The sequence below is a fragment of the Hoplias malabaricus genome, chromosome 12 (genome assembly GCF_029633855.1).
Source record: "Hoplias malabaricus isolate fHopMal1 chromosome 12, fHopMal1.hap1, whole genome shotgun sequence".
Classification (NCBI taxonomy): Eukaryota; Metazoa; Chordata; class Actinopteri; order Characiformes; family Erythrinidae; genus Hoplias; species Hoplias malabaricus.
In genome coordinates, this window is record NC_089811.1 from 8,369,005 (window position 1) to 8,509,205 (window position 140,201).

The window sequence follows — 140,201 nt, forward strand, 5'->3', positions numbered from 1 at the left end:
CTCTTCATACACACTCATGAAATGCCCCAATTGTGGTGCTTAATAGCCATCATCATCATACTGAAATTGGCAATCTTTTTCCTTTCCTGACTTCTCTTTCTCTCTCTCTCTTTCTGTCTGTTTTGACGTCTTCTACCACAAGTAAAAATATACCACAATAACATATTTGAATAACAGCCTGAGGAAGGCTGATGATAATTGACCAAGCTGATTGCTCTCGAAACATGGCCAAGTTAAAATGATGTCCGTATGGCTGTGGTCATCTCAGTCCATTTCTGAATGGCATGCAGAGTTAAAGACTTACTTGGGACTCTCCACCTTAAGAAATAGATATAATCCATCTTATTAAAACAATGCTTTAGCCACAGTCCTTCACATTTCATTCCACTATCTTCAGAGTCTCTGAGTTGAGCCTTGATTTGAATTAAAAAGCTGTGTGTTATCTACCTAAAGGGTCATGGTGGGTTTGGAGTTGCACCATTGCATACAAGACCATCACAGGGCATTCTACCTATGATTCTTCTAATCTTATTACAGATACATAATACATGTGCTTACTAATGACCCTAATAGTTTTGTATGCAAAGGCTTTACCACAAATCATGAAGAGTGAATATTAAATCTATTATTCCAAAGAGATAATGTTAATGGTGTCAGCTGCACAAAACCCAGCAATTAGATCAAACATGTTTGTAATTTCCCTCAAGTCCATCCCATGCCCTCATCCATTGTGATTCCCAGAACGTACAGGAAGAACTGAAATGTGTGTGAAGTGTGTAAAAGTGTTTTGGTAACTGTCTGATGAATCAAAACCTGATCAATAAGCAAACCACCAAACATGACACTTCAGCAATACACTTCATTTATTGTACACAGCTCATGCAGCTCGTGCCCAGCACCTATTTTTAATCGATGCTGGTTATTAACCTTGTATATCTCCTTTTTACACACACACGCACACACACACACACACACACATGAGAGCATACACAGAGGGATGAAAAACGGTGAGGAGAAATGGCCAAGGCTATTAAGAGTAAAGAGACATTTGGGGTGAGCTATCCAAAGGCTGTTTAGAAAAAAACAGGACAATCTGTTTGCTTATGTAATGTGTAATATGGGGCCTCTGAAATAAAATCAATTTCCCACTCCTGATGAAGTCAGGTCCTTTCCAGCTCAAAACAAAAAAAAACCTTGTCTCCTGCAGGTGACCATGATTTGCTTTCACACTTTTTAACAGCCTTGGTGTGGGTGCAGTTACTGTCTAACCCGCTCCACCGAGTCACCTACTGTGGGTTGAACTCTGAGCATTTTTTGGCACAGATTGAATATTCACAGCCTTCTAAAATGCACTGCAGGTCCAACATCTTATGTAGCTTATATAAAAAAAAGCACTAAGTAACAGAATGGGATTCTCTGAAACAGCCACACATGAGCCTAAGATCACCATGCCTAGTGCAAATTGTCGCCTAGAGTAAATAAAGCCTTCAGCATTTGGCTCTGTAGCAAATTAACTACATCCTCTGAGGGCTGGATCCATCCAGTGCTTTAGGGGCAAGCTGGAGTGCCAGAACTACTCATCCACCATCAGCACCTGACCTCGGTGATGATTATCCAGTTGCCTTTAGATCATTAGCTCCTCAAAAAAGCCATGTTCTAATGTTTAGTAAAATCAAGGCTTTTACTAGAACAAACTCCCTGTTAATACCCTTCATTTCATAAGAAAAGTTGGATGAGCACTAAAATCTGGACAAATTGTTTATATCCACAAAGCTTTTTCATAGCAGTATCATACTTGCATATATGTCTGGGTACCTAACTTTCCCCAGCTGACCTGTTTGTCCATATGTGTGGGGATGAACTTGATTACGTACCAGTGACACCACTGGGGTCTCAGAGGGCCCCTGAAGTACACTGTTAACTGTGCGTAATCACAACTAATGCACCACCAGAAACGAGCAGGAAACTCGATAGTCAAACCACACACTCGTCAAACCACGTTAACTCAAGACTAACCAAATCTCCCATCCGGTGTTATTATTCGATATTAAACGTCCTACATTCATAAGCCGTTAAAATGCGTAAATAAAACACTAGTCCTTTTTATTGTTTTTCCTCAGAGAAATGACGCTCTGCTCGCCTCAGGTTTGAGCGAGAAACGGTTGACAGAGGGCGGGTTTATGATAACGAGCCACCGCTGATTGGTCCAGGGCGGCCTCTCTCGATAATGATTGGTCCTCTCAGGCGCGAGCCCGTGCATTTTTATGAGGGTGAGTTTCGCGGGCTTGTCGCGCGCCGCTGTGAGCAGAGAAATGAGCTTCATCCTGTACCTGCTGCTGTGGGGCTTCAGCGGCGTCCACACTGCTGGTAGGTAACAAAACAACTTTTTATCATATTAAACCTCACTTTGTGGCGATGATTTTAAAAGTTAATATTTCTCTATGTGTTTTTACTAATATTTTACCTCAGTTTTCAACTTCAGGGCTATTCCATGTTGATCACTTCTAGAATGAATTCTCCCCTCAACACAGGGATTTTAAATTCGAATTTTCTATGTATGATATTTTTTGTACATATAACATTTCTTTTCGACTTTAACTTTTTCACTGTTTACTGTTTTTCTCTTTTTTACTTGCCAATTATTAATAATTTTGATTATACCCATATGACTCCTCAGCACCCTGGAAATGATGTGATTTAAGTACAAATCAGAGGTTATCTGTCTGTGATTTTTGTTAACAAATAACATTTTATCTGCACTATTTGCACTATTTTGGAACAGATTTGATGGTAGTCATGAAAGTTAGATTAAAGTAATATACATAACAGTTAAAACAGTTGAGTTTTTTATGCAAATCAGAAGGCAGCTGAAATTTTTGTTATTTATTATTTAACATTCTACCTCAGATTATAAACTGAACTGTTTATCACTATCACTAACTGTTTCAGTCTGATGATAGTAATGTGAATTGTAAAATATAAAAATTATAGCACACTATTTCTTTTTGTTGTCAGAAACGTATCCAATAACAGACTGTGAGGACTATGGAGATTATTCACAGGTAAGTCTTTAAAATGTGCCATTTTCCAAAAACACTCTAATTTCTTTTTATTTCTAAGCATGCTTCACCATGTTTTACATCACCATTTTGTCTTTTTCTTAATCTTTTTTTTCAGTTTTCAGACATGCTGCATAATTCTGCCTGTGAGCTTTAAACCAATTGATGGTGGGAGTTTGAGTGTGAAAAGTTTAATTGTCGAGATTTCTTTCCAATAGTCCTGAATACAATCAGGTGTCTTCATGTCTCCAACACAAATCCAGTAGTTTATAGCTTCTCCATCACTGCCGGTGACTGCCTTTATGCATTTGAAGAGTTTTGTGATGATGGAAAAGGCTGCTGGCATTCACCAAAACCATCTCTGACACTTCCTAGAAAGAAGCATTTAACATCAAATCAAACTCTCCACGGATTTTACATTTTAACTACAGAAAGGCAGCAGAATTCACATTTAATGAGAGAGTCTTAAGTTGTGGAGAACATAGACCCTCAAATTTTGGTGTCTGTGTGTCCAAGCCTTTTTTTCTCTATTTGGGAAATTAGTGACTGGAGTTAACCAACATCAGAAATTAGTCTAGGATTCTTTATCTCTCACTCTTGTCTCTCTCTTTCTCTCCCTCTCTCTCTCTCGCTCTCTCTCTCTCTCTCTCTCTCTCTCTCTCTCTCTCTCTCACACACACACACAGACACGCACACACACACACCTGTGTGAATCAAACTATATAAAGGTCTTGCTTCTGCAGTTGTAAGTGAAGGTGTGAATATGTCATGATGTTGTGTCATGCTTTAACTACGCCCTGCTGGCACCAGCCTTAATCACAACTTACGCCTTTCCTTTCCACTCGACCTCTGACTTGATATCTTGAGATTTAGATACCTGTCATATTTATAATAGGATCACATTTCTTAGCTAAGGTCCTTACGTATATTTCATCTTTAGATTAGGGTTCAGTTTTGTGACATTTGTAGTCAGAGTTTGTGACAGTTTTTTTCACAAGGTATTTTTATGGTATTTCCCTTTATTATTGTTATTTGTGTTTTGTTGTGCAATTATTTTGTTTTCCGCATTTAACCAATCTTAACACACTAGTGCACTAGGGCCTGTGAACACATCCCAGGAGCCCGGGGAGCATTTGGCAGTTCAGTGCCTTGCTCACTTCAGCCATTTATGTTCCTGCTGGTCCTGGTGATTGAATCGGTGACTTCTGGTTCCAAACCTGTTCTTGGAAATAGAACTAGAACTAGAAGTCCAGAATCTTCCAAGAGAAACAGTCTGAATAGCAGAGTAACATCAGTTCAGTTCAAATTTAATGTCATTAATATCTCTCTCTCTCTCTCTCTCTCTCTCTCTCTCTCTCGTGCAGGGTTCTGCTGTACAGAGCACTCTGTGTGGCCTCATGTGGCGGGACCAGAACAAGGTGTAGAAGAAGTGTGCCATATTTGTTTGTGTTACTGTTTGTAAATAATCACAGATGTGAATGTTGTAAGGATCTAATGCTGTATATATGTGCACTTACATTTCTCAGGAGCAGATCCAGAATGTTTTCAAACGGGTAAGTCTCCTGTCGTGGCCTTCATCTACAGTCTTAAAAGAGATGGTTCTTCAGTATCGTGGCTACATTTACCCTTTTTTTCAAAACACTTTTCATCTATCAGTAGAACGCAGTCATTTAAATGAACATTACATAAGATTTGGAGTTTTTGCTCCTGGGTCTCCCCCTAGTGTAATTTATTTTTACAGTATGTAAAAATGTACCCTCCCCCAAAACTTACATAGTGCAGTTTCTGTAGTGCTGAGCCCAGAGTAGCAATGGCAGAGGAGAATTAATTCTCCTAATTACAGGTCGGTGAATCATCAAATTCATTCATTCATTATCTGTAACCGCAGACAACACACACACATTCACTCACACACTCTATGGACACCTACGGACACTTTTGAGTCGCCAATCCACTTACCAACGTGTGTTTTTGGACTGTGGGAGGAAACTGGAGCACCCGGAGGAAACCCACAGGGAGAACACAACAAACTCTTCACAGGACAGTCACCCGGAGGAAACCCACACAGAAACATGGAGAACACACCATGCTCCTCACAGACTTTCACCCGGAGGAAACCCACGCAGACACAGAGAGAACACACCACACTCCTCACAGACAGTCACCCGGAGGAAACCCACGCGGACACAGGGAGAACACCACACTCCTCACAGACAGTCACCTGGAGGAAACCCACGCAGACACAGGGAAAACACACCACACTCCTCACAGACAGTCACCCGGAGGAAACCCACGCAGACACAGGGAGAACACCACACTCCTCACAGACAGTCACCCGGAGGAAACCCACTCAGACACAGGGAGAACACCACACTCCTCACAGACAGTCACCCGGAGGAAACCCACGCAGACACAGGGAAAACACACCACACTCCTCACAGACAGTCACCCGGAGGAAACCCACGCAGACACAGGGAGAACACACCAAACTCCTCACAGGACAGTCACCCGGAGGAAACCCACACAGACACAGAGAACACACCATACTCCTCACAGACAGTTACCCGGAGGAAACACGCAGACACAGAAAGAACACATCACACTCCTCACAGACAGTCACCCGGAGCGGGAATCGAACCCACATTCTCCAGGCCCCTTGAGCTGTGTGACTATTATTATTTTGTGCTCCTTTAATAATGCAAATGGTTCTTTGAGTGTTTATGGTGCAATGCAAAATATTTTTTCTTGAAAGAAGCACCCTAGAAGAACCATCTTTTTTAAAAGTTTATCACACATTTTAAAAGTCATTGATACAGTGTGTGAATGAAACTAATTTATTCAAATTCTTGTCTTTTATTTTCAGTTTTTGTTTCACTACTCCAAAGCACAGAATTCAGTCGGCTCTGTTGAGAGAGCGGTAACAACTTTATTTATTTACCACTGAATTTTCATATGAAATGCTGCTTATTTGAGCTGTTTTAAACGTGTCCATTTTTGTCCAGTCTCACTCTGTCCACCCTCTGATGCGCCTCTCCCCTAAATTTGCCCAGCGCAGGAAGAAACAGCAGGTGCCTTCAGTAAGACTCATGTTTTATCTAAAATAGGGAATCATGGGGTGAACATTTAAAAATTCACATGAAAAATGACTGATCCTTGGTGAAAGATTCTTGGAGTGACACTGTCTTTCTCTTAGAGAAGCTGAAGACTGCTTGTGGTCGTTCTGAAAGGTTTGTGCGAGGTAGGTACTGTTACACCGTCAACTGTATGAACATACACACACATTACATGACCATGACTTAGCCTTACCTTATCCGTACAGGGTTCTAGCCTGACACTAACCTTCACCTAATTCTAACATTTCTTCACCTAAAGTGTGTGTAAACACATTTTTGTGCCCATAATATGAAATGATACAAACAGTACATACAAGGAAAACTCCTCTTTGTCTCGTGATTCTTTTTCAAGGCATGAAGCACCTGTTTTACTGACACCTAGTGGCTTGGAGGTCCCAGTGATCCAGTGCTGAACCTGTTTTAAATGATATACACTGATACACTGTCTTTAAACTTGTTTCTCTGCCTCTGTGCAGATGTTCTCTGTTCTTTATTGGGCTGCTCAGAGGAACCCTAACATCTGGAGCTGGATTTGGACTGGTTTGGAGGCAAAAAAAAAAAGATCTGCCAAATGTTTTGTACTGTAATTCACACTCAGTTCTGTAAATAAATGTAATCTCATGAGTGTGTGTGTGTGTGTGGTGTGCAGTGAATGGCATGAGATGTAACCTTCGTGTACCAGTGCGTCCTGTGAATGAAAAACCTAGACATGACCCCCACACACACACCATATGATAAATGACCTGATGAGTTCAGAAGTAGAAAGCAAGACACAACACACCAGAGGTAGCCAAATAGTCATACGTCAAAAGGGTTTTTATGAAAATGTCAATGACAACATTTATATAAAACCATTTAGGCAAAGATGATCATGTTTAATTACATACACAAGCCATAATATTATATTAATATGGTAACTCTGTAAAGGGTAGATTTATAAAAACCTGGTGTCACTGGAGTTGGTGCAGGGTACAGTGCCATTCTTCAGTTTGACCACTTTCCCAAATGTGGCAATGATGATAGAAACATGGGACATACAAACTTTCTGCAGTCAGTCATTTTCTCCAGTGATTCTTTTTTCATGATATGAAACAGTGTACTGACACCTACTGGCCTGAATGTATCAGGTTGTGTACTCAAAATTCGAATATGGCCGTCCCAGAGTTTTGGGGGGGACATACACAGGATCGTTCAGGGACAATAAAACAACTTAATTCACTTTATTTAAAAATAATCACATTTTAGTGATAAACCGACGAATTGCTATTTCAACATCTTACACTCTTCTGTAGCAGCTGCGCAGTTGAGGAACATTTTGGAGCATCTGACTCCTTGAAAAATCCTTGGCACCATCTGAAACGCATTTGTCTGAGTCCTGTTCTGATTCTCTCGTGCCTGCGCCCAGTTCTCAGGTCTCTGAACTTTCAGTCCTCATCAGATTCGTCGCTGTCCCGACGACTCGGCATCGAGCAGCGGATGGATGTCAGCAGCTGGTCCTGAATCTGTTTCTTTGGGTTTTCCTCCAAGTCTGTTTTCACCGCGCCACTTTCTGCCAGACGCCACTCGAGCTCTGATGAAGCACAAAAACAGAGGATTAATACCACAGTAAACACAGGGACGGTTAGAGGCTCCTGTAGACGGTAGAAACATCAGCTTAGGCTTCATAGCATCAGATTTAAGGAAAGAAAACAACCCAGGTCTACAGTAAATGAATTTAAGATACAGAAGGAACCGTTTAAAACTATGGGCTCATTATTTTCACTGTGGTTTAAATTAAACATAACTGCCAGAAAATATTCACTGTCAATTGTCATTTATTATAAGACAATACGAGTTGAAAGGTTGCAGTAAATTAAAAAAAGACTGCAACTTACCCCATCCTTAAAATTTGGACAGTTTTATTATGGCGCAGTGTTACAGACAGAACTTTAACAAAAATGAATTCCTGGACTCTCCTCCAAAACCAAACCACAGTATAAACCCTCCTCACACACCGTCACACTTGAGATTCATTCCCCCGAAGACGAGGGGCCCGATGAACTGGGCCTTCATCTCCCCCTGGTAGTAAACGAAGATGGTGGGCAGGTTCCGGTCGGGGTAGTTTGGGATGCAGGTCGTGGAGATGGACTTCAGGAACTTCGTCTGAGGAAATTTTCGGGCCAGTTCTGACAGGTGCTGGTTTATCAGTGTGCACAGTGGAATTCTGTGAAAACAGAAAGGATAATTAACAAATTAAATCCTCACAACAATGAGGGAAGAGACAAGAGGAACACACTCCTGATTAATGCCTTTTAGTTCAGTAGAGTGGATGTCTACAAAGATTTGGCCACATAACCTTACAATATGTAGAACGAACTGCAGTCTACATTCTGAATACAGTTCTCTCTCTCTCACACACACACACTCTCTCTCTCTTACCCAGGTTTATAGAGGTGGAGTATGACCCAGATGCCGTCTCCAGCTTTGTTCACTTCCTGAATGTAATCCTGACCCGAAATCTCATTCACTTCTCCAAACACATTCTTTATTTGGTTAGCTTTCCACTCCGCGAGCCTCTTCTGCCTGAGAGACAAAGCAAGACTTTAATAAACCTCCACAGGACTCTCCAAAATGTTAGTGTGAAAAAACTGCTGTATTTCAGGAGAACAACAAAACTTTCATAGCATTAAAATGGACATATTATGTAGACAGACATCACAGACTCACCTGTACATCTCAATGGCAGCTTCATCCTCCTCACTGAACTCATCCTCATTCTCCTCCAGCTCCACCAGGGTCATATCCTCGTACGTCTTCACTAGAGAGACACAGCACAACTCCACATCACTCAGGGACAACACAGACTACATCAAAGAACACCACCACACTTCTCACTTCTCGCCCACTCCTGGCATCGAGCATGGTGACCTCTGACTCATTTGCAGCTGCTCCAGAGTGCCCCATTCTATTGGTTATTTGTATGGAGATTGCAAAAAACTGTGTAAATGACTATCTTCAGTGAGAGCACACTAAAGCAGCTGAATTCTTTCACTAAAATAGGAGTCAAAAAACATTACGAAGTATAAAACAGAATCCCCTAAAGAATCTTACCGATGGACTGTTGCTGAATAATCTGCTCTTCTTCCTCATCCTCCTTTGGCGTCTCCTTGGGAGGAAGGATGCCCTTCTTTCGGAGAATATCATTCCACTCTGTGTCTTCGTTTGGGTCCTACGATCAGAATGAGTCTAGTAAACATTCACGTCCAAGTCCAAATGTAGTCAATCCACCAAAGACCGGTTTTACACTGAAATAACAATGCTAATGTTGCTAACAATGAATAGTGATGTCACTCTAAATCTTCATGGGCTGACAATCCTGTCAACTCAGGTGGAGCTTTCCAGCTGCAAGTGAGCAGTGGAGATAGAGGCATAATTGCATTTTCACAGATTTACACATACTGAATGAAGCATTTAGGGACTTTTATCTTGGAAAAAACCTTCTCCATCTGTAACTCTGAACAGAGACGAGGTATTAGGGGTTTAATTAACGACTAGAGGGTACACTGAATGGATGGCTTTAGTTTTCAGTCCTTATTAACGTTACCAGTACGGTAATGTGTGTCTATACTACACAATAGAATACCGTAAAACATAGTAAAGCACAACAGAAACGATATACTGCAGAGTAGGCGTGACACTCGTAGAAATTAAAGCAAATGAACAAAAAGCAACCACATCATCGGTAAGAATTACCTTTCAATTTTGAGTAAGATGTTAGAAATGATATATATTTAGTGTTAATATATTCTGAAATGGTCACAACTCCGTAAACGCTTCCCAAAATAACCACTCAACATATGCGTCAATTTCAACCCCAAAATGAATGTAAAACCAATCCATGCCGCTAACTTCATCACTAATTAAAATAACTGACAAACATCTTAAGCAAAATAAATTGATATTTTAAGACAAACCTGCATTATTCCGTGTGTTTTATTGAGACCTTCCCAGTTCAGATTCCTCTGTCAGAGACCAGAGCAGAAGGAGCGCCCCTTAATTCCGTCCGACTGGAAACAAATTCGAAACTAATTCTTCGCTTGTTGGATCTAATTCAGAAAATAATACACGGCTGTTCGTTTTATATAAAGTTTAAAATGCTAGGATAAATGGTAAAATAAAGCGGTGTGTGCCTTGGTAATAATTAACCACTGAAAGATAGAGTAGATATGACTCAGTGACCGTAATATGTGTGACACAGGTTCACTATGACCATATAAGGTAATGGAATGTACCATGTGGTGGGTTATGGTGGGGTGGGGGTATTTTGGGGTAATACTGAGGCCTCATGTTGGTGGTGGGGGGCATTTGTGCCATGTGTCCCAGTCCCAGCCCCTGCTGTCACTCAGGTCTGATTTGGGGATGCACTGATATGGGAATTCAATACTAATGCCAATATCCAATATGTCTCACTGACATCACTTAAAAAAGATTTCAATAATTTGTAGGAACAAGATATTTAACATGTTGCCAACACTTAAGTGTATATTAAAAATATAACTATATATTTAAATATGCAGTTTACCTTTTATTTTATACCTTTTGCATGCTTGTTATGTTTTTTTTTTCCATTAAACTTTATTAAGTTTATTAAACTTTATTTAGCTGTCAACACACACTTACTCGTGATATAGTCACATATATAGGAGACTGCAATTTGTGACATAGTCATATATTTTCGACTTTTTATGCAACAATATCACAATTATAAGTGTATGAGTAATTAACATACAAACACTATGCGACAGTAACACGAAAACTCTTCCTCATTACAGGTGTCATTATAAAAAAAAATACTGAAAAAGTAACAGAAAATAACAGAAAAAGGCATAATGCAAATTACATAAGAGTGGTTGGGGGCGGCACGGTGGCGCAGCAGGTAGCGTCACACAGCTCCAGGGACCTGAAGGTTGTGGGTTCAAATCCCACTCCGGGTGACTGTCTGTGAGGAGTTGGTGTGTTCTCCCCGTGGCCGCGTGGGTTTCCTCCAGGTGCTCCGGTTTCCTCCCACAGTCCAAAAACACACGTTGGTAGGTGGATTGGCGACTCAAAAGTGTCTATAGGTGTGAGTGAATGTGTGTGTGTGTCTGTGTTGCCCTGTGAAGGACTGGCGGCCCCTCCAGGGTGTATTCCCGCCTTGCAATGATTCCAGGTAGGCTCTGGAGCCACCGCAACCCTGAATTGGATAAGGGTTACAGATAATGAATGAATAACAGAGGTTGTTATTCCAATAAAGGCATAAAGTTTTTTATTATAATATTTCATCTAAGCAATGCTTATTATTGGTGTCCTACTTTAGCTTTAACTCTAACAACAACATTTCTTTCACTTAACGTTATTTTGACTAATTTTCAAAAGGTTAATACTGAAAAGGACATTTCTCTAACCATTATTTGCTTTGATATTTTAGCAAATAATGAATTAGAAGGCTCATCTCCCCCCTCCAATTCTCACCACTTTCTACAGAGGAGTCATCGAGAGCATCATGACCAGCTGCATCACTGTCTGGTTTGGAAACTGCACTGTGGCAGATCGCAAGTCCCTCCAGTGGATCGTGAGGACAGCTGAGAAGATTATCGGTGTGTCTCTTCCCTCCATCACAGACATCTACACCACTCGCTGCACCCGCAAAGCACTCAGCATTGTGGGAGATCACACACACCCTTCACACACGCTCTTCAGAAGTGTGAAGAGTGAACTGAAGACTGAAGAAGCACACACACACACACACACACTTCTTCGCGCAAACACTGGTCTGTTGGACTGAAAATGAGCGTACTGTTTACACATATCCGGTTTACATCATGTTTACATCCAGTTACCGTTTACAGCACAAATACACTTTAAATTGCAGTGTCCCTCTCCCTCACCCCCTCCGTACTTATGGTTTTGCCTTGTCTTGTATTGCATTGTATTGTATTGTACTGTAGGGACATTGTTTTGTATTGTTTTGTATTTTCCTAGCCATATCTTTTGCACTTTAATGTGTGTGCACTGTTTTATGTTTGCACTAGCTTTGCACTAGTTGCACTTTAATGTTGTGTATTGTTTTATGTAGCACCTTGGTCCTGGAGGAACGCTATTTCGTTTCACTGTGTACTGTAAACACTGTATACTGCTGAAATGACAATAAACTTCTTGAACTTGAATTAGTAAGGTTATATTTTCTGTAAATAAAAATAAGACAGTGGTATTAACGGATGAGTGTCGCAGTCACACAGCTCCAGGGACCTGGAGGTTGTTGGTTTGATTCCCGCTCAGAGTGACTGTCTGTGAGGAGTGTGGTGTGTTCTCCCTGTGTCTGCGTGGGTTTCCTCCGGGTGACTGTCTGTGAGGAGTGTGGTGTGTTCTCTCTGTGTCTGCGTGGGTTTCCTCCGGGTGACTGTCTGTGAGGAGTGTGGTGTGTTCTCTCTGTGTCTGCGTGGGTTTCCTCCGGGTGACTGTCTGTGAGGAGTGTGGTGTGTTCTCTCTGTGTCTGCGTGGGTTTCCTCCGGGTGACTTTCTGTGAGGAGTGTGGTGTGTTCTCCCTGTGTCTGAGTGGGTTTCCTCCGGGTGACTGTCTGTGAGGAGTGTGGTGTGTTCTCGCTGTATCTGAGTGGGTTTCCTCCGGGTGACTGTCTATGAGGAGTGTGGTGTGTTCTCCCTGTGTCTGAGTGGGTTTCCTCCGGGTGCTCTGGTTTCCTCCAACAGTCCAAAAACACACGTTGGTAGGTGGATTGGTGACAGATAGTGAATGAATGAATTTTAACGGATGGTAATGACGCCTTAATGAGGAAGAATTTTCGTGCTACTGTCGCATAACACGGGACACTGATACGAGTGTTTGTATGGTAATTACCCATTCACTTATGATTGTGATATTGTCGCATAAAATGTTGAAAATATGTGACTATGTCATGAATTGCAGTCTCCTATATATGTGACTATATCACGAGCAGGGGTGAGACCGGGTTGCAAACAAACACAGGGGAGCTTGCATTATGATGATGTAAAAGTAATAAAATGCAGAAATGCAGAATGGTTTAATTGATTTTGTTTTATTTGATCTTTAACATAAAACTGGAAAAATGACTCAGTTCCAGTGTTCAGGTGCCAGAGGTTCTTGAAGCATATGCACTGTGATGTTAGTGTGTTGATCACTATAAGAAGGGTGACCAACAAAAATTGGCTTTAGGCCAGCCTCTTTTTTTTCAACAAGTTAGTTCAGAAATATTGTGACTCCATGATTAGCACATGGCACCAGCTAAAAGAGTTAAACTAAGTACAGTGGTCAGCCATAACATTATGACCTCCTGCTTGTTTTTATACTCACTCTCCATTCTCTCAGCTCCACGGATCATACAGGAGCACTTTGTAGTTCTAAAATTACAGACTGTAGTCTACCTCTGCATACATTCTTAGTCAGTGACATTGACGTGATGGTGGTGTATTAGCATGTGTTGTGCTGGTATGAGTGGATCAGGGCCTGTTGGTGTCCTGAGCATTTAAAACAGAGCAAAAGAGGGCTAACAAAGTTTGCAGAGCAACAGATTTACTACAGTCAATAATTGTAGAAATACAGAGTGCTCCTGTGTGGTCAGTAGAGCTTTGAGAATGGAGGGTGGGTGCAGAAACAAGTTTATTTTATTGTTATTTCAAATTCTTACATTTATTTCTATATTTAAATAAATGCTTGATTGGTTTGATCTGGTATTAAACGTTTTTAAAAGCCTCAATTTGTAGAATTCAGGGGATAGGTTTTGACCTGAAACACATAAAACTGAAATATTTCACTGATTCAGAAGTCAGGACACTGACTCCACAACTTTCACACTTCCGTTTACAGGCTGCAAAAATACGGAAGGTGCCGGAACAGACGGTGTCATTCTTTCCGTACCCGTTTTCCGACACGCCCCGCCCCTACTGCATGGTGATTGGCTAGGAGGTCAAAGAGCGTTTCATACTGCCCTCTAGTGTTTTAACTAGGGTCTAGTGAGCTGACACCGATCAGCCACAACATTAAAACCACTGAGAGGTGACGTGGAAATCATTTATGCTCTGTAGTGAGTGGACGCTCAGTTTTTGAAGTTGATGTTGGCAGCAGGAGGAATGGTCATAGTTATTATAAAACATAAACAGTTTGTCTTAGCGTCATGGCTAATTGGTGTATATGTACAGTATTCTGCAAATGTCTTAATAAGACGCTTATGATTATTTAAAACAATAAACCTTCTTAATAAGCATATATTGTTTGTATAAACATTATTCATATATATTGTATAAACATATACAATATATTTATAAATAAATAAAAGTAACAGCACACTGTAATAATTTTATATAATGTTATTTGTTTTATGCTAATATTAGGGATTGTTTTTTGAGCCATTACTTTCTATCTGCTCAAACAAATTTTTATAAATATAATTTTCTCAGGTGCCCAAAAGCTAAAGCAACTGGACTATGTGAACATCTTATGTATATCTATCTTATTTTCTTTAATGTAAATTATGTAAAATGCATCGATGCTGCCAGGTTTTGAGTGGCGTCTTCCCCTGCCAATCAGCGCCTTGCTTTAGGGCGTGGGCGGGACTTGTCGGAAAACGGGCGTGTTGCCTGAACACGGCGCAGCTGTGAATGAGGAGACGGAACAAAAACATGGAGCAGGAGGGTGAGAGAGAAAGGAGCTCAGGGCTGTGGTTCACTGGGTTATGGCCTCGATACTGAACTTCAGCCTTCAGGAACAGGACCGCCTCTATCCGAGACTCTGACACGAGTGCTGCTGGCGTTTGGAAAGATGTGGCTGACTCCAGAAGAGGTTTCTGTGAAGAACGCTCTGAAGCTTTGGATCACTGAGAAATCCAACGATTATTTTATTCTCCAGAGAAGGAGAGGACATGGAGATACCGGGGGCAAAATCTCAGGTGGGTTGTTACCCTGCTGCTTGACTTTGGGAAGGTTGCACCTTACAGTAAATGTGAAGTTCATGAGGCATACATTAACTAATATGAGGTGGAAACTAATGTCATTTAAGTCGGTGGTTATAACAGCCATGTGCCTACTGTCTTGCACAAAACGCACATGTAATGATGTGCATGTCAGTATAAAAACAATATATTTAATGTCACTTAAGCTGGGGTGTCCAAACTTTTGACACAGATTCCTGTGACTCGCTTTGGGAAGCGGTGCCCACTTTCATAAAGCATACAATCACAATGTTACTATCATTTAATCAGTGATCCAAACTTTTACCCGCCTTATACACTTCAGGGCAGTTTAGAGAAGCAGGCTTGACTCCAAAGGGTCATCTGTTAGGTCCCTGGGACTGTCTGAAAAATTGAGAGTGGGGGAATGAAGGAACAGTACTGTCACCTCCCTCATCATCCACGGTTGAGAGGCCCTTGAGAAATACACCAAATGTGCAACAGCTCCCTGGGCGATGTGATGGCTGACTGCTGCTTGGGTGTGCACTATTTGTGTGTGTGTGCGCGCTCACTGCCCCTAGTGTATTAGTGTGTGTTCGCTGCCACAGATGGGTCAAATACAGAGGCTCATTTATTTGTACTACGATGCGTTGACATGGAGCGACACGGTGGCACAGCAGGTAGTGTTGCAGTCACAGAGCTCCAGGGACCTGGAGGTTGTGGGTTCGAGTCCTGCTCCGTGTGACTATCTGTGAGGAGTTTGATGTGTTCTCCCTGTGTCTGTGTGGGCTTCCTCCGGGTGCTCCGGTATACTCGCACAGTCTAAAAACACACATTGGTAGGTGGATTGGCGACTGAAAAGTGTCCATAGGTGTGAGTGTGTGTGTCGCCCTGTGAAGGACTGACGCCCCCTCCAGGGTGTGTTCCTGCCTTGTGCCCTGTGATTCCGCATAGGCTCTGGACCCAACGTGACCCTGAATTGAATAAGCTCATTCAGACAATGAATGAATGATTTGAATGCATTGACATTAAAATCATGTTTACTGCAACCTCATCAACAACTACTGGCTTCAAAGTGGCAAAGTAATAATGAGACAGAGTTCTAACACAGTTTTCTCAGATCACTGAGTTTAGAAGACGTTGGAGTTGGGGTCAGTTAAGAGTGGAGTGTGCTAAATGCTGTTTAAAGAGTATTAAATTGTACAGTACAGGTTATAGAGTGATAGGAGTTGTCTCCTCGATGGAGATGGTAGAGGTATGTTACAGTGGTATGTTAATAGTGGCTTAAGATTGTTTCAAGACTATTTGTAATTTTTTCAGAGCTGGAAACTTTGAGAACACTGGGAAAGCCCTGAGAAAACTGTGCTGGCATTGTTGTCACAGAAGAGCATTTAGAATAAGAGCCACCCACTACTGCATGGTGGGTGGCGTTATACCGTTTGCTAGACTCTTGGCTTTGCATATTGTGACCTTAGGCTCATGTGCAGCTGCTCTGGATTTTGTCCCATTGTATTTGGCCTGTTTTTCTGTAGAGAACACATTTGAATGTACCTTGACATACCTGAGTTCACTAACATAAAAGGGCTGCGCAGACACTTTCTGGAGTAGTTCATTAAAAATCATACATTCAAATGCCAATGGTGACTCTTGCAGTTTGATACCTAACATGTGAAACCCTTTATTAAACTGAGTAAAGGTTTGTTTCTGTGCAGTCCACCTGCTGCTGAAGGCTGTGTGTGATCACCTCTGAGAATACAGCACTTAATCCAAACAAAAGGCTTATGATAATCCACTTACAAACAGAAAAGAGTGTTCACATAAGCCCTTTGTGCTGTTCTTTTTTGGGCTCGCGGACACTGTGGGGGGAAAATAAAAAACTTGCATCCTGGTCAGGCCTTTGTTTTTGCTCAGCCGGGAGTTTCCTTCACCGGGAACGGGTTTGGTTTTTGGAAAAGAATCTGACCTCTTGTCCATTACTGCTGTCTCACTTTCCAGACAGACAAGGGCTGTAAGAGGAAGGATGACAACTTGAGCAGAAGCAAAACACAAACTACGTAAATCACTTAAAGAAGTAGTTCACGATTGTTTTTAATTCAGAAGATGTTTCCTCACCATTTGCTGCTCACCCGTCTGTTTGCATGCTCAAGACTGGTCTAACTTGTTTATGAAGCCCCTGTGTCTATAAATGAGTAAAAAAAAAAAACAAAGCGTCTCGGTCTGGTATGCTAGGCTTTCTTTCTCTCTGCTCATGTCAGAGGCATCTGGAATTTTTTAGACAATGGAGAGACCTCCAAATGTTGAAAATCATGAACCACAATGAGGATCATGCACTATTCCTGTTCCATATTCCAATAAACTGATTTATTTAGCAGTTTCTGATCACTTAAAATGGAAATGTCTCCAAACTCAGGACCGACAGAGCTACAAAACTAAACAACTTAAGTTATAAATGAGTTTCTGTGGGAATTTAAACAGTGAATTTTCATTCCACCTTAAAACAACAGTAGGTGGTGTGCATACCTTAAAACTACAACTTCAGAATTGTTGTGATGCTTTGGTGAACTGTAATATGGAGAATAGAGCCTCTGTTGTTGCCACTTCATGCTCAGCACTGGAGAAACTTTGGGGGTGAGGGGGGGTTAGGAAACCACCCCTTCCTCCCCCTTGATGTCACCACAGTGCTGTAAAAATGTATTACATTCAGCAACAGCAGTTGAAGCCCAGCAGCAAATATACTAAATCGTACCTAGTGTTCCTTTAAATGGAGCAGCTATTACAATGGCACCCTTTAAGGTGGAATGAAACGCATGAAGTTGGCTTGTATGGTTCTAAAGCTAAAGCTGTTGTATCAGACATGTTTCAGAGACATAAGCTTGTAACTCTAAAAATGGCATCTGTTTACAGGGAAAGTCCCTCCCTTTTCTAAATAAGCTCCAATCAGATAACTGGGAAAGGTCCAAGTGGGAAAAGCCTTTTGTCATTGTGGAAATGTGTTTATGGGCAGTAGCCAGAACATGATGAACAACAAGACAAATGTGTTTACCCCACATTATTGGAGCCAAAACAAGAATCATTTATGCATACCTAGGCAGATTTTTCTGGTGATTTTTAAGCCTGTTATTGAAGCATCACTGTGGCTTTCAGTTTTTAGTCTAAAGGTCCTCTCTCTATTCAAAGATGAGAGTCTGGTCTTGTACAAATGTACTGTTTCCTATGAGGACTTTGGTCTTTCTTCCTGTTGGGTTGTAGAGTGTTTGAGTAGATTGACCCTGATACTTTCAGTAGAACGGTTTTGAAAAAGCTAAGAAAAATTCGGTAGAGATCATGTATATTTGGTTAAGGGGTGATTTGCTGAAGCTGTTTAAATATTGCAAACCTTATAAAGGAGGATGTGGGTAAAGCAGTGTGAAGAAATACTGTGTGAAGAAGTGGGTTGCATTCCCCTCAGCGAGTGACTTATTTACTCGTTTACTCCTGTAATTGGCCGTGTTAGCTTATGATTGACCAGTGAATGAAAGCTATGAATGTTAGCTTCCAGTAAAGGCAAAAGTCATGCATTTAGTTTTATTAGTGAGACTTTTATGTCTCTGGCTTGAAAGAGGGTCTAGATAGATGCAGGAGTGATATTTTGGTTGGCGCCATGATGATTAATTTACTGGAGTTAGCAGTGATTTTGTAGCTTAGATTTTTTAGATGAGTCTTGTTTGGACAGTTATTTCTGGTTATAAGGACACATCTTTATTAAGATTCTCCAGATCAGCGTTAAATTATTTTTAAGCTGGAATTTTGTAAGATTGAGTGTTGTTTTCAGAACATTGCAGAACAAGCTTAATACCCAGCAAATGAGTTAATATGTCATATTTTATACATTCATTTAATAATTCTACCACTCTGAGATTGTAGTCACTTGCTCTGATTCTGTTCTCACTTTTGTTAGTTAGCTGCTCATTGGATTGTCAGTAGTTCTCCCATGAGGACTGTCCAGTGTGGTTAGTTTTTTTTAAATTATTATTATTATTTTCTTTCTATAATTCAAGATATAATTGTGAAAGCCATTTAAATTTGCATTTGAATGACAGAGCTACAATGACATATCAACACAGCTTCTGAGCAGACTATGAAAATATTGTTTTTGGTATACTATGTGAATACAAATAATACAATTATACAGTTTGATAACGGTTTTGTTGTGCTGTCTTATGAAAGCGGACATAAAATCTTGAAAGTCTGTAAAATAATAATTGTTAAGGACCCTTATTCAGAGATTATGATGAACCAATCAAAGCTAAAATGGCGAACTGCTGTGAGTGAAAGCCGTCATGTTATTTTTAACCCAGGACTCGTTTTTCTGTCTTCCTCTTTCTGTCTCTCTCAGCAGCTGAAGGGGAAACTTGCAGCTGTTTGTCAGTGAGCGAGTTTATTTATTTAAGATAGCATTCAGTCAAGCATTTCATTTACGCTTGCCTCCATGAAAGTCGTTCCATTAAGAATGAGTTTATCTTAAACTTATCATGACCATCGGGATATTAAAGCTGGCTGATAAACTTCTTACATTAACTTTATTATTGCCTTTGTGTTTGAATAGGTATTTGTGTTAGGTTTTACCCCAAATATAGCAATGTACAACCGTTAGTATTAGGCTATTAATGTAGTGGTTAAAAAATCTTATGATAGTTCTGACACTGTTATACGCCTGTTTGTATTGAATAGATATAAGATAGTGTCAGAACCACAATCCACTTAGATTTAATGTGAGCATACATTTATTTACTTGTTAGTTTTAGCTTCACACAAAAGTAAATGTATTTGGCCACCTTTGCTAAACTGTGAAGTTACGTAATCCCAAACAGGTTTTGTGTTTACTTTCACTAAGAAGGTTATCTAAAGATATGTAGTTAAAAAACAGGTGTATGGTGTATAAGAAAGTCTATTTGAAATTATGGAGCACATTAATAAAATTTAAGACATGTGATGTGTGCTTTACAGCAACATAATAACAGTTAGCAATATTAGCATCATTAGCTCCATTGAAGCGGTTTGATGCTAAATATGCCAAAGAAGATTGTTTGTTTTTATATATATATATATATATATATATATATATATTTTTTTTTTTTCCCCCCAGTCTCTTCTCTTAATTTTAACATGCTGAAATTATTCACAAGGATTTTCAACTCTTTTTTTCAAGGGAAATTTGAGACTTTTGTCTGTGGCGCATTCCAGCCAACTCCATGCAGTTCTCCATGACAAAGCAAAGCAACAGTGTAAAATTACACTAGAGACAACTGTGCATTTCTCTCTCTCTCTCTCTCACACACACACACACACATTCCCTCTTTATCTAGTGACAGAAAAATATTAGAATTTGCTTTGGTAGAAAAAAATGTAATATTTAAAAATAAAACCTCTCTTTGCATTTGTTTTTTATTCTTCTTTCTCTCTCTCTCTCTCTCTCTCTCTCTCTCTCTCTCTCAGAGTAATGTTCAAATATCAGACACATATGTGTCTAAACTCTTGTTGCTGTGTTGTGTACACAGGGCTGTGTCCTGCTCAAACAGGAACTCTTCTCTATCTCTCCTTCCCCTTTTCCTACTCATTCTCCTTCTCCTTCTTCCTCTTTTTCTTCTTCCTGCCAAACAGGTCTAAGGTGCTGTCATCTTCTCTGCAACCCATCTGAACAGAACCGGAGACACCTAGGATTATTCCTGCTTCAGGAGCCTGGAGCAGATGCTTTAACTGGCTTTAATTTGCAAATATTTACAATTTCCCAAGGGCAGATATGGATCAGGATTTGACTGTTTCAAGTCGTCTGTGTGCCGAGCCCAAGAAATAGGGCTGGTTTTTCTGCAATGAGTGCAGATATTAATCTGCACGTGTGTTTTTTTTAGAAACCTTTTTAAGTAGCTAAATGTATCACTGTATCACATTGTTACACAGCTAAAATATTTGTGCAGGCATTTTACATGATCTTAGATGTTGTAGATAACCTCCTGTTATAGCTACATAGCTCTAGTGCAAAACTAAAAAAAACAATTTTACAGACAACATTGGAGTAAATAATGTTTTATCAAAGTTGCAGAGGTTTATTCAACAAAACAATTTTCATTTTACATTTGGTTAAGAAATAAACGTATGGACATTACAGATGTTCGTCGAAGGTGCAGATTTCTGTGTTTTGGACCTGTGCTAGTGTTTAAACTGTTTATATTGTAATGTTTGTTGAGCTGTAAATACATTTCAGTTTTGATTATGGATTGAAGTATGTACATAACATAAAATCAAAACAGTTTTTAAAAAATCCTGAATGAAAACCGTGACAAGCTTTTCCCAGCCATTTTACAACTGCAGAGTTGACAACACTCACTGAGAGGGGAAGTAGTAAAAATCTGAGCATGAGCAGTGAATATATCAGCACATGCAGCACAAATCTGAATGAGCATGTTATAATTTTGCTGTCTGTGAATGACCCGTGAACAGTGCTTTAACGTTTCAATTTAAATAGCCACAGCATCTTCAGGGCCTTTGAGCTTGGTTCATGGTTCTTTCTTCACTTTAATCCAGAAAGAAAGAGATGTGACATGTTCATATACAGTTTCTGGGGGTTTCCATCAAAACAGATAAAAACATCAATATTGTGATAAATGTGAAATTCTGGCTTGTTTACATAATGATGTCATGCAGTTACACACAATATGGCATACTTTCTTTACGTGAGTCACTTGATGTTTCTTTACGTGAGTCACTGGCCTGACTTTACATGAGGCACAGTGAAGTACAGTGGAAGGTGGCTCTGAGGCGGAGGAAATTGCTCTAAAAAAAAGGGAGTGACTTTAGTGGTTTGGTTACAAAATATCAGATGCACAATAAACCATGGTATTATGTTAGAAACGAAAGAAGCCTTTAATATATATTAAGCATATTTAATATAATATTTAATTTGTTTTAATAGTCAGTTCTTGAAATGAATACAAGTATTTTTCAGTGTTTTATTCATATCGCCAAAAATATCGTTATCACCAAAATACTCTGAAATATCATGATATTATTTTAGGGCCGTATCGCCCACCCGTACTGGAAGCTCAGCTTTAGACCAAACTTTTCTGTGCTGCTTGTTTACTTCATGCTGAATTAATTTGATGTAAATAAAGTATATATTAGTTTGATGTGGCTGTGTTTTTAGGTGAGGTTTTTAGCTGTGTCGCTATTGCCTTTGTTTCTGTCTGTGTCTCTTCTCTCTTTTCTGGCCCATCACAGATGTAATTGGCGCCGTCATTAGGGCACTTATCTCTCAAGAATGTAATTAGCTCTGTAACTGAGAGGCATCTGTGTTTCTATTAGAGAAACAAGGCTTTCTGTTCTCATCACTCTTCAGTAAGGAGCCCTCTCTGCTTCGTGCTGATATTTCAAACCTCAAGTCACTCCACAAAGAGGAAACATCTAATTGAAAAAGGCACATGAGCGTTTTGTGTGGCGTGACCGAAACGGCGTGACTCCTATTAGCTTCTGAGAGAGAGAGAGAGAGAGAGAGAGAGAGAGACCCCAGGGGATCATTCATTCAACAAAGTCTTGTCTGTAGCATTTTCATTTTTTTCTGCTTGGCCATAGTTTTATTAGCAAGACTTTTGTTTACCTCCTGAATGGAAGCCCACATGGATTGATTGCTGGTTGAGCAGGGAGATGACGTTATCTTTACTTTGGCAGAAGAGGCTATGACGAGAAGCGGTGTTTTTATCAGATCATAAACTGGGTGACATTATTCTAGCTCTGAGCTAATTGTCAATGAATGTAGTAGAGTTTTTACTTCAACTGGTCTTTAACTGCTTTCAACCTTTCAGTCCTGAGCCCTTTTTTCTAACCATTAGGCCACAGCTGCCAGTTGTTTTCCTCTCTGGAGTTGAGAGACATGGTTTCGCCATCACCCGTGTGTGTTAGACATTACACACCTATTTCATGAAGGTAATATGTACAGCTAATGGCTAAGGCTAACATTTAATTTCACTGTTCTGACTGGTCCTAACACACGTGCTTCCACCAGTCAGTCTAAAAGCTCTGGACACCTTAAAGAAACTGTTGTACATTTTATTCAGAATACACTGGCCGTTTTAATGAGAGGAAATGATCATTCAGAACATAAATACGTCGAATAAATGTGTGTTACCAACCATTATACTGATACAGCTGAAGAAAATAAACATTTGAGCTGCAGTGTGTATTCAGAGTTGCTCAGTTCTGTGTGGAATGCTGTTAAACTCGTCCTGAAGAGTTTATCGTGGGAAACTGAATGGTTTCTCAGCTGTAGAGACACTGTGGTGTTGAGGAAAGAAGGAGGTTAAGCTGAGTTTAACCACTGCACTGCTGCTCTCGGCCTGTTGTAAGTGATATGACCTGTGTGCAGGTTTGCTGGTGGGGGCACTGGACACTGTGCTGGACTCTAACGCTCGAGTGGCTCCTTTCCGGATTCTTCTGCAAGTTCCAGCATCACAGGTCAGCTGGGTCATTGCCAGTGGTAAGTCTTCTTCTCCTTGTGTTTATTGGACTTTATATTACACTACAGCTTAGGTTTATTTATTATATTATATTCATTTTAGTTTTCTATTGCAATATTTATTTTAATGCATTAATATTTCTATACAGTTCTGTTTGAAGCCCTTCGAATTGCCCGTGTGTACAAACGGGGATCGATAAACAGTGATATAAACAGGAAATAAACAGTGACGATATGTTTTATTGTATATAACATATTTAGTGTTAGATTTAAATGCAGCTGTTGAGTCGAGCTGTTCGAATTCACACTGTGCTGGAGGCAGATATCATGCTTTCAAAATGCTCTCTGTGTTATGATGTATGGTCTGGTGTGTTTTGAGTGGTCCATCATGCCAATAATATCGGGACAACAGAAACTGAACAGTGATGAATGATGTAAGAAGGATTTGATAAATTATTCATAAATGTAAATGAGGTAGGTGGAGCTTATAAAGTGTCCTGCAGAGGGAACCTATGTATTTTATACCATCTGTTTATGTTTGTTTTTAGGAGCCACAGTTGAGGAGGTGCAAAAGCACTGGAAGTGGTTGGATCAGAATTTGTTGCCGTATATGTCCGTTTTTGAGAACAAACAGGATGCTGCCAGCTTTGTGCAAGGAAAAGTCAAGGTGCTTTCACACTCCAGCTGTGATTAAATATTGATGAAATGCTTTTAGTCACTCCAATCACCTCTCATCAACATCACACTGTCCGTAACACATTAACACTCAGATTCCAGTCAAACTCACACTGTCCTCAGCTGATCCTGCTTCAACACATCGGCGGAGAACCCAAACTGCACAGATCTGTCACATCAGCTGAGAGATGCCAGTGCTAGCTAGCACCACAGAGATGAGGAGAGGGAGGTTTATCCTCCCCTACCCAGGACCCTCCGCCTCGGACGGCTTGATCTATTATGTAAAGTGTGTTTATAATATTATATGAATATTTATGTCTGAATGTGTGTGTATTTTCAGGGGCTGATAGCGGAGGAGGTTCTGTGTGGCCAGGCGGCTCTGGAGGATGACCCGGCCCGGTTCAGGGAGGTTCTGGCCAGGTTTGAGCAGAGGTTCGGTCTCCCGCATCAGGAGAAACTTGTGGCTCATTTCTCCTGCTGCTGCTGGAAAGGAAGAGTGCCCCGACAAGGCTGGCTCTACCTCTCCATCAACCACCTCGCCTTCTACTCCTTCCTGCTTGGGAAAGAGGGTGAGGGGAGTGAGACGACGGAGTAGTAACTGGCAATGATTTTTTTAAAATAGAGGTGTCAGTCGATTTAAAAATTGTAATCAAGTTATTCAGAACAACACACTTTGATTAATTGTGATTAAATGCAATTTAAAATATTAGTATTTCTTTGTTTTTTAGAAGTGAGATAAAACAAATAAAAATGTGTAAAGTGGTCATTTTTATTTATCATTTTTTAGAGTCGTTTGTATGATATTTGTATGAGAATCTCAATTTGTTTAGTAAATGTTTCACGGAGAGAGTTAACATCAAACACGAAATGAAGCACGGACATTAGTTTAATTAAGAAAACTGCAGCGTGCAGCTCACAGGTCAGACACTAACACACCTCCATATACAACATATTCATCAGAAATGTGTGGATGAAGTGAGGCACAAAACAAAATACTTCAGAGAGAGAGAGAGATGGTAAATGTGAGATTTATGCAATTTAATCCATATTTCAGCATAAAAATTATGTAATCTTCACTTTGAACTCAACAACAGAGACACTGTGTTTACATTGCTTAATAAAACCAGTGATACATCACTAGACCCTGTAAAACTAGTGAATTATGGGAGGAATTTGTGACCAAATTTTGTAAAATGATTCATTTGCATTAAAAGATTAATTTCCAGATTAATAACATGCATTAACTCATTATGGTTGATGGCACTTTAAATTTATATTTAAAAATATAAATAGATTTCCCCAAGCACACCTAGATGGAGCGAGGCCAGGTTGGACCTTCTGGACTCCTGCTAACGGATGGCTGTGACATCACTGAGGATCTAACTTAGAGCCAGAATATCCTGAACCCCAAGTTTTGATGTTCCTAATGTTTGTTTCGGTGCAGTGAAGCTGCTGGTGCCGTGGGTGGAGGTGACGGGTTTGGAGCGGACGTCTCTGGGACTAATGACGGATGTGATCCGTGTTCGAACGCGTCAGAGACAACGGGATTTTTCCATGTTTCTGAACGTGGAGGAGGTGATGACGGTGATGAGTCAGCTGGCAGACATTGCACTGCGGCGCCTGCTGGACAGCGGGGGATTCGAGGTGGACAAGAGTCTGCAGCTGGCCACCAATATCACCAAACGGTAATGTTAATAAAATAATGACACACACACTAACACACACATTAATAACACCAAAATAATGATGCACTTGTTAATAACACCCAGTTTAATAACGCACACATTAATAACTAATCTCATGGCAAAAAAATAAATACATTACGTAACTATTTACAAAGTATTAATCTTAAATATGTTATTGTGGTTCCCAAAATGTATGTAAAATGCACACGTTTCAATGCACACAGCATTTTATCTGTGGCGAGCCTTGTTAACTAAAAGTTTTTTGACATGTCGGTGTTGAAATATTGTCTGACTTAACAACAGCCACTGTGGGAGAGGCAGTACAAACACAAGTGCACACAATCACGTGAGTGTGTGTGTGTGTATGTGTGAATGTGTGTGTCAGGGTCCTGGAGAAGCAGGCTCTACGGCAGTACGTTCTCTCTCTGTTTGGATTGCCACGCTCAGAAAATTTACAAGAAATGATGAGCTGCTCGATGTGGACGCCTCACGCTCGCTGCCACACGCCCGGAAAACTCTACACCACTGACAACTACATGGCCTTCTGCAGCCGGCTGGAAGGCCAGTGTACCCTTGTCATACCACTCGCAGAGGTACAGCACCACCCACAGGCTTTAGACACTGACTGTATTTTTAATCAGTGTTTAGACACTGACTGTATTTTTAATCAGTGTTTAGACACTGACTGTATCTTTAATGGTTCTGTTTGGACTGTTCCATTTGTGTTTGTTTTTGATTTGTATCTTTAACAGCTGTGTTTAGGCTTTGACTGTACCTTTAATAACTGTGTTTAGACTCTGACTGTACCTTTAATAACTGTGTGTAGACTCTGACTGTACCTTTTAATAACTGTGTTTAGACTCTGACTGTAACTTTAATAACTGTGTTTAGACTCAGACTGTAACTTTAATAACTGTGTTTAGACTCTGACTGTAACTTTAATTACTGTGTTTAGACTCAGACTGTAACTTTAATGACTGTGTTTAGACTCGGACTGTAACTTTAATAACTGTGTTTAGACTCTGACTGTAACTTTAATAACTGTGTTTAGACTCTGACTGTACCTTTTAATAACTGTGTTTAGACTCTGACTGTACCTTTAATTACTGTGTTTAGACTCTGACTGTAACTTTAATAACTGTGTTTAGACTCTGACTGTAACTTTAATAACTGTGTTTAGACTCTGACTGTACCTTTAATTACTGTGTTTAGACTCTGACTGTAACTTTAATAACTGTGTTTAGACTCTGACTGTAACTTTAATAACTGTGTTTAGACTCTAACTGTACCTTTAATAACTGTGTTTAGACTCTGACTGTACCTTTAATAACTGTGTTTAGACTCTGACTGTACCTTTTAATTACTGTGTTTAGACTCTGACTGTAACTTTAGTAACTGTGTTTAGACTCTGACTGTAACTTTAATAACTGTGTTTAGACTCTGACTGTACCTTTTAATTACTGTGTTTAGACTCTGACTGTACCTTTTAATTACTGTGTTTAGACTCTGACTGTAACTTTAATAACTGTGTTTAGACTCTGACTGTACCTTTAATTACTGTGTTTAGACTCGGACTGTACCTTTAATTACTGTGTTTAGACTCGGACTGTAACTTTAATAACTGTGTTTAGACTCTGACTGTACCTTTAATTACTGTGTTTAGACTCTGACTGTAACTTTAATTACTGTGTTTAGACTCTGACTGTAACTTTAATAACTGTGTTTAGACTCTGACTGTAACTTTAATAACTGTGTTTAGACTCTGACTGTACCTTTAATAACTGTGTTTAGACTCGGACTGTAACTTTAGTAACTGTGTTTAGACTCAGACTGTAACTTTAATAACCATGTTTAGACTCTGACTGTAACTTTTAATTACTGTGTTTAGACTCTAACTATACCTTTAATAACTGTGTTTAGACTCTGACTGTACCTTTAATAACTGTGTTTAGACTCTGACTGTAACTTTAATAACTGTGTTTAGACTCTGACTGTACCTTTAATAACTGTGTTTAGACTCTGACTGTAACTTTAGTAACCGTGTTTAGACTCAGACTGTAACTTTAATAACCGTGTTTAGACTCTGACTGTAACTTTAATAACCGTGTTTAGACTCTGACTGTACCTTTAATAACTGTGTTTAGACTCTGACTGTACCTTTAATAACCGTGTTTAGACTCTGACTGTACCTTTAATAACCGTGTTTATACTTAGACTGTAACTTTAATAACCGTGTTTAGACTCTGACTGTACCTTTAATTACTGTGTTTAGACTCTGACTGTACCTTTAATAACTGTGTTTAGAGTCTGACTGTAACTTTAATAACTGTGTTTAGACTCTGACTGTACCTTTAATAACTGTGTTTAGACTCTGACTGTAACTTTAATAACTGTGTTTAGACTCTGACTGTACCTTTAATAACTGTGTTTAGACTCTGACTGTAACTTTAGTAACCGTGTTTAGACTCAGACTGTAACTTTAATAACCGTGTTTAGACTCTGACTGTAACTTTAATAACCGTGTTTAGACTCTGACTGTACCTTTAATAACTGTGTTTAGACTCTGACTGTAACTTTAATAACTGTGTTTAGACTCAGACTGTAACTTTAATAACTGTGTTTAGACTCTGACTGTAACTTTAATTACTGTGTTTAGACTCAGACTGTAACTTTAATGACTGTGTTTAGACTCGGACTGTAACTTTAATAACTGTGTTTAGACTCTGACTGTAACTTTAATAACTGTGTTTAGACTCTGACTGTACCTTTTAATAACTGTGTTTAGACTCTGACTGTACCTTTAATTACTGTGTTTAGACTCTGACTGTAACTTTAATAACTGTGTTTAGACTCTGACTGTAACTTTAATAACTGTGTTTAGACTCTGACTGTACCTTTAATTACTGTGTTTAGACTCTGACTGTAACTTTAATAACTGTGTTTAGACTCTGACTGTAACTTTAATAACTGTGTTTAGACTCTAACTGTACCTTTAATAACTGTGTTTAGACTCTGACTGTACCTTTAATAACTGTGTTTAGACTCTGACTGTACCTTTTAATTACTGTGTTTAGACTCTGACTGTAACTTTAGTAACTGTGTTTAGACTCTGACTGTAACTTTAATAACTGTGTTTAGACTCTGACTGTACCTTTTAATTACTGTGTTTAGACTCTGACTGTACCTTTTAATTACTGTGTTTAGACTCTGACTGTAACTTTAATAACTGTGTTTAGACTCTGACTGTACCTTTAATTACTGTGTTTAGACTCGGACTGTACCTTTAATTACTGTGTTTAGACTCGGACTGTAACTTTAATAACTGTGTTTAGACTCTGACTGTACCTTTAATTACTGTGTTTAGACTCTGACTGTAACTTTAATTACTGTGTTTAGACTCTGACTGTAACTTTAATAACTGTGTTTAGACTCTGACTGTAACTTTAATAACTGTGTTTAGACTCTGACTGTACCTTTAATAACTGTGTTTAGACTCGGACTGTAACTTTAGTAACTGTGTTTAGACTCAGACTGTAACTTTAATAACCATGTTTAGACTCTGACTGTAACTTTTAATTACTGTGTTTAGACTCTAACTATACCTTTAATAACTGTGTTTAGACTCTGACTGTACCTTTAATAACTGTGTTTAGACTCTGACTGTAACTTTAATAACTGTGTTTAGACTCTGACTGTACCTTTAATAACTGTGTTTAGACTCTGACTGTAACTTTAGTAACCGTGTTTAGACTCAGACTGTAACTTTAATAACCGTGTTTAGACTCTGACTGTAACTTTAATAACCGTGTTTAGACTCTGACTGTACCTTTAATAACTGTGTTTAGACTCTGACTGTACCTTTAATAACCGTGTTTAGACTCTGACTGTACCTTTAATAACCGTGTTTATACTTAGACTGTAACTTTAATAACCGTGTTTAGACTCTGACTGTACCTTTAATTACTGTGTTTAGACTCTGACTGTACCTTTAATAACTGTGTTTAGAGTCTGACTGTAACTTTAATAACTGTGTTTAGACTCTGACTGTACCTTTAATAACTGTGTTTAGACTCTGACTGTAACTTTAATAACTGTGTTTAGACTCTGACTGTACCTTTAATAACTGTGTTTAGACTCTGACTGTAACTTTAGTAACCGTGTTTAGACTCAGACTGTAACTTTAATAACCGTGTTTAGACTCTGACTGTAACTTTAATAACCGTGTTTAGACTCTGACTGTACCTTTAATAACTGTGTTTAGACTCTGACTGTACCTTTAATAACCGTGTTTAGACTCTGACTGTACCTTTAATAACCGTGTTTATACTTAGACTGTAACTTTAATAACCGTGTTTAGACTCTGACTGTACCTTTAATTACTGTGTTTAGACTCTGACTGTAACTTTAATAACTGTGTTTAGACTCTGACTGTACCTTTAATAACTGTGTTTAGACTCTGACTGTAACTTTAGTAACCGTGTTTAGACTCAGACTGTAACTTTAATAACCGTGTTTAGACTCTGACTGTAACTTTTAATTACTGTGTTTAGACTCTGACTGTAACTTTAATAACTGTGTTTAGACTCTGACTGTACCTTTAATAACCGTGTTTAGACTCTGACTGTAACTTTTAATTACTGTGTTTAGACTCTAACTGTACCTTTAATAACTGTGTTTAGACTCTGACTGTAACTTTAATAACTGTGTTTAGACTCTGACTGTACCTTTAATTACTGTGTTTAGACTCTGACTGTAACTTTAATAACTGTGTTTAGACTCTGACTGTACCTTTAATAACTGTGTTTAGACTCTGACTGTACCTTTAATTACTGTGTTTAGACTCTGACTGTACCTTTAATAACTGTGTTTAGACTCTGACTGTACCTTTAATTACTGTGTTTAGACTCTGACTGTAACTTTAATAACTGTGTTTAGACTCTGACTGTACCTTTAATAACTGTGTTTAGACTCGGACTGTAACTTTAGTAACTGTGTTTAGACTCAGACTGTAACTTTAATAACCGTGTTTAGACTCTGACTGTAACTTTTAATTACTGTGTTTAGACTCTAACTATACCTTTAATAACTGTGTTTAGACTCTGACTGTACCTTTAATAACTGTGTTTAGAGTCTGACTGTAACTTTAATAACTGTGTTTAGACTCTGACTGTACCTTTAATAACTGTGTTTAGACTCTGACTGTAACTTTAATAACTGTGTTTAGACTCTGACTGTACCTTTAATAACTGTGTTTAGACTCTGACTGTAACTTTAATAACCGTGTTTAGACTCTGACTGTAACTTTAATAACCGTGTTTAGACTCTGACTGTACCTTTAATAACTGTGTTTAGACTCTGACTGTACCTTTAATAACCGTGTTTAGACTCTGACTGTACCTTTAATAACCGTGTTTATACTTAGACTGTAACTTTAATAACCGTGTTTAGACTCTGACTGTACCTTTAATTACTGTGTTTAGACTCTGACTGTAACTTTAATAACTGTGTTTAGACTCTGACTGTACCTTTAATAACCGTGTTTAGACTCTGACTGTAACTTTTAATTACTGTGTTTAGACTCTAACTGTACCTTTAATAACTGTGTTTAGACTCTGACTGTAACTTTAATAACTGTGTTTAGACTCTGACTGTACCTTTAATTACTGTGTTTAGACTCTGACTGTACCTTTAATAACTGTGTTTAGACTCTGACTGTACCTTTAATTACTGTGTTTAGACTCTGACTGTAACTTTAATAACTGTGTTTAGACTCTGACTGTACCTTTAATAACCGTGTTTAGACTCTGACTGTAACTTTTAATTACTGTGTTTAGACTCTAACTGTACCTTTAATAACTGTGTTTAGACTCTGACTGTAACTTTAATAACTGTGTTTAGACTCTGACTGTACCTTTAATTACTGTGTTTAGACTCTGACTGTAACTTTAATAACTGTGTTTAGACTCTGACTGTACCTTTAATTACTGTGTTTAGACTCTGACTGTAACTTTAATAACTGTGTTTAGACTCTGACTGTAACTTTAATAACTGTGTTTAGACTCTGACTGTACCTTTAATTACTGTGTTTAGACTCTGACTGTAACTTTAATAACTGTGTTTAGACTCTGACTGTACCTTTAATTACTGTGTTTAGACTCTGACTGTACCTTTAATAACCGTGTTTAGACTCTGACTCTAACTTTAGTAACCGTGTTTAGACTCTGACTGTAACTTTTAATTACTGTGTTTAGACTCTGACTGTAACTTTAATAACTGTTTAGGCTTTAAAGATTATTTCTTTAATGGTTGTGTACAGGTGCAGTCGATTGAGAAGGCAGAGAGTACGAGTGCTCTCCCAAACCCAGTGATCATCAGCGTGAAGTCGAAGAAGGCATTTCAGCTGATCGAGCTTCAGCAGAGGGACGAGCTGGTGGAGAACCTGACTGAACGGCTGAGGGCCCTTCACTGGAGACAAGCCATGTTCAGGGGCCAAAACCAGCGCAAAAAGTCACTGGTAACGAGGGGCGTGGGGTCTTGAGCTCATAATGAATCCATTTGGTTTCACTTTTCAAATATTTAAATATATATTTATTATAAAATATATATTAAATATAAAATTTCCAGCAATGTTTGTGTGTGTGTCTGTGTCTATTCTCCAGATCTCCCCGACTCCTTATTACACATTCTATTACGACACGACAAGTCCAGAGGAGAACGAGGGAGTATCTGATGAAGCAGTCAGGAACACTGTTCTCACTGAATCTCTCATCACCACCTTTCAATCCGACCAATCACAGACCACCGCCATCAAAGCTGTGAGTACAGAGTCCTGCTATTGGTCAGGGATCATCAATATGGACATGTACTATGTTTTGTTTGTGTTTGTTCTCACTGTGTGTGTGTGTGTGTGTGTGTGTGTGTGTGTTAGTCCTCAGAGCAACTGAAGGTGAGGTTGTGGGAGGATCATTTTGAAGAGTTTGGCCGCGGTGTTCACATGTTCAAGACAGATAAAATTCGCAAACTTGTCGCAATGGGGATCCCAGAGTCTCTGCGTGGAGAAATGTGGCTTACCTTTTCAGGTGAGAGACTAAGGGGTGTGTGTATATATGTATGTGTGTGTCTGTCCACCAGGTATATATCACATTGTGGGGACTTGTCTTTCTTATAGGGGCCACCTTTCCTTAAATGTAATGAATTAAAGTTGGGTTAATATTAGGGTTATGGTTAAGTTTTAGAGGTTATAGTTAGGGGTTAGGTTTAATGGCTGGCATTAGGTTAAGGGATTAGGGATTATGTTTAGGGTTTAGGGGTTAGGATTATGTGTAGCAGTAAGAGGTTATGGTTAGACAGAGGGTTATAAGGTTGAGTTAAGAGTTATGGAATTAGGTTTAAGCTAAATATACTTATGGAATATCTAATGATAAATCTCCACAAAATGAATGGATGTCTATGTAATGTCCTAACAATTCTCAGATAAACAATTGTGTGTGTGTGTGTGTGTGTGTGTAATGCTATATTTGAATGCTATAAATGTAAATATGACATCCCCAGGCTGTTATTTCCTCTCATGCAACACCAGGCTTGAATCTGATTGGCTGGACTCTTCCTACTTCATTAAACCTCTGATATGATGCTCCGTTTTTTTCCTGAACTGCTTCAGACCACATTACATCACTTCTGTGTATGGTTGTTTTCCAGATGCGTGTTCGTCTCTAGCGGCCCACCCAGATTACTACACTGATCTGGTATGTCGGAGCATGGGTGAGACCAGTGTAGCCACGGAGGAGATTGAGAGGGATCTGCACCGATCTCTTCCAGAACACGCAGCTTTCCAGAACCAGACGGGTATCTCAGCCCTGAGGAGAGTCCTCACCGCATATGCCCACCGCAACCCCAACATCGGATACTGCCAGGTATGCACAGTGACTATAGAAGGGGTTTTGTAGTTCAGTTACACACTGTAGTCCCCACAGAGCACATAATGATGTGGAAGGTGGGTCATTCTCAGCGCTGCAGTAACGCTGACATGGTGGTGTTGTGTTAGTGTGTGTGTTGTGCTGGTACGAGTAGACAGGAGTTTTTAAACGCCTCAGTGTCACTGCTGGACTGAGAATAGTCCACCAACCAAAAACATTCAGACCACAGCATCCTGTGTCCACTGATGAAGGACTAGAGGACGACAGACACACACTGTGCAGTGACAGATGAGTTACTGTCTCTGACTTTACATCTACAAGGTGGACCAATGAGGGAGGACTCTCACAGAGTGGACACAGGGTTTAAAAACTCCAGCAGATGGACTACAGTCTGTAATGTGTACCCCTGTGTGTATGTAACAGTTCTTCTGCACTCGATTGCAAACATATACACACATGCACAAACGCACGCACACTGAGCTGGTCGTGCATCAGAAAGAACGCTCATGGCTGAAACTGAAACCACGATTCAAGACACATTTTAGCCAAAAAAAGAAAATGAAAGCCAAGAGCTGTGTGTTCATTTCCTGTCAAAAAGCAATACTAGGTCATATTTACCTTAAAATTACAGCTTTAAAAACGTTGTGATGCTCCACTGAGCTGTAACAGGAAGAATAGAGTCTCTTTCATTGCTGCTTCAGGCTTAGCACTGCAGAAACTGCACTATGTAACTTTTGGAGGAGGGTAGAAGACCACATCCTGACACAGACAGTGCTGAAAATGTGAATTATACTCTGCAACTGTAGGGGGAGCCCAAGAGCAATAACACCAAATCTTACTTTGTGTTTCATTTAAATTTGAGTAGGTGGAGTTCAGTAGAAGAGTTTGACCTGGTTAATGCTCTCAGCCAATCAGGTGTGTGTGTGTGTGTTCCGCTTCCAGTCCATGAACATCCTGGCGTCTGTGCTGTTGCTCTACACCAGAGAAGAAGAAGCGTTCTGGCTTCTGGTCACTGTGTGCGAAAGGATGCTGCCGGATTACTTCAACCACAGAGTCATTGGTCAGTATTTACTCACTGGCCACTTTATCAGAAACAGTCCCCTTCTACTCCCACTCACTGGCCACTTTATCAGGGTGTGTGTGTGTTCTGGCTGCTGTTTATTTGTGGAAGTGGTGTAAATAGTCTGTGTTTTTGTTTTGTCGCCTCATCTCAGTTCCTGATATACTCTTCCGCTCAGACTTCTTTTGGTCAATGTTCAGAACCACCACACCTTTCTGTGCCTGCGTGTGTGTGTTTGTACGTTACTGTAGTATATATGTGTAGACTGTATACAAGGGGTCTTTAAATGAATCCTTCCCCCCCCATCTCCTCTTCTCTTTGTCTCTATCTGTGTGTGTTTCTCTCTCTCTCTTTCTCTCAGGTGCTCAAGTGGACCAGTCGGTATTTGAAGAGTTAATTCAGGAGCGTTTGCCGTCTCTGGCTGAAAATATTCCGGATCTTTCACCTCTGGCATCCGTGTCCCTGACGTGGTTTCTCACGCTGTTCCTGAGCGTTCTCCCGTTCCGCTGCGCTCTCAGCGTTCTCGACTGTTTTTTCTACCACGGAATCAAGGCCGTGTTCCAGCTGGGCCTCGCGGTGCTGGAAGCTAATGCCACAGAACTGTGTTCCAGCTCAGACGACGGACAAGCGCTGATGACCCTCACCAGGTTCTCGCTTGTACAGGATTAGTTTCACATCAGTGGGTGCGGTAATATAAATATTAGCAGAGAATATCAGTGATTTTAGTCTCGTCTGAATACGGCACCCATGTTTTTTACATCAGTAAGATTCCACAAACTTTTACCTTCTTTAAAGCAATACTAGGTAGAGAATGGATGTTCAGAGGCACACGAGGAGGTGAATAGTTTTGTCCAAATTAACCTGATCTGTGGTTAGAAATAAATATAATAATGATGATGATCTCTTGAGAGTTAAAGTGGTCAATGAAGCATTATACAGAATAGTTTAATTAAGTAATAAGTAAATGTTAGAGTGGTTTTACGATTGCATTGTTCAGAAAACAGAAGAAAAAGCACTTGTTTGAGTCATTGACTTGCACTATGTTTTTCAGCTCTATTCAACATAGCTCTGCTGTGATGTTGAATATGTGTGTGTGTGTGTGTAGTTTCCTGGAGCAGGTTCGAGATGACATGGAGCCATGTATGTGTGCTGAGGAGGCGGGGCCTGCGGGACACACTCACATCACTGCCCTGATCAACGATGCGTATGAGGTGAGAATGTGTGCATTTGTTTTATTTTATATAAACATATATGATGAGACAGTAGTCTGAAACTGCACCTGTGTGTGTGTGTGTTTTTAGAAATTCGGGGACCTGACTGTGAGGCAGCTGGAGACGATGAGGTGCAGACACAGAATCCAAGTTCTACAAAACCATGAAGACACAACCAAAGAGAACACTGTGAGATACACATACACATATATATACATACATACACACACACTTATAAGATTGCTGTGGCCGTTTATCATCTGATCAGCCACTAGCTACACTTAACATCTATGGTTGATCATTGAGCCCATCACTTGAGTACCCAAACCACCCACTGCATTGTTAGCTCTTCACAGGGTCATCAGGTAGGCACCTCCCTTCACTGAATTAAGCCCACAACACCTCCAGAAGGCTCAGCAGTGAAGTCTGGCATCCCAGACCCACTCTCCTCCAAGCTAGCTTTACACTCTTACACTTAAGTATCAACAACTATAAATCCACACTGGCCTCCTTGGTGACTAAGGTTGTATCTAGCCCCGCTGGCACCGTTAATTCATGCTCAGTGCCACCAGTTCCATCTGATCTATACGTGCATTTCCCCAACTAGTGTGTGTATGTTGTGTGTGTGTGTGTGTGTGTGTGTGTGTATTGTGTGTGTGTGTGTGTGTGTGTATATTGTGTGTGTGTATATTGTGTGTGTGTGTGTGTATATTGTGTGTGTGTGTGTATTGTGTGTGTGTGTGTATTGTGTGTGTGTATATTGTGTGTGTGTGTGTATATTGTGTATTGTGTGTGTGTGTATTGTGTGTGTGTGTGTGTGTGTGTGTGTATAGTGTGTGTGTGTATAGTGTGTGTGTGTATATTGTGTGTGTATATTGTGTTTGTGTGTATAGTGTGTGTGTATAGTGTGTGTGCCGCCCTCTTGTGGATCTCTGTGATTAATGCCTCTCTCTTGTGTCTGTAGTTAAGGCTGGTCTCTCCTGACGTGTCTCTTTCTCAGGAGGATCTGTCCGGTCTCTATGACCTCTTTAAGGTGTGTCTGAATGTATATAATCTTCATTGTCTTCATCACCTTCACTGTTGTCGTCATTTTATTTCAGGTCATGTAAGAGTAACTTTTACCAGATCTATCCATTTATCATGCATCGTGTGTGTGTTTCAGACGGAGCACTTTATCAGTCTGTACTGGGGGGATGGAGTGCGTCCTGCGCCCCCAAAGCCGGAGCCAGCGAGGAGGGGTTACACTGAGAGTTATCACGTGGACTGTGCTCAGTTTAAGAGTCTCTACATGCTGCTGACCGCATGGTCCTGCGGCTCTCACACTGACACCATGGCCCAGAGGGCCTTCAGACTCTTGGACCAGGACCACCAGAACCGCATCAGCTTCACACAGTTTGCCCACTGGCTCGGTCAGTACTCACATACTACAATCTACATACTGCTTTAAAATAAAGGTTGCTGTACAGGAAACATGGTGTGAATAAATAAAAATAATAATAATAATTTACACTTATATAGCACTTTTCACGTACCCAAGGATGCTTTACAAATGAGCGATTAAAATAAATAAATAAATAAAACCTTCAGAGAATGTGTTATGAGTAAAGATGGAAAGAGGAGGAAAAGCGGATGGCAGAGGGTAAGTGTCGGGGCAGCAATGCTGAAAGACCTGCCGCACATGAGATGGAGTGTGCGGGGAGAGAGAGGTGTTGTTATATTGTGCCTCTGTCGTGGCAGGCTGTTTCTAGACTACTTGCTGTGCTGGTGCACAAACACAGTTTAAAGGGGCACAGCTGGACCCTTCAGCTCGGTTTTGGGGGAAGGTAGGAGACCACCTCCTTTGATTTAAAGTACATTACACTCTGCAGCTGAAGGTGAAGACCAAGAGCAAAAAATGTGAAATCTTATCTAGTGTTACGCTAAAGTGGGCTTTATTCTGTCGTAGATAAAAATATAAAGAACATATTAACACAAAATACATTTCATTAATTGCAGTAATTTAAATTGTTCATGTGCACTTTCTTGAAAAAAAAGGATGGAGGTTTTTGAGCTTGTTATGTATTCCTCCTTTTACTAGCAAGCATAAAAAAGCATAACATAACATAACAAATGCCTTTGCTAATTTAACTCATGCCTGGACTGTAGTGCTGTAATATGTATTTTGGGCTATAGCTTATAGTTATAAACAGCTACAACCAAAACATACTTTTATGAGCTATCATTATCTGTCTGATTTTCTTCTGAATATTTACCAGTCTTTTACTCATTTATTGCTGGCAGTGTAAAAAGAGGTGGACCCTCCCAGTGTTGGTAGAGTTGTGTGTGATTGGGGGGTGTCAGTAAACGAGGTGGAACTGGAGATGATGAGTGATCCTTAGAGTGTAAAGATATGGTTTTCTGCCTGAAGATTCTGTTGAAATGTGAGATATTTGGGACATTTATATTCACTAGAACATCATCATGATTTTATGAGCACTTTATAAATCGTTGCAGTTCTTGGTGTTGATGCTGTGGTTATGATTTTATCCCCCTCTCTGTAGACACTCTGTACTGTGAAGACTTTAACGAGAAAGTCCGGCTCCTCTATCGTCTACACATTCCTCCAGGTGAGGACACACACACACACAGAGAAAGAGAGAGAGAGAGTTTTGTCAGTATTGCTGCTGTGATGAATAAAATTGTTAAAGTGGACCGGGCGTTTTTCTGATAAAGTGGCCAGTGAGTGTCAGTAGAAGGGAGGTGTTTCTGATAAAGTGGCCAGTGAGTGTCAGTAGAAGGGGGGTGTTTCTGATAAAGTGGCCAGTGAGTGTCAGTAGAAGGGGGTGTTTCTGATAAAGTGGCCAGTGAGGATAAGTAGAAGGGGGTGTTTCTGATAAAGTGGCCAGTGAGTGTCAGTAGAAGGGGGTGTTTCTGATAAAGTGGCCAGTGAGTGTCAGTAGAAGGGGGGTGTTTCTGATAAAGTGGCCAGTGAGTGTCAGTAGAAGGGGGTGTTTCTGATAAAGTGGCCAGTGAGTGTCAGTAGAAGGGGGTGTTTCTGATAAAGTGGCCAGTGAGTGTCAGTAAAAGGGGGTGTTTCTGATAAAGTGGCCAGTGAGTGTCAGTAGAAGGGGGGTGTTTCTGATAAAGTGGCCAGTGAGTGTCAGTAGAAGGGGATGTTTCTGATAAAGTGGCCAGTGAGTGTCAGTAGAAGGGGGGTGTTTCTGATAAAGTGGCCAGTGAGTGTCAGTATAAAGGGGTTGTTTCTGTTAAAGTGGCCAGTGAGTGTCAGTAGAAGGGGGGTGTTTCTGATAAAGTGGCCAGTGAGTGTCAGTAGAAGAGGGGTGTTTCTGATAAAGTGGCCAGTGAGTGTCAGTAAAAGGGGGGTGTTTCTGATAAAGTGGCCAGTGAGTGTCAGTAGAAGGAGGTGTTTCTGATAAAGTGGCCAGTGAGTGTCAGTAGAAAGGAGGGGGTATTTCTGCTAAAGTGGCCAGTGAGAATAGTTATATTTTGTTGTTTTTAGCTCTGACTGAGAACGAAGATCAGTCGTCTCTGAAGAACCCCATCCTGTCCACCACCAGACCCCTCTACGTGGACCTGCCAAACGGTAACAAAGACCATCACTTTTAAACCACACTTAAAAAAAAATTTGAATTTCCCTCCACTACACATTAAACCCTAGTTTATTAGTTAAAGCGCTGACTGTCCAGAGAGAGTCGTGACTCTACACCAGTGCAGACGACCAGCACTAACTCTCCATCTGTAAAATCTCCAGCTGCAGCAGAGATCACATTTGTTTTTATCCGACTCAGAATGGTAGCTCATAAAATTACACATCGGTCTTTAGAAGAGGTTCAAACGCTACTTTGATCGGTGATCGACAAAAGAATTCAGCGAGAGAGTCCAGTAGAGTATGTACCATGTGGTGGAAAAGCACCACTAATGTGTGGGTTTTATTGACATCCCAAAATCACTGAACAAAAACCGGGCTGTAGTGGGTACTGAGAGCTTTGTTTGTTGTTCAGGGGAGAGGAAGAGTTATGAGGAGCAGCTGAAGCAGATGCTGAAGGACTTGGCCAAAGAGAAAGAAAAAGGCCAAGAGAAAACCCTTCCTCACATGAAGCAGGTGAGACTCGGTTGGTCACTTTGTGCTTCGCTGGATTTAAATGAAATGAAAATGAAATGATTCAGTTGTAATGCAGTTATTTGTCATTGTACAACGTACAACCAAATGTGTCTTTCGCATTTAACCCATCTGTGGCAGTGAACACACACACTAGTGCACTAGGGGCAGCCATCTGCAGCACCCGGGGAGCGGGTGCCGTGCTCAGGATCATTAACAGTTCACTGTCTTCCCTCCGACAGCGGGAATTCGTCCAGTTCTGTAAGACGCTGTGCAGCATGTTCCACGAAGACCCTGCAGAGAACGAACTCTTCCAGGCCATAGCCATGGTGACGAGCCTGGTCCTGCAGATCGGAGAGGCCAGACACAAGGGACGGCCCTCTGGGGCAGAGCCAGAGGTTGACGAACCCTCCAATCAGGCGGCTCCCAGCTCCTCTGAGGCTGAAAGTGATTGGACGGTGAGTTTTGAGCAGATCCTGGCCTCGTTACTCACAGAGCAAGCTCTCATTACTTTCCTGGAGGGACCCGTGGACCTGAGCGCCAAAATCAGCTCCGCAAAAGAGAGACAGTATCAAATGCGAGACAAACTGCTCATGATTCAACACAAGACCAGATGAGACCTGGACGAGACTCTGACGATAAACATACCATTTAGAGGAGACAAGGTTCAGACCTATGGGAGATACTGACGAAAGCCAAAGGAGACCCAGATGAGACAAGATCCAAATGACAAGGTTTCTGTATGTTTCTCAGACAATCCTTTGTATCCTAGAAGCAGAGGAGCCCACTGGGACCACCAAGGGGAGCTGGCCTTCCTTTGAAAAACAGAATCCAAAGAGAGATGCGTTTCATTCCCAATCCCAGCAGTGTATCTGAAAATCCCACACAGGGTTTACTTTAATCTGTTAAACCAGAGTGGAGTTTGTTTACCTTTGTTTGAAATCGCTACTGTCAGGACAAAACCTCGTATCTCTGAAGCAGACCATTTTTACAGGAGGAGGACAAACAGAAACTTCGTAATAAACGTCAGTCCAGTCATGAACATGCTAATGCTAATGCTAATAAGTGCTGCTGGCACTTTCTAACATCGCCTACACCAACATGGAGATGACTTTTGTTTGGACAGCAGCGATATGCCACAAAGTTTAGGTTTGTCATTAAAAAAACAGTAAATAAAAAGCTTGTTTGACATGAAGAAGCAGCACAGCTTGAACACCCCAGGATTAACTGAGATGCATGAACACTGCCCCCAGTGACAGTCAGTTTTTATAAAATGGCTGCCAGACATTTGCATGTTTGAAGGAAGGTGAAATGCTGTGAATTCACGGCTGATTAATACAGTGCCTTAACCATTGGCAGTCACCGTGTTGTACACACGCAGTGTACCGCTGAAGACATATCCGATTAATTTACTGTGAACTCCTTCGTCAGACCACTCTGCCGACAATGAAGTGACCTTCTCTGTTCACTGAAGTATTTATTACCTTCCATTAACTTCACTTTGGTGATGCCCTGATACACTACGGCCCAAAGTCTGTGCACCAAGGATGTTCTTGTGGAGTTTGTCCCAGCGTTTACTCATCTGCAAAGGCTTTACGATATAAGCTGGCACATTTTGCTGTGAGGATTTAATAGCATTCAGCCGCATAAACATCCATGAAGGTCAGGTGCTGGTGATGAGGTCTGCATCACAAACACCACTGCAGCTCATAACAGAAGAACCGGAGAACTCAAGAGCTGAGGGTCTTGTACTCTTACAGACTTTGACTCATGTGCAACTGCTCCAGAGCTCCAAATGGGTGCAGCTAAAATTATTAGCTAAACTCCACAACCTTTGGGCTTAGTGTGTATCAGTAATGATTAGAGGTGGGCAATTGTGGGGAAAAAATAACACCTTGATATTTTCACAAAACACAATTTCTACCACAGTAATGAATCTTTGAGGGTCGATAAGTTGAAAAACTAAGTAACAAATATTAATATAAATAAATACAAAGTGATTTTAATCAGCATTTCCTTCTGTAGTAAAACCTGGTTAGAATCAAGAAAATGCTCAGAAACGTTGATACAGACGTAGTTTTGGCTTAATTTACTATAGCGATGATAAATATGGCTCCGTTACCCACCTGTGATCATCGGAAAATGGTCTCTTACTAATACAAATCTGTACTTTGACATCATTTCTACTGTGCCTTTCACATACTTGTCTTGATTGTCCTCTTCAGCCAAAACATTAAAACAACCTTGTTTCTACACTCATTGTCCACATTATCAGCTCCACTGACCACATCGATGCAGACTGACACTGCATAAGTTCATAGCCCTCTTTCCCCATGGCTAATGACCCACACACAGCAGGTATGATGTGGGTGGGGGACCAGTCTCAGCACTGCAGTGACACTGACGTGATTGTGGTGTGTTCTATACTAGTACGAGTAGAAGAAACAAAGCAGTGCTGCTGGTCCAGCGCAATTGAAGTTCAATGGACAGTGGAACTGAAAATGGGCAGCAAATGCAGTAACGAGGTCATTTTAATTGTGAGCAGAGGATGTAGCTTTAAAAAAAAGTTTCACTATGTTCCTTTCAAGACCAACTGACCTGCTTTTAATGATCTAAAGAAATGTAAGGTTTTTTTTAATGTTTTCTTCATTTTATATTTTGCCTTAAATAAAATCACTGAAAAGAAGTACTTTCATTTGTAAAACCCACAAAAGAAGTTTTCAGGAGGAATGTGGTCCCATTTTTGTCTCAACATCACTCCCTTGCAGCAGATAAAGAAGTCACACCAGAAATGAACAGCAATAAATCGGGGAAAAAAATACAAATTTAAATCAGTGGCTGCTGGAGCTCTGCTACTTTTCAGGGTTAAAATGAGGTGATATTGTTGCAATACTCTGTATAAAGTTTAAATGCCAGAGTGACGTTTCGTCTTAGTTTCTATGCAGGCAAAAATAAAACCCAACACACACTGAATCCTTTTATAAATTTATTCCAACATCCATGAACAGAACATTAGTTTTCATCCACATTGACAGTCTGAAGACCTAGAGAGAGAGAGGGAGAGAACACAGGATTAAACAAACAGGCTAATTCAACTTCTGCATTGAAAATAATGAGCAAAGGTTTCAGAAACTATAATAACTAGACTAGATATAACTAGAATAAACTGCATGTGCATCAGTCTCGTGTAAACCAGTCCTGAACGTGTCATCAGATTATCCCAAACTAAATCCCATATACAGAACCACCTCAGGGTTTAGTTTTCCCAAACCTTCAAAGCTCAGATCTTGGGGGCTATTCCACAAAAAAAAAAAAAAGATCTCTCAGTATGTCAGTCAACTTAACCCCAAATTCAAGCCTGTCCAATACCTATAGGACAATCCTGCTTTGTGGAATACCTCCCTGGTATCTTCACTTTGAAGATCACAAACAAAAGCAAGACGACGATCAGAATAAAGCCCCACCTATTTATTTATTTCTAAACATTGTTGATGAATGGGTCTCCACAATCTGCTGGGCCAGTGCTAGTTTTTAGCATTCATAAATAAAATCATCCCTGACTCAAAGCAGCTGGAACAAACTCAATACATTCTGGTGAAATGCAGATAAGGCACCAAATAAGATCATGGTTCATGTAAAGTCATGAGAGGAGAAAGATGGCCATCCCAACCACCCAGACATCTGTGCTCCCTTAGGACTCTACACATCTTCACTGCTTGTTTAAATCTCTGATTCATTGCGTTTTAGACTTGATATGAATGTCAGCGTTAGTTTAACCCTGTTTCATTACCGTCTATTAAACTCAGACTTGGAGAAAATTAGCCTCCAGTGTCAAAAAAAAAAAAAGCAAGAACCTCACCTTTGTATGTGGTGACAGGAACGTATGTGACGAGGGTGTACAGTTTGTTTGGGGAATCTTCATCTTCATTACGTTTCCTGGAGAGACGCACACGCATGCGGTAAGGGACGTTCCTGAAAAACACAAACATGAATCAGGGTTACAAATGTCTCCAAGCACTGATCACTTAGTCCTCACCCACTCATCCCCTTTAAGCAGAACCCAACAGACTATTACCTGACTCCTTTGGCCCACACGGCTTTGTTCAGGCGTGTGTCGATGCGGACGTCTGGGGTGCCCATCTCCTTCATGGCAAACTTGCGGATTTCCTTGATAGCGCGAGGTGCCCTTTTCTTGAAAGAGCTGCAGCAGAGGGAAGAGTGAAAGATCAATAATAGACTCTTTTAGAGGACAAAGCTATTTACAAAACAAACATAGTTCACTAATGGGGTTTCTGCACATTTGGTCATCACCAATAGCCCTTTTCCACCAACGTGGGGCTGGTTCGGTTCCTGTTCGCACACCTTCAGCACATTCCCACCAATATAAATAGGATCTGGAGGCACCATGGTTCTAATCTTGAACAGAACCAGTTTAAGATGCAGAATTAATTTGGTTGAAAATTGCTAAAAAGTGACCCGAACTGTTTCAAAGAACCAGAACTGAAAGCGGCTTCAAATCCTGCCAGGTTCCCAAACAAACAAACATTAGTGGAGCTAGAAATGCCGGGGATCTGGAGTCAGAACACCATTTCAAAGATTTACCATCAGCTGAAATTGATATCTGTGATTCTACGATCTAATTCAGGTGGCATTAAATTATTTTAAATCATAGAAAAGGCAGGTGCTCAAACAGACAATTCACAGATTCACCCAGATAAACCCAAATTCCAATGAGAAAGCCCCTTTGCGGTTCTCCTATTGGACAGTACTAACTTACAGTCAACCTGAACACAAGGACAAGCTGAAAACACTCACATGCCATGGATGCGTTTGTGGACGTTGATGGTGTACTCCCTGGTCACCACCTCGTTGATGGCGGAGCGCCCCTTCTTTTTCTCTCCTCCTTTCTTAAGTGGTGCCATCTGCAAAGACAACATTTCATTTATTCTCAGGTTTGTACATCACCAGCTTATTTACTTTATGCTTTGGTTCTTTAGAGTCTCCTGACAAGCCGATCTGGATACTGACTAAACAGTTCATAAAGGATTAAGAATAGATGATAAATGTATAAACAATGTTGCATGGTTCATCAACACCACAGTTTCCAAACAATAGAGCTGCACTATAGTGACTTGATTAAATTGAATATCCATTCTCCATAACGCACAACACACTGCATATAACACAAACAGCGTAAAAATTACTATTCAGTTACTATGTTAAGGGTTTAAAGCACAGCAGCTGTGTAAAGTCAGCTTGCAAGTCTATATTCCGTTTTTAGTGCATGGAACTAACGAATTAAAACAGGCATTTCATAAATCCAGTTCATAAACCAACAGAGATGTGCGACTTTTGCCGTGCACATTACCTACAAAAGTATTACCTTTGACAGACATCAAAAGTAACCCTCCGCCTCAAAACATGCCCTGACTGTTTGACAAAGTTTAGGCTTGTGAGCGAATTTCAACATTTTGGTGAACTACTCCTTAAAGGTTAGCTATAGTTCTTCCGCTAAAACAAACCCACACAAGCTTGTCCTTATCAAATGCGAACGTACGGAGTTAGTTTAACTTGTAAAAACAACCCACTTTTCACTCCTATTCACACCGTTTTATGTCAGTAAACTCAATGTTGCTAAACGCCGTTAGCACGTAGCTTACAGCTTCCACAGACAGGGTTCACTTTATCGGCAAAAAATACACCATTTAAAACTCGCAGCCAGTCAAAATATGATTGTTTCGGTAGTTTAAGGTTATCTATGCACATATTGGCGTGATTTTAGACCATCTTCTATATAAAAAAGGCGGATGACGCCGGATTGTTGAGAGAGTTTTCTCAGAGAGATACTCACTGTGCAAGACGAGCGTCGGAAAGGAAGGAGTTAGGCAGTGTACGTAATACAAAGACTACATCCGGGTCTTCTCCCATTGAGAACACGATGATAAAGTTCACAATTTTACCGCTTTTAGCTCTTTTTGAGTCCTGTTAACACTCACAAATGTATAAAACCTCATCGTATAATTTATTAAAATCAACATATGTACAAATGGTTGGTTGTTTTCATAATATTTTGCATCCAATCGCTGAATTAGACTACAGCGTTTAAAACTACATCTCCCATGATGCACCGTGCCTCAATGTCTGTCGGCCAACCGTCGGTTTGATGTGGAGAGGATTGAAATCTTATTTTTGGCTATTTTTATGTAGTTTCTTATGTTTAAAACTTAAAGTTCTAAATGGTAACACTTCAGAAATGATAAGAATGACATGCTGAGTCGCCGTATTTAAATACCTCGCTCTTAAATGAGTCCCAAAGCTTGAGGTGACGTTCATGTCGGTGAGCTTTGAATTTTTCTCATGTATTTGGTACAAATAATCATCATATTATGTTTTTATTTATTGTTAACGTTAAATGTCTGTGTTTTAGAAACGCGACCATGTAGATGATAGATGCTGAATTTGGCTCCTAATTCTCCTTAGACTTAATTTTTCATTCCACCTTAAATATCGCAGTAGCTGCACGCAGCATGTAGCTAACTGCTGTATCATTTGCTGTGCCATTTAAGGTGGAAAGGAATATTCAAATAAAAGCCCACTTCAGCCGCGTTCATATGTAAAAGTGAAGAGGATACAACATACACACTGATCAGCCATAACGTTAAATACACCACCAATAACCTCCCACTATGATCAAGTTCTAATTTAGACAGAAGTAATATATTTCTAAAGAAATGGTTTTTTTTCTCTAAGACACACTGTAAGATTAATTACATCCAAAAACATTAATGCAATATAACAGTAAAAATATTTATAAGTAAATACAGTTATTGATTTGAAAAACTAGAAATAAAACATAAAATATTAAATATCTGTTTGGAAAGCCATTGTCATTAAGTGCCATTTCACTGAGTCATGTTTTTTTTTATCTTATGTTTGTTTATGTGAGCAGTGATAGTAAAACTTCCAGAGAGAAATCATGACACTGGCTCCCAAGGAGCTGTCCAACCTCCTGGGCATCATCTCAGAGGAGGCCTGTGGAAACACATTTGAGAGCCTCTCCAGTGCCTTCCACCACTGCTTCGGGAAAGCCGAGCACTTCAGAGTGGGCTCTGTTCTGGTGATGCTGCTCCAGCAGCCCGATCTTCTCCCGAGTTCTCCTCAGCGTCTCACAGCTCTGTACCTGCTCTGGGAGATGTACCGAACTGAGCCGCTTGCTGCCAACCCCTTCGCCGCTGTGTTTGCCCACCTCCTCAACCCCTCTGCCTCTGGGGAGGAGCAGGAGAAACCCCTCTCAGGTACTGGGTGAGAAGGATGTATAACCAAAACCAAAATCTAGGGGCTCTGAATGGCACAGCAAAGATCTGTGGTGATGCCTCAGCCTTTCAAAGCTGGGAGTCCTAGATGCACTGATTACCAAAAACATCTGCCAATAGTATGTGGTTTTATATTATAATATGCACCACCAGCAGTTAGTCCATCAGTGTTTTACTGAGTGATGTATCTCTTGCAAAACATCTGGATGAGATACCACTTTATTAATCCCTGGAGTGAAATTAGGGCATTACAGCAGGTTACATGCAGATAAACACAAGTACAAAGATATAATTTAAAAACAGAATTAAATAATAGACTACAACGGACTAAAAAGGAGTGTAATATACACTATAAACAGATATATAGTTTGGCAGTGTGTAGATATGCATAGATAAGGTAGTTATAGATGACGTAACCACAGGAGTGCCATTTGTGTGTTACAGGACTAATTTTAGAATGCATAACAGTATTGTATATATGTATGAAGGAAATATGCCCATGAAGATGTTTCATGGATGCATAAATAAATAAATAAATCCAGAGTTGTACTATCTGATTGCCACAGTGAGGAATGATCTACATTTTAATTGTTAAATCCTCCAGGTTTCCTCCCCCCAATCACCCTCCCGGAGAAGTTTTTTCTGTCTCAGCTGATGCTGGCGCCTCCAAGGGATCTGTTTAAGAAGACACCGAGGCAGGTCTCCTGTATGGATGTGGGCTCAGCTCCACAGGCCATTGACATCAGCGGACTGCAGCTGGCTCTCGCTGGTGAGAAAGAGTTTAGTTATTAGCCTGCTTCTGAAGATTCCACTCAGTATAGGATGAGTGTAATATCATGTGTGTAATGTTTCTTTGTAAATAGTGTCTCCACTCACATTTGTGTGTTCAGTGGATTTTTATATATTTTATTTTTATATATAATTCTTAATTGAATGAATTAAACAAACTTGAGATTTTACACTGTGCTGAATTGCTTTATAAGGAAATATAATCAAATTGAATCATTGAGTTCTCAGATTTACATTTGATTGTTATGTGAATGAAACTGAAGAAATGTGGATCCTGTTTTCCACTGCATTTTGTAGTTTCGAAGGATACTGGTTTCCTTATTTGTCTGAATTTAGCCTTCATGCAACAGCTAATTTTGCCTTTTTAATGCTGTAATGTATGTCATGTGTGTGTTTTGTTGTAGAACGTCAGTCGGAGCTGCCCACTCAGAGTAAAGCCAGTTTTCCCAGCATGCTCAGCGACCCTGACCCAGACTCGTCTAATTCCGGCTTCGACAGCTCCGTGGCCAATCAGATCATAGAGTCTTTGGTCACTGGACCACGCCCTCCATTGGAGAGTAAGTGACCCAAGAGAGGGCTCTTTTTCTTTGCAAGGAAAATAAAGTTTACATCCACCCCCTTTCGACGCAGGGTCAGATGAAGCTGTAGATTGCATCATTAGTTTTACACTGGGCCTTGGAGGCTTATGCAGAAAAAAAGTAATAGAAACATGCACATTGGTAATCAGTAAACTGTGTGGAGTTGTCTGAGGCTGGAGTTGTGGTGTGAGGACCAAGACATGTTTGTGAGGGTGGTGCAGGACACAGACAGCAGTGAGGTTTGCAATAGTAACAATAGTAAGTGGAGAGATGGAGATGTGCACTGGAGAGGGAGGGACTGTTAGTAGGAGCAAGACAAGAGTACATGTTTGAATGAGATTGGGGTAGCTAGAGGGTGAGGTTTTATGGAATAGAGGTGGGGGAGGTTGATGGTGTTGCACGAATGGACCTTAGAGCAAGGTTAAAAAATGCAGTAGTCATCTTATTGATACTGCCTTTTTATATTTTACTACTACTTGCTGCTAACAAATAACTAAATACTACTTTATAACAGTTATTTTCGATTAATTAAGTTTGTATATTCACATCCGCAGATATGTTCTTCTTAAATAATGGATATCAGCATTCACTCACCATTCTCACATTCTTTATATAACTGTTGGTGCTTTTCCACAGTTGTTGTTGTTTGGGACTGAACACAGCTCTGTCACAGCATAATGTTACAAGCTGCTGTAGTGAGTCGGATAAAAACAAAGGTTTACACACCACGGTTTAGTCCCTAATCTGTATGCTTGGAGCCACAAGAGAGCAGGGACTAAAAAAAGAACCCGGTTCAAGGGACCAGGACCAAATATACCTGATGGAGAAGAAAAAAGTTGAGTCACGTACCGTAGTATAGGCACCGTCAAGTGGAAAAACACCATATGTCAAAGTCAGTCTGCTTTCTGAGCCTGGGCACTGGTGTTTTCCTCAGGTCACTTCCGTCCGGAGTTTATCCGTCCGGCTCCTCCTTTGTTGGTTTGTGAAGATGAGCTGGCGTGGCTGAACCCGTGTGAACCGGACCATCGCGTGCAGTGGGACCGTTCCATGTGCGTCCGAAACGGGACGGGCGTGGAGATTAAACGCATTATGGCCAAAGCCTTCAAAAGCCCCCTGTCAGCCCCTCAGCAAACTCAGGTACAAGCTTTCAGCTCGGTACGAAGCTGTTTTATGGATTTGTCTGTCATTGTTAGAAATTTTAAAATATCTCGTGAAACAATATTGTGATTGATATATAACTAACGACCTAAAATAAGAATCCAAACAGAACTGAGATTTCTGACGTCCACAGGTGTGTAAACGACTGGGTGAGTGTGTGGTGCTATGTCCACGGTGTGATTAAGGGGTTTCAGATTTTCAACGTCTGAGACATTTCAGCCACATGGGGGTGCTGAAAAATTATTGCACATCTCAATGGTTCATAGTAAATATCAATTATTATTTGTGTTAAATATTAAGCTTCAAAGACGAAGTTCACGATTGTAGTCAACGAACAGTTTTCATTGAATTCAGGAGACAGAAGATGTTTCCTCCCCATTTTCTGTCTTCCAGTCCGTTTGTGCTGGTAGCTGGTCTAATGTGTTTACAAACCGTCAGTGTCTTGTTAGCTGAACTCGAATTCTCTAGATTGTCTTTAACTCTGTTGTGTGTGTGTGTGTGTGTGTGTGTGTGTTTAGTTGCTGGGAGAACTGGAGAAGGATCCGAAGCTGGTGTACCACATTGGCCTAACCCCAGCCAAGCTGCCCGACCTGGTGGAGAACAACCCTCTGGTGGCCATTGAGATGCTGCTGAAACTCATGTCCTCCAGTCAGATCACTGAGTATTTCTCTGTGCTGGTCAACATGGACATGTCCCTACACTCCATGGAGGTGGTCAACAGGTACAGCACTGTCATACTGCTGGTGTTTATATAGCTCATAGAGACATAAAACAGTGTGTGTGTGAGAGAGATTGGTGGTATCCACATTTTTCATACCAACATGGTCTTAAAATTATAGCAGTATACAGTGTTACTGTGGGGAGGGTGTGTGGTGGGGTGGGGTGCACTGTTGAGCTGCACTGAGTGTTTGTTTTTATTTATTTATTTACTTTTTTAAATCCTTCTTCGTCTCTTAACTCAAGCTCAGCTCTAAACTGACAACTGTGATGGGCTACTGGGCTTGTTTTTTTGTGAGATCCTACAGTGCCCCCTCCCTGTGGCTCACTTAAATGCACAAAAATGTTTGGCCATGTTCTTAAAGAACAGATATTTGGCACAGCACACACACGTCATAAATACAGACCTCATTTTGAGATACCATTTTCAAATATTGTGATACACGGTATTATCGTTATACGGCCCAACCTTAGTGTGTGTGAGAGAGTGAGTGAGTGTGAGTTTTTTGTTTCCAGCTTTTACAGAAGATAAATGAAAGAATTAATGAAAACTGTCTAATTGTTAATACGGTTATTTTCAGTGTGCTGGGATATACACAGCACAAAATTCAGAAAACCCTTTCACTCTGCTGCAGGTTGACCACAGCTGTGGATCTTCCTCCTGAGTTCATCCACCTCTACATCTCCAACTGCATCTCCACCTGTGAGCAGATCAAGGACAAGTACATGCAGGTCAGTCCCTGCAGACTCAGCACTCTACTCAGCTGCATTTATTCAATTTATTTATGGAAACGTCTGTTGCTTCAGTCATCCTAATAAGGTAAAGGTTATAAACAGTAATCTTACCAAGAGTCAAACATGCAGGCTTATTATATTAACAGCAGAATCAAATAAGTCTATGTGGTGCCTGATGAATCCAGTTTCAAAAACTGTTCTCTGGGATGGATTGTGTTGTTGTTCATCTGCTTGGCCACTGGATGGCACCCTGACTAATGCACTTGCTGAGATTCTCAATGTGAGACCTCTGGTGGCTAGGTCGATGAACTACAAAAACAGACAGGCACTACAGTAATATTGCTAGTGCACCTTTTAAAGCAAGATAACCATGTTCTGCTGTTTTCAGTTGTTTGCGTTGGTCAGTGGCAATGAGGAGAGCTAACACAGGCTTTATGATGAGGCTTGTAGCTTGTGAAAGATTTTTACGTTTTAAATTCTGTGTTTGAACTTTACATCACATCTGTAGTGTGATTAAGACTAAGATGGCAGGTGTGTGGATATAAGTTAAAAGATAAAATATGAGTTTAATCCGTGTGTGTGTGTGTCAGAATCGTTTGGTGCGACTGGTGTGTGTGTTCCTCCAGTCTCTGATCAGGAATAAGATCATCAACGTCCAGGACCTGTTCATCGAGGTGCAGGCCTTCTGCATCGAGTTCAGCCGGATCCGAGAAGCTGCCGGACTTTTCCGGCTCCTCAAGACCCTTGACAATGGAGAGACCCCTGCAGAGGGCAAGCCCACCAAATAAAGACTCTGAAGGACACTCCACATAGACCTGTAAAGATGCGTAAAGCATGTGCTAGTCACAACAGCTGGACATTTATTCTTTCTCCCTGTTATTGTTTCTTCCCGATTATTTTATTAGATTTTTTTTACTAAACTGTCCTTTACCTTCTGTGAAAATGGACCAACAGAAGTCAAAGAAGAATTAGAAAAAGACACCCACACGTTTTTGTCTTTCTCCTGAAGAGAGTGGTTCTGTTCTGAGAGTGATGATATGTTTCTTCGGTCCTGCTCTGATGTATATCTGGATGGAAGTAGCAGCTTCATTACAGACGAACAGTGTTCTGTTTTATCTTTGTTAAATCCAGACCTGCACTTCCCCTTTTCAGCATCATTTATTTCTGGGCGCTAAAACTATTGACAAAAATGGCACCCCAGAAAGATCTAATCGCCCCTTATTAATTCTGTCCCCTCACTCAGTATTAAATCCTCTCTTCTTATTGTTTCTCTTTGGACCCATGTGCATTTTTCTGAGCGCTTTGGGCTTCAGTCCCTAGGCCGTTTGGAGGAAGTCAACCTTTTCTCTAAAAGGATGTTATGTAAATTGTGGTGTGTGTAGTCTTCCGCACTGGAGGAACACTGGTCTCTTGAGTCATTGACTTCTGTCTAATGTTTAATAAAAAAGAAAGACACAATTTTACCATGTTTTAAACCTTCATTTTACAGTTTACCAGACTGTAGTGGGTTTTTGCCTCCTCATCCTCCTCATGCACAGCACTACACTGAAAATTGAACACATCTGTAGCATTGAACCGATACACACACACACACAGCGTGGATTGCATCCATGGCAACTCCTTACTCAAGGCTCTTCAGCTGTGGATGTTGAGGGTGGATAAACTGTCCCCACATTACAGTCCCAAGCCTGCTTCTTTATCCTTTATGCCCCAGGTGCCTCAAATTATAGCAAATTAAAAAGTAATCCAGTAAACCTCTAGAAAACTAAAAATCAGTTTAACCACTGGTGATATGAGGGTGTTTCTGCACTATTTACCATTCATTCACACAGCTAAAATAAGTCAATATATGCATGTATTTAAATGTTCTCCAGGGCAATGTTTTGACAAAGTGCATTAAACAAATTTATTTCCTATTCTAGTTCACAATAAACTGTAAAATATGATAATGATTACAAAAGGAGTCATTTTAGGAAGAGCTCTGTTACATTTTGTGTCTGAGAAACCTGTCTGGATATTTATCTGGGTTGGGATGCATGTCTATGTTGTTGTAGTTCACCTACTTAACCACCTGAGGTCACATTCATTCAATCTTTACTAATCCACTGTGTGTTTCTCCAGATTCATGCTATGTAAGCTCTAGTGGTAATGTAGGTGAACTACAACAAGGCGAGCACTGTGATGAAATGTATTAAGGCACCTTTAATGATTAGACCCAATAGTGCCGTTGTTTAAATTTGACACGTTAAAACCAACCCAGTAAATTAGGAACGTCCCTGGACGTTCAAAATAGGTCTAAAAGTAGTCTGTCCGTCAATGGACGTCCAAAATCCATCTTAATAAGTTAGTTAAGTGGTGACCAATTGATAACGTCAGTGGATGTCCAAAATGCGTTTTATGCAAGTAATTTATTTCGGGACCAATTAATAACGTCAATGAACGTCCAAAATACTTCTAATAGTCATCTTTTCAATGTCTGTGTTTGGACGTCTTTTCAACTTTGACTGCAGCATGAACGCTTCAAGATTCTGAAACTTGTATTCAGAGAGCCACATGGTATTGTAGAAAACTATCAGATTTTATTTCTATCTCCGCAGGGTTCACATGTCATTTCTCTGCTTCTCCAGGTCACTACTTTGACGCTGCTGCGTTCAACGTTAACTTGGAATCAGAGGAAAAAGGTCAGGAAATACGTAAAATTAGACAAGAACACTGTCCATTCCAGGCCATTTCCAGACTCGCCTGTGTCATGATAAAGTACAGAAAAGAGCAAAACCATATAAAATGTTACGCAGCAGATTGTAAATGGGGTTTGGAGATGGGGGGGAGTTCCTCAGGTCTAAACTCTCTTCAGGCCTCGTGCCATGAGACAGGCGAAGACGGTCATCACCATTTTGGGCTTGACCTCCACTAGGTCCTCGGGGAGAGCGTAGACACGAGCTCCAATCTTTCTCGCCATGGAGATTGCATATCTAGAACACAAACACAGGTGTGGGTTTTATTTCTTTCAAAATGTCTTTTATAGCATACCCAGTGGCTTGCTAGGTTGGACAAACATTAGAGAACACTCAATTCAATCCATTAAACCTAGTGGGAATATGGTGTCCAACTGGCAGCAGAGGTCATGGTAAATCCAAAAGTACATGTGAGTTTAGATGATTTAAAGATGGGGATTTCAGTTTCACAGGGGATTTCCGGGTTCAGTTTTAGATGGGGATTTCCATTTCAGAGATCGGGAACGGAGTGCATTAATAAATTTATTTTTTCATTTTTCATTTTTTGGAATAAAATGACTATACCATAAAATGACAAAAGAGAATAGCTGAATTTTGAATTACAAGTTACAGACAAATGCTTTAAACCTTATTTGTATACACCTATTATTATTATTCATTCATTATCTGTAACTGCTTATCCAGTTCAGGGTCGCGGTGGGTCCAGAGCCTACCTGGAATCATTGGGCGCAAGGCAGGAATACACCCTGGAGGGGGCGCCATTCCTTCACAGGCACAGACACACACACATTCACTCACACCTACGGACACTTTTGAGTCGCCAATCCACCTACCAACGTGTGTTTTTGGACTGTGGGAGGAAACCCACGCAGACACAGGGAGAACACACCAACTCCTCACAGACAGTCACCCGGAGCGAGACTCGAACCCACAACCTCCAGGTCCCTGGAGCTGTGTGACTGCGACCCTACCTGCTGCACCACAGTGCCACCCCTATTATTATTATACCACCTTAAATATATATGGCTAAGGTCAGTCCGTGCTGTAGAAGAAATTTTGGGATCTAACACAACACAGCAGCTGCTTTGATCTCAGTATCTGAACTGTATTTCGGTCTCTATTCAAGGATCCAGGCTTGTGAAGGGAACCTACTTGGCATTGTTGAGTTTCTCCTCATCAGTAAGATCCTCAGCCTTGATCAGATCGTAGCGGATGGAGCCGGGCTGAATGGCGTCGATCAGGTCTAGAACCGGCATGCTGGTGCTGATGGATCCATCCTGTAGACACAAAGAATCAAAGCCATATCTCACATCAGTCTTCATCCAGAGAAAGGTTCAGATTCATGCCTATGCCCTTGCACTACTGTGTTTAGCTCTGAATCTGTTTACACTTTGCAGTCCACATTTCTATATCACATAAGGGTCATACTCCCACTTTCCCTACAGTGGAACACAGATCTGTTTCTTAATGAAACGTCTGTGACATACTTTGGTTGCAGACGTAGTACCTTAAATCCTGAGATGGTTTTTTTGTCCGCTTCTGAGAGAGTGGTGTTCACCCAGCCCACGATGGTGTCATCGTTGACCTTCTGCCCGTCTCCGAGTTCCTCCAGGATGTTCAGAGTGTACCTGAGGAACCCAGTGGTCCAACGTTATCATACTTTATATAAAAAGTGAAAAATGATCTGAGAGCCAGCTTTGAAGTGTTGGAAACTTGAGTCTAAGGTCACTTTGGTCAATCACAGTCATAATCTAGACGGGTATAAATCCCCTAGCACTTGGATGTGGAGCTGTGGAGCCGTGGAGCTATGGAGTTCAATCCAGTACCTCTGGGATGAGTTGGAGTGGTGTTTATGATTCAGAACTAATCATCAACACCAGCACCTGACTTTACTGATGTTTTTCTGACTGTATACACAGTAAAATCCTCACAGGGATGTATAAAGCAGTGTAACTGAACTGAAGCTATCATTCTGGGCACAGCATGGACCATGGATGATGAAAGGAATCATGATCAGAAGCTAAACAGAAGGCGATATTCCTGAGACACAATGCTGGTAAGGATTTTTATGGATGGAATTGTTTGTGTTACCTCCTCATGAGCTGCCAGAGCAGGGCGAGGGTGAGTGTGCGGTTTCCTTCGTTCAGGTCCTGCCCAGCGATGCCCACCAGAGAGAACTTAGCCTCCTTCTTCCCCAGCTCCACAGCGTAGTTACAGTTCTCCAGCTGACAGACAAAAAAACACAGGATTTACACAGTGCTGCGGGTCTTACAGATCTTGCAGAAAGTTTACAGAGGGTCGTAAGCTCACTTTCTTCATGTTGCTGCCCAGTTTGGGGTACGGTGGCTTGTTCACTTTGTCCCAGTCCACAGGAACCTTGATCTTCTCGTACAGCTGGAAGATAATCAGGGCATCGGCCAGGTCCCTGGAACACAGAAAACAATCAGCATTAGACCAGTCAGCACTAAACACGAAGTAACTATCAAACAAGAGAGGAGAGGGAGGACTCGTACCCGTAGAGGTGGTTTACTCGGGGGTTCACACCCAGAGAGTTCATCCAGTTCCGGAAGGTGCGCTCCTCTCGGGTCTCACCTGATGAGGAACAGTGCATGAATGTTCAATATAGATTTTTATATCAGCATACACACAGCCATATTTACACGGATCACACACGCCACTCCAGCTCAGAATAAAGGTACTGGATGGTCCAGCTTACCCTCGATGGAGCTCCAGTCAATGTCCTGGTTCTCCGGCTTCTTCAGCGCCGGGTATTTGTTGAAAAGATTGGCCACGAAGGCCAGGTTGAGTTTGGGGTTTCCTCTCACGACGTCAGTGGGCATGACGAACTGTCTGCAGCCAAGACGATCCGCCTGATCCAGCATACACTCGGCTCTCTTCAGGTCATCCTTCTCCTACAGAAGGCAGTAGATAACAGCAAATGGTTAAATATGAACAAAGACATACTCATTATTCACGTTTTCCGTAACTATATGAGGTCGCTCACATAGAAGGTGAGCAACACCACAACAGAGAGGTCCCAGATGTAAACATATGCAACTATAAGGCAATGCCTAATTTTGCATCATCTAATATATCCACTTGTTAGTGCTTCAAGAAACTGTACAGAAACCAAACCAAAGGATTCTTTTCAACATGAATTCAAATGTATTTACTAGTACCCCCACAGTGACTAGGACACTCTGGACTGGGCGATGTCACACAGCCCCTCCACCTACCAACATGTGTGTTTGAATTTTGGGAGGAAGCCAGAGCATCCGGAGGACACCCACACAGACACAGAGAGAACACACTACATTCCTCACAGACAGAGACACTACAGCAGCACCATGCCATCCTAAAACTAAAATAGCACATGATTGATTTTATAACTACCTCAGGGAAATTGTAACTCACTTAATCATCGATTGGAATAGCACCACAACACATACATTTAGGGACTGCTCCACAAGGAGGCGCTTTCCAAACAATAACATCAACAAGCTCACTAGTAAAAATTAGAAGTACAGTACATGGATGGACATTTCCTGAATGACTGTTGCTGACCTCAGTGTTGTCCAGTGTGTTTACATCAGAATAAACGTCTCTGTATTTCAGCCACTGACTCTTTTCTGTTCTCTGTATTTTTTTTTCTCTCTGTTCTGGATTATTTGGATTTATGAATATTCTTAATATCTAACTTTTTGCTAAAAGTGAATTGCTTTTGAAAGGGCTGTGACAGCGTTACTATAATTTTATTAATATCTTTGTATCAGGGACATGAAAAAGCCTTAAAATGGCAATAATAACAATTATCGCAGTTATATCTGGAATAATACATCGATCACAAAACTTTGCTATTGTGGTTGACCTAGTTGTGCCACCCTTCACAAAAAGTGTAGAAACTCATTAGCATAAACGTTATGGTTGTGATGGTCGGGGTTTAGTGTGCAGGTTGTATACTCACCCTCAGGCCGGTCATGTCAATGGTGATGGGAGGGATTCCCTCCTCTTCTCCTTTGGGCGACACCTGGTTCAGGATGTTGTAGTAGGCCTTGGAGTCCTGTAAACATGCAGAAAACACTGATCAGTCACATTCCTCAACAACATGGCCTATAAGAGTCAAGATCTACAAAGTTCTGGATATAAAATCTATGAATCCTGACGGACACTTTCTGAGCGATATAAAGAGAACATCAGTTCATTTCCATTTTTAGTTTTGTTACAATCGTTACAAACAGTGTCCTCCAACCTACGGCCATTGGGGGATGGGGGTGGGGGGAGGGGCACTGCAGTAGCCAATTAGAGATCACTGAACATCTTGACATAGTTTGAGGCGCGTGTGATGGATTAGGCTTGTCGTTAACATCATGTTTATTGCTGATTAGTGGAATATACGCTTTCAACACATAGTAGCGCCTCATAGCTCCAGTGTATAAGATAAAGAAGCAAATTTAAGATATCAAACATAACCATGTCTTAGCTGGTGGACCACACTTCTGAAAATGTTCATGTATAAATGCAGGTGTTGTGGAGTGCTTTTACCTTGATGTCGGAGCTGAAGTTGTTGATCTTGGGACAGCCGGCCTGCTCCAGGTGAAAGTTTGCCCATCGCAGGAGCAGCTCCTCAGGAGAGAGCTTCATCAGATCCTCCAGACTCTCACCGTCCCACAGCAAAGCAATCAGAGCTACACACACACACACACACACACACACACACACACAGAGAGAGAGAGAGAGAGAGAGAGAGAGAGAGAGAGAGAGAGAGATAATCGTGTCACTACTGTGTTTTGGAGACATTAAATGACTTTTATTCTTTTCGTTTTTTACGTGTATTGTTAATTTGATCAGTCCAGTAGATCATGAGACACAGGACACCACCCACAGGATGCTATCGGCTGGTTGTTTTTGGTTGGTGGACTATTCTCAGTGCAACAGTGACAGAGGGATTTAAAAACTCCAGCAGTCACTGCTGTGTCTGATCCACTCGTACCAGCACGACACACACTAACACACCACCACCACGTCAGTGTCACTGCAGCGCTGAGAATGATCCACCACCACATCACACCTTTGAAGAACAGGGTATGATGAAGATGAAAGTACACAGAGCCACAGATGGGCTACAGTCTGTAATTGTAGAACTATAGAGTGACCAGTGTGTGGTCAGTGGAGAGAGAATGGACAGTGAGTGTAGAAACAAGAATGTTATTTTAATGTGACTGTTAAAAAGATGCAAAACACACACTGTACCTTCATTTCTGCTGATCTCGATGTCGGCCAAAAGCCCGATTTTGATGATCTGCCACAGCAGACCCAGCACAAGGTGCTGCCTGCCCTCCTTCAGGTCCTCTGCACCGATATTCACCACATGGCAGCCAATAGCTGAGGCGGAGTTCAGGGCCAGGTTCAGATTTTCCTGAAGCATCACAGGCACAAAGGGTGACACTGAATATCTCAGAAACAAATATAACACTTTCATGACCTACTACGTTTTCTACCTTACTTTTACACTGTTGTCCAGATATTAATCAGGTCTCAACATCATTGCTATGGGTAAGAGTGTATAACCAGGCAAATATATTCAGATAAGACCATATTATCCATTTATAGCACCACACCACCATATGTCACCAGGTTTTGTCCTAAATCTGTGGTGACGTACGGAATGCAGCACTCACACAGCAAGTGGATCTCAGACAAGGGTAGCACCTTGGTCAGAAACTAGACCAGAAAAGAGCTCTAAAGAGCTAGAGCGTGGCCATATAATGTGTCTTTGGAACCACAATAGAGAGGTGGGCAGCAAATAATACAGAATTTTCACCTCCACAGGTTTGTTTACCTGGATGGTGAAAGGGGTGAGTTTCTTCTTGTTGATGGTTCTCTCGTCGATGGTGTCAGGAACAGACAAGTTGATCATTTTACTGCAGAAATAAATGAGGAATTATTTGCTTATATCCACACATACACATACACATACATCCTACTCATAGGCAAAAAATTCCTCCTGCTAGCGTCAAGTATCAAGCTACTAAATACTTTTTATTGAAAATTCATTCATGGTCAATTTCAGCTTAATGTCCATGTTTTGTCTCTGTGTTTAATTCGTGGTGATGCCATAACCATCCGTAAGCAGTCGTCCTCGTGATGTTTATGGGCTCTCTAGCCCCTCCCACATCCACAAATCAGCTAACACACCCATGAAAGGCCCATAGGAGCAGCACAAATCAGGACCAGCAAGTTTTGTCCATGGGTTAAATCAGTGGTTCCCAAAAATGTGGGAAGGGGGTGTAGCAAAGGCAAATGAATGAGATACATAACATTTATCACTTGTAATAGATCCACTCTGTGACTGTGATTTATCACTTTATGTTGTTTTGTTAAATGAGTTTATGTGTATTACGTGAGTGTATGAATGTTTAAAATAATTTCCAGTGGAGTCTGGAAGCTATAGGTATATGTGTGTGTGTCAGTTTGGGGGTGGGCTTCAAAATACTCTTATCTACAAAAGGAGGGCACTGTAGAAAATGTTTGGAAAGCACTGGGTTAAATGTTGGGCTCACAATGATGGAACCAGGGTGGGTTAAACTTAGGGCATATCTGGGCTGACAAACACATTCTGGGCCCATGTGGACCCCATGTATACATGGTTACTGGGCAGCCCAGTTTTCTGATGTAGGTGGCCCACCTGTACCCAACTGGACCACCAAATTCATCCTGAATACAGCCAGCCCAATTGCACTGTTGGCATAGTCAGGTTTAATAGTTAATAGTGATGTGTGTGTGTGTGTGTGTACCAGAGTATGATGCCGTCTCCCACAGCTGTGAATAGGTCGTTTGTGCTGGGGTCCATGGGCAGGACGTGTTTAGCATCGCCGTCTTTCTCCAGAGCTTTGTTGACCCAGTTGACGAACGCAACCTTCTCCTCCTCTACACGAACACATCAAGATATAAATCACAGCAGATGTTAATAAATATCTAGCGGTAGTACCAGCCACTTCTTTTGCCATCTTAATGCCAAGAATAAACAGCTTTTTGTGCAGGGGGTGTAATGAGGGACAATGCTTGTTTACTATAAAAGAAAATTGAGTGCAATTATTCATTCGTTCATTCATTCATTCATTCATTGTCTGAAACCGCTTATTCAATTCGGGGTCGCGGTGTGAGTTCAGTTAGCATTTAAAAATTGCAAGTATCAAATACATTAAAGCTATATTTCAGCTCTAAATACAATTTTAAATGAAGATGAATTTATTACATAGTAATTCCATAAGACTATAATTAATTACATAGACTTAAAATATTACGTCTCATCCCAGGGTCAAGGTTATGAGGAACGGACCATAAGCAATGATCAAATTTACATAAACTAAACGCTTTTTAAATGTATTTTGCTGAATTTACTCCCCAGTAATTAAACATCTTCCATCGGTGAGTCTCCCCAGATCTCTCACAGTGGCCCTAGCCTTGGGAGCACATACCTCTCCAAGACATATGAGGCCATCCCACTGTTTCTTTACAAACAGCCACTAACACAACACTGAACAGTTTTAGTGTTTCGGAGGAGAACACACAGTGCCCAGATCCATCACATCAGCTTAAGCTCATATGTTAAAATGTCTTAGGTCTCCAGACCTAAGTGAGTGGGTGTAAGGGAGTGGGTGTATTCCTCGTACCTGAGTAGGAGTGCTGTGTTCCTGACTGCTCTGAAGTTCCCGCCACTGCGCAGATGCCCTCCTTCTTATTGATGGCCTTCCTGAAAGTCTTCGCCACCTCAGAGCTCTTCAGATCATGGAATACCTGCAACAGTGAAAGAAAGAAAGAAGTTTCACACACACACCCAAACACACACTCACTGCTGTGGACAGTTTCACACTCTCACCCAGTCATTCACACAGTCACACCAGTGGACAGTGTCACACACTCACTGCTGTGGACAGTTTCACACTCTCACCCAGTCATTCACACAGTCACACCAGTGGACAGTGTCACACACTCACCGAATCACTCACACCAGTGGATAGTGTCACACACTCACACTGTCACTCATACCTATGGACAGTTTCACACACTCACTCACTCACACCTGTGGACTGTTTCACAAACTCACTCACTCACACCTGTGGACTGTTTCACAAACTCACTCACTCAAGCCTATGGACAGTTTCACACACTCACTCATTCACACACTCACTCACTCAATCACTCACTCACTCACTCACTCAATCACTTGCACCTGTGGACAGTTTCACAAACTCACTCACTCACACCTATGGACAGTTTCACACACTCACTCATTCATTCACTCACTCACACCTGTGGACAGTTTCACACATTCACTCACTCACTCAATCACTTGCACCTGTGGACAGTTTCGCAAACTCACTCACTCACTCACACCTATGGACAGTTTCACACACTCACTCATTCACTCACTCACTCATTCACTCACTCACTCACACCTGTGGACCATTTCACACACTCACTCATTCACTCACTCACTCACTTACTCACTCACGCCTATGGACAGTTTCACAAACTCACTCATTCACTCACACACTCACTTACTCACTCACTCATGCCTATGGGTAGTTTCACACACTCACTCATTCACTCACTCACTCACTTACTCACTCACGCCTGTGGACAGTTTCACACACTCACTCACTCACACCTGTGGACAGTTTCACACACTCACTCATTCACTCACTCACTCACTTACTCACGCCTATGGACAGTTTCACACACTCACTCATTCACTCACTCACTCACTTACTCACTCACACCTATGGACAGTTTCACACACTCACTCATTCTCTCACTCACTCACTCACTCACTCAATCACTCACTTGCACCTGTGGACAGTTTCACAAACTCACTAACTCACTCACTCCTATGGACAGGTTCACACACTCACTCACTCACTCACACCTGTGGACAGTTTCACACACTCACTCATTCACTCACTCACTCACTCACAGCTGTGGACAGTTTCACACACTCACTCATTCACTCACTCACTCACACCTGTGGACAGTTTCACACATTCACTCATTCACTCACACCTGTGGACAGTTTCACAAACTCACTCACTCACTCACTCACTCACACCTATGGACAGGTTTACACACTCACTCACTCACTCACTCACTCATTTACACCTGTGGACAGTTTCACACACTCACTCATTCACTCACTCACTTACTCACACCTGTTGACAGTTTCACAATTACTCACTCACGCCTATGGACTCACTCACTCACTCACTCACTCAGACCTGTGGACAGTTTCTCACACTCATTCACTCACACACTCACAGCTGTGGACAGTTTCATACTCTCACCCTGTCACTCACTCAGACATTCACAGCTTTGAACCTGTGGCTGACCTTTACAAACTCGTCAAATGTGATCTTTCCGTCCTGGTTCTGGTCCATGCTTCTGCTGAGCTCCTGGATAATTTCTCGGACCCTGTACCCGGGCAGTGGGAGGTTGGCCACCTTAAAAAGTTCATTCAGCTCCTCTGTGCTGATGTAACCATTAGAGTCCACATCTGAGGGAAAGATTAAAGGCCAGATGAGTTAAACAGGAGACGGTGGGTAGAGCAGGAATTAGGGAGGTTAGGGATAGTTGTTTTACTTTGGTATTTGTTTATATTTTATATATAAAAATAATAATATTATATATTTTATTATTATTATCTTCACACTGTGTAAAACATGTATCTTTATTTCTGTGGATTGTTATTTTACTGCATCATTTGAACACAGTAACTGTCCTTCACACCTTTTCATATTTTCATGATGAATGGACCAATAGAAATACACCAAAATGACAATTTTTTGGGACAGAAATTATACATTTTTAAAGATTAGATTATATCAGATAAACCTTTTCTAATCCCCAAAAGGAAATTCATATATTCAGATTCATATATTGATATGAAATTATCTATTTCCTCATTCACTAAAACTAAAAATAGGGAGCCATTTCAGTTACAGTCTGAACTACTTTTTACTAAATATTGAGAACTATTGGATATTTTCCATCTTCTACAGTGGTGGGGAAGTTGGCCAAGCTTTAGAGAAACTACAGTTAACCCAAACCTAATGTTTCTACACACTTGAGGACCTCAAATGACAAAATACACATTTTCTTCTTCTCTGATAAACACTGTGGTTGTTGTCTTCTTACCAACTTTGCTGAAGGCCTCCCTCAGCTCCTCAATATCTTCAGGAGAAATTGATCCAGACATCTTTGCTGATGATTAGCAACAAGGGCCTGTAACATTGACACAGACAGGCAGAGTTTTAACATTTTCACAGCAGTGCAGACCAGGAGACTTTAGGTTAATACGGCTGTCAATGAGGCTCTTCTGGGCACCTTTAATGTTTCAGGAACTTTTTAAAGACAAGTTCAAGAACCTTCCAAGAACTTTAATAAAGCACAAGAACGTTTCCTGGATGCATTTTTTTGAGGATTCAATCTAAAGAACTTCTGAAGGTCTTCCAGGGACTTCTGCTTTTCATGGGTCAACATATCTACATTTGTCCAGAAATGTACACAACGTGCCCTAATTCATGCCCTACTAGAGCTGCCCCAGTCAACTACAAGTGCTGTTATAGTGAATATAGAAACATTAGGAAGAAAGAGCAGCTAAGTGATACATTTTTTAACATCACCATCCGCTCACCCTCACATTCATCTAAGGGGGAGTCCCTGAATATATAAGTGTTGTTCCACTTAATCTAGAGAAGGTTGAGAGAATGAGTTAAATGCATGAATGTAGACTTCAGTAGCAGAAACTTTCCATTTCTAATTTAAGAAAAAACCAAAAACAATGATGGACAGGAAGGGGTAAGATTATTTACAAGACTGAACCATTACTAACTAGTGGTAACTGTATTAAAACTACAAGAGTTACTTCATTAAAACTGGGATTTTGTGACTGTTTTATATTTTTACTGATGTAAAATTTGGCTAAATAGCATATTTCAGTCAGAGATTATATTCCTCTGAAAATGTCCAGCTATACGCCTCATGGCCTTTTAAGGACAACACCAAACCTGTCACATAGAGCCAAAGCAGAAGTGAAAGCCTTCCCCTTCTCTAAATATAAAGAGACACATGGCATACTTTATCCTCTTAAGAAACTTCAGTTTGTTCTGTTTTTAAAGAAGACGTCATAACATCGTGCAGTAAAAGGCCTGAAATGGGTTTATGTGTCTGTAAAGTAGGTCTAGACACCAGGTGCTATTAGAAGGTGCTAAATGCGAGTAATACTTTGAATCAACCATACTTTGTGTTCTCGTCTAGTCGAATGAGAATTTCCTTCTTGAATGATGTGGAGCAGAGTTAACTGATTCTCTAGCTCATACTATAGCTGGCTCAATGGAGGTTTCATGACTTTTGCCATGCAAATCTGGCTCATTACAAAGCCGCACAGGCCTTTGCAGTGCTTCATAAGTGATCAGATAACAAAGCACATTTGCATTATATTTCTCCATATAATTTCCTTTTTCCTCATCTGCAGCTGGCTTTATAAATCAGATCAACCACAAATCATCTTTATCAGCTCCAATGAATTTGTCTTCATGTAAGACTCTTAGTCATTTCTGTGTGACTGCTGACGCCCACCTTCGCCCGTCTCATGTCGTCTTCAAGCTATAAAAATGGAAAACTAAGGGGGCGGAAGTCATCACAACTCAGAATTATCACAGTTCATAATTACAGCAAACAAGATGAGAAATGCAACAACTTTGGGGGTCCAGGACATCCGACTAACACTCTTGACACCCTCAAAACAATGAAACCTAATACCTCTGGGGTCTCTGAATAACGTCTCCTCTATAAGGTTATAGGTTGAGGTTTTGTGTGTTGAGAATGACCTGTTATTCTTGGGGTCGTTGTGGTGGCACTCATTTAGCTACAGCCTGGAGGAAGAGATTAACTTGTAAGGGAAAGCACAGCGAGAGAGAAAGATAGAGAGCTGGTTTTGCTGCTGTTGCAAAGCTTAACCGCAACTTCCTGTTCAACTTTAACTGCACAGCAAAGCTTTACTTCATTTCTTTACTTCACGGTTCACTTGCCCATATACCTACATGAATGGTCCACAAATTGGGACCGTGACAAGATCTGGGCAATGCTAGCGATGCATATGAAATGCAAACTTTTGTGGAACATCTCAAAGATGGGAGAGTAATTATTAAGCATGGTGCCATCGTTAATAATACTCAAGGGTATTGGGAAATCTCCAAATCTTATAAACTTTATATATCAGTAGGAATACATTATGAACACATGACGACAAGTTTTACACATGTTCAAGCATGGACACACCTAAGGCCTACAAAGTTATCATTGATTGAAGTTGTGGTACCCAACCCATCCCACTCCCAACAGTCTAACTCCCAGCCATTAGAAACTAGACCAACAGGTGAGCTCTTACCAGCAGAAGATGTTCGTGATGGCTTCTTGCTTTCTCTCAGAGGGTCCCCTGCTCTCCGCTCTGGACAGGGAGTGTGCAGGATTGCTGCTACAACGACAGATCTATTCAAATAAGAGAGGAAGGAAGTGACAGCTAGCACACAAAGTCTGAAACAGGAACCTAGCTCTTGATGGCTTTATAAGGCAATCTGCGAGTCAGCTTTCTCACCAGGCAAGGTGACATTCTGAAATGTAAGTTCTTCAAGTCAGCCAATCCATTCCAAACCTGATATCTCAATTAGATTTGGTACATCTCGTCTGAGATGGTGTTTGACAAGCACTGTGGAACAGGAAGTGTCAAAGACAAACGGATTAATATGTAGTCTTTGTAAACTGGCTTACTGCGGTTTCTTATGTGGCCACTTGCCATTTTCATTGAAGCACACAGGTCCACATCTTAAAATGAGGGATTTCTTTAAGGTGCACACGTTGTAGTCCCTTACATTCTACGAATCTCTGATAATATAATCTAAATAAAAAAGTATGCAATGATATCAGACATTCTGGAGCAGGTGCACATGGGTTTACGTCACCATGCTTAAAGCCAAGTGTCAGCTAGAGGGCCATGAAGCCCCCTGATGTGTTCTCTGGAATGATGGAGCACTTCCCCATAGCCTTTGGATGAGTTAGGGGCAGTTGAGATCCAGAACTAATCATACAACCCCACCTCACAACTGAACACCATCAAATAATCACAGATATTTTTCTAATTTTGGCCCTGAAGGGAATCAATCAGATGTGTGTTCCTCTAGGCTACTGTCTTCTGTCTGTCGTACTCTTCTGTGAAATCTTGATTACTGTGAAGATCTGAGAGCATTTAACTCCAATTCTGTGTACCTTTATACCCCTCTAGACCACAGTGACCGAATAGTCAGTGCTTTTCTACGACCATTTTAGAAAATGTCTACAAACTTTTGGACATAGTGTATCTAGGGAGACGAAAGGAACACAGGAGTGGATTTGAGACACAGCCATTCATTCGGTCAGTCGCATTTTATCAACACAGGCGTGATAAGTTATATGTTATGCAGAATACAAATGAAAAAAACTAGATGTGATATGGAAAAACCGAGTTTTGTGGGACAAGGGTGTGAAATAACCAAGCTGTAGCTTTAATACTAGTTTTAGGGTGTCGGCGTGGTTGCTATGGTGTACAGCGCGGTTGCTAGGGTCTACAGCGTAGTTGTGTGTTGTGACTCCAAGGCCAATCTTAACTGGACCGTAACACTAAATTACAAAGTAAGTGTTTTAGATTTGTCAGATTTTATGACTGGTGAAATTTGTTCTACACTAAGTAAACAGACTTTTATTTATTTCCAGCGTTAATAAATAGATGTACATGCATTGATTTAATAGATAAAATGTTAAAATTCCTTATTGGCGCAGCAAGTAGTGTCGCAGTCACACAGCTCCAGGGACCTGGATTCGATTCCCGCTCCGGGTGACTGTCTGTGAGGAGTTGGTGTGTTCTCCCCGTGGCCGCGTGGGTTTCCTCCAGGTGCTCCAGTTTCCTCCCACAGTCCAAAAACACACGTTGGTAGGTGGATTGGCGACTCAAAAGTGTCCGTAGGTGTGAGTGTGTGTGTGTGTGTTGCCCTGTGAAGGACTGGCGCCCCCTCTAGGGTGTATTCCCGCCTTGCGCCCAATGATTCCAGGTAGGCTCTGGACCCACCGCGACACTGAAATGGATAAGAGCTTACAGATAATGAATGAATGTTCGGTAAAGTGTGTGAGAGAATGTTTGCACATTATTTTTATTTAAGTAAAAGCAAAAACTATGTTATTATTGCTCAGGCTTAAGGAAAATCTGCGTAAAATACATTAACGTACTTGTATTTAAAGCTGCACTACATTCAAAAACGTTTGGGGAGTGTGCTACCTCTCTGGGGGGGTAATGAGCTCTCGCACCTCGCTGCCGTTGAATGCTTAGCTGAACCTATGTGTGCTTTTAGGTCCTTTACACCTTTATTTGCTGCACAAAACATGGGGATTTCTTTTTAATTCATCCGAGAACTTTAAATTTCATTTATGTTCCGGCATAGCTGCTCGAGATGATGGTAGGTACATGAGCTTTGCCTGACGTAAACAAGGACTACTGACGTGCAGACTGACCAATTAAATGTTTACAGAGAAGGTTATAGACCAATAACGGTAGCTCTACAGTCAGACCGTCCAATCAGAAGAATTTAGGCTCCTTCACCACGCCCCCTTCTCACTCAAGCGAACCAATCGGAGTAGGGGAGGGCGGGACTAGTTTGGGAACGAAACTTCTCGAAGTTCTATGTAAGCTCTAGAAAAACAAAATCCCGGACGTTTGTGAAATTCCGCCTGGACATTTTTTTAAGTCTAAAAAAGAGGACATGTCCGGGTAAAAGAGGACGTCTGGTCACCCTAGTTTAACTGCACCTTTTGTAATGTGGGTTGTGCTGCGTTCAATTTCCTTGGATCTGGTAATTGCAGGCATGTTCACATTGAACGTGATGGAAACGTTGCTTAATGGAATTAGATTTATATATATATATATATATATATATATATATATATATATATATATATATATATATATATATAATCTATAATATAGATATATTATAGATTATATATAGAAAAAGTATTGGACGTTATTTTTCAAGTATCAAATAATAAGTAATAATTATAGCTATTTTCACTCGTTAAATATATGGTTTGCTCGGCCTATTATGAAGTAATGTGAACATCAGGGACTCAGAGGTCAGGCTTAAATTTTGTATGCTAAATTTTGGTATTACTTGAATTCCATTCCTGTTTTTCAACACTTAAACACTTCAACATTTTTTTCAAGATGATCGGGTGATAAATCGACCTGTCTTGCTGGACCACAATGGGGTCTGAGCATATCAAACTCCTGAGGAGGCCACTTCCTCCTAAAAAACTCCAACCCCTTCACAGACCCTTCCGAAAGACTTTTCTTTCTGGTGAGTGTTGATAAACTAAAAGATCTTATATAGTGTTTTTCTTCTGTATTTGCAGAGATATGCATATGTCATCAGCATTAGAACTTCAACTGGGTAGAAAATGATCTGCAAATAATGTTCTTTAGAGTCAGGTCTTGGTATTATCCACTACATTATTCAATTAATGTTTAAGGGCTAAAGAGCAGGGAATCAGGGTCTTCTGGGAACTATGTGCTATATAAATAAAAGTTGACTGGCTTATTTACAAGTCATTGTGGAAAAGAGAATTACAATTCTAGGTCTTAACAGCTTCCTCTGTTTCTTCTAGATCCAAGTGTGGAGTCTCTTCCTTCTGGAAGCATACATGGAATTGAGTGGAGTTTCTATGACACCTCTCTTTGGGATTTCAATCCAGAACTGTCCTATATCATTCCTGTACCCCTTTACTTGCTCGCCCCAGATTCCCCTCCCTTGCCTCATGAAATCACCAATTCTTTTCCTTCTCGACCCCAGAGAACTTTCTCCCGACCCCCTATTTTGGATCTGCTGAAAGACCAACCCCGCTTTGCCCCACCTCCACCCTGCTTCCTCCTTAACGACTTCATGGAAGCTGCCCAATCACGGCCCGAGTTGGTTGGGCGTGGACGGCTGCTGAGGAAAACGATCCTGTCCCGCTGTAACTACAGGAAGCTTGTAGACATGTTTCTGTCTGAGATACACAGCGGGCATCAGTGCAAAGTGGCCAATCAGATTCTGAGCTCAGATGAGATACCACCAGCCAGTCGTAGGATTCCGGAGAGGCAGATTATATACGGTGACAAAAACAAGCACAACATGTGATCCTGCTGTTTTTGCAACAATCTCAAACAAACTGTTGCTTTTTTTCTGTTAGAGTGAGTGACTGTCAGAACGGTGCTGCAACAAACAGACTCACGTGAAAGTCCTAGCAGGCACAGGGAACCATTTGGTGTTGAAATATCTGAAATGTGACTAACATCAGTGTGTTGTGTGTGTGTGTGTGTGTATGTTTAGAGCTGGCTGCCCAGGTTCGGATGGAGCTGCGGGCACAAATGCTGTGTGTGAGGCATTTTCTAGAAGAACCACTCTCTCAATTTCAGCAGAACTCATTGGAGCTGTGGAAGACAAACAACAGTGAACATGTACAGCAGCAATCTATGTATCCAAGTAAGACACACACACACATTTACAGCACCAAACAAAATTTCTTCTTCTTTCTATTTTTGATATTCTGTTCTCCTGTTCTGTACATATTCTCTCTCTCTCTCTCTCTCTCTCTCTCTCTCAGTGAAGGAGGTCATTCTGAGCTCTTTCCCAGTGAAACACTTCCAGGGTTCCTGCAGATCTTCTTCACCCTTCCATCCTTCAGCAGAGTGTGTAATGATCTCTCTCTCTGAGCTTGCCATCCTCGAGTGTCTCTCACAGCGCAGCAAGGCCCTCAGCCTCAAGGTCTGTGTGTATGCATGTGTGTATGTGTGCTGGTATATGCGGGCGATTAGGGGCAGGGTCAAATGATTAATCCGAGCTAAAGGTTAAATGGAGGTTTCTATCAAGTCACCCACACTCTCGACCTCTTTCTGTGTTCAGTGATGCACTGAAATCAAGGTAGTGTTTTCCTGGACTAAATATACATCATTATTTATGGAAATATTAAATAAAGCATGCTCTCATTAGGACTGTATAATTAATATATGTTTTTGCAAGGTATCGCAATGTGAGGTTCCATTGGAGAAGCATTGTCTTAAATGACATTTACTATATTATATGAGCCTATGAACAGTTTTAAAATTGAATTATTCACAATGTGAAGCAGTAATGACTACTGTCACAACAAACTCACATCACCATAAGAGGCTTTATGGGGAATTGAATCGAATCATTGTCATATTTAAAACTGGGATATTCAGACTTGTGTGTGTGTGTGTGTGTTTGTGAGTGTCTATATTTTGTTGCATATTGTTGTCGTAATAAAAGACTCTTTTCTCTGCCCGTGGTTTTGTTTGGGAAATGAGAAGAGAGAGATTGCGGAAGAGTGGCACTTCTGCATGCACTTCTTTCACTTCACACTCCTGTGTTTGTCTTTATTAGAGATTTCTTTGGAGTGATTGTGTGTGCTACATTGTTTATTATTGATGTGCATGCTTGTGTGTGTGTTTGTGTTTCTTTAGGCTCACTTCATCTCTCAGCTCCCTGAACTTTCTCCATTGGTTCAAAGTCTCCTTTACCTCAATCTGTCATTTAATGACTTCACAGTGTTCCCTGTGGAGGTGAGTGTTCCTGGCCAATTTATTGGAAATATCTCTCATGCTCTGAGGAGTGTGGTGTGTTCCCCCTGTGTCCGCATGGGTTTCCTCCCACAGTTCAAAAACACACGTTGGTAGGTGGATTGGCGACTCAAAAGTGTCCGTAGGTGTGAGTGAGTGTGTGTGTGTTGCCCTGTGAAGGACTGGCGCCCCCTCCAGGGTGTACTCCCGCCTTGCGCCCAATGATTCCAGGTAGGCTCTGGACCCACCGCGACCCTGAACTGGGTAAGCGGTTACAGACAATGAATGAATGAATGAATATCTCTCATGCTCCTGTAGTTTAAGTAGCTACAGTACCTTTGATGTACAGTTTGTTTCCTTTATTTCCTATACATTCATTTAAATATAGCTTCTGATTTGGTATTATTATCCTGTAAGTCCAGGTGTGTGAACACAAGATCAATGAAACTTTGATGTGTCGGTTATGTCTCTCTCTCTCTATCTGCCCCCCCACTGCCTGTGTAAGGTGTGTGACTTGGTTCATTTGGAGGTCCTGAAGCTGAGAGATAATCCAATAGAAGAAATTCCAGCCAACATAGAGAATCTGCACAATCTGAAAACCCTGGTCATCTCCTTCTGCAAGATTACCACATTACCATCCCAGTAACCAAAACACACACACACACACAAACACACATACACACACACAAACCCAGAGGAAGTACTTCTGTTTCAGAGAACACGCTAAGTTTTTACTTTCAGCCAAAAGAGTCATTTTTGTAGGAGATATCACCGAGGAGAGTAGATTTAACAGGCTCCACTTGAATACACGTTTCTAAATTTGAAGTTCAACAAATCATTACAAACGATTGGGACCTGTGATAGCTGCACAAGACCTGGTGTTGCCCCTAAAACTGTCCTCATCAGAGAAACAGCACATAAAAGCTTCCATTTCTGAGAGAGGAACATCAAGGTCCACTCTCACTTCACATCTCAACACATACACAGCTGTCGGTCTCCATCCTTCCACTGCGAGAAGAATAGCAGCAGTGTGGGTCTGAAAATATGTGGGGCTTGAAAGAGGAAGCCAGCACTGAGAAAAGGAAATAGACACAAAAATGAATATTCATACTACTCACAACCTTTTCATGGCTGTGGAACAGATGACACACCCTGGCTTAGTGTGGAGTGAATTTTGAGTGCTATGATGTCTTTCTAGTAAAACTGTCAGTGAGTTTTTACTGTGTGTGTGTGTGTCTAGGTTATACCACCTGCCATTTCTGAAGCACCTGGACATGTCCCACAACCTCATCAGCTCCATCAGCAGTGAAATCAAAAACCTTAGGTGGGAGACAAGGACAGAATGCACAAACAACAGGAAGTACATATAAACAATTACACAGGTCGAAATCTAGACAGACAGAGGGACAGACAGACTGAGAGACACATAGAGGGACTGACACATATGTAGAGAGACACTTAGATTGATAGAGACACACAGCAAGAGCTAGATGATAGAAGGACAGACGTCTGAAAACAGACACTGTGACAAACGGCCATACAATTTGGCTGTATCAGTCAGTTTGCATGTTATATGCATGTATTGTGTGTGTTGTGTGTGTGTGTGTGTGTGTATGTGCATTGTGTGTGTATATAGGTCTCTTCAGTGTTTGAACCTGGAAGGAAATCAGTTGGAGGCCCTGCCTGCGGGGGTTCTCAGTTTGTCTTTAACCGAGCTCCGTCTGAGTGGGAACTACACACACCCACTCCTGTGGAGCAGAAATACTGTGAACACTCCACCATCCCTCACACACTCCGCTGCACACACACTCGCCCACACACACCCTCAGCCGCACTACAGCAACCTGCCTGCTGCAGCACAGACCACACTCAACAGGTAACAAACACACACTCGCGCACACACACACACCCACACACACATACTAACTGATATATGTTCCTACAGCCTGCCCCCTGCAGGACAAATTGCACTCCATATGTTAAACACAGACAGTTCTCTTAACAGACAGATAATGACATAGTTATAATCACTCTCCAATTTTTTTCTGTTTATAAATATTTCATATACATTTGTTGCATTTTATTTATTTATTTTTGTACATAATTTGAAAACACTTAATAGTGAGTCAAAATTTTAGAAGTAATGCACAAGAAACCTTAACTTAAACTTAATCTTATATAAAATACATTTACTTACATGTGGTTTGTATCTCAGTGCAGATGTGTGTGAGTGCTGTGGAGGTCCCCAGTTTGGTCCTGGATTGAAACTGATTCGTCCAATTTACAGACTCTTCAACCTCGGATGCATCCCGATTCTTTTCCACTCCTGCTCCATCTCCTGTTACACAAACTTCAGGAAACAAACACACACACAGACACTACACACAGACTAGACCACTAAGAAAATCATTAGTAATTTCAGTATATTATATTATTTTTTATTGTTTTATTAATAAATGTAATAAACTGGCTCAAACTGTGTAATACTGTATTATTTAAAACATATATTTGTGGATGTTATTATATATTTAACACTGTATCACACTGTTTTTGCTGGAAATAAATTACACCCATGAAGAGGTGGTTTTTCACTTTTGTATATATTACTTTACAAATATAATCTGAAGAAAAACATATACCATTGGTTGTTCTGGAGCAGCTGTACGTGATCTTATTGGCCATAACATACACTCTTAGCTCATAGCCAATCATAGCTCAAGACGCGGATATTACCAGCCAATTGCAGTGCTGGGGGGCGGGGCTTTTATGGACGTTAGCTCGGTTAGCGGTGCGGCTAAAAACAGTGGTGAGCGTAGGTCAGTGACTCCGCTGTGTCTGAGTTTAATTTGGATGCTCCTCATTTATTTCTACACTAACCACATTTCTGGTGACTCTATGGTTTTGTACACCTCTCCGGAAAACCGTAGCTTCTTTTAACCAGCCAAATGAGCTCCTCTGAATAGGTGAGTCGCAAAAAAGTGTGAGTGTTCATATGTATATGCCACAATTCATAATTGTCTTAATTTAGTTAACAATTCTACTATTTTTAAAAAGATATAAAGGATTATTGTGGAGTAAATGCCCCTTTTCCTGGCCTTGGTACTGTCTTTAACCTTTTGGGGATATGTTTTTGATACATTAAATCTGAGCCTGAAATATGCAAATGTTTTTTTTTCTGCTTGAACATCAGGAAGCTGTATGAAGAAAGAAACTTTGCATCTGGAAACCTACACTCACAGAATTCATCTCAGTAATAGAGCGATGATTAACTGCGTTAAAGAAGAGGACAGAGATGACCATTTCTGTAAGAAACAAGACAAACAAATAAACTACATTCTGAGTTTACATCTTCAAATGGTGTTTGAGGGTTTTAAACTCTCCTACAACACAGTGAGATGTGCTTACATTGGAGATAACGTCTGTCCTTTTGTTGTTTGCTCCTCTTCCAGACTGTGAGGCGTGCAGATCATACTTTACAAAAGAGTGTGAGGTTCATGGTCCCGCTGTCTTCATCGCTGATACGCCTGTCCCTGTGGGGGTCCCTGACAGAGCCAGAAAGACCCTTCCGTACGGTCTGGAGATTCTGAGATCCAGTATTTCTGGCTCGGGTCTGGGAGTGTTTAACCAGGCTCAGACTATTTCTGTCGGCCTGCATTTCGGGCCGTACCAGGGTGATGTGACGGACAGAGAGGAAGCTATGGACAGCAGCTACGCTTGGGTGGTGAGTTAGAATAAACAACTTTACTTGGAATGAGAAGAGCTTGTGAACTGACCTTTATGTAATTGCTGGACTCTGTCCAGCACCATTTCGCAGTTATCAAGGACCATACTGTCAAATTGGTGATTACGTGAAATTCCTTTCTGCGATAAAACTCAACTCCCTCGTGAGCTTACAGTGTTATTGAACGTTTCTTGTGAAGAGTCAGTAATCATACACATGGTAGTTGTACCAATTTAATTCCCCTCGGACTCACAGCCTGCTGCATCCAGTCACTTTACATGAGACATGTGCAGCTTCCTTCTCAAGTTTGGATTTCTATTTTCAACCAGGTGCATTCTGAATTTCAGTTTTGAATTCAACCAAACATTTTGCATTTAAATTCCTTTCTACTGTTTTGTTCTTCTCTCAACACACAGCTGAAACGACATACATCATTTGATTTGGTGTGACAGCAGTTAAATGTGTATCTCTTTTTTTGAAGGTATACAAGAGAAGACAGCAGGTGGAATACATAGATGGCAAAAGAGAAACTCACGCTAACTGGATGAGGTGAGAAACAAAGCACTGAATCTGCAGCTGAGTGACTCTGAGCTGCTTGTTTTTTTTTTTTTTGCCCTGTAACTGTACTGTTCCTTTCCTCTCTCTGTTTTTCTGTCTTTTTCACATATTCTCAGGTATGTGAATTGTGCTCGTAATGAAGAAGAACAGAATCTGGTAGCGTTCCAGTATCAAGGAGGGATTCTGTATCGTTGCTGTCGACCCATTAAATCAGGACAGGAGCTGCTGGTGTGGTACTCCGAGGATTATGCCAGAAATCTGGGCATTACGTTTGACTACCTCTGGAACACAAAGTGCTCCGCAAAAGGTTGTGTTAACACTGTTCCACGTACTCAAAATACATTATTATTTTACATGTGGTTACATTTTAGACCTCTATATTATCCCTTGTTTGTTTGTAAGGTGAAGGTGTGATGTTGCTGTTCTGTTTTGTGATTGGGACACCACTGACTTTGCTGTAGCTTTTAATTTTGCACCAAAAAATGGACTCAAAAAAGCTTCAGTTCCTGTGCTGATATATGCTGGATGTAATAAGGAATTACACCTGGATTCCTCCCAGTTTTGCATTTTTAACTTTCTACTGTTGTCTCTTTTTCACTTCCAGAAACAGACAATGTCCTCCCGCAAGTCTTCTCCTGCACCCTGTGTCCGCTTTCTTACACGGCTCAGATTTATCTCCACAAACACATCAGGAGATGTCACCAGGAGGAGTATGTGAGGCTGCTGAAATCAGGAGAGATTAAATATGAGGATCTGGCACCTCAAAGGGGATCCAGTGTTCTGCAAACGCCATGTTTTTCTCTTCTTACTGACATCCCTCACCGACAGATTCCAAAATACACAGACCACGAGAGAACCTACTACTGCTCAGAGTGTGGGAAGAGCTTTCATCACCCGAGTAATCTCCAGAAACACAAGCGCATCCATGCTGTAGAGAAGCCGTACGAGTGTCCGGAGTGTGGGAAGAGCTTTATCGGCAGCGGGAGCCTCAAACTGCACCGGCGAACCCACACAGGAGAGAAGCCCTACCTCTGCTCAGAGTGTGGGAAGAGCTTTGCTCAAGTGAGTAACCTCCAGAGACACAAGCGCATTCACACTGGAGAAAGGCCCTACGAGTGTGTCGAGTGTGGGATGAGTTTTACTCAAACCAGCAGCCTTAAAGCACACAAGCGCATTCACGAGGGAGAGAAGCCTTATCTCTGTTCCGAGTGTGGGAAGAGCTTTAATCGACAGGGTCACCTTAAACTGCACCAGCTCATTCACACCGGTCAGAAGCCCCATTACTGCTCAGAGTGCGGGAAGACCTTCAACCAACAGAGCAACCTTCAGCGGCACCAGAGGATTCACACCGGAGAGAAACCATATCGATGTTCAGAGTGTGGGAAGAGCTTTACAACGCAGACACACCTCCAGCAGCACCAGCGTATTCACACCGGAGAAAAACCCTATCACTGCTCAGAGTGTGGCAAGAACTTCGCTCTCCTCAGCATCCTCCAGCTTCACAAGCGAATCCACACTGGAGAAAAACCCTACGTCTGTTCAGAGTGTGGGAAAGGTTTCACTATCAACACCAGCCTCCAGAGACACCAGCATGTCCACACCGGGGAAAAGCCCTATTTCTGCCCGCAATGTGGGAAGAGCTTTACTCAGCAGAGCAGCCTCCAGAAGCACCAGCGCGTTCACACCGAGAGCTTCAGACACACAAACTCCCCGAGGATGATCAAGTGCAGTGAAGGAGGTGAAAGTGTATGACCACTGTTTGTTGTAATTATCGATAACCCCAGGGCCTGGTCTGTGCGGAGCTTGGCGAGTGCTCCCTGTGTCTGCTGCCCAGCTCTTGTGGGTTTTGAGCTGGTCAGTTCACATCTGGTGCTGGTTCCAAGCCTGGGTAAAAGAGGCCCTAGTGGGTGCAGCTGAAAGTGGAAGAACATCCGTAACAGAAATAAAGCCCTTATTGCACCACTTACAAGCATTTATTAACATAAGCTTCAGGAATGTCAACGCTTTGAGGACAAACAGAGGGACAAACGTCTGACGCAACTTGTCAAACCTGTTTCTCCATTTTTATTTAGTTCTGATTAAATGGGTGCACTCCTTTTGTACCTAGTGGTAAAGAGAGAGGACAGAGAAACAATCATTTTGCATCAATATCTGTACAGGTTCGTATTTATGTTTAAGATATGAACATTCAGAAGAGCTTAAGTGGTTAACGTAGTGGGTTCTTACGAAGGAAGCTGTTACTGCTGTAAAATAAAGAGCTCTTTGCTGTGAAATAGATCAGAATAATTGTGTGGACGTCTTCAGTGAGTCTTTCCTATGTCCATGTGAATGCAGTGTCCATCTACATACTCCACGCTGTGGTCCTCCACTAAACACTGACCAAAAGTAGTGCTCTGTCCATTCTTACTGTGATCATTGGCTCTACATTTTTATAAACAGTCTCCATTCCAAGTTCTCTTGTATAATAACTATAAAGTATTATGTAGCCTTTATTTAAGCTCAAGATCATGATGAATAGAGCTCCTCTGGTGCATTGTCAACACCTCTGGGTTTGGTCTGAACTCTGACCTGCTCCACTGACCACACAGGAGCACTTTGTAGTTCTACAGTTAGACTATAGTCTTGCTCTGCATACTTTTTAGCCCCCTTTCCCCCTGAGAGCAGGTATGATTTGGTGGTGGATCATTCTCACTGCTGCAGTGACACTGACGTGGTCAAGTGTTTTGTTTTTTTTCTTATGTCATTTAAACCATGTACAGTGGTGTACAGTACGGCTGGATGATGATATGGTGTGTTGTGCTGGTATGAGTGGATCAGACACAGCAGTTGCTGCTGGAGTTTTTAAGACCACTCACTGTCCACTCTGTGAAACACTCCTCCCTCATTGGTCCACCTTGCAGATGTAAAGTCAGAGACAGTAGCTCATCTGTCGCCGCACAGTGTGTGTCGGTCGTCCTCTAGTCCTTCATCAGTGGACACAGGTCCCTGTCGGCTGGATGTTTTTGGTCTGTGGACTATCCTCAATCCAGCAGTGACAGTGAAAGGGCTTTAAAAACTCCAGGAGCGCTGCTGTGTCTGATCCACTCGTACCAGCACAACACACACTAACACACCACCATCACGCCAGTGTCACCGCAGCGCTGAGAATGTTCCACCAACAAATCATACCTGCTCTGTGGAAGCCCTGTTAGCGTCTGGTGCACTGAAGAACGAAGTGGAGGGTTACAAAGTATGCAGGGCTACAGCATGAAATCGCAGAACTACAACGTGCACCTGGAGCTGAGGGAAATGTCGCCCTCTTCAGGAAGACACGCGTTACTACACCCCTCCGCCTCCTGCTGATCTGCGTCACACAGCAGTGCTCAGAGGAGAAAAGCAACAAAGCTCACGGATCCAGTTCCTGATTCTCTTCAAGATTATTGTCCTCTGAATAAAGAGTCAGAATGGTCAAAGTGACTTTTAACACGGCTCTGGCCCAGAAAGATGTGAAGAAGGACAGCGAGACGCTCATTTCGGGCGAGAAGGTAATTTACTTGTTGATATTTCCTTATTTACCTGCTGAACTCCTGTCGTTAGAGTCACGTTTCTCGGTCCACCTTAAACTCGGTCCACATAAAACGGAGATTTAAGGTGTACCTTTCGTGCTGTCTTTTCCAACAGGGTCTAAATCTTATAACACAGTGTGTTTCCCCCCATATTCCTGCATTAACAGCAGATTCAACACTTCAGGAAGGGAGCCAATGCTGTGAGGATTTGATTACATACAGCCCTACTACATACATACAAGGGCTCTAGTGAGATCAGGTGCCGGTGAAGGATTGTTAGATAAGAGTCTCTAATGTTCATCCATGGAGATGGCACTGTTCTGGGTGGGCCTTATACCTGTCTGGCCGACTCTTGGTGTTGAATGAAACGGTCAGTAACACTGCAGTCCTCTCCAGTTTGAGACTACATAGTTAAGGTGAATAAAAAGCCATTGGGGGTCAGGGCAGGTTTGGTGTGCGGTGGTGAATGGAACACGACGTCCTCGTTAGAGATGTACATGTTTATAAACAAGCTCTGAGAAGGTACTGGCCTTACACGTGTTTTTAATGGTAGAAATATGAAACCAGGGGTAAATAAGTCTCATAAAGTATATTTCAACATTGCATAAATTAGCCCTGAGCATGTGTGTAAGTTCAGCTCAGGAATTTCCTTTTGAAGAAGGTTAAAGCCTGTTGTGACTTGCTCCTTTAACACTGTTTACGTCTTCACTCTGATAAACACAGGTGAGGGAAGAGCTGATAGACACTGCTGGTTCTCCCTGTTCCCTGTGTGTGTTCACGTCCAGCCCAAGTCACTGCGCTGACTGGGAACGCTGGAGGGAATTCTGTTGGAATTATCCTGTTGTATTCACTTCTCTCTCTCTCTCTCTCTCTCTCTCTCTCTCTCTCTCTCTTGCTCCTTTTCTTTCTCTGCCTCCCATTGCTGTGCACTCATTCTGTTTTTGTCTTTTTTTAATCTGTAATTGTTTGATTATATCTTTTCAATGCTTCCAAACTTTCTCAGTTCTTTCTCTGTCTCACTCTCTTTCATGCCCTCTTTCACAACCTCTTCCCTCTTTTGCTCTTTCACAGCTTTTTGTGACACTCTCTCTCTCTCTCTCTCTCTCTCTCCCTTCTTTGGCATTACTCTTTCTCACTCTTCTTTGGAATTGCGCTCTCTCTCTCTTTCTCTCTCTCTCACCCTTCTTTGGCATTACTCTTTCTCACTCTTCTTTGGAATTGCGCTCTCTCTCTCTCTCTCTCTCACCCTTCTTTGGCATTACTCTTTCTCACTCTTCTTTGGAATTGCGCTCTCTCTCTCTTTCTCTCTCTCTCACCCTTCTTTGGCATTACTCTCTCTCTTCTTTGGCATTGCTCTCTCTCTCTCTCTCTCTCTCTCTCTCTTTCTTTGGCATTGCTCTCTCTCTCTCACACACACACACTCTTTCTTTGGCATTACTCTGTCTCACTCTTCTTTAGCATTGCTCTCTTTCTCACTCTTTTTTTGACATTACTCTCTTCTTTAGGCATTGCTCTCTCTCTCTTTCACTCTTTGGCTTTGCTCTCTCACTTTCACTCTTCTTTGGCATTGCGCTCTTTCTCTCTCTCCCTTCTTTCCCTGCCTGTTGAAATCTCTGTTATTTTTTTTATGCCTGACCTTCTTTATCTCCTTCCTCATCTACTTAATCTCTTCCGTCTCTCACTCTTTCACTGCCCTCTGTGCCCTCTTTCTCCTCTCCTTTTTCTGCTGCTCTTTGTAACCTCTCATGTGCTCTCTCTCTCTCTGTCTTTTAACTTTACTCAAAATAAAAGAGCAGCACAGAGAGAAGTGGAAATAACAACTATAGACAGAAGAGGAAGCAGCTTTAGAGGAAGAGAAAGAAAAAGAAAGCGAGAGAGAGAGAGAGAGTAATTTGACTTTAGCGAAGAGACTTTTAGTGCTGTGTCTCTCGACGAGAGGAAGACCCTGTGTGTGCAGCATCCTGTGGAGCAAATACAGATAGTTATCCACTTTGCTGACTGTGTGTAGCCCTTCATTGCAAATTTAAATAAGCAAATTATGACCTGTTTTTGCATGATACAGTTTTGTTTTGTTAAAAGCAAAGGGCAGTGAGGAATAAAAACAAGAAACCAAACAACAGAGAGAGGGGGTGGGGGGTATTTGGAGAAATAAGAGCGGAAAGAGCAGAGAAAATACTGAGGGCAAAAAAAGCTAGTTAGAGAGTCAGAAGCACTCAAAAAAAAAAAAAAAAAAAGAGAGAGATTCTCATTCCCAAGTTCAAAGGCAATTCCAGTTAAATTCCAACTAAAAACTGTTCAAAATACAGTCTCGAATACAAAGATTCAGACAGACAGGGTTTCATACCTCACTCACCTAAGGAGCCAATCCCATCAACTCAGGGGCAGGGCTCAACAACTGCATGTGGATGGAGATAGAGGCAGGGAGTAATTGAATATTCATAGATCTGTGGATGCAGAATGGGGATTGATATATCCATCCATCCATCCATTATCTGTAACCCTTATCCAGTTTAGGGTCGCAGTGGGTCCAGAGCCTACCTGGAATCATTGGGCGCAAGGCAGGAACACACCCTGGAGGGGGCGCCAGTCCTTCACAGGGCAACACACACACACACACTCACATTTTTGAGTCGCCAATCCACCTACCAACTTGTGTTTTTGGACTGTGGGAGGAAACCCACGCAGACACAGAGAGAACACACCACACTCCACACAGACAGTCACCCGGAGCGGGAATCGAACCCACAACCTCCAGGTCCCTGGAGCTGTGTGACTGCCACACTACCTGCTGCGCCACCGTGCCGCCTACTTATTGTTATGTTCATTTTTATTAATATTAATTTACAATGAATTAATTAATTTACTACATTTTAACCAGATGTTTAAACAATTTAAACTCGATTAAATTAAACACACACACACACATACACACTAACAATCTCTGAACAGTGGGGACATTACAAAGACATCCATTCATTTTGTGGCTTACCACTAACTTTTCCATAAATGCTACTAGTTTACCATTACTCTAACACTAACCTTAACAATAACGCTAACTTAAAACATGTCGTCATCTTAAAATGTCCCTCAAAATACGAGTGTGTGTATAGGTTTTGGTTCCCACAACGTGTAATGTTCACACACACCCACACACAAAACCTCACATAAATGTGGATTAAAGTGCCTTAAAGAAAATAAATGACTCAGCCATTAGTCATTACTACCCCTGCTCCGTTCTGTTCGGTCTGAGCACGTGCTTCCCAGAAAATTATTCAACAATGTGTGTAATGAATGTCTTTGCTCTGAAAAAAACATCAAGTCTGAACAGATCCTTAAAAATCAAACCCAATCCCTCCCTTTCTGGCGCTAAGAGCTACAGTGTGGGAGGAAGACATTAAAGCTTTGAAGACTCAATGGAACTCAGCCACAGAAACATCAGTGAGTCTGGGGTTGATGTTAGTGATAACTTCAGGATCAAAAACCCCACTTCAACTAAGCTCAGAGGTAAAGGATGGAGCGCAGTTTCTGCAGAGAACACAAGGGAAGGTTTTACACACCTTCTGCCCCCACATGGCATTGGGCATCAGCCCTGCTCCACATGGTCCCATTCCATATCCAAACTGAGTGAGCCTTGAAGAGGCTGAATTTAATAATTATAAAGTGTGTGTACAGCGCAGTGGACAGTTAGTGTGGGTGGGTAATCGAGTGGTAACGACAAAATCTATGACAATCGATAACTCACTCCAGCACATCCCACGCCACAGTCCTGCCCTCGTTAGCACTGCTGCTGTCTATTCTACAGTGGACTAAAAGCTGAGGTGTGGTGACATTTCTGTTGAGTTGACCGTTCTGGATTTGTGGGTTATATGTCTAGGACAAAACCTTGCTGAGTTATTTCAGTGTTAATCTCTCGCCTGTAGGAGCACTGACTTCAAGGAGTTAAGTGTTTCTTAAGTGAGTTTCTTCGTTTAAATTTAAGATGGGTCTTTTGACCAGGGCAAAGCGGTTCCAGTAGTACCACTGTTCTTAGTATTCTCATTTAAAGGAACACCAGGTTGATATTTGACCAAGAGTTGATATTTATGCTCATGGGCTGCAGTAACAGCACTGTCCTACCCTCCTCCAAAAGTTACATGCTCTGTTCTCCCTATTACAGCTCAGTGACACATCACAATGATTTTGAAGCTGTAACTACCTAGTGTTGCTTTAATAGCAAATAACTAAAGTGCACAATCTGATACAAGAAATGTACACAGTATTTTTCATTCTCTGCTGAAATAAAAAAGGAATGTTTTACTTGATCACTAAATGGTGACGCTACTAATGGATAATTCCCTTTGGTAATATATTTATTTAATGTTCAACCATTTATACAAAGAAATAGAGCATTGTTTGCATTGTTTAAGTGCTTTATAAATATAAATGAAATGTCTCCTTTTTTCTCGTTCAAATTTTGTTACAAATATGGTGAGAAAATCTAACGGTGACTCCAGAATGTAATTCTCTCAGAGAGCAGATGTGTGCAGCAGCAGTGTGCACAACACTTCAGTAAAGAGCTCAGAGAGAGTGTGTGTTTGTGGTCTCTGTACCAGCACATCACACAGGAAAAGGAAACCAGCTCCACTCTCATCATCAGTGTTACAGATATTTTGAGGTCAGGCATCATCTGTGGCAGAGACGATAAACTGTTTATGAATATATTACTCCAGATATACCATGTGGGGCCCTAAAAATCCCCTCAGATCATAGATGAAGGATCTACAGCTTCTCCCCTCCCTGGGAAGGCACAGATGTATGTTATTTATATAGGTACATATATCAATCCGCCTTGCGCCCGATGATTCCAGGTAGGCTCTGGACCCCCCACGACCCTAAACTGGATAAGGGTTACAGATAATGAATGAATGATTAATATAAGTAATGTAACATAAAATAACTTCATCTAAGTAAAATTAATTTCAGTCCTATTTTACTCTCTGTTTTCTCACTTTGTTTCTGTGTGTGTGTGTTTGTGCAGGACCCTGAGGAGGCAGCGTATGTGGTGCGCAGGTCATGTCACTGGTGTATTTGGCTGGGATTGTTCTTCATCCTCTCAGGTTTGCTGGTGGTCGGTGGTTACCTCTACAAGGTCTACGCCATGAAGGTAAGCTAGCGTTGGATGTGTTTATTAACTAACGTGACCAGCTGCGTGTGACAAACAGTTTTTTGTAAAAGGCAGAGTTTTTTTTTACCTGTTTTTCCACATAACATTTGATCCAGAGAAGGGATTAAAACAGTATATCATGTTGCTTCTGTTTTCAAATACTCTGTAAAGTACAAATCCATCAGTATTTTAACATATGCTTGGTTTCAGGTACAAGTTTCAGGTTTTACTTACAGTGTTTTATTTAATATAGTACATTTATGTTGGTTCCCTGTTTTAAAGATGTTAGGTAATAAAACGGAGGAGATTGAGAAAGGATATTTTGACTGCATTCCAGACCCCAAATTCAGAATGTAACATGGAACCATCTGTCCTTGGGTTTCGTTATCAATGTTTGAAATGCCTCTAAGCCAAAACAAACCGGTTTATCAGGTAAACGTAGGTGTGTCAGTCATGTGTGTTATCTCCCACAACTCCCACTGTGCCCTACACTACAGATGCACTCTTGTACTTTTTTGTTTATTGAATACTAAGTGTCTGAATGGTTTTTTGAGCCTCTGTATTACATTTGGTTTTTCCCCAAAGTTAAAGTATCAGGCTTATTCCAACAGAACAACCCTTAACCTTTCCAAAGTGGGTGCAATTTAAATTCTATTCTGCTTTAATACAAAAATATTTCACTCAAACCGAACATACTTGCAACCACCTGGGATACCATAGCATCCACCAAGCAACATTACGTTATCGCCCCCAGAGACCACACAGCATCTGCCTTGGAGCACTTCAGTAACCACCTGGGATCACACAGTAACATTAGTCATAGTCTGTCAGCCAGGTACACCATGTGGCCACACCCTAGCAACCAGTTTGGATATCATAGCAACAGTTCATCCACAACCTTGTATATTAGGGTTGGGTACCAGAGCGAGTGCTTTTGAGGTTAATGACCAAACGACAGAGTAACTTTACACATCTAATCTATCAATGCTAAAATAGTGGGTCCAGCAAAACTCAAGTGTGGTTTCATTTGATAAAACCTGACACAGGCAAAGCTCTCTGCAACACTTCCAAACTTAGCAAACAGCTTGTGGTGGTTAATTGTGTTTCTGAGGGGGCTCAAGCGACTTATAGACTCGTGTGAACACGCTCCCCGAAGGAATAAATTCCACAGCGTTTCGTATACGAAGGATAAATCACATGTTTTTAAATTCTGAATAATTACAGAATCCAAACAAACCTCTCTCACTCACTCTCTCTCTCTCTTTCTCTCAGGAGGGAGTCGAAAGTTATTTTGCTTCTAATAGATCACCAGGGCTGACAACTATTGAGGTGAGCTTGGACTCAGACTAGTTCATGTGGGTGGGGGCTGGAGTGCCCATGATGTAATTATAAAACTCCCGTTGTGACTGTACTAAATAAATTCCATTCAGTTATCATATCTCCATCTACTTCTGCCCAGTCATTTTAACCGTCGCTTAAAGGATCACAGAGTAATATCTTTACCTCAAATTTAAGATTTAAAAAATGACACAATGTTCCTTTAAAATAAATGTGTCATAATTTTGCAGGGTTATTCCACACAAATATTACTACTTTATCTAAATGCATCTAGGTTTAAATGCTTATTCCACCCAAATACTTCTTTACATTGGAATTTGATTCAATGAGATCTCAAGCACATATTTGAGAGACAACGACACAAATCAATATTATGGCCCCAAGGTCCTGTATATTTCATATCAACACACACACACACACACACACACACACACGTTTTTCCATGTCCTTGTATCCATTTTGCTATGGGACAGTGTTGTGAAAGCACAGAACTGCCTACTGTTCTGCAGTTAACCCCTTCTCGACTTCTTAAAGATACAGTGAAAGCAGTGCTTCTGTGGCGCCTTCAGTGTGTAACTATTGTAAATAAAACCTTTGCAGTAATAATGTCGGGTAAAAGGCTGCTAAAATGCCAAATATATAATTACCACACACGACTACAGCAGTGTGGAGAAGCTGGATTCTGCAGGATGGGGAACTCACAGGGGAATCTGGGTGGTGTCTGATCCTGCTGTACACCAGGCCTGAAGTACTGCTTGAACCCTTGTTCTGTTCCCTATGCCCTTGTTAGGGTGTAGTTAATAAAGGAGGTTAAAGGGCAGTGTGGTTGTGGCTCATTTCCCAACTCTGGTGGTGTCGCAAGTCTTTGGCCAATGGAACGTAAAATCTAAAAGTGATTTTGTTGAATGTGCCGTGTGAAATGTTCTAAATAAATAACAACATGATGAAATTAAGAAGTTTGGAATTCCTGGAGTGCTGTAGCAACTTGGTTTGTGTGTGTGTGTGTTCAGAACGAGCAGGTGTGGACATGTGGCGTGGCCTACATGGATGAGGACTTTTATAACATGTTTGATGAGGAAGAGGAAGTGGTGTCGCCGAGCTACTCTATGGGTCTGAGGCATATAAACGAGACGTTTGAGGTGCTGCAGGACGACGAGGTGGAGTTGATCACCGTCCCAGTCCCAGAATTTGGTGACAGCGACCCCGCCGACATCGTCCATGACTTCAGCGAGGTGACACACACACACACACACAGAGACAGACACATGAACACATCTCTAACATCTGGAGACACATGGGACACTCCAAATACCCAGAAACATCTCTCACACACACACACACACACACATCTCAAACATGAGGAGATATCACACATTCACAGCACATACACTACACACTCCTCAGATACACAGAAACATCATAGCCACATTATAACCCATAAGGGTGTGTGTGCACGTGTATTATTCTAACCTTAAATGTGTATATGTGTGTTTTCCTCTCAGAAACTGACTGCCTATCTGGACCTGAGTCTGGATAAGTGCTATGTGATCCCTTTGAACACCTCCGTGGTCATGCCCCCCAGAGACCTGCTGGACCTTCTGGTCAAGATTAAGGTGAAGCTCTGGCTCTACGGCTTCACACTGAGGGCTTTAGTCTCACATTATCCTCACAGTTTATGTTCTGCCAAGATCTGACAATATTAGAATCAGGATAGAACTGGTTACTAGGCTTAAAGATCGTCTGATTTTAAACATATAGTGTGTGTGTGTGTGTCCGTCCAGACCGGTGTCTACCTGCCACAGACATACCTGGTGCGTGAGGAGATGATGGTGACAGAGGAAGTGGACGATGTGGAGCAACTAGGCTTTTTCATCAACAGACTGTGTGGAAACAAAGAAACGTACAAACTACAGCGTAGAGAAACTATACTGGGTAAAGGCACACCAGCACTCTCTCACACACACACACACACACTTTGGTTTCTATGAAAATAATGTAATGCACAGTCAGTTTATTTTTACAGAATTTTAAGACCAGCTTCATGTCTCTGAATCGGGGAGAGACCCTTAAACCCAAAATAAAGGCCACAGTAATGTTTCAGAAGATTCACTGGTTAAAAGTGACATAGTTTACAGCGTTTGGCTCAGAGAAGGTTTTTCCTGTTTTTAAGGTTGTTCAGACTACTGCACATAACTCCACAGAGAGGCTCCTCCAGCAGCTGCAGGACTTTTTCCATGTTTAGAGTTACATAGTCTCTGTATCATTTTTCATTTTTCATCTCCTCCTCTTTAGTGAGGCTCTGATTCACCAGAAAATGTGGCATGTTCTAAAGACGTGACATATTTTTATAAGTATTTTACTTTAACATTTTTGTTGACAGAGTGGCATTACAGATGAAGTTCACATCTGTCTGTGTGCAGTTTCTCTCTGCTCAAATGACATCGGTGGGATATAATTTCATTACCAATATAAATAAACCATCTCTTCTTTCGGCTGCTCCCTCCGATCAGGGGTCGCCACAGCAGATCAACCGCAATCCGCACCATCAATCAATCTGGCACAGTTTTTATACTGGATGCCCTTCCTAACACAACCCTCTCTATTTGTCTGGGTTTGTAGACAAGCACTACAACACGATACATTCCAGTGGCTAGGTACACACGCTCACACCTATGGACAATCTTCAGAGTCGCCAATCCACCTACCAATATGTGTTTTTGGACTGTGGGTGGAAACTGGAGCACCCGGAGGAAACCCACGCAGACACAGAGAACACACCACACTCCTCACAGACAGCCACCCGGAGGAAACCCACGCAGACACAGAGAACACACCACACTCCTCACAGACAGTCACCCAGAGGAAACCCACGCAGACACAGAGAACACACCACACTCCTCACAGACAGCCACCCGGAGGAAACCCACGCAGACACAGAGAACACACCACACTCCTCACAGACAGTCACCCAGAGGAAACCCACGCAGACACAGAGAACACACCACACTCCTCACAGACAGTCACCCAGAGGAAACCCACGCAGACACAGAGAACACACCACACTCCTCACAGACAGTCACCCGGAGGAAACCCACGCAGACACAGGGGGAACACACCACACTCCTCACAGACAGTCACCCGGAGGAAACCCACGCAGACACAGAGAACACACCACACTCCTCACAGACAGTCACCTGGAGGAAACCCACGCAGACACAGGGAGAACGCACCACACTCCTCACAGACAGTCACCCGGAGGAAACCCACGCAGACACAGGGGGAACACACCACACTCCTCACAGACAGTCACCCGGAGGAAACCCACGCAGACACAGGGAGAACACACCACACTCCTCACAGACAGTCACCCGGAGGAAACCCACGCAGACACAGGGAGAACGCACCACACTCCTCACAGACAGTCACCCGGAGGAAACCCACGCAGACACAGAGAACGCACCACACTCCTCACAGACAGTCACCTGGAGGAAACCCACGCAGACACAGGGAGAACGCACCACACTCCTCACAGACAGTCACCCGGAGGAAACCCACACAGACACAGGGAGAACGCACCACACTCCTCACAGACAGTCACCCGGAGGAAACCCACACAGACACAGGGAGAACGCACCACACTCCTCACAGAAAGTCATGCATGAATAAATTCAGCAGCACATATTCAAACCAAAAACATTCAGTTTAAAATTATTATTTTTTTATTATCTTTATTATTTAGTCTGGATTATTTTAGTCCATGTTAATTTTAGAATTTGGAATAAGAGATATCCTTGGTTTACTTCCGGGACCTAGAGACCAGTGGTGTATCAATGGCAGGGAGTGATACAAATGAGAAGCAATTAAGTTAAAAATGTAATTCATATAAAACATGTTTTATTCCACCATCTCTTATCATTCCAAACTCTTCCATGTGTTGCTTATTTCTGTGTTTTCCTGAATATTCTCTAAATGGCCACTCTCCTCCTCTACAGGAATGCAGAAGCGTGAGGCTCTGAACTGCCGCAAGATCCGCCATTTCGAGAACGAATTCGTGATGGAGACCATGATCTGCGAGCCGTGAGAAAAGGGGGGAAATAAAAATGAGAAAGATACGGAGGAAGCTAACGCGCTTCTCTCTCGCAGCAGCTGTTCTGTTTTCTATTTGCTTTTAATACCACAGCCACACTGCGGTGAACAGGTTTATCTTTCATCTTTAGGTTTATTTGCCTTTTCTCTCTCTCCTTGCCCTTTTGTAGCATCAGTATGAAAATGTGAATTCATGCTGTCAGTCATTTAAAATAGTTTTATTTTCACTTTTCACTTAAAGCAACGTCTGAAACGCTGAGTTACTGTGGAACTTAATGGTCTTAAAAACATAGAGATGAAGAAAATGTACGAGGGAGACAGATAATGTTAATTTTTCATCAGGGTTGTATGCTTTATAATGTTGTTCATATTTTTTAAGTTCATTTATATTGCATATATATAAATATAAAAATATTTTTTCATATTCAGAGAGAAAATTCTGCAGTAACTCTGCAGTAATTTTTGTACGACTGAGCTAAAGTGTGCGCTCCTGTTTCTGAGTTTATATCTAAAAGATAATTCACACGGTCATATGATTAAAGTACACTGTCATTCAATAGAGTCATTTTTCTTTTTCGTAATTCCTTATTTTGATAACAATATATACAATTTAGATTAAATTATTTTAAAACTGGATAGAAATATGTAATATTTTAAATATACTATGTCTCATTTATAGTAATTTGTAATCAAGTTTGGTCCTCACCACTTATAAATTATAAAAACTATACACAAAGGTTGGACAATGAAAGTGAAACACCTGGTTTTAGACCACAGTAATTTATTAGTATGGTGTAGGGCCTCCTTTTGCGGCCAATACAGCGTCAGTTCGTCTTGGGAATGACATATACAAGTCCTGCACAGTGGTCAGAGGGATTTGAAGCCATTCTTCTTGCAGGATAGTGGCCAGGTCACTACGTGATGCTGGTGGAGGAAAACGTTTCCTGACTCGCTCCTCCAAAACACCCCAAAGTGGCTCAATAATATTTAGATCTGGTGACTGTGCAGGCCATGGGAGATGTTCACCTTCACTTTCATGTTCATCAAACCAGTCTTTCACCAGTCTTGCTGTGTGTATTGGTGCATTGTCGTCCTGATACACGGCACCGCCTTCAAGACACAATGTTTGAACCATTGGATGCACATGGTCTTACTGGTGCAGTGTGTAATTAATGAAGATTGGCCATTGCTCCAATTTAGCCCCGAAACCTCCCACAGTAAAATGACAGGTGTTTCAGTTTCATTGTGTAACCCCTGTGTATATATAGCTACTATGATCATTCAATCAATCAAAATGTATTTGTATAGCACTTTTTACTGATGTGACAAAGCCGATTTACAGAATGAATTTTATAAAGTTGCACAGTGCATATTAATCATTAATTGCTGCAGACTGTACCACAGAGTTTAAGAAAATCAGTAAAACTGATTTGTATGAAAATTTTCTGTGACAAATAACACACAAAAAGAAAAACACAATAAAAGCCTTTAATCTGTTTTTTGTGTGAGTTGTCCCTGCTGTTCCTTCCATCCACTGAGTCCATGACACGTAGTGCAGAATGTGTGTGCGTGGGGTGAAAACATCATCTGTTTGAGCCTACTGTTTCCCCAGAGAACCATTTGGAAGAACACCTCATTCTCCTTGAGGTCTTCCTCCTGGGTGACAGTACACTGGTGCCCAATGTGAAGAACACATCATTCTCATACAGGCCTGAGGCACCTTTTGGTCCACCCAGAGCCGGTCATGCACTCTGGCCCCAAAACCGGGCAGAGCTTAAGGCATGCAGACAGAAGGCTCACCCAAACTGAAAATTCAGGTCACTTCAGCACCACCCACACTGAGAAAAAGAGGCCCAGATTAGAGTTTAATAAGATGATAATAAGAGGTTCATATCAAATTTCCAGGATTCTCAATGAAGGTGAATTAAAAAAAAGGGGTCAGATATTAAGAGAATTTTACCACAACAGAGAAAACTAGTTCCAGAGAGTAAGTATCAGCAGAGAATGCAGACTCCTCTTTTCAACCATTTCTAAAAAGCAGAGCTCATCAGTCTGACCCTACTTTTTCTCCAGGGGAATAGTAAATGTGAAAGCTGCTGTAACTTTAGAGATTTTACAATTGGTGAGCTGGTGCTGGATTTGAATGAGCTCTGCATTTTGTGGTGATTGACATGTGTCTCTGGACAATCAGGGCTCTGCAGGGTTTACAATTTAGTACCTACTTGGCTCGGTTGGAACTGTAAGTGAGCGGGAACTGAAAAAGTACCTGGTTCCAAGCCTAGCCGAGACGTGTAGGTTCCATGCAGTGGAAAATGCCATATGATCATTGAACAATTGTACAATGAAATTTGACCTCTGCATTTCATCCATCCATGGCAGTGAACACACACACACACACAGCAGTGAGCAGCCATTCTCTGCGTTTGGGGGTTAGACACTTCAGCCATGGATGTTCCTGTTGGTCTTGGGGATTGAACCGGCACCAAGCCCTTTCCTCAGACCATTAGGCCACGGCTGCCCTTGCCACTTTTATCTAATGTAACGCTGATGAATGATAGATGTTCAGGTATGAAGCATATAGAAGTGATTTGAAAGAAGTGATGTGAAGGTGGCCGCTTGAAAGAGGATAAAAAGTGTGGAAGGTGAGAGCTAACAGCTTCTCTCTGCTTAGATTATAATACTGTAACATGATATATATGTGTGTGTGTGGGCATATTTCTGTGTGTCTCTGTGTATGAGGGTCAAACTGACCAGAAGATCATATGAAGTATGTAAACGTGTTGGGTATAGTAGCATATGTGCTCAGTTATTATTTTTTGTTTGTAAAAGAAAATGAGCTAAGGCCAGATATAAAAATTACTTGTACTTGTATATATATGTATTTTTATGTGTGTGTGTGTGTGTGTGTATGTATATATGTGTGGGAACCTTTAATATTAGTTATTTAAACTTAAAAATATAAAGAATTTGACTACACCGCCCTGAACTACAATTCCCAGAAAGCCTTTCACGGTCACAGCAACGCTCGTTCGGTCAGAAATGAAAGCGGCGAGCTGTCTGTGTAGTTTAAAATGTTTATATCTGTGTTGTCGTTAAACTGTGGACGTTTCCACGCGTAGATGAAAGGATAGTCTGCTAATATCTAGTCTTCTCCACATATTCGGTGAGTAAAATGTAGGTAAAATCCCTTCGTCTCTTCAGTTTAACAGTAGCGGGCTGTTTACTCGTTGTCATGGTTACGGAGTGTTTCTGTTTTTACCGTTTATAAAATTAGATTACAACATATAATGCGTTACTAAACATCTTACATTAACTTTGAAGAGCCACCTTTAATTAAAGAGTATTATAATGTGTGTCCAATGTGGCAACATACAGTTTTACACATTTTATATAGATTTGTGGCTGAATGCAATCTAATCCCCACGTTACTGTATTAAAGAGACACTATGATTTAATGTCTACGCATTTTGGCCAATGTACACATTCGAATTCAAAATAGATAAATAATCACAGCTCCACTGACCACAAATGGGCACTTTGTAGTTCTACAATTACAGACTGTAGTCTATCCGTTGCCCTGCATAGGTTTTTAGCCCCATTTCACCAGTTTCTTTAAAGGTCAGGGCCCTAACAGAGCAGGTATGATTTGGTGGTGGGTCATTCTCAGCGCTGCAGTGAAACTGTCCTGGTGGTGGTGTGTTAGTGTGTGTTGTGCTGGTACGAGTGGATCAGACACCGCAGTGACTGCTGGAGTTTTTAAACCTTGTGTCCATTCACTGTCCACTCTGTGAGACACTCCTCCCTCGTTGGTCCACCTTGTAGATGTAAAGTCAGAGACAGTAGCTCATTTGTCACTGCACAGTGTGTGTTGGTCGTCCTCTAGTCCTTCATCAGTGGACACAGGAAACTGTCGGCTGGATGTTTTTGGTTGGTGGATTATTCTCAGTCCAGCAGTGACACTGAGGGGTTTAAAACTCCAGCAGCACTACCACATCTTATCCACTTCTAGCACCAGTATAACACACACACTAACACACCACCACGACTGAATTTAATTTTTTATGTACATAAGTGCAAACAGATGATCATAAAGAAATCTACCTTGAATTCTAATCTTATTCTACATTTAGGAGTTTTCTAGCTTTATTTTGTGTTTATGTGGTTTTTCATCATCTCTGTTTTTGTTTCCCAGTTAGAATCATGGACGAGTATGATCTGATCCGTCTGATTGGCCGTGGAGCATTTGGTAAAGCTCTGCTGGTCAAAGAGAAAAGCGGGAACTCAAGGCCATGTGTCATCAAACAAATCGACTGGAGCAGAGTGAGCGTTCACACTGAGGACAAACACAGAATAAACAACCGTCACAGGGTTTAGCCTTCTTTTTCATCCTATAATACACAGCAAATTCACCCATGTTAAATCAACACTACTAGTGTTAAATTAACACTGAGAGTGTTGACAAGTTTACATTTTTACAGTAATGGTGTTGATTTAACACTGGTGAATTTGCTATGTCCCAAAAGCATGAGTGTAGGTCATTGCTCTGGTGGTTATTCTTTGGTTAAAATGTATGTCACGAATCATTCTTTAAATGCGTTTCACTCTTGAACACACACACAACTCATGATTCAAAAGAAATGAACCATCCCAGCTCTCTCTCTCTCTCTCTCTCTGCAGATGTCTCCCAAAGAAAGAGAAGCCTCCAAAAAGGAAGTGACTCTGTTGTCCAAGATGAAACATCCCAACATTGTTGCTTTCTTCAGGTCTTTTATTGGTCAGTTCACTGTCTCAGTGTGCATTCCTGCCTTTTTGTCCTTTGTGTTACTTATATTGTATTTGTTTTTCTCTCTCTCTCCCCCTCTGTGTGTGTGTGTGTCAGAGAAAGAGAATCTCTATATAGTGATGGAGTACTGTGATGGTGGGGATCTGATGAAGAAGATCTCCATGCAGCGAGGACAGCCATTCACAGAAGGGCAGGTCGATATCATTAGTGCTCCCTTAAGGGTTTTGATTCCTTCATCTTGTAATATTTTGATACCACAGCAACAGAATAATATGTTAAATATGTATTAGATGTGTATATTCTCACACACTTAAGGAGTCCTGTGTATATTGTGCAGATCGTGAACTGGTTTGTTCAGATATGTCTGGGACTAAAACACATCCATGACAGGAAGGTCCTGCACAGAGACATTAAATCTCAGGTACACACCCATATCTATTCATATTTATTTATTATTAACATGTTTTAGTGTAGATCAGTCTTAACCACTTCCATGACGTGACCCACTTTTTGAGGTGACAGACATTTCCTGACCCCTCAGTCTCTCGATAAAGTAACTACTCTGTTATTGTAGCCCTACAGGAGCAGTGAATACTGTGTGTAGGTCAGTTTTATTGGGAGTTGACACAGAAAAACCCCTGGACGAAGACCATCATTCACAAATAACCCCAACAGTGGTCAGTCAGAGTGATGCTGATGAGGCAATCTATGGTAGATCAGTCGATAGGAGTCCTGAGATCAGGATAGAATCTGCAGACAATAAGCCTAGGAACAGCTCACTGATGACTCCTACCAGCAGAGCCAATGACTCCTCCAACAACGTCCAGCGCTTTCTGAAATGCAGCCCATACAGATTGATCCACACAAACCCTTCTGTGTTAAAGGAGTACAGAGCACATGCAGCAGCGCCCCCTACAGTTTAGTTCCACAGATGAGTTCTGCCGCCCCCTGCTGGAGAAACGGGTTGAGACGGTGGGTTTAGAGAGGGATGATGATTGTTTGCTGAACATTGGTTACTGTTATCTGTTATAAATGTTATAAATGAGAAAAGGTGAATGTCCTGAATGGGGTTTGTTCGTGTGACACCCTCTGAGTAAACAGGTATGGTAACTCACGTGTGGAATGTGTCTGTGGATGCTCATACTGACTGCTTTGTTTTTATTGAACATGGCAGAATATATTCCTCACCCAAGGAGGTGCTAAAGTCAAGCTGGGAGATTTTGGCATCGCCAGAATGTTAAACAAGTGAGTATTTGTGTTTCTCAAGGTGTGTTAAAATTAAACTCAGTTATAATCCATTCTCTCCACTGTAGTGTGCCTGTTGCTCTGCATACTTTGTTAGCCCCCTCCCCCCTGTTCTTCAATGTTCAGGCCCCCTTACAGAGCAGGTATGATGTGGGTGGTGGAACATTCTTAGCGCTGCAGTGACACTGGCGTGGTGGTGGTGTGTTAGTGTGTGTTGTGCTGGTATGAGTGGATCAGACACAGCAGTGACTGCTGAAGTTTTTAAAGCCCTCTGTGTCTGGACTGAGAATAGTCCAATCAAAGACATCCAGCCGACAGCGTCCTGTGTCTAGAACTACTGTCTCTGACTCTAATAGAGTGGACAGTGTAATGTAGGGTACAGCTACTAAAATGAAAACTGAAACTAAAACTGATCAGTGTAAACTAAACCAGGAAAGTCCCTTCAACCCCAAACTGTACACTTTTAACTGTAACTTCTAAGATGTTGAGGCTTTTTCCCCAGAGTTCTCATTTAAAAATGATTGAGGTGTTCATGTTTTAGGGATGTATCTCTTCAGTGTTACTGTGTGAGACTTTGCAGTGTGAGCCTTTGATCAGAAATTTGTGAGGCTTTGAAGAACACCAAAGAACCAAAGAAGGTGAGGTCAACACAGCTCCTTTAGAAAAAATACTCTTTACTGAAAAGGCAGTGCACAACAAGCTTTTATAAAAGCCCAGAACAGCCAGTGCTCAGCGCTTCTGGAAAAAAAAACACTCACCCTTCAAAGGCACACATGGTTGTGTTTTCGCCTCTCAGCAGAGTCCAGTCCCAGAACTCCATACAACATACACAGCCCCTGTCAGACAGCACAATATACATCTATATCCAATGTGCAAAAATGTTTTCTTTTGTTTTGTTGGGGCAGTTCAGTGGAGCTGGCACGAACCTGCGTGGGGACGCCATATTACCTCTCTCCAGAAATCTGCGAGAACAGACCGTACAACAACAAAACGTATGTAAACAAATCTTTCATTCACATTTTGGATGTTCCAGGTCACACCCTAAGGCATGTGTGTGTGGACGTGAACACTTCAGATAAATAGATTTCATGAAAATAAGTTAATTTATTGGACTGTACTTTTCACAATTAAACCATAATAAAAATTAATTGGACCTCTTTCTCTTTTTCTCCCCCATAGGGATATCTGGTCTCTTGGCTGTGTTCTCTATGAACTCTGCACACTCAAACATCCGGTGAGTTGCAGCACTAACGGACGTACACTTAGTTATCATCTGTCGGGGAGAACCTTGTATCTCCAGAACAGTTATTTAATAGAAGAGTTTACAATTGGTTTATTCATAAATTCAGGAGTTCTACTGGTTAATTCACTGTTTTGGGATTTAGAACTTCCAACATCACTGATTGTAGACACTAAGGGATCTGTGTGTGTGTGATCAGTTTGAAGGCAGCAGTCTAAAGCAGTTGATAGTGCGGATCTGTAGGGGGAGCTATGCTCCAGTGTCCCAGCGCTACAGCCCTGAGCTCAAGCTGCTGCTCTCACAGCTGTTTAAGGTGGGGCCCAGAGATCGGCCCTCCATCAACTCCCTGCTCAAACGACCTCTGCTGTGCACACATATTAGCAAACATCTGGACCCACAGGTAATATATCACATTATATTAAGTGTGTGTGTGTGTGTATGTGTTTGTGTATTACAAGAATGATACATACCTTTCTCTGCATGTGCTGTAGCTAATGGAGGAGGAGTTTAGCCACACAGTTCTGCACAGAGTCAAACCTGTGTCAAACCTCAGACACAATGCAGGTACCTAACATATCACATAACACAGGTCAACAAAACAGTCCTAAACACAACCTAGGACAACACAACTAAAAAAAACACAACTCATAAAAAATAAAACAGCACAGTCCTTAAAAAAGAACAAGAACAGAACACAATCTTAAACCTAAAAAAGGAACACAAGACAGTTACACAAAACAGTCCTAAACACAACAGAGCAAAACAGCACCATCCCAGGCACAGCACAGCTGTCTAACACTGTCCTAAACACAGCACAGCTGTCTAACACTGTCCTAAACACAGCACAGCTGTCTAACACTGTCCTAAACACAGCACAGCTGTCTAACACTGTCCTGAACACAGCACAGCTGTCTAACACTGTCCTAAACACAGCACAGCTGTCTAACACTGTCCTAAACACAGCACAGCTGTCTAACACTGTCCTGAACACAGCAAAAGTATCTAACACAGTCCTAAACACAACACCGTCCTAAACACAGCACAAGGACACAGCACTGTTGTAAACACAGCAATGGTATACAACACTGCCCTAAACACAGCACAGTTCTAAACAGAGCACAGATCTAAACACAGCACAGTTCTAAACACAGAACAAGAACACAACGCAGATATATACAACATAGGAACACAGCACATTCCTAAACATAGCACCATTTTAAACAAGGCACAGGTGCCCAAAACAGTCCTAAACACAACACAGTCTTTAAAAAATGATCTTAAACACATCATTAGGACACAGCAAAATTTTAAATCAACACAGGTATCTGACACAGTCCTACATGTGAAAGACACCTAAACACAGCACAAGACACCTTTACAGTCCTAAAGAAAGCACAGGTATATAGGACTGTCCCAAACAAATCACAGTTAACACAATCGATAACAGTGTGTACGGTTTTAAACACGACACAGAAACACAACATACTCCCAAAACAGGACAGGAAAATACCCAACACAAAAAGACAAAAGCACCATCTAGTGGCCAAGATTAGAACACTTTCAAATAACTGTGACAGATAACAGTGTGTGTTAACTATTCACACACTTTTCTTCAGTGTAAAATACATCATAACCATTCCTTTACACAGTCAGTGCTGTACAATAAATCTCTCTCTTTCTCTGACTCTCTGAAGTCCCACAGAGACCTGGCCCAGTGCTGAAGCCTGGAGCTCCAGTGAGAAAACTGCCCCCCAGACCTGAATGGAGGCCTGCTATAGCCAAGCCTTCCAGCCCCCTCTACAAGGTACAATTCCGTGCCCTCAGTGTGAACAGTGAGGTTCATTATAAACCAGTCATTCTACAGTTACTCACAGACTATGCTGTATTTTAACACTGAAACGCAAAGAGAGGAAGTGAAATTCTAACTTCGTGCCTTTTCTATTAAGGCTTTAAAACAGTAGCATCAAAAAAAAACAAGATAACTTCATTATTATTAAAGGGCGCGGCTCATGGAGAACTCAGTTTGTCCCAGATTCACACGTTTGACGTGAACCTAGGGTGACCAGATGTCCTCTTTTACCCGGACATGTCCTCTTTTTAGACTTAAAAAAATGTCGGAGCGGAATTTCATAAAAAGCCGGGATTTTGTTTTTCTAGAGCTTACATAGAATTTCAAGAAGCGTTTCATTCACAAAGTAGTCCCGCCCTCCCCTACTCCGATTGGTTCGCTTGTGTGAGAAGGGGGCGTGGTGAAGTAGCCTAAAATCTTCTGATTGGACGGTCTGACTGTAGAGCTACCGTTATTGGTCTATAACCTTCTCTGTAAACATTTAATTGGTCAGTCTGCACGTCAGTAGTCAGTAGCCCCCAAGAGACGTGACGTGTCCTCTTTTTCACTATCTCAGATCTGGTCACCCTACGTGAACCGCTAAAGCTTGTTGAATTAAGATAGAAACAGATGTTGGAAACCCATTATCTAAAAATGTAAATAAAACATAGGCATGTTCTTGTTACATAGAACCACACCAATGGTAGAAATAAGAGGTAAAAATAAAAATAATGTTCTTTAAATAAAATTATTGGTCTCCAGCCAGCTCCAGGCCATGCAGCAGCGATGGAGGTGGGAAAAGCTCGAGGAGGAAACATCCAGGGGCAGAACGTTCGTCCACAAGCCTTTGGACAGTACCACGCTCAGTTAGAGCAACTACAGCACAGGCCTTATCTTCATCCTCCTCCTCTCCCTCCAGCAGCACATGAGCCCACAGAACCAGAGAGACCAGACCGGCTTAACGCCCTGGAGCCATACCAGCTGTGAGTGTGTGCTTTTAATGAAAATGAAATTATATATGTAATACAACATAAGCTGCAGTTTCCTCTCATTTCAGCACATCCATCATGTATTTTTATATTTGTATATCTATATCGCCCTCTAAACTTCCTGTAGTGTATTACATTTTGTCAGAATGACTGTGGATCATATATACATTGTAAAGTATTTTAGAGCATTGTGAGTGCATGTGTCTTGCATTAAATATGTGTTTGACGTTTTGACCTCAACAAAAATATGTTTTCTTTCTGTGTGGTTTCTCTCTCTTTTTTTAATATTTGGGGTTTTTTGTATCAGCTAACACTCAGAAATACACTTTGGTGACAGAAGAGCATATCTCAGGCTAAACTAACTATGACCTTCCTGAATATCATGAAAATGTTCATTTTATGTGTTAATAGTGTGGCTGCGGCAAGAGAGGAATACCTGCAGAGGAGACAAGAGGCCAATCAGTACAAACTGAGAGCAGAGAAACAGCTGGTGAGAACTCTCTTACACACACACACACACACAGGAACACAGTACTCTGACAGTAGTTGATCAGCCAAGTTTGGTGTAGTTTGCTCTTTTCTCTGAAACACTGAGTAAACTGCTGTTGTGTGCAGGGTCTGAGACCAGGGACAGGAGATGCTGCTGAACGATACAGATGTTTTGGTCAACAACAGCTGTATGAAGATAGAGCCACTCCACCTCAGAATGTCCCACAGGAAAGAGTACACATACAACAGGTACTGTAGTATGTGTTGGAGACTCACAGCCCCCAAACACCTCTGAAAAATCAAAAAACAAACATTGTGTTTTGTTGCAGTTTTATCACTTTCTCCCATAAAACAAGACAAGCTGTTGCTACAGTGACATTCAAATGTAAACGACTCTCTTTAATTCAGTTGCAGGTCTGTGCAGCTGATGTTAAAATGTTCTGTAAAGTGCAGCACGTGTTTGGTTTAGAAATATACCTTCTGAAAAATAGTTGTGTGTGTGTGTGTGTTACAGGAGTATCTGAAACAGCTGCAGCAGATCAGACAGCGCTACCAGGATGAAGTGAGAGAGATGAGACGGAGAGCTGAGCCCAAGGTGATTCACGCTGCTCACTAGAGTTAAATACTCAACATGGATAAAGGTCTGTGGACTTGTGTTCATTCAGGGATTCTTCTGAAATGGAGGGTGTTAATCAGGAGTTTCTCAGTGGCTGCTCATCTTTACATTAGATGCAGACACAAATATTAGAGAAGTTCTGGGTCACAAACACCACTCCAGCTTGTCATTTCTATAAAGAACACACAGTCCAAAGCTTGGGGGCTTTATTACCCTCCAGGTCACACTTTGCATTGGGCCTGGTGGTGGCTCCACAGACCCCCGTTTCATTGTATATGTTGGAGATTATTACTGAGGAAATGTCCCTAATCTGTATTTACTGTCACAGTTGATTGGGTATTGAGTGTATTGAGTGACTTAGAAATGTGAACTGGGGAGATGTCTCTGTTATTATCCCTAGGCCGAGCCTAAAGCAGGTGGGACATACCTAGTGGAGCGTCCTGAGGAGAAAAACACACCTGTGTCCAGAAAAGAGCGGAAGGTAAATACACACACACACACACACACACACACACACACATACACACACACTTACAGAGAATAGTTTCCCATGAGCCGAGGCTTATACCGTTTCTCCTTAGCCCTCAGACATGGAGGAAGCTCTGAGGAAGATTCGAGAGCAAAACCAAAGAGAGAGGAGAGAGCTGCAGAGAAAACACAAAGAGCAGGTACTCACTGTTCACACAAGGGGGAAAAATACACAAATATAACCCCACTATTAGGTTCTGAACATAATCTACTAATCCTGTTCAAAGCAGGGACACTCTGAGGGATATAAAGAAAACTCATTTGCATCCTTAGCATTGTTGCAGTCGCTTTGAAAACTAAACCATTCTGAGTGTGTTTGAGGAAACTCCAGACACTGTGTGACTGTGAACTCCAAGACATTAGTCTTCACCCTACAGCCCCGACTCAGCCTTGAGGGGTTTTTACTTGCTTCACATTCTGAAGAAAGGCCTCAGTGGAAAGAGATTTTCTGACGATAGCGATAAATGATCAGAAATTGATTTTTTCAGGGAAATGAAAAGCAAATCACTAGATCTCACTAATGTACAGAAGTTAAGGGGGATTACATAGAAAACTATTATTAGAAATACAATCACTTCATTGGCCACTGTTCTTGCACACAGAGGAATTTCTTCTCCGCATTTAACCCAGTCCGTGCAGTGAAACACACAGTTACACACACACTAGTTAACACTAGGTGGCAGTGACCACACAAGCCTGGAGCGGTGGGCAGCCCTAGCCACGGCACCCAGGGAGCAGTTGGGGGTTAGTTGCCTTGCTTAAGAAGGGTGACCAGACGTCCTCTTTTACCCGGACATGTCCTCTTTTTTAGACTTAAAAAATGTCCGGGCGGAATTTCACAAACGTCCGGGATTTTGTTTTTCTAGAGCTTACATAGAACTTCGAGAAGTGCTTCGTTCACAAACTAGTCCCGCCCTCCCCTACTCCGTTTGGTTCGCTTGAGTGGTAGGGGGGCGTGGTGAAGTAGCCTAAAATCTTCTGATTGGACGGTCTGACTGTAGCGCTACCGTTATTGGTCGATAACCTTCTCTGTAAACATTTAATTGGTCAGTCTGCACGTCAGTAGTCAGTAGCCCCGAAGAGACGTGACGTGTCCTCTTTTTCACCATCTCAGATCTAGTCACACTACATTAACCTCTAAAGCTTGTTGAATTAAGATATAAACAGATGTTGGAAACCCATTATCTAAAAATTTTCAAAAATTGTTCATGTTTATGTTTATTCCTGTTTCCCTAATACGTTTTTCACACACATTTTTAGTCATTTCTACAGTTCAAACCTAGTGTTTTTCTTTTCTGTCTGGCCTAACGTTCTGGTCCTGTTTTTCTGTTAATGTTTAGTTCTCGTATAATGTAGCTATGTGCTTTGTGTTAATAAAACACACTTTACACTTGCATCCCACCTCCATGCCTGGTCCGCAAGTCTACTTTTCAGTTTGCGTTAAAGTTGTCCCACTCTAGACCTTCACCTTCAGATCGAGGTTTAGAACAGGAGTGCACCCTGAAGCCTCTTCTCTTTCACACAGAAGGGAATCATGTTCGAGATCAAGCTGCAGGATGAGGAGGCTGAAGGGAGCGAAGGGAAAATAAGACAGAAACCAGACAAAGAGAAAACAGAAGAGGTAAAAACAACAGTTTCAGTTAAGGGAACAGAATCGGTTATGAAATTATTTCAGTTTGAGTGAAGGACCACAGCTGAAACTCCTCCTGCTACTCATTCATGTCTAGCTAAATGGTGTGGAGCTAATTCTTGTTTTTCTGTATTCAGGAGGACCCTCTGAATCAGACACTGAGGTTTGATGCCACTCCCGAGCTTCGACTCTGGAACAGACCTGAGAAGGAGAGCGAGGTCAATGCGGAGATCAGGTCTGAGGAACAGGAAGGAAGCAGTGAGAGAGGAGGAGGAGAGGAGTGTGTGAAAAGAAGAGCCTGGAGACAGAAGGCTCCCCAGACTCTGCTCAATGCTCTGGAAAACATGGAGGTGTCATCTCTCTGTTCTACAGCAAGTTCATCACAAACAGGTACAGGGCGAAGGAAACAAACAGACAAATTAAATTTTGACCCTAAATAAATATTGTTACAATATTGTATGAATGTTCAGAACTGCCTCTTTGCTGTCTATCTTCATTTGAACTGATTAACGCTGGGTTTACACCTTGTCTTACTGTAGGCGGAGCTCTTCAGAAGGAGGAGAAGGAACCATGTCCTGAGGGGCGGAGACAGTGGAGGGACCTCCCCCCAGACACTCTCCTTAAAGCTTTGGCTGAGGCTCATCTCACCTTCTCTACACTGGGTAACGAGAGCTAAGCACAGTTCCTCTTGCTGTGGCTTTACTGGTGTTAAAATTTAGGCTGGGTATAGGAGAATAGGTTTTTTTGTGCTGACCAATCAGGGAAAATGGGGGCAGGTCTTCAGTTTAGTGCCCTGACCAAAAACCCAACACAAAAAAAATAAAACATTCATTGCCTGTAAGCGCTTATCCAGTTCAGGGTCGCGGTGGGTCCAGAGCCTACCTGGAATCATTGGGCGCAAGGCAGGAATACACCCTGGTGGGGGCGCCAGTCCTTCACAGGGGGAAAAAATGATTCTACACATGTTTAATCTTAGTCACAAGCCTCATCTTTCTTTTATTGCTTTCTTTCTGACTCATTTCATTTTCAGGAACGACCACATCTTGTGACAAAGATGCTTCTAAGGAAGAGGAGGAGGAGAAGATGCAGGAGGAAAAAGAGACACCAGAAGTTGGAAGATTGAATACTGCAGCAGATGATGGTAATGATGACTCTGATGTGGAGGTGGACGAGGAGCGATTGGAGCCCAGGTCTGATGACGATGACACGTAAGTGTCACCTCTTAAAAATACCAGAAAAAGACACTGTCTTCGGTTAAAGGTGATATTTCTGACATTCTGACACTGGATGTTGCACTAGAGCAGCAGGATCTCACTAAAACAAACTCTTTGTATTCCCTTCAGCTATGTCTCCCCTCTTCATTTCTTCTTCTCAGCATGGTGCCCAGAGACAGAAGCAGCTAAACACAGGCAGCAGGCCCAACTATAAAACAAAGAGCAAAGAACAACACACACAGAGCATTCTCTGCACAGGATGCTTTTACTCCATTATATCTTTGCATAGAAATCAGTCGCTGCTATATTCATGTTTTAAAATGTCAGATATGTATCACCTTTAACATTTCCTCAGCTTGGTCTATATTCATCTAGCTGTGGACCAATTGCAACCGGTGTTGCCTTTGGCATAGATTTTATGCTCCTGAACACTCTGCCAAAGCTGCATGCTCCCCATGACTAAATAAAATGATTATTTGATGGCAGTGGCTCATTAAGCGTTGTACACCTAATCCATACATAACATCCATACATTAGTGCAAAAAAATAATAATAAATCTTAATATCTCTCTCTGCTTGTCATTTTCTTCCATCTTTCCATCTTGCCAGGAACTTTGAGGAGTCTGAGGACGAGCTGAGGGAGGAAGTGGCGGACTCTATGAGAAACCTCTTCACAGAAGGGGACGATGATGATACTGTAGATGGATTGAAGTTGGAAGAGGAAGCAACAGAAGTGATAGAAAAATGTGAGGAAAGCAGTGTTAAAGAGGGCATCACAGACCCCTCCACAGAAGCAGAGTCAGAGCTGCAGACTGGGCAAGAACAGGCAGCACTGAACTTAAAGCCAGAGCAGAACCAGCTGGTGGGAACATCATAATACACTGGCGATGATTTCAGTGAAAATGATTTGGTGATGGACAACAGCCACCAACCCATCACAGGGCAGTAACATAATGCTCTCCACTGAGAAAGTTCAGTACGTTCGGTCCTGTGTACATTTACTAACTAAATAACAAAGGATCCTCTGGAATATGTGGTAAACGGATTAAAAGCTGAACTATGAATGATTTTATTAGGCTGAAATGGACACAGCGCACATTCATTCTTTCATTCATTCATTGTCTGTGCCAGTCCTTCACAGGGCAGCACACACTCACACCTAAGGACACTTTTAAATCATCAGTCCACATACCAATGTGTGTTTTTGGACAGTGGGAGGAAACCAGGTGAGAACACACCAAACTTCTCACAGACACCAGAGTGGGACTTGAACCCATAACCCCAGGGTCCTGGAGCTATGTGACTGCAACACACCTGATGCGCCACAGTGCCACCCCACACATCACACATTTAAGGAAAAAAACAAGATAGAAGGGGACTATGAAGAGGAGCTGTTGGAGCTTGATTGCAGTAATCAATATTTGAATATGTCTCTGTGGTTCCGCAGCATTCCAGTTAAACTGGTTACACTGCAAACATTTCTTGGGTTAATATTAAGATCTACTGTAAATTTAAGACCTGCTGCTGTTGCTGGATTTATTTGTTTTGTGCCATCCGCTGGAAATGGAAATGGTTGTTTCATTTTTCAGTTTCTGAAAAGAAATAAAATAATAATAAAAAACACTTTAATGTTGTTTTCTGTTTTATAAAAAAAATATAAATAAATACATAAACAATAGCAAATTGTTTCAAAACATCACCCAACTGTTTGCTTAAAATTGCATAAATTGTTACATATAAAAACTATAGGAAAGACAATGTACACTTTCCACACAGAGTAAACAAACCCAGATTAATAGAAAATAGGTGACCATTACTGTGATATTGCTGATAATCTCATTTGTGCTGAACCTAATAGGGAAAACTGTAACAATAATGTTGTTTTAATAAACGTTATTCACTACGTTTTGGATGTTAAAGGATGACTCAAGGGTCCTTTAAAGATATGAAGAGCAGCTCGACAGGGGGCAGTGTTTCACTCCAGTTCATGATCCTCCAGAATCCACAGAAGGAGAAAGACAAAAAAGCGGTGAAGATAATGGCGTCGAGTGAGAAATCAACAAAAGAGAAGCTCCTTTCTGCGCTCAACGACATCGATGTTTTATCCCGGTGAGTGTTAGTGTTTGTCTTCAGCTCTAAACTCACCTCTTTTGTTGTATTTCGCACTTTTATTTTCTCAATGAGAGCGTTTCTGCCCGTTACTGCTACGGACACTTTAAGAGCTATTATTTTCCGCACCCGTATTCCGCTCCTTAAGCTGTGATTGGCTGTTTGCGTCCCGCCTCTAGCGCTTTGATTGGTCCTTAATGTTTATATCACCTTTCCTTGAACCCGCGGAGCAATAGGAGCACAGGATGACCGTTGGAGGTGGAGCTTATTGGAAAGCGGGTGTGGAAAAAAAAAGAAAACTCGCTATCGCGTATTTCTGTTTTGTAGAGGACAGTAAAGTATTAAAAAGAAATATAACAAACATTCTGTAATTAATATAAAAACATATAATCTGATATTTCAGGGAGAGTCGAAAGAAGTCATAAGAAAAAGCTCATTCATTATGTCTAAGCCTGTGATCAGTTTAATCAGTAATAATAGCCTTTCCTGAAGAAATCAAAGGGTGTATCAACAGGGAATGTTGCTGACTTATTATAATTTGCATATTGGTACAAATTATTTATAGATGTTTATTTACTAAACAAAATTGGTATTATAAAGTATGTGCTTTATTTAAATGTTCAAATATTTTAATGCGCACCTATTGTGTGCTCAAAGCTTGTGTAATCACCAAAGAAAAACTTTGAAGCAGCTCCACATGAGCCTAAGTTGAAAATAACCAGCACCAGGAGTCCAGACAGATTTAAAGGCCCCAGGATTGACCTGTGGTGCAGTGAAACGGTATTCTCTGAAACGATGATGTAAACCATTCCTTTGTCTCTTTTCTCTCTCTGTAGAGAGCTGATAGAGATGCTGGCACTCTCACGAACCCAAAAGTTACCCCAGCCTGGAGAGGACACTCAGGTACAGAATACACAGATTGAGTTGTTACAGGCTTGTTTGTGAATACTAGTTCACTGTGGAGGCTGACGTGTGTGTGTGTGTGAACGCAGGTGCTAGAGCTGTTGGTTCAGAGAGATAGAGAGTTCCAGGAGCTGATGCACACGGCTGTGGAGCAGGGAAGGATCCACCAGGAGATGCAGCAGCTGGAGAAAGAAGCGGAGAAGAGAGACAGCGACATCCAGCTGTTGCAGAAGCAGCTCAAAGAGGCCGAGCACATCCTGGTGAGGCTTTTGATCTATTGTGCGCACACAGTATTCCTTAATAAGAAAGGCCACAGCTGCAATAAATGGTGGTCTGTGTGTGCCTTAGCCTTTTTTCTGACACCTCTCTCTCTCTCTCTCTCTCTCTCTCTCTCTCTCTCTCTCTCTCTCTTTCTTTCTTTCTTTCTTTCTTTCTTTCTTTCTTTCTTTCTTTCTTTCTTTCTTTCTTTCTTTCTTTCTGACTCCCCCTCCATACTCCCACTCTCCCACCAGGCCACTGCTGTGTACCAGGCCAAAGAGAAGCTCAAGTCCATCGATAAGGCCAGAAAAGGTGCTGTCTTTCAGTTTGAACTCTGTAAAAACAAATGATTTACCTATAAACTTTAATATTGTGTATTTTCATGGTAAGGCATTATCAGAGTCCATTGCCTCCGAACTTAATAACGAAATGCTGTTCTGATGCTGAGTATCCAGCTTATTGCTATCAGTAAATTAGAGTCACATGCACTACTTGTATTTTTAATTATTTATTGTGCACGGCTGATGAAAAGTTTTCTTATCTTTAACAGGTGTGTGTTTTGTTTATTTATTTTCAGGCAGCATCTCTTCAGAGGAAATCATTAAGTATGCACACAGGATCAGCGCCAGTAACGCAGTTTGTGCTCCTCTGAACTGGGTCCCAGGTATTTTCTTATCAATTTCACTCTCCTCTCTCTACCTCTTTTCTTTATATGCCTTTCCTCTACATATTTATTTGGCTCACTTTGTATTTCTGATACAGTTAAAATATCCTGTATAAACAAAACTTTTTATCTATCATTTAAAGGCTAAGCACCACTTAATGGACCTCCATGAATATTTCACATTATCTTAGTTACTGACAGATATAAGTATGAATTAAAATGAAAATAGCAGCTTATTTTGCTTTAAAACTGACAATTTTATTAAATTGACGGAAAAACCCGAGCTCGCTACGGAAATTCTTGAACGCGACCGTGACGTCACTGGTGGACAACAGCTGAACAACACCGCGGTAAAACACCGTTATGACTGACTGTTATGACAGTATCTAGCTAAATAACCAACATTATTCATGACAATAGCCTAGCAATAAGCTAAACTCAAATGTAGAGGTACCGTTATTCTTGTAAATGTGATCGAAGTCGAACTCGAATTCATCCGACACTATAAACCTCCGTAATGCAGCTACGTAGCCGAGTATAATCTGAGCCACCGAGTTTAGCGAGTCAAGCTAACGTTAACTAACACCAACTAAAACAGGCGAAGTGAGTGTCCTTACCCTGTTTACCTCCATGTTACAGAGGCTCTTAAACACCTTTCGTTGGTTTTCTGACTATCAATAAACACAAGTTAGGAACTCAAATTCCACTGTATTTATTTGTTTGACACTTTCATAGAGCTGGTGCTTAGCCGTTAAAGAAAAAAATAGGCTGCCATTTTTGTGGCATCAAACAAACAGTTTTCTTTATTTTTGTTTAAGTGGAGTCCTCAATTGTTCTTTGTCCTAAGTGGGCTTTTCACTGTGCTTTCACACCTACACTGCTCCGTTCGGTCACTACTTTGTCCTGACCGTGTCATGGCCAGATTTCTCAGAGTATTTACATGCTGTGTGCATGTGTAGTGAACAGAAGGGTTCAGTACCCTGCTTTGTTAGTCAGGCCACATTACACTGGTATCCTTGGGCAAGAACCATGATGTTTCATTTATGCACATGTGTAACATAAGGATTCAAAGACTCTTTGGCTATATATATAATATGTGTGTGGGTGTGTTTGTCAGGGGACCCACGAAGGCCTTATCCCACAGACCTGGAGATGCGCAGCGGGATGCTGGGACACATGAGCAACTTGCCGACCAATGGAGTGAATGGACACTTGCCAGGCGATGCCTTGGCTGCTGGGAGATTACCAGGTACCCCTGTGTCTGTGTGTGTGTGTGAGAGAGATAAAACCTTATCAGTTTTATTTCTCAAACAGCAGTACATCACTTTTAGCCTTACTGACACTCGTCGGTGTTCTGGAGTTAGATTCTGTTTGTGTTACTCTGTGTGTGTTACTGTGTGTGTGTGTGTGTGTGTGTGTGTGTGTGTGTGTGTGTGAGAGATATCTGAGGGTTATATCAGGCTTCCTTTGTAGGAAGGATGAAATTTCTCCCCATCCCACTGAAATGAAGGGTATTAATCAATAGTTTCTCTGCTTCACTACAAAACTTTGCTCTAGAAGTTGGAAAATTGCTGTGAGGATTCAATAGCAGCTTTGGAAGCATTAGTAAGGTTGTTTGCTGGTGTTGTATGATTTAGTTCTGGTTCCAACCTCCCAAACTCATCCCAGAAGAATTAAATGGAGCCCAGTGACCCCAGAGAACATCGTTACAGTGCTCTGCAGCCCAAACCGGGGAGAGCTTTATTCCTCTGTAGCAGAGATCACGTTTGTTTTTATCGGAATCACACCAGCAGATTGTAAACATTATGCTGTGGTCTTTTGAAGAGGTTCAAACGCTCCTTGGATCAATGGCCAATTAATCGAGAGCTGGACACTGAAACAAGGAAGGAACAGATTCTACTGATCTGTCTGAACACAGCTCCGTTGTCAGTTCAGTCCCAAACAACCACAGCAACAACAACAACAAGCCAATACACGATGAGTGAACAAAGCTTAACACTACCACTGTCGTTGGTGTGGTTTCCAAATCCTGCTGTTCCCACTAGAGACGACACCGGATACATTTCGGGGGGTGGTGGGGGTTACACTGGAATATTTACCATGGAAAAAGTCAGTAGAGTATGTACGCTACAGTGGAAGAGCACCATTAGGTGCATGTGTAGCTACTTATTGACAAGATTCATTTAAAGATTTGACTCTAATTAACTGTATCCATGTATGTATGTGTGTGTGTTGATGGATGCAGTGCTGTGTGAAATTATGACGCTGTTTTCTTGTTTCCTGTCAGACGTGCTCGCTCCTCAGTATCCCTGGCAGTCCTCCGACGTTTCCATGGGGATGCTGCCCCCTCACCACGGCAACGATTTTGGCCTTGAGCCGCCGGGACACAACAAGGAGAACGAGGATGATGTGGAGGCAATGAGCACCGACTCGTCCAGCAGCAGCAGCGACTCGGACTGAGAAAGAGATATAGAGAAAGTGTGTGTGTATGAGCAAGAGATAAAGTGTGAGAGATATTCACAGCTAGAGAGAGAGAGTGTCCACAGATGGGGGAGCTGTTTCCTTACCTTTCTTGAGAGCATTTCTACAGGAATTTACATGCTGAATAGGAAACTCAAAATTCTCCAAAGACATGTTTAGTGCTTTAATTTTTTATATATTTTCACTGGAGCTTTGAAGCTAATGTAGCTAAGAAGTAATAGAAAATATACCCCACCAATCATTTAAGTATGTATTTGTCTTATGAACATTATTACAGTCTCAAAAACCCCACCTACCACATTTTCATGTGTTTCCAAGTGGTAATTGTGAAGATAAAATACATAATTTCTGTTGTATCAAATTTCACACAGCGTAATCCCAGCTCCTCTGTTCGAAAATGAGATACATTTACTTCTTACGACATTCACCAAGCCTCTTTGAGCTTACCCTGCTGATTGGAGTAGTGTAAGCATCCATTACTTGTAAAATGCCTCAGTCAAACCATTTCAGATAAAAAAATAATTTTCCTGGTGAGGGAAATGGAGTCAGAGCACATCATATTTCCCAGTAAATGCTGTAAAAGGGACATTTTCAGCATCAATTTATCTCCACTATGCTCCAAGTCTGTCAGTGTGAGACTACAGCAGGTGAAGAGCTTGAGATTTCAGTGATATTTTAGCCAGATGTTCATGCTCTTTTTATGCAGCCTTGTCCAAATTTATTTAATCCTCACTCCTCAGTGTGTTTTTGGCTGGTGCTTGGACCCAGAGTTGTTTGTTTGTACCCCCTCTCTCTCTCTCTCTCTGTGTGTATACATGCAGTGCGCGAGTGTAAATGTTCAAACTTTTGGAGCTGGCTTTTCCTGCTCGGCTGTCATGTAAATAGTGCTGTAAATATATTTGAATTTTCACACTGTAAATAAAATTCGCTTTGGGTATGATCAAAGAGTTTTGTGTTTGTTTGCAGAAGGATGTGCTGGATTTCTTCCCTTGAAAACAATTCATATTGCAGCCCCTTGTGGTGCAGTTCAAAACCATGAGTGAGTAAGGTGAACGAGTGAGTTACAAACCAGTTTCACGTGGTGTTTCCCATCTAAATTTCCGTCCAAATCGTGTTCATTACTGAGCTACGATGACATTCAGGAGTTTAAATGTGAACATTGCTAAGTCCATGCTATCAACCCAGTGTATTAAAATGACGCTGAGTAAAAGTATGTCTACTATAGCTCTTCAGACTGTAGCCTGAAAGCCTCTAAACTCCCACACTGGAGAAAGATAGGAGGTTCCTGTTATGTGAAATCAGTATAGTGTGCAGTAGTAAGTGCTATCAGCGACAGCCCTTAATCTACTGAATCAAAGCAGGTTTGGGTCTGGAGAGTGCTTGGATTACTTAGATGGGAGACCTCCTATGAAAGTTTGGGTGGCTGTATGAGGTGGTTTTGCCTGGGCCACGTGTGGGTGATGTGGATCCAATGCCTGGGTGCAGTGACAGGGACACTGTACTGAATCAATGCTGCTGTCCTTAAATTGAGATTTGAAGGATCCAGTGACATTTGCAGGAACTCTGTATGTACTGTAGTATCTTGTGTTTGGAACATATTAATACGGGTAGCAGGGAGTATCATTGACAAAGTTCATGTTTTCTATAGAGAACTGCAGCTAAGGTTAGAGATGTACTTGCCGTCGGCCATTTGCTTAGATAACTGTCTGCATCGTGAAGGTAACTTACTCGCCTATGTTCTCCACTAATAACTGGAGGCTTCCACAAGAGGGCAGACCAGAGAAATATGTGGGTAAATGCAGATTGTGACACATTACGTCTTTGTGGTGCTGTTGATCACCTGAACTGCTACTATTTATGCATGTACTGCACCTTGCGTACATGTACCGTTTATTTTCAGAGGATGTGCGCAACCAAAGCACCAAAGAACACAGGATACGCAAGTCAGCCTTGATGTTTATGCAGATGCATGACATCAAGTATATTTCTAGTAAGCCTTGCGCTCCATCCGAAAAGGTGCCCTGATCATTTTGTGCACTTTTTTGGGATTCTGCCATGTTGTAATAGTGTCCGAAAACACACTGGACAATTTTCATTGCACTCAAACAATCCCACAATGCACTGCACACAGTGTACAACCCACAATGTACAAATTAGCTGACATTAGTGGATAGCGGATACCCATAATGAACTGCATTGTTTTATAAACAATAGGGCGTGAACAGCCATTTTGGACACAGACTTTGTGGATTTTAAGTCTTTTTTCTAGAGTATAGTTAGTGCATATCTTTAATAGGTCTTTTTAGAGAATTTACAAAGTTGTAGTGCACACAGCATGAAATAAAATAACGTTTTTAGCCTTGTTTTAGCTATTTGTTTTCCCAGCTTTGTCACCAGGTGGCGCTTTGGCACAATCCAGGCCTTAATCAGGGAAACTTCACTCATTTGCTGCTTGCATGCGATGCACCGATGGACAAATTACCTCAGCTTCCAGCTCTGCCTCAGCCCTAACTGACCACTTCACTTCTCTGTATTGATCGAGTCAGTGAAGGACTTGATTAGCTGATTGAGGCGGATGTGTTAAAGCAGGGAGGACTGTAACCTGTGCTGGGGAACCCCAGGAATCTCTGTGAACTTGTGGAATTAAACATAGGATGTTTGTAATGATTTTGAAGAGCCTTATTTCATATGATGTTTATCAGACTGGTGAACTTTAGTGTCTCTTCAGCTGAAATGGAAAAGTTGTAGTCACTTTATTAGTTGTAAACATGACTACTTTTATTCTACAGTGGCCTTTTCCCCCTTCTCTGGTTTAAAGACTATAAAACCCCCTCTGATGATGTAGCTTGAAGGTGGGAGGAAGTTTTATTGGCAGACCCTTTTTGTAATGTTTATTTAGTTAGCTAAGCTATTAGCTGCTGGTTTTTTATTTATTTACTTATTTATTTTTTTTGAGGAACAAGATTAACTTATAGCAGCTGTATAAAAATGGTTTATATATAATTCTCATAAGGAGGAGAATGGATTACTTTAACCACAGTAAGACAATATGGTAAAGTTAGCAAGGCAGCTGCTTGGCTAGACGCCTAACTTTTTTCACTCCTAATTTATGGCTGAAAATGCATAACCATATTTCTTAGTTTAAATTTGTGTTAAATAAAGATGGAAAGATATTTTAATGCTAGGCGTAGTTATTTACGGTGTTAATTTGTTTTAGCATCTCATCCATATGACAATGTAATTTCAGCTCATAAACGTAGAAGCTTTTCAAAAACACATTTAAGGGTTCCAGCCTGTGGAATCTTTGTTTTCGTTGCGGTGAGGTGGACAGGATAAAGTTTTTTTTTAAAAACACGGTACTTCACGCAGACTTGTTTCTATTTCTGTTCTTATCCTAGGATCCATTCAGGTTAACATGATGCTGCGTCTGTCTGCGCTGTGTGGTGTGTTCTCCCTGTGTCTGCGTGGGTATCCTCTGGGTGCTCTGGTTTAATCCCAAAGTCCAAACACATATCTTGGTAGGTGTAATAATTATTTTATAAATTGTCCACAGGGTGTGAGTGCGTGGTGCTGGGTCCAGGATGTGTTCCTGCCTTGCACTCAGTGATTCTGGGTACTATCTGGAACCACTGCGACCTGGGACAAGATGAAGAGGTTACAGAAAATGAAAAATTGAATGAAGAATGAGGACACGTTTGAATGTCAAGGGCATCGCTCCGTCTGAGAGGCCTGGCACTCATGTGTAGACACTTTTTTAAAATTGATGGTGTGGACGAATATAGTTTTGAAGCTGGAGTGTGATGAGGGTAAAGCTTGCCTCATCACTAAATCTGTAGTGGATATTAGACAGTATTTTTGTTAGCGTTTTAAATGTGACAAAATTAAATATACTTACTTGTTAATTCTTCTCTCTCAGGTTGGGTTGCTAAAGGAAACTTGGTCCATACAACTTCCCTTTTTTTAGATGCTAAAGGACCCTCGGTTAACTAAAAGAGGAGGGGTAGGCTGGTCTAATATAGTACCTGTACTGAAAAGGATTAGAATTAGTATAAATAAATATACTTACCGGTAAGATGAACTTTGAAGTAGATGACATGTCCATGCTTATGATTTTTTTGTATGATTTTATTTATTTATGTGTTTGTGATTAATTATTTTAAGGATGTCCTACCTATGGGTGAGAATGGTTTGGCCCAGGCTAATTTGGGGGTGGGGCTAAAAGCTATAAAGTGGGGTGAGTAGAGCCATTATAGTAGAGGTGGGCGATACCGGGAGATCCGATACCAAGTAAATACAGGGCCAGTATCGCCGATAATGATACCGATACTGATACTGATTCCGGTAGAAGCAAAAGACAGGAGCCGGGGGGTGCTGCTACTCACAACTTCATGAAGGGGGGGGCATTGCAAGGAGAGGAGCGCCCCCCGCTGCTCTGCGCTGCCTCGCACTCAGACTTTAGCGGTGGGAGAGAAAAAAGGCCTGAGTATCGATCTTTTTCCACGAGTATTGATCAATACCAATACCAGCGTTTGTATCGATATTATCGATATTGGGATCGATCCGCCCACCTCTACATTATAGAGGACCCAAAGTGGAAGGACCTATCTTAATGGTCTATGGGCAATAGGTCTTGAAATAGCTTGACATTTGAAAGACTTAGTTTTCTAACTGCGGGAAAGTCAGGGTAAAAGCTAGATACTGAATCACTGAAAAGTTATTTTGTTATATGCATATTTTTTATTATTTTCTTTTTGGTACAATCTTTTTGTGTTGTTTTGTGTGTATTAAATAGAATAAAAGTACATGCTTATGGTGAAAATAATTCTGGAGTGATCCATGATTTCCGGACCCAGTCTCGTGTACTTCCATTCAGCCTGGTAGCAACGACTACTTCCACACATAACATGGAGATAATAAAGTATATTTTCAGAACTGTCCAGATGTGTGTGGACAGGGCCTTTAGATTGTAGACCAGTGACTAAATGAAATGACACCACAGTTGTGTGGTGTAAATGTGTATTGCATGATGGATACAGTGACAACGTCAGAGAAAACAGATTTATGTTTGAACTATGGCTTTAACGTGGAGATCAGTGACAGCTGGCACTTCAGGCAGTTGTTGATTTCTGCTAAATATAAAACACAAGTATGCTAATTAGCTCTGTGCATAAATAGGGCCCTGATTCCCAAATGGTACTGAATACAGACGTAAATAAAACCCTTAAATTAATGCTAGTGTTCTGTATTGTATTTGGAGCCTTTGTTTTCAGAATGATTGTGGCACAAAGGCCCTTTCCTTATCCACGCTTTTTATGAATGCACTGGTAATTGTTGTTAATTTTCTCTTTTATTTCCCTCCCTTTCCTTTCCTCTTCCCTTATTCCTTTGCACAGACGTTCTGTTTGCTGTGCGCCACAGAGACTCAGAGGAATAAGGAGGTGATAAAGATGAAAAGCTGTGGTTTGAGTGACTGCCAGCTGTCACAGATCCCCGCATTAAAGGGATGCTTCAGGGGAAAAATTCAATTTACACAGTGTTTCAGGACTGATGTGGTCGGGCAGACCGGAAATCACTATGTTCTGGCCTAAACCTAGTCTTAAATATTAATATATGGGCCTAAATATTCACTGGTACTTTGTTATTCCTTCACTGCTGTAGAAGTCTGCTCTTTCTGGGAAAGATCTATTTCAGATGTTGAAACATTGCTGTGAGGATTTGATGGCATATATTAGAGCTCGGCAATTCATTGAAAATGAATCAATATGGACATTCAGATATTCTAATTTATGTAAATTTGCCTGTGTGGATTATATAGATATTTCTTTAACATTTTCATCCTTATTTTCTTTTTTTATTAATTCTGTTAATACGTCTCCACTGTGTGTTCATGTGTTGTCCCTTTAAACCACACTTCCACGCTGTGGTCACGGTACCCTGCCCCGTTCAATCTGCCACATGGAGGCAACACCGAGGAGAACATAAACACAGGGGCGGACACAGCGACTGTTCCACTGTCCACAGCTTAATGCTGTAGGTCTTTATAGTCCTCTTGTGGACTCTGGGCATAGGACACGGTGACCCTGGGCTCCTGTGCAGCTGCTCCAGAGCATGCTAGCTTCTTAGCTACTCTGCAATACTGTGAATGTTGTCTTGAGTGCGTCAGTGCTGTTTTTGTTTGTTTGTGTGTGTGTGTGTGTTTGTGTGGTTTAGTTTATGGCAAACTGATGGAAGTGCGATGCAGTCTCATGGCTGACAGCTGCAGTCCTGAGGGAGTTCCATGTGTTTTTCTGTGTTTTTCTGTCTCGTCTCACTTGTCTCACGAAGGTCTCACGGATGAGCTAAAGGTGTGTTAGCTCAGAATGAAGATAACACTGTTATGGTGCGATCCCCCAAGACTGTGTCTGACACACTTGGCCTTATGGGACCCCATCTCGTTCAATTTCTTTCGATTTCTGACTTCCCTTCGTACTTTCCCTAGTGCCCTGACACCATCCATTAAATTCCAACAGTGGTGACAGTAGCTGGGCTTCTATTTTTGTTCATTTTACAATCAATCTGTGTTAACCCCGCCATCAAGAGGTCACAAGTTCAATCCCTGGTGTAGCTGTCGCAATTCGTGTCCCTCACATGATGTTACCCACTGCATGCTTTTGTTAAAGCAGCACTTGGTAGTATTTTTACCTTTAAATAACAGCTTTATTATCATTGTGATGCTCCATTGAGCTGTAACAGGGCATTAGAGCCTCTGTCCTTGCTACTCCAGAATCAGCATGGTCACAGTGTAACTTTTGGAGGAGGGTAGAAGAGGATGTTCATTCATTCATTCATTCATTCATTCATTATCTGTAACCCTTATCCAGTTCAGGGTCGTGGTGGGTCCAGAGCCTACCTGGAATCATTGGGCGCAAGGTGGGAATACACCCTGGAGGGGGCGCCAGTCCTTCACAGGGCAACACACACACACACACACACATATTCACTCACACCTACGGACACTTTTGAGTCGCCAATACACCTACCAACGTGTGTTTTTGGACTGTGGGAGGAAACCGGAGCACCCGGAGGAAACCCATGCAGACACAGAGAGAACACACCACACTCTTCACAGACAGTCACCCGGAGGAAACCCACGCAGACACAGGGAGAACACACCACACTCCTCACAGACAGTCACCCAGAGGAAACCCATGCAGACACAGAGAGAACACACCACACTCCTCACAGACAGTCACCCAGAGGAAACCCACGCAGACACAGGGAGAACACACCACACTCTTCACAGACAGTCACCCGGAGGAAACCCATGCAGACACAGGGAGAACACACCACACTCCTCACAGACAGTCACCCGGAGGAAACCCATGCAGACACAGAGAGAACACACCACACTCCTCACAGACAGTCACCCAGAGGAAACCCACGCAGACACAGGGAGAACACACCACACTCTTCACAGACAGTCACCCGGAGGAAACCCATGCACACACAGGGAGAACACACCACACTCCTCACAGACAGTCACCCGGAGGAAACCCACGCAGACACAGGGAGAACACACCACACTCCTCACAGACAGTCACCTGGAGCGGGAACATATAGGACCAGAATGTGCTAAACAACGGTAGGGAACCTGCGCATACCCATGTAATCTACCCAATTAGTTCTAGTAATGTGTCCTGGCTGGGTTTACGGGTTAGTGTTCTCCTTCAAGCATGTTGAGAATGCATTAGTCTTGCATAACGTCTTGTTTTGTGTGTTGTTTATCTTCTTTTTTCCTGATTCTTTGTTTAAAGTTTTGAGGTGGATTTCTATTTGCAATTAAATAATATTTCGGTGTCTGTCTCCACCTCGGTGAATATTTTACTCCAAAATTACAATATATTTATGTGTGTGTGTGTGTGTGTGTGTGTCTGTGTGTGTGTGCTCACGCGTGTTAAAGGTCAGTTCTCGGCCACGTTGGCTAATGAGCCGAAATGACGGACGAGACTCTGAACGCTGACATTAAATAACCGACGTTTCCGCAGAGACGTGACTCACTCTGCATTATCATTTCACAAATGCAATCCCATAATGCAAGAGGGGTGTAAATGAAGAAATGATCACACGCTACGAAGCTGCAAGTGCACCTGAGTGTGTGAATGTGTGTGTGTGTTCTGCAGAGCTTTTAATGCAGCGCTGCTAGTGTTAAAGGATTTTACACAGACCCATTTATTTTGGTGTATAAATTAGTCAGGTTTTGACATTAATATAAGCACACTGGCTTTAGTAATGACTTTACACATTTCTCTGTGTAAGTGTGTGTGTGTGTGTAAAGACAGATGTAGTGCTTTGCAGGTGTAAACAGGTGTTTAGTGGTTACTCATTGTTTCTCCAAAAGAAAAAAATCTGCGTTAGATGAATTTATCTCACTACCACCTCTGTGTGTGTGTGTGTGTGTGTGTGTGTGTGTGTGAGAGAGAGAGAGAGAGAGAGAGAGAGAGAGAATGAGTCTAGATCTGGCATCTGTTTGAATACCCTTAAAATTAGCTCTGTTACTAATGAACACTAATGACCTATAGACCACTTCAGTCATGTGGTCATTCATGGACCTTTTAAAGGCAACGTCAACTGGGGAAGTGCTTTTCCCTGTGGTTTCTTTATATTCACAAGCTCTGTGTCTTTTACGGTGTGTTTGAGGAAAAGCGACTGTTGTTTGTATGCGGCTGAAGTGTAACGTGTCTGTAATTTTTTATTCACTGTTTGAATTACCACAGAAACTCATTTGTAACTCGAGCTGTTTATTTTTTCTCTGTGTTTATTTTCATGCAGTTAGTGCTCTCCCAAATTTAGAGTCAGTTCCACCTTAAGTAATCTAAAACTGCAAAAATAAGTCAGTATTATCCCCCTATGGAGCAGGAATAGAGCAACATCCTCATCTCGGTTTGTGCTTTTCAGTGTTAGGAGTCTCTCTGTTGTCTTAAAACCTCCAGGTGGCATTTCTCTGCTCTGAGCAGAGAGAGAGAAAGCCTAGCATACTGGACTGAGACACTTGTTTTGTTTTGTTTTTCTTTTGCCCATTTACAGACATGGAGCTTCGTAAACACATTAGACTGGTTTCAAGTGCAAACCGAATGGAGAGCAGCAAATAGGGAGGAAACATCCTCAGAGATTTATTTTTTGATAAAACACAAAAACAAAACAAAACAAAACTTTGCCTTTAAGTGTAAGGCTGCTTTCTCTGGGTCTGAGTTTCCCAGGGTCTGTGTCAGTGTTGGTCCAAGCAGAGCAGTGGTACACTCTGTGACAAATCCTGTAATTACTCCAGTGTCCTCAGAGAAATATGTAAATAATTTTAAAAAGTAAGTGAAAACATGAAGTATGGGTTGGATATTTGATTTGCATACCATAACAAAAGCATGAGATTAATAGCTGGGATGAAACCCACTGGTGCTTTTCCTTTCTGTTTTTTTCTCCCGTTTCACTGAAAGTCGGTGGCCCTTAGTTTCCACCACCACAGCTGAAATAGATTCACGTTGTCAGAAAAATACAGATTGAGCCGACACATAGCGCGCCTTGAATCCATCAAAGTGGAGTGAGTGCATTTGCGGATTGCTGGAATAAGCAGAAAACTTCCTACGTTTCAGTGACAGTGATTTTTCAGAACAGCAATTAGTAGAACACAAGGAGCTTTGAATTAAACCATAACACACGCTTATGAGTCTGTGTACACCCTGGCCACTTTATCAGAAACACCCCCTTCTACTGACACTCACTGGCCACTTTATCAGAAACACCCCCTTCTACTGACACTCACTGGCCACTTTATCAGAAACACCCTCCTTCTACTGACACTCACTGGCCACTTTATCAGAAACACCCCCTTCTACTGACACTCACTGGCCACTTTATCAGAAACACCCCATTCTACTGACACTCACTGGCCACTTTATCAGAAACACCCCCTTTCTACTGACACTCACTGGCCACTTTATCAGAAACACCCCCCTTCTACTGACACTCACTGGCCACTTTATCAGAAACACCCCCTTCTACTGACACTCACTGGCCACTTTATCAGAAACACCCCATTCTACTGACACTCACTGGCCACTTTATCAGAAACACCCCCTTCTACTGACACTCACTGGCCACTTTATCAGAAACACCCCATTCTACTGACACTCACTGGCCACTTTATCAGAAACACCCTCCTTCTACTGACACTCACTGGCCACTTTATCAGAAACACCCCCTTTCTACTGACACTCACTGGCCACTTTATCAGAAACACCCCCTTCTACTGACACTCACTGGCCACTTTATCAGAAACACCCCCATTCTACTAACACTCACTGGCCACTTTATCAGAAACACCCCCTTTCTACTGACACTCACTGGCCACTTTATCAGAAACACCCCCTTCTACTGACACTCACTGGCCACTTTATCAGAAACACCCCCTTTTACTGACACTCATTGGCCACTTTATCAGAAACACCCCCTTCTACTGACCCTCACTGGCCACTTTATCAGAAACACCCCCTTCTACTGACACTCACTGGCCACTTTAATAGAAACTCCCCCTTTCTACTGACACTTACTGGCCACTTTATCAGAAACATCCCATTCTACTTACCCTCACTGGCCACTTTAATAGAAACTCCCCCATTCTACTGACACTCACTGGCCACTTTATCAGAAACACCCTCTTTCTACTGACACTCACTGGCCACTTTATCAGAAACACCCCCTTCTACTGACACTCACTGGCCACTTTATCAGAAACACCCCCTTCTACTGACACTCATTGGCCACTTTATCAGAAACACCCCTCTTCTACTGACCCTCACTGGCCACTTTATCAGAAACACACCCCTTCTACTGACACTCACCGGCCACTTTATCAGAAACACCCCTCTTCTACTGACCCTCACTGGCCACTTTATCAGAAACACACCCCTTCTACTGACACTCACCGGCCACTTTATCAGAAACACCCCCTTCTACTGACCCTCACTGGCCACTTTAATAGAAACTCCCCCTTTCTACTGACACTTACTGGCCACTTTATCAGAAACACCCCCTTCTACTTACCCTCACTGGCCACTTTAATAGAAACTCCCCCATTCTACTGACACTCACTGGCCACTTTATCAGAAACACCCTCTTTCTACTGACACTCACTGGCCACTTTATCAGAAACACCCCCTTCTACTGACACTCACTGGCCACTTTATCAGAAACTCCCCCATTCTACTGACACTCACTGGCCACTTTATCAGAAACACACCCCTTCTACTGACACTCACTGGCCACTTTATCAGAAACACACCCCTTCTACTGACACTCACTGGCCACTTTATCAGAAACACCCCCTTCTACTTACCCTCACTGGCCACTTTAATAGAAACACCCCCTTCTACTTACCCTCACTGGCCACTTTAATAGAAACTCCCCCTTTCTACTGACACTCACTGGCCACTTTATCAGAAACACACCCCTTCTACTGACACTCACTGGCCACTTTATCAGAAACACCCCCTTCTACTTACCCTCACTGGCCACTTTAATAGAAACACCCCCTTCTACTTACCCTCACTGGCCACTTTAATAGAAACTCCCCCTTTCTACTGACACTCACTGGCCACTTTATCAGAAACACCCCCCTTCTACTGACACTCACTGGCCACTTTATCAGAAACACCCCCTTCTACTGACACTCACTGGCCACTTTATCAGAAACACCCCATTCTACTGACACTCACTGGCCACTTTATCAGAAACACCCCCTTCTACTGACACTCACTGGCCACTTTATCAGAAACACCCCATTCTACTGACACTCACTGGCCACTTTATCAGAAACACCCTCCTTCTACTGACACTCACTGGCCACTTTATCAGAAACACCCCCTTTCTACTGACACTCACTGGCCACTTTATCAGAAACACCCCCTTCTACTGACACTCACTGGCCACTTTATCAGAAACACCCCCATTCCACTAACACTCACTGGCCACTTTATCAGAAACACCCCCTTTCTACTGACACTCACTGGCCACTTTATCAGAAACACCCCCTTCTACTGACACTCACTGGCCACTTTATCAGAAACACCCCCTTTTACTGACACTCATTGGCCACTTTATCAGAAACACCCCCTTCTACTGACCCTCACTGGCCACTTTATCAGAAACACCCCCTTCTACTGACACTCACTGGCCACTTTAATAGAAACTCCCCCTTTCTACTGACACTTACTGGCCACTTTATCAGAAACATCCCATTCTACTTACCCTCACTGGCCACTTTAATAGAAACTCCCCCATTCTACTGACACTCACTGGCCACTTTATCAGAAACACCCTCTTTCTACTGACACTCACTGGCCACTTTATCAGAAACACCCCCTTCTACTGACACTCACTGGCCACTTTATCAGAAACACCCCCTTCTACTGACACTCATTGGCCACTTTATCAGAAACACCCCTCTTCTACTGACCCTCACTGGCCACTTTATCAGAAACACACCCCTTCTACTGACACTCACCGGCCACTTTATCAGAAACACCCCCTTCTACTGACCCTCACTGGCCACTTTATCAGAAACACCCCCTTCTACTTATCCTCACTGGCCACTTTAATAGAAACTCCCCCTTTCTACTGACACTTACTGGCCACTTTATCAGAAACACCCCCTTCTACTTACCCTCACTGGCCACTTTAATAGAAACTCCCCCATTCTACTGACACTCACTGGCCACTTTATCAGAAACACCCTCTTTCTACTGACACTCACTGGCCACTTTATCAGAAACACCCCCTTCTACTGACACTCACTGGCCACTTTATCAGAAACTCCCCCATTCTACTGACACTCACTGGCCACTTTATCAGAAACACACCCCTTCTACTGACACTCACTGGCCACTTTATCAGAAACACACCCCTTCTACTGACACTCACTGGCCACTTTATCAGAAACACCCCCTTCTACTTACCCTCACTGGCCACTTTAATAGAAACACCCCCTTCTACTTACCCTCACTGGCCACTTTAATAGAAACTCCCCCTTTCTACTGACACTCACTGGCCACTTTATCAGAAACACACCCCTTCTACTGACACTCACTGGCCACTTTATCAGAAACACCCCCTTCTACTTACCCTCACTGGCCACTTTAATAGAAACACCCCCTTCTACTTACCCTCACTGGCCACTTTAATAGAAACTCCCCCTTTCTACTGACACTCACTGGCCACTTTATCAGAAACACACCCCATTCTACTGACACTCACTGGCCACTTCCCCTCCAAGTGAGTTGAGCTGATGTAGGAGTTTAGAAGTTCTCCTGAAAGCGTGTTGAGCCTCAGTGACTCTGTTTAAGCCCTGACGCTGTGTCTGTTGGAGAAAGAGTGTGACTGTGTGTGCCCTGTTTTTTCTGAGTAAACAGGAAGGATCCTGTCCCTGAGCGGGGCATAGATGTGGTGATAGTGTTCAGGACGATGGTGGGAACAGCAGTAATTTGACAGAACCGGGCTGTTTTATTCTGGAGTGTTAAATCCGTTTTGGTTTCTCTCCTGTAACGATGGCTGCTATACCTTTTTCTCCCCTTTTTTTCTCCTCCTCTGAATGATGGATAGAAGAGGGGTTTATCTCTGCAGAGAGAGAGCGATGTCTGATGACTCACCTCATGCATTTTGTGCGTTTTGTGTGTGTGTGTGCGAGAGAGACTGATGTGACTCTGACCAGGCTTTATAAAGGGTATCATGATGAAGTCGTTTTTTTTTCCTTTTTACAGACAATGATGGAAGGCGAGATGAAAATAAGAGGTGGAGAAAGGAGTCGCGCACAAAAAAGAGAAAGAAAGAAACAGAGAGAGCGTGAGAGAGAGAGATGACTCAACCATCAGTGCCACTTCAGAGTGGAGGAAAATGCCCCCGGTTTATTGTGTCTCAGCTTTGGATGTGGGCTCTTACTCTGGAACGCCTGGAAAGCATGTCAGGACCAGCTGTGTAAACACAGAGGATGCGTTCACACCTGTAAAAAAACAAAACAAATAAAAACACACATGCCCAAAAGTTTATAGACAGCCCAAATAATAACTAAATTCACTTATTTTAGAGGCCTTTCCACAGTTAGAGCTTCTGCACTTTTACTGGAGGATGGATGGATTAAAGGCTGTGGATCTGATCCTGTGCCAAGTGAAAGGCTGTGTGACCTTCGTGAGGGAATGTTAGAGGTGTGTGTGTGAGTGTGTGTGTATCCATGTTCTGGAACTGTATTATTGCTGCAGGTGTTTCCACACTTCTCAGTTCGTATTAAGCGAATGCAATCGCTAACTCGACCCCCCCTCCTCCTCCTCCTCGTACAGAAGGTTAAACAGGTTTCACATACCGAGCTGGACTTTATAGAAACAGATTCTTATACATTACTTTAATCACAAAACGAGATTTTAATCACAAAAACGTATAACACCATGTTTATGAACATTTATTTATTTATTATAAAGTGCGACTCACAATATTGAAGAAACAGATGGCTTTGCTGTGCTTGAATGAACCAGTTTATGCTCCATGGACCGGGTCCCACACATGAGAGCGGACATGTTTAAAACATAGGAGGTGTGTGGGAAATGGACTGTGCAGAAATTGACAGATTTTCTCCTTTAATGATTAAATTACAGACTCTCTCCCTCCCTCTTTCATTCTCAGTCCCTCTTTATCTATCTCTCTCTCTCTCTCTCTCTCTCTCTCACACACACACACACACTCCCTGTCTCTATCTCTCTCTCTTTTGCATATGGGTGAATTGGACAGACAGACCAGTCCTCACAGTGAGAATAATCCCAGAAAAGCATGAAATGAAACAAACTTGAGCCTGCGGTCACCATGCCCAATGCCAAGAGATCACCAGATGGGATAAAGTCCCCAAACACTGGGCAGAGAACAGTGGAGCTGTGTTCTCTGGAGTTGTGCAGCTCTGATACATCTGTGTCCGGATACAAACAAATTCTCACAGCACCGTTCCTAGTGCTGAAATGTCCATTTAACTCCAGATTACAAACACTTCACTCTGACACTTTCACCAGCAGAACAAACCCAACACTCTCTCTCTCTCTCTCTCTCTCTCTCTCTCTCTCTCTCTCTCTCTCTCTCTCTCTCACTCTCTCTCTCTTTCTCTCTCTCTCTCTCTCTTTCTCTCTCTCTTTCTCTCTCTCGCTCTCTCTCTCTTCTCTCTCTCTCTCTTCTCTCTCTCCCTCTCTCTCTCTCTCTTCTCTCTCACACATTATGACTCAGTCTCTCTCTCTCTCTCTCTCTCTCTCTCTCTCTCTCTCTCTCTCTCTCTGTATTATCTAATAGTCTTGAAAGTTTAAGAACTTAAACAACGAGGATTTTTGTGCTCCGTTGTTTTTCCTTTGCAGACAATAACACTTGTAGATTTTATATTTTACGTCTTAATTCAATTAAACCAAGGTTTTCCCTTTAGTTTCTGCAGCTACTTTAGTTCAATATGTGAACTGTCACCCTCAGTTTAAAGGAAAACAATGTAATATTTTACCATAAAATTACAGCTTCAGAATCGTTGTAATACTTCACTGACCTATAATAAAAAGAACATATGCTCTGTTGTGACTACTCTGGGCTCAGCACTGCAGAAATGGCACTATGTAACTTTTGTAGCAGGGTAGGAAACCACACCCCCTCCCTCTTCCTCCCAATTGATTTCAGTACACTGCTGTAAAAATGCATTACACCAGGGGGAGCCCCAGAAGCAAAAAAAAAAAAAACCCAACAAATCTTCCTAGTGTTCCTTTATGCGTCTTAAAATGAAGGCAGCCCAAAATTAGAACCTGGACCAAAAAAAAAAAACGAAACATAAAAGCGCCACCATTTCCCCAGCACCACACACACGATGACTGTGTCTGTAATCCCCAATTTAATCCGTGTTTACAGATAGATTCCCTGTTGCGCCGAGTGGGAGGAAAACCTCTCTTTCTTTAATTCTCTCTTTCTGCTCCTGTATTTTTAGATTTCTCTCCAAAGTGAAGTGAAAGAGAGTTTTAATACGACACACACTCACGTACACACACACACACACACACCCACACACACACACTCACGTACACACACACACACACGCCCGCATACACACAAACACACATTTATTTTCATGCATTGTTGGGCAATTACATAGATCCCTATTTATTTTACAGAGATCTAATTCTACCTCATCAAAAAGTATGGCCGGCCAAACCCTAACCCTGACCCTTATCCCTTTGGAAGGTGGGAAAGTATAAACTCAGTAACCACTCTCTCTAATTTAAAGAGAACCTCCAGAGTGAATGGCCATCAAGGGGAAGAGAGGAAATGTTATTTTTTTTTCGTGGATGCATTGGGTCTCCCATCAGCTGCTCAGCCCCCAGCGTCGCTCTGTGGCTCAGACCCAGACGGAGTGATTTCCGATGAGCTTTCCCTGCTCTGACCAAGCACTGCTTGCTGTAATTTCCTCCCATTGATTTTAAAGGCTCTGCACATCGACAAGAATTAAACTACAGTGAATTTCTAATCCCTCTCTGTTCCTGCGGGATGTGGCTTATATGGATGTGGTGGGATGTTAGCCATCCCCAGAAGGAGGACTCGAGTAGGGCTGGACAATAGTTCAATATCAATATTTATTGCAATATGAATTGTTTCAGGGCGGCACGGTGGCGCAGCAGGTAGGTGTCACAGTCACACAGCTCCAAGGACCTGGAGGTTGTGGGTTCGAGTCCCGCTCCGGGTGACTGTGAAGAGTTTGGTGTGTTCTCCCTGTGTCTGTGTGGGTTTCCTCCGGGTGCTCCGGTTTCCTCCCACAGTCCAAAAACACATGTTGGTAGGTGGATTGGCAACTCAAAAGTGTCCATAGGTGTGAGTGTGTGTCAACCTGTGAAGGACACACTCCAGGTGTCCAGGTGTGTTCCTGCGTTGAACTCAGTGACTCCAGGTAGGCTCCAGACCCACCGTGACACTGAACTGGATAACTGGCCGTTACAGACAATGAATGAATGAACGTATCAATGGAAATTAAGAAATACATCATGATACAAATTTTGCCCACATGGTCCAGCCCAACATGTACTTGGACTGTGAGAGGAATCTTCAGCACCTGGAGGAAACCCACACAGACAAAGAGAGGATACAACACACTCTTCACCGGCCCACTCACCCTGGATCTGTGTGAAAATGGCACCAACTGCAGTGCCACCATGCCACCCATGCATGGTTCCTGACTGCTGAGTGAGGGCGCGCTCAGAGATAAAGAATGCGCTTCTGTGCTGTTCCCCAGCTCTACTTTACAGGAAAAATCCCAACACTGCTGACTCCGAGAGAGAACAAAGAGTGGAATATTCCTAGATCTTCCCCAGTGTCCCATGGGTTTTACTCTCTTCAAACACTACTATGAAGCACTCTAGTTTCTGATATTGCATGATATTTATTAAAAAATTAGTGGAACAGGAGACGAAATGGAACCTGATATCAGGACTGGACGGAAAGCTGTGAAAAGCAGAGACCTACCTTTTACCTTTCCTTAAATTTTGCATCTGTTCCACTTCCATTTGGAATAAGATTAGACTCTCGCCTGTCCCACCCCAACACACAATTTCACACAGGATTAGGGCTAATGGGAATTCGGACACACACACACACACACACAGAGCAATTTTAGCTCTCGCTACTTTAATGCTCTTACTGTCCAGGATTTTTCTTTTCTCTCACAAGTTTGCGCAGAGTCACCACTGACCCATTTCCTAATGCAAAGATCAATTAAAAGACTTCTCCAGGCCTTTCGTCCACTCCGTCCCCCAGAGCACATTTTATTATTTTTTTTTTAAAGAAACCAAGATAAAACTCTCCCTCTCTTCCACTGTTTCTCCTCTTCCTTTGACATTTCCCTCTGTCCCTCCCTGTGGACGCTGTGATACAATGTGTCTCATGAACACAGTTCTGCCTCGAATTAATCGTTCTTTACTCAAAGACATTTCAGATTTCTTCACAGAGGAAGACGATATGAGGAGGTCTTTTCCATCACATTTTTACTTTAGGGTTTTCACTTGTACTACTTTTCACTTCAGGGTCAGAGACCACAATTTGTTTATTTCATTTCTTAAAGTACTTTATATTATTCATTAGTTCATTAATTGTCTGTAACTGCTCATCCAGTTCAGGGTCGCGGTAGGTCCAGAGCCTGCCTGGAATCATTGGGCGCAAAGCGGTTACAGATAATGAATGAATGAATGCTTATCCAATTCAGGGTTGTGGTGGGTCCAGTGAGAACACAACAAATTCCTCACAGACAGTCACCCCGGAGTGGGACTTGAACCCACAACCTCCAGGATCGAGAAGCGATGTGACTGCGACACTACCTGCTGCGCCACCGTGCCGCCATTTTATATTAAATTAATTAAATTTTTCAGAATGTACTGATATAGTGTAGGTCCTGTTTAAACCTTTTAAACATCTCAGACTCTGTCTACACTGGACTACACAAGACCTCTGAAAGGTTCCCCTGTGGTAAATAGCAGCAGAACATTATATGTATATAAATATATATATATATATATATCTCATCATACAAATCGATATTGTTTTTTGCCCAGCACTATGCATTAGTGCATTTCAAATGCCTCCTGATGTCGTTTCTTGGTCTCAATATATCGTCATCATCATCATCATTTTCTTCTCCGCTTCTCCATTTCAGGGTCGCGGTGGCAACAGGGCGAGCAAAGAAGCCCAGACGTCTCTGTCCCTTGCAACATCCACCAATTCCTCCTGGGGGATCCCAAGGCGTTCCCAGGACAGCCGGGAGATATAATCCCTCCAGCGTGTCCTGGGTCTACCTCGGGGCCTCCTTCCAGTTGGACGTGCCTGGTATACCTCCAGTGGGCAGGAGGCATCCTGATAAAATGCCCAAACCACCTCAACTGACTTCTCTCAATGCGAAGGAGCAGCGACTCTACTCCGAGCTCCTCCCTAGTCACTGAGCTCCTCACCCGATCACGGAGAGTACGCCCAGCGACCCGTCGGAGAAAGCTCATTTCGGCCGCTTGTATCCGCGATCTTGTTCTTTCGGTCATTACCCAGAGCTCATGACCATAGGTGAGAGTGGGAACGTAGACTGACCGGTAAATTGAGAGCTTTGCTTTATGGCTCAGCTCTCTCTTCACCACAACGGTGCGGTACAGTGACCGCATTACTGCAGACACTGCACCTATCCTACAGTCAATCTCACCATCCCTCTTCCCATCACTCGTGAACAAGAACCCGAGATACTTGAACTCCTTCACTTGGGGCAGGTTCTCACCCCTTACCTGAAGGGAGCATGCCATCTGTTTCCGGGAGATAACCATGGCCTCAGACTTGGAGGTGCTGATCCGCATACCGACCGCTTCACACTCGGCTACAAACTGCTCAAGTGAACGCTGGAGGCCTCCGTGCGAAGAAGCCAGAAGAACAACATCGTCCGCAAAAAGCAGAGATGCCACCTCCCGAGATCCTCGACGGAAGCCCTCCTGCCCCAGGCTACGCCGCGCCACCCTGTCCATGAATATCAGGAACAAGAGTGGAGATAAGGCACAGCCCTGACTGAGTCCAATGCCCACACTGAACAAGCCTGACTTACTACCAAGGATGCGAACACAACTCAAACTCTGAGAGTACAAGGACCGTACGGCTCGCCGGAGCGACCCTGGCACCCCATACTCCTGGAGCACCTCCCACAGAATCTCTCGGGGAACACGGTCATATGCCTTCTCCAAATCCACAAAGCATGTGTAGAGTGGAGTAGCAAATTCCCACGCCCCCTCAATCATCTGTGCAAAAGTAAAGAGTTGGTCCATAGTTCCACGGCCAGGACGAAATCCGCATTGTTCCTCCAATATCCTAGGTTCGACTATCGGACGGATTCTCCTTTCCAGCACCTTGGCATAGACTTTCCCCGGGAGGCTGAGAAGTGTAATGCCACGATAATTGGCACACTTTCTCCGGTCCCCTTTTTTGAAAATAGGAACCACCACCCCGGTTTGCCAATCCAAAGGCACCGTTCCCGAGGTCCATGCGATATTGTATAGGCGTGTCATCCAAGACAGCCCCACAGTATCGAGTGCCTTCAGTAACTCTGGGCGAATCTCATCTACTCCTGGAGCTTTGCCACTGCGAAGCTTTTTCACCACCTCAGTGACTTCAGCCAAGGAAATGGAATCTGACCCCCCAGACACTTCTGGCCCTACCTCCTGTACAGGAGGCATGTCTCTCAGGTTAAGGAGTTCCTCAAAGTGCTCCTTCCAACGCCCAACAATACGCTCAGTCGAGTTCAGAGTTTCACCATCCTTGCTGAGCACAGCTTGGACAGTGTCCCCCCTCCCCCTCCTGAGTTGTCGGAGTGTTTTCCAGAACGTCTTTGAGGCCGCCCGGAAGGCATTCTCCATGGCCTCTCCAAACTCCTCCCATGCTCTGGATTTTGCTTTAGCAACTGCCACAGCTGCAGCCTTTCTCGCCTGCCGGTACCCATCCGCAGAATCGGAAGTTCCCCAAGCTAGCCAATCTCGAAAAGCCTCCTTCTTCCGCTTGACAGCTTCCCTCACCCCTGGTGTCCACCAACGGGTTCTTGGGTTGCCGCCATAACAGGCACCGACAAGCTTTTGACCACAGCTACATGCAGCCGCTTCCACGATGGAGGTCCGGAACAATGTCCATTCAGACTCCATTCCCCCTACCTCCTCCGGAACATGTGAGAAGTTCTCTCGGAGATGAGAGTTGAAATCCATCCGGACAGAGTCATCTGCCAGCTTTTCCCAGCACACCCTCACAATACGTTTGGGTTTACCAGGTCTGTCCGGCAGCTTTCCCCGCCATCGGATCCAACTCACCACCAGATGGTGATCGGTTTACAGCTCAGCCCCTCTCTTTACTCGAGTGTCCAAAACATACGGCCTCAGGTCAGAAGACACAACCACAAAGTCGATCATTGACCTTTGGCCCAGAGTGCTCTGGTACCAAGTACACTTATGAGCAATCTTATGTTCGAACATGGTGTTCGTTATGGACAAACCATGGCTAGCACAGAAGTCCAACAACATCACACCACTCGGGTTTAGATCAGGCAGTCCGTTCCTCCCAATCACTCCTCTCCAGGTTTCCCAGTCATTGCCAATGTGAGCATTGAAGTCCCCCAGCAAAACAACAGAGTCAGTGCATGGAATCCCCTCTAGAACTCCAGTCACTTCCTCCAAGAAGGCCGAATACTCTGAGCTGCTGTTCGGTGCATACGCACACACAACAGTCAAAGTTTTCCTCTCTGCAAGCCGGAGCCGCATTGAGGCGACCCTCTCGTTTACTGGGACAAACTCCAGCTGTACAGGCGCCAGCCGGGGACTTGTGAGTATCCCCACACCCGCCCGGCGCCTCTCACCCTGTGCAACTCCTGAGTAAGAGAGAGACCAACCCCTATCGAGGAGTTTGGTTCCAGAGCCTACACTGTGTGTAGAGGTGAGCCCAACTATATCTAGCTGGTATCTCTCAACCTCACGCACCAGCTCTGGCTCTTTACCCCCCAGTGAGGTTATGTTCCACGTACCAAGAACCAGTTTCTGCTGACAAGTTCCACGACGCCAGGGGCCCCCTTGCCCCCGCTCTGTGCCCGATGGGCATTGCACCGCACCCCTACTCTGGATCTTGCGGGTGGTGAGCCTACATGATCCTCCCACGTTGCCATTTCGGGCTGAGCCCGGCCGGGTTACGTGGGCTGCCCAGCCACCAGGCGCTCGCTGTCGGACACTACCCCCAGGCCTGGCTCCAGGGGTAGGTCCCGGTAACCCTTTCCCGGGCAGGGTACACTGAATTTTAATGTGTGTACTCATAGGAATGCTTTTGGATCATGTTTGTCTGGATCTTCACTCCAGACCTGTTCGCCATGGGAGACCCTACTGGGAGCTAACAGCTCCCGACGACATAGCCCTGGAGGTCATGAGACCACACAAGCCCTTCCGCCACGACAAGGCCCTGATCCAGGAAGGGCTCAATATATCGGACATATTTATATTGCACACCCCACAGACGCTCAATAAGTTTGAGATCTGAGGATCCTGAATAATTCCTGAACAGTTTTTGTGGTTATCCTGCTGAGAGAGGACACTGTCATTAGGAAACACTTCCACTATTAAGGACTGGATATGGTCTGCAGTGTTCATGGAGGTGCTGCATGTCAAAATAACAGCCATATGAACGCCAGGAACCAAGGTTCTCCAGCAGAACATCACCCAGAGTATCACACTTCCCCAACAGGCTCGCCTGCTTCCCGTAATGCACCTGGGGCCAGGAGGTTAGCGCCACACACACACACACACACACACACCCTGCTGTCCACATGAGGCTCTATTGGTGATGGACAGGGGTTAGCAAAGGCACTCTGACTATCTTCGCCATGCTAAAATATCTGGATGTCTCTCTGTTACTCAGAGAACCAGAATCATTCATCTCATTGTGCTCTAAAGCTTGTCATGACTAGATCTTTATATAGCATCAGTGTCCAATCAAATTATGTATCTCCATTTTTGTTTATTTTTGGTTTACTACATCATTTGGACACAGCTGCTGTCTTTATGATGAACTGATCAATACAAACGCTCCAGAATTACTCATTAAAACATTTATACTTTGACTTCCATTGAAAGTTAAGAAAGTGTTTTCATTCTCCTGTAAAATTACTATTTTTGGAGATACATGCTTTTCATTGGACAGTGATACTTTATAAAATAAAGCTCTCTCACTTTTAAAAATCAGAAGGAAGAGTACATAACCTCCATTAACTCTTCAGAGCAACTCCATTCTTCTTTCATTTCATTTCATTCATTTTTCATTTCTTGTTTTTCTCCGTCCCTGACGAGGTGTGACCAGCAGGACATGTCCACCCTGTCACACCGAACAGAGACAACAGATTTTAATTCAGTTTGTTTGGCAGTTTTCACAGACAAGTCACGTAATTAACTTTTGTAAAATTGATGTTATAAGGTCTGGGCTCGGGAGCAGACGGTTCAGGTCGGTCTGAAGTCTCAACACTGATGGGGGTTCATTCTCTGTTTTATTTACTTTACTGAGCTGGGACATTTATTTATTTGTAAGTATAAAGCACCACATGGAAGTGTCTTGTAACTCACTCACTCACATTTAACAAAATGCTCCACAGACTCTGCTGTTCAGTGACTCCTGTAAATAATATTACGTGTCTTTGTTTTGATACGAGCAGTGCATGATTTAAACTATGAAGGACATTTGTCTCCCTCTGAACTAATAGAATCTGCAGTTAGTGTTCTCCTCAGAGCGTGTTGGATCTGATGTTAGTGTTCTCCTCAGAGCGTGTTGAGTCTGATGTTAGTGTTCTCCTCAGAGCGTGTTGAGTCTGATGTTAGTGTTCTCCTCAGAGCGTGTTGAGTCTGATGTTAGTGTTCTCCTCAGAGCATGTTGAGTCTGATGTTAGTGTTCTCCTCAGAGCGTGTTGAGTGTGATGTTAATTTTCTCCTCAGAGAGTGTTGAGTCTGAAGTTAGTGTTCTCGTCCGAGCGTGTTGAGTCTGATGTTAGTGTTCTCCTCAGAGCGTGTTGAGTCTGATGTTAGTGTTCTCCTCAGAGCGTGTTGAGTCTGATGTTAATGTTCTCCTCAGAGCATGTTGAGTCTGATGTTAGTGTTCTCCTCAGAGCATGTTGAGTCTGATGTTAGTGTTCACCTCAGAGCGTGTTGAGTCTGATGTTAGTGTTCTCCTCAGAGCGTGTTGAGTCTGATGTTAGTGTTCTCCTCTGAGCGTGTTGGGTCTGATGTTAGTGTTCTCCTCAGAGCATGTTGAGTCTGATGTTAGTGTTCTCCTCTGAGCGTGTTGAGTCTGATGTTAGTGTTCTCCTCAGAGCGTGTTGAGTCTGATGTTAGTGTTCTCCTCAGAGCGTGTTGAGTCTGATGTTAGTGTTCACCTCAGAGCATGTTGAGTCTGATGTTAGTGTTCTCCTCAGAGCATGTTGAGTCTGATGTTAGTGTTCTCCTCAGAGCATGTTGAGTCTGATGTTAGTGTTTTCCTCAGAGCGTGTTGAGTCTGATGTTAGTGTTCTCCTCAGAGCGTGTTGAGTCTGATGTTAGTGTTCTCCTCAGAGCGTGTTGAGTCTGATGTTAATGTTCTCCTCAGAGCATGTTGAGTCTGATGTTAGTGTTCTCCTCAGAGCATGTTGAGTCTGATGTTAGTGTTCTCCTCAGAGCATGTTGAGTCTGATGTTAGTGTTCTCCTCAGAGCATGTTGAGTCTGATGTTAGTGTTTTCCTCAGAGCGTGTTGAGTCTGATGTTAGTGTTCTCCTCAGAGCGTGTTGAGTCTGATGTTAGTGTTCTCCTCAGAGCGTGTTGAGTCTGATGTTAATGTTCTCCTCAGAGCATGTTGAGTCTGATGTTAGTGTTCTCCACAGAGCATGTTGAGTCTGACGTAACAGAATCAGAATTTAGTGTACACTAGTGATTCTTTTGTTGTACTGTAGAAGCTGTTATACTGATACCTAGTTGTCTGGATGTCTGGATCAGATTTTCTGCGCTTAACCTTATGTTAAACATGCCTGGCACACTGTGGGGGACCCACTATAAGGAGCTTACACTGGTTTATTCAGAGAAAACTAAGCAGCTTGATATTGTGTGAATCATACCTGAAAATCATAAAGAATCAGTTTTATAAATGTTGTTTGCTCATTTTTGGTGAATAAAAACAACTGACTGCTCCTTTAATCTGAGTCTCTTAAGAATCTAGAGGCCTCACAGACTCATCCCCTGAGCCACAGCGGGGTTTATGTGTTATTAAATAGAAGAGGGAGGGCTGCGTAACTTTGCGAAATTCCTCAGCCGGATTATTTCATTTCCGAGATCAAGGGCTCAGAATTCCGAGATGGTCAGGATTTTTGTGCGGGTTTAGGGAGCGTTTTCTGGGACCGTGGAAGTGCAGGGAGAATATTAATGCGTTTATTTATGAGGGCACACACTGAGGCGGAATGTAAACATGGCTGCTCTGAGCTCAAAGGAAGGGAGAGATGGCATTTCCTGAATTATGAAAATCTAAAATATTAGGGGTGGGGATTTATTAGAATGCATCCTGGGGGGTGGGGGCGTGGTATATTTTTCATAACAGTATGGACAATAACATACAGCCTGACCAGGTCAGTGAAAAAAAAATATCCCAGATTTCTCATACAGTGTCTACAGGACAATATCATTTATAATAATAATAATAATAATAAAAATGTTGTTTAATAATACATAAATAAATATTAAAAAATGAAAATAATACTTAATTAAATACATAAAATGACATTGCTATTATCATTACAACAAAAACAATAACATACTATTTGTAAGAACGTGTTATATTACACATATTATTTATTAGATAGAAACTAATCATAAATAAATACGTAATACAACATAAAAAGTCCAATAATGGTTACAGCAGATATTATATGATATAATAATTCCATTATTTTCAACAATAAAACACTGCACAACATTTATGTTAGTAGTTATGGTATGATGTACAATTAATAATGATGCTATTAAAATAAAAATGTTATTCATCTTAAAGAATCAGTAACACATTTAAAATGAACAAAAAATTTCTATCAGTTAAAGGTTTAAGTTGAATTCATGTTTCTTTCAGACAGTGTATTGTCCACTCTAGCTCATAGCCGACTGCTCCACCTGGGGTCGAGGTAATCTATCACGTCGTAAATAGGTCAGTCATTATATTTAAATAGCGTTCCCATTAAAGTGTCATTATCCCCATAAATATCTGGACGCCCGACCCTGTGACCTCACCCGGAGAACCCCGCTGTGACATCATTAGTGAAATTACGGAGAAGCCTGGAGCGAGGGGAGAGAGATGAATAGACGGCAAGCAGCAGACAGGAGGCTGTTGCCACGGTTACTAACGCTCGCTGTGACATCACAATCTCAGCTTAGAGTCGAAAGTGGGAACACAGCGGAGAGGAGTGGGCAGTGCAGGGGTCAGTGGATGGTGAATGATAGGAATGTCATTTGCTTGTTATTTTTGAGTGGTTCAGTCCATTGTGTGTCCACTTGAGCTCATCCAGCTTTTCTTCTGGACAGAAGGGTATTCACTGCTGTAGTATGCCTCAAATCCAATCATAAATCTTGCTGTGAAGATTTGATGGCATTACTGAGGTCAGGTAATGATGCTCGATCACAAACAACATTTCCAACACGTCCCAAAATCATCAGGTGGATCCATCACTACGGAAGGGCTTTAGACGCCTCTAGTCGATGCTTGGCTTTGAGCATAATGATCTTCGGCTCATGTGCAGCTGCTCTAAAGCAGTGTTCTCGGTCAGTGTTTGTTGATGGAGATTCTAATCTCTACACAGTTATAATACTGATATAAAACTGAGTATGTGTTAAAAATGAGTGTGTATTACAGGTCTTCATGTTCTATCTACTCTCAGTGATTATAGCAGGAGATGTGTGTTCCAGCCAAATGAGCTTTATGGACGATAATTATAATGCTGGCAGCCTAAAGACTCACTGAAACATCCCCGAAGACGGTCAGAAGCTTCTGTCTGAGGCTCTGACGTCCATTTCAACATCGTCACTGGAGATTCTCTCTCACAATCCTCTTTACCGCAGGAATATGAGTCTGTGGTGTCAAAAAACTGCTTAAAATCCCATTCATTTCTGTCATAGGGAAATCTAGCTTAGTCCCTGAACACCTTATATGGGCTTGGAGTCCTGTGATGAATTTTCCACAGTATATCCTTGCTTTCATTTACCAGCTCACTAAAGACTGTGTGTGTTTGTGTAGGTATATATAACAAGATCTCCACTACAAGCTACGGCTAACACTTGTGTGCCCTGAAAGTACTAAAATTACTAAACACTAATGCTCCTGTTTCTTTACTAAAATAGTGGACTATATGTCAGATAATAAGATTATTTATATTCCATATTATATTCTTCATGTCCCTCTGCATATTTTACTGCACTGCCTGTATAGAAGCATGCTGTATGAGTTTTATAATATAACTATGTAGGGAGTAGGGCACAATTTCCCTGATAGGAAGAAGACAGTGGACCACTGTTGATCCACAGAGGGCAAAGTCTGAGGTCCATTGGTATTTTGCACAGGGTTTTCTGGGTGGACCACTGGCTGTTAAACTGAATTTTAAACAAAATATAAAGTTTTATCACTTTTCTATTCACAGTCCCATTTACAGGCTTTTCCCTCATTGATTTCATTTGTTGTATTTGTGAATAAGATTAGTAAATATTTTTAATCCATCACAGTGTCACCGTTTTCAGAGTTGCTGTGTGTCTCGAATCACTGGGCGCAAGGCGGGAAGACACCCTGGAGGGGGCGCCACACACACACATTCACTCACACACTCACATCTACTGACACTTTTGAGTCGCCAATCCACCTACCAATGTGTGTTTTTGGACTATTGGAGGAAACCGGAGCACCCGGAGGAAACCCATGTGGACAAGGGGAAAACAGACCAAACTCCTCACAGACAGTCACCCGGAGGAAACCCATGCCAACACAGGGAGAACACACCAAACTCCTCACAGACAGTCACCTGGAGGAAACAAATGCCGACACGGGGAGAACACACCCAACTATTCACAGACAGTCACCTGGAGGAAACCCATGCCGACACAGGGAGAACACACCAAACTCCTCACAGACAGTCACCCGGAGGAAACCCATGCCGACACAGGGAAAACACACCAAACTCCTCACAGACAGTCACCCGGAGGAACCCATGCCGACACAGGGAGAACACACCAAACTCCTCACAAACAGTCACCCGGAGGAAACCCATGCCGACACAGGGAGAACACACCACACTCCTCACAGACAGCCCCCTGGAGGAAACCCATGCCGACACGGGGAGAACACACCACACTCCTCACAGACAGTCACCTGAAGGAAACCCATGCCGACACAGGGAGAACACACCAAACTCCTCACAGACAGTCACCCGGTGGAAACCCATGCCGGCACAGAGAGAACACACCACACTCCTCACAGACAGTCACCCGGAGGAAAAAACTAGTTCCATCAAAAATCCATTGGTTACAGTGTGCACTGTGGATTATTTAGTCTACTCAACTTTGACATTTGTAACTACACTACACTAAAACATTAGATAGAAGTAGTATTAAGCACACAGTTGGGTACGCAGCTTAAGTCGACTCCCACAAACCCCACACAGTCGTTACAGCCAGCGCTGCCATCTGAAACGTGTCCACATATCCAATCTAAATATTTTTAACAAACACAGCTCCTGACGAAGCAGGTGCTCATAGTTGGATCAGATTTGGCATTAATTGGAGGAGGTAGATGGCCAGATGTCAAATTAATAAATCACTGTACAGATTACAGACAACACATCTTTGCTCCAGACTGAGATCAAATTAATGAAGAGCTGAGAGTAATAATCCAAAATAATTAGACAAGATTGAGATCTGTTGCAATTACAGCTGTAAAAACACCTTGTTTTATAACAAGCCTGCATTTACAAAGCACCTGTGGAAACTTAGTAATGATTATGTTTATGTTTTTTACTGTTTTTATTGCCATTTTACAGTCTGGTATTGTCAGGAAAAACAATGGTGTTATATTTTTATATATGCCCTGGTTACATGTGTGATGAAAATGCTTTTATTTTAAAAATGTATATATTTGCCTAATATACATTTTAATAAAAAAAAAACAACAAAAAAAAAATTTTTCTACACTTGTTCATGAAATTTTGAGGATGTTTTTGAGGAGTCGTTTTGTGCTAGAAACCTTTCTAATGTGTTTACGAAGCCCC

The 140,201-nt window shown here is 42.0% G+C and overlaps 11 protein-coding genes and 1 long non-coding RNA gene across 24 annotated transcripts in view; 8 read left to right on the forward strand and 4 right to left on the reverse strand.

Moving 5' to 3' along the window:
* The window catches only part of nms (neuromedin S), an 11,402-nt gene extending 4,621 nt beyond the window's left edge, over positions 1-6,781 (forward strand). The window contains exons 2-9 of one of the 3 annotated variants that reach the window (XM_066641338.1): positions 2,121-2,367; positions 3,016-3,062; positions 4,424-4,477; positions 4,586-4,612; positions 5,923-5,976; positions 6,062-6,127; positions 6,255-6,297; positions 6,649-6,781. In XM_066641338.1, coding sequence (XP_066497435.1) covers positions 2,265-2,367; positions 3,016-3,062; positions 4,424-4,477; positions 4,586-4,612; positions 5,923-5,976; positions 6,062-6,127; positions 6,255-6,297; positions 6,649-6,689 — 435 coding nt within the window. In that variant the 5' untranslated portion in view covers positions 2,121-2,264 and the 3' untranslated portion in view covers positions 6,690-6,781. Of the gene's footprint in view, positions 1-2,120; positions 2,368-3,015; positions 3,063-4,423; positions 4,478-4,585; positions 4,613-5,922; positions 5,977-6,061; positions 6,137-6,252; positions 6,298-6,648 lie in introns of those variants that run through there. The other 2 variants (XM_066641337.1, XM_066641339.1) reach the window with 2 other exon arrangements.
* Positions 6,782-6,998: 217 nt separating this feature from the next.
* On the reverse strand, positions 6,999-10,402 carry pdcl3 (phosducin-like 3). 2 transcript variants are annotated; one of them, XM_066686889.1, is made up of 6 exons: positions 10,126-10,402; positions 9,263-9,380; positions 8,879-8,969; positions 8,591-8,734; positions 8,167-8,375; positions 6,999-7,742 (listed from the first exon to the last, which is right to left on the reverse strand). In XM_066686889.1, the coding sequence occupies exons 1-6, from the start codon at positions 10,129-10,131 to the stop codon at positions 7,597-7,599; spliced, it is 714 nt and encodes a 237-aa protein (XP_066542986.1). In that variant the 5' UTR covers positions 10,132-10,402; the 3' UTR covers positions 6,999-7,596. The 2 variants fall into 2 exon arrangements, with proteins under 2 accessions (XP_066542986.1, XP_066542987.1); XM_066686890.1 differs by lacking the exon at positions 10,126-10,402 and adding an exon at positions 9,905-10,043.
* A 4,443-nt stretch (positions 10,403-14,845) lies between these two features.
* LOC136710776 (TBC1 domain family member 8) lies at positions 14,846-43,121 on the forward strand. Its single transcript, XM_066686589.1, has 20 exons — positions 14,846-15,111; positions 23,507-23,617; positions 24,145-24,263; positions 24,612-24,840; positions 25,716-25,956; positions 26,342-26,549; positions 32,273-32,470; positions 32,616-32,771; positions 32,885-33,035; positions 33,655-33,869; positions 34,815-34,932; positions 35,294-35,579; positions 36,038-36,143; positions 36,234-36,332; positions 37,108-37,176; positions 37,306-37,552; positions 38,684-38,749; positions 39,643-39,726; positions 40,145-40,245; positions 40,485-43,121. The coding sequence occupies exons 1-20, from the start codon at positions 14,985-14,987 to the stop codon at positions 40,857-40,859; spliced, it is 3,306 nt and encodes a 1,101-aa protein (XP_066542686.1). The 5' UTR covers positions 14,846-14,984; the 3' UTR covers positions 40,860-43,121.
* Positions 43,122-43,198: 77 nt separating this feature from the next.
* Positions 43,199-46,142, reverse strand: rpl31 (ribosomal protein L31). Of its 2 annotated transcripts, XM_066686595.1 has the most exons (5): positions 46,094-46,142; positions 45,058-45,164; positions 44,318-44,443; positions 44,102-44,214; positions 43,199-43,286 (listed from the first exon to the last, which is right to left on the reverse strand). In XM_066686595.1, exons 2-5 carry the CDS (start codon positions 45,162-45,164, stop codon positions 43,255-43,257), a joined length of 378 nt encoding a protein of 125 aa, XP_066542692.1. In that variant the 5' UTR covers positions 46,094-46,142; the 3' UTR covers positions 43,199-43,254. The 2 variants fall into 2 exon arrangements, with proteins under 2 accessions (XP_066542692.1, XP_066542691.1); XM_066686594.1 differs by lacking the exon at positions 46,094-46,142 and having other exon boundaries at positions 45,058-45,183.
* Positions 46,143-46,355: 213 nt separating this feature from the next.
* On the forward strand, positions 46,356-52,956 carry cnot11 (CCR4-NOT transcription complex, subunit 11). 3 transcript variants are annotated; one of them, XM_066686593.1, is made up of 8 exons: positions 46,356-46,579; positions 47,192-47,537; positions 48,160-48,324; positions 48,749-48,901; positions 49,857-50,059; positions 50,599-50,801; positions 51,433-51,529; positions 52,159-52,956. In XM_066686593.1, exons 2-8 carry the CDS (start codon positions 47,219-47,221, stop codon positions 52,318-52,320), a joined length of 1,302 nt encoding a protein of 433 aa, XP_066542690.1. In that variant the 5' UTR covers positions 46,356-46,579; positions 47,192-47,218; the 3' UTR covers positions 52,321-52,956. The 3 variants fall into 3 exon arrangements, with proteins under 3 accessions (XP_066542690.1, XP_066542689.1, XP_066542688.1); XM_066686592.1 differs by having other exon boundaries at positions 46,356-46,564; positions 52,123-52,953; XM_066686591.1 differs by having other exon boundaries at positions 52,123-52,951.
* A 1,113-nt stretch (positions 52,957-54,069) lies between these two features.
* Positions 54,070-66,813, reverse strand: lcp1 (lymphocyte cytosolic protein 1 (L-plastin)). Its single transcript, XM_066686590.1, has 16 exons — positions 66,713-66,813; positions 64,459-64,545; positions 63,654-63,817; positions 61,941-62,064; positions 61,062-61,194; positions 60,107-60,188; positions 59,518-59,683; positions 58,810-58,952; positions 58,232-58,327; positions 56,984-57,179; positions 56,781-56,859; positions 56,578-56,692; positions 56,359-56,492; positions 55,775-55,895; positions 55,420-55,544; positions 54,070-54,504 (listed from the first exon to the last, which is right to left on the reverse strand). Exons 2-16 carry the CDS (start codon positions 64,517-64,519, stop codon positions 54,372-54,374), a joined length of 1,872 nt encoding a protein of 623 aa, XP_066542687.1. The 5' UTR covers positions 64,520-64,545; positions 66,713-66,813; the 3' UTR covers positions 54,070-54,371.
* Positions 66,814-67,634: 821 nt separating this feature from the next.
* Positions 67,635-74,508, forward strand: LOC136664248 (uncharacterized). Of its 5 annotated transcripts, none has more exons than XM_066641363.1 (10): positions 67,635-67,732; positions 69,572-69,704; positions 70,012-70,497; positions 70,716-70,868; positions 70,990-71,150; positions 71,870-71,968; positions 72,471-72,607; positions 73,206-73,289; positions 73,602-73,841; positions 74,181-74,508. In XM_066641363.1, exons 2-10 carry the CDS (start codon positions 69,611-69,613, stop codon positions 74,356-74,358), a joined length of 1,632 nt encoding a protein of 543 aa, XP_066497460.1. In that variant the 5' UTR covers positions 67,635-67,732; positions 69,572-69,610; the 3' UTR covers positions 74,359-74,508. The 5 variants fall into 5 exon arrangements, with proteins under 5 accessions (XP_066497460.1, XP_066497458.1, XP_066497462.1 ...); XM_066641361.1 differs by lacking the exon at positions 67,635-67,732 and adding an exon at positions 67,921-67,989 and having other exon boundaries at positions 74,181-74,507; XM_066641365.1 differs by lacking the exon at positions 67,635-67,732 and adding an exon at positions 67,921-67,989 and having other exon boundaries at positions 74,186-74,328.
* Positions 74,509-74,738: 230 nt separating this feature from the next.
* On the forward strand, positions 74,739-78,517 carry LOC136710400 (histone-lysine N-methyltransferase PRDM9-like). The gene is made up of 6 exons (XM_066685896.1): positions 74,739-74,928; positions 75,156-75,269; positions 75,415-75,686; positions 76,168-76,235; positions 76,361-76,551; positions 76,849-78,517. The coding sequence occupies exons 2-6, from the start codon at positions 75,164-75,166 to the stop codon at positions 77,994-77,996; spliced, it is 1,785 nt and encodes a 594-aa protein (XP_066541993.1). The 5' UTR covers positions 74,739-74,928; positions 75,156-75,163; the 3' UTR covers positions 77,997-78,517.
* Positions 78,518-79,586: 1,069 nt separating this feature from the next.
* On the forward strand, positions 79,587-91,854 carry itm2bb (integral membrane protein 2Bb). 2 transcript variants are annotated; one of them, XM_066685897.1, is made up of 7 exons: positions 79,587-79,768; positions 84,807-84,932; positions 86,205-86,261; positions 87,281-87,502; positions 87,773-87,883; positions 88,052-88,202; positions 90,263-91,854. In XM_066685897.1, exons 1-7 carry the CDS (start codon positions 79,688-79,690, stop codon positions 90,349-90,351), a joined length of 837 nt encoding a protein of 278 aa, XP_066541994.1. In that variant the 5' UTR covers positions 79,587-79,687; the 3' UTR covers positions 90,352-91,854. The 2 variants fall into 2 exon arrangements, with proteins under 2 accessions (XP_066541994.1, XP_066541995.1); XM_066685898.1 differs by lacking the exon at positions 86,205-86,261.
* Positions 91,855-93,387: 1,533 nt separating this feature from the next.
* Positions 93,388-106,487, forward strand: LOC136710864 (serine/threonine-protein kinase Nek5). Of its 2 annotated transcripts, XM_066686714.1 has the most exons (22): positions 93,388-93,519; positions 94,549-94,676; positions 95,034-95,130; positions 95,236-95,333; positions 95,477-95,560; positions 96,314-96,384; positions 97,290-97,376; positions 97,564-97,618; positions 97,824-98,024; positions 98,116-98,188; positions 99,319-99,428; positions 100,215-100,435; positions 100,853-100,931; positions 101,057-101,179; positions 101,445-101,525; positions 101,947-102,027; positions 102,128-102,214; positions 103,600-103,695; positions 103,842-104,094; positions 104,244-104,366; positions 104,735-104,912; positions 105,528-106,487. In XM_066686714.1, exons 2-22 carry the CDS (start codon positions 94,557-94,559, stop codon positions 105,793-105,795), a joined length of 2,586 nt encoding a protein of 861 aa, XP_066542811.1. In that variant the 5' UTR covers positions 93,388-93,519; positions 94,549-94,556; the 3' UTR covers positions 105,796-106,487. The 2 variants fall into 2 exon arrangements, with proteins under 2 accessions (XP_066542811.1, XP_066542812.1); XM_066686715.1 differs by lacking the exons at positions 93,388-93,519; positions 94,549-94,676; positions 95,034-95,130; positions 95,236-95,333 and having other exon boundaries at positions 95,496-95,560; positions 95,714-96,384; positions 105,528-106,484.
* On the reverse strand, positions 97,167-99,846 carry LOC136710867 (uncharacterized). Its single transcript, XR_010804679.1, has 3 exons — positions 99,789-99,846; positions 98,095-98,192; positions 97,167-97,346 (listed from the first exon to the last, which is right to left on the reverse strand). It is a non-coding gene; the product is annotated as an uncharacterized lncRNA (long non-coding RNA).
* A 383-nt stretch (positions 106,488-106,870) lies between the features above and the next one.
* med4 (mediator complex subunit 4) lies at positions 106,871-112,263 on the forward strand. The gene is made up of 7 exons (XM_066686716.1): positions 106,871-107,027; positions 107,864-107,930; positions 108,020-108,190; positions 108,443-108,500; positions 108,766-108,852; positions 109,970-110,101; positions 111,140-112,263. The coding sequence occupies exons 1-7, from the start codon at positions 106,906-106,908 to the stop codon at positions 111,310-111,312; spliced, it is 810 nt and encodes a 269-aa protein (XP_066542813.1). The 5' UTR covers positions 106,871-106,905; the 3' UTR covers positions 111,313-112,263.
* Positions 112,264-140,201: the final 27,938 nt, after the last annotated feature.

What these genes read in the sequence shown, in the direction of transcription:
- LOC136710864 (XM_066686714.1), top strand. Translation starts at nt 94,557, where the DNA reads ATGGACGAGTATGATCTGATCCGTCTGATTGGCCGTGGAGCATTTGGT. An exon ending in CTTCCAGCCCCCTCTACAAG is followed by an intron (nt 99,429 to 100,214) that starts GTACAATTCCGT and finishes ATTGGTCTCCAG; the next exon opens with CCAGCTCCAGGCCATGCAGC. An exon ending in GACGGAGAGCTGAGCCCAAG is followed by an intron (nt 101,526 to 101,946) that starts GTGATTCACGCT and finishes TATTATCCCTAG; the next exon opens with GCCGAGCCTAAAGCAGGTGG.
- LOC136664248 (XM_066641363.1), top strand. Translation starts at nt 69,611, where the DNA reads ATGGGGTCTGAGCATATCAAACTCCTGAGGAGGCCACTTCCTCCTAAA. An exon ending in GGAGAGGCAGATTATATACG is followed by an intron (nt 70,498 to 70,715) that starts GTGACAAAAACA and finishes GTGTATGTTTAG; the next exon opens with AGCTGGCTGCCCAGGTTCGG. An exon ending in TCACAGTGTTCCCTGTGGAG is followed by an intron (nt 71,969 to 72,470) that starts GTGAGTGTTCCT and finishes TGCCTGTGTAAG; the next exon opens with GTGTGTGACTTGGTTCATTT.
- cnot11 (XM_066686592.1), top strand. Translation starts at nt 47,219, where the DNA reads ATGACACTGGCTCCCAAGGAGCTGTCCAACCTCCTGGGCATCATCTCA. An exon ending in ACTGCAGCTGGCTCTCGCTG is followed by an intron (nt 48,325 to 48,748) that starts GTGAGAAAGAGT and finishes GTTTTGTTGTAG; the next exon opens with AACGTCAGTCGGAGCTGCCC. An exon ending in CAGCCCCTCAGCAAACTCAG is followed by an intron (nt 50,060 to 50,598) that starts GTACAAGCTTTC and finishes GTGTGTGTTTAG; the next exon opens with TTGCTGGGAGAACTGGAGAA.
- rpl31 (XM_066686594.1), bottom strand. Translation starts at nt 45,179, where the DNA reads ATGTTGTCTTTGCAGATGGCACCACTTAAGAAAGGAGGAGAGAAAAAG. An exon ending in GTGTGGGCCAAAGGAGTCAG is followed by an intron (nt 44,215 to 44,317) that starts GTAATAGTCTGT and finishes TGTGTTTTTCAG; the next exon opens with GAACGTCCCTTACCGCATGC. An exon ending in TCCTGTCACCACATACAAAG is followed by an intron (nt 43,287 to 44,101) that starts GTGAGGTTCTTG and finishes CTCTCTCTCTAG; the next exon opens with GTCTTCAGACTGTCAATGTG.
- LOC136710776 (XM_066686589.1), top strand. Translation starts at nt 14,985, where the DNA reads ATGTGGCTGACTCCAGAAGAGGTTTCTGTGAAGAACGCTCTGAAGCTT. An exon ending in CAGCTGGGTCATTGCCAGTG is followed by an intron (nt 23,618 to 24,144) that starts GTAAGTCTTCTT and finishes GTTTGTTTTTAG; the next exon opens with GAGCCACAGTTGAGGAGGTG. An exon ending in TTGTCATACCACTCGCAGAG is followed by an intron (nt 26,550 to 32,272) that starts GTACAGCACCAC and finishes GGTTGTGTACAG; the next exon opens with GTGCAGTCGATTGAGAAGGC.
- pdcl3 (XM_066686889.1), bottom strand. An exon ending in GCTGCCATTGAGATGTACAG is followed by an intron (nt 8,735 to 8,878) that starts GTGAGTCTGTGA and finishes TTTGTCTCTCAG; the next exon opens with GCAGAAGAGGCTCGCGGAGT. An exon ending in CTCCACCTCTATAAACCTGG is followed by an intron (nt 8,376 to 8,590) that starts GTAAGAGAGAGA and finishes CTGTTTTCACAG; the next exon opens with AATTCCACTGTGCACACTGA.
- itm2bb (XM_066685897.1), top strand. Translation starts at nt 79,688, where the DNA reads ATGGTCAAAGTGACTTTTAACACGGCTCTGGCCCAGAAAGATGTGAAG. An exon ending in CAGGGCTGACAACTATTGAG is followed by an intron (nt 86,262 to 87,280) that starts GTGAGCTTGGAC and finishes GTGTGTGTTCAG; the next exon opens with AACGAGCAGGTGTGGACATG. An exon ending in ACCTTCTGGTCAAGATTAAG is followed by an intron (nt 87,884 to 88,051) that starts GTGAAGCTCTGG and finishes GTGTCCGTCCAG; the next exon opens with ACCGGTGTCTACCTGCCACA.
- med4 (XM_066686716.1), top strand. Translation starts at nt 106,906, where the DNA reads ATGATCCTCCAGAATCCACAGAAGGAGAAAGACAAAAAAGCGGTGAAG. An exon ending in AAGAGGCCGAGCACATCCTG is followed by an intron (nt 108,191 to 108,442) that starts GTGAGGCTTTTG and finishes CTCTCCCACCAG; the next exon opens with GCCACTGCTGTGTACCAGGC. An exon ending in TCCTCTGAACTGGGTCCCAG is followed by an intron (nt 108,853 to 109,969) that starts GTATTTTCTTAT and finishes TGTGTTTGTCAG; the next exon opens with GGGACCCACGAAGGCCTTAT.
- lcp1 (XM_066686590.1), bottom strand. Translation starts at nt 64,519, where the DNA reads ATGTCTGGATCAATTTCTCCTGAAGATATTGAGGAGCTGAGGGAGGCC. An exon ending in CATTTGACGAGTTTGTAAAG is followed by an intron (nt 62,065 to 63,653) that starts GTCAGCCACAGG and finishes TCACTGTTGCAG; the next exon opens with GTATTCCATGATCTGAAGAG. An exon ending in TGGGCAGCAACATGAAGAAA is followed by an intron (nt 56,493 to 56,577) that starts GTGAGCTTACGA and finishes TTTGTCTGTCAG; the next exon opens with CTGGAGAACTGTAACTACGC.
- LOC136710400 (XM_066685896.1), top strand. Translation starts at nt 75,164, where the DNA reads ATGAAGAAAGAAACTTTGCATCTGGAAACCTACACTCACAGAATTCAT. An exon ending in GGACAGAGATGACCATTTCT is followed by an intron (nt 75,270 to 75,414) that starts GTAAGAAACAAG and finishes CTCCTCTTCCAG; the next exon opens with ACTGTGAGGCGTGCAGATCA. An exon ending in ACAGCAGCTACGCTTGGGTG is followed by an intron (nt 75,687 to 76,167) that starts GTGAGTTAGAAT and finishes CTTTTTTTGAAG; the next exon opens with GTATACAAGAGAAGACAGCA.